The sequence below is a fragment of the Acipenser ruthenus genome, chromosome 9, assembly GCF_902713425.1.
Source record: "Acipenser ruthenus chromosome 9, fAciRut3.2 maternal haplotype, whole genome shotgun sequence".
Classification (NCBI taxonomy): Eukaryota; Metazoa; Chordata; class Actinopteri; order Acipenseriformes; family Acipenseridae; genus Acipenser; species Acipenser ruthenus.
In genome coordinates, this window is record NC_081197.1 from 38,878,786 (window position 1) to 39,022,964 (window position 144,179).

The 144,179-nt window shown below is 37.6% G+C and overlaps 3 protein-coding genes and 1 long non-coding RNA gene across 7 annotated transcripts; 3 read left to right on the forward strand and 1 right to left on the reverse strand.

The window, feature by feature from the left end:
* Nucleotides 1–67,759: 67,759 nt before the first annotated feature.
* LOC131737992 (uncharacterized) lies at nt 67,760–69,366 on the forward strand. Its single transcript, XR_009329556.1, has 4 exons — nt 67,760–67,979; nt 68,293–68,418; nt 68,796–68,963; nt 69,212–69,366. It is a non-coding gene; the product is annotated as an uncharacterized LOC131737992 (long non-coding RNA).
* Nucleotides 69,367–73,073: 3,707 nt separating this feature from the next.
* LOC117405217 (kelch-like protein 9) lies at nt 73,074–78,204 on the forward strand. Its single transcript, XM_034008093.3, has 6 exons — nt 73,074–74,041; nt 74,994–75,102; nt 75,517–75,623; nt 76,202–76,397; nt 77,027–77,167; nt 77,705–78,204. Exons 1-6 carry the CDS (start codon nt 73,118–73,120, stop codon nt 78,022–78,024), a joined length of 1,797 nt encoding a protein of 598 aa, XP_033863984.2. The 5' UTR covers nt 73,074–73,117; the 3' UTR covers nt 78,025–78,204.
* A 399-nt stretch (nt 78,205–78,603) lies between these two features.
* Nucleotides 78,604–92,524, reverse strand: LOC117405216 (WD repeat-containing protein 3-like). Of its 3 annotated transcripts, none has more exons than XM_059029960.1 (27): nt 92,449–92,524; nt 90,230–90,438; nt 89,604–89,813; nt 89,092–89,210; nt 88,814–88,892; nt 88,377–88,472; nt 88,070–88,165; nt 87,810–87,911; nt 87,537–87,634; nt 86,850–86,948; nt 86,452–86,682; nt 86,134–86,227; nt 84,342–84,443; nt 83,627–83,712; nt 83,300–83,441; nt 83,119–83,175; nt 82,902–83,002; nt 82,549–82,660; nt 82,291–82,425; nt 81,912–81,962; nt 81,762–81,827; nt 81,454–81,546; nt 80,962–81,012; nt 80,464–80,507; nt 80,039–80,167; nt 79,312–79,405; nt 78,604–78,784 (listed from the first exon to the last, which is right to left on the reverse strand). In XM_059029960.1, the coding sequence occupies exons 2-27, from the start codon at nt 90,401–90,403 to the stop codon at nt 78,629–78,631; spliced, it is 2,817 nt and encodes a 938-aa protein (XP_058885943.1). In that variant the 5' UTR covers nt 90,404–90,438; nt 92,449–92,524; the 3' UTR covers nt 78,604–78,628. The 3 variants fall into 3 exon arrangements, with proteins under 3 accessions (XP_058885943.1, XP_033863982.2, XP_033863981.2); XM_034008091.3 differs by lacking the exon at nt 92,449–92,524 and adding an exon at nt 91,913–92,347 and having other exon boundaries at nt 90,230–90,441; XM_034008090.3 differs by lacking the exon at nt 92,449–92,524 and adding an exon at nt 91,913–92,346.
* gdap2 (ganglioside induced differentiation associated protein 2) lies at nt 92,514–117,656 on the forward strand. 2 transcript variants are annotated; one of them, XM_059029961.1, is made up of 15 exons: nt 92,514–92,653; nt 99,181–99,419; nt 101,099–101,238; nt 101,812–101,965; nt 102,435–102,523; nt 103,194–103,270; nt 103,993–104,152; nt 107,575–107,725; nt 108,261–108,337; nt 110,198–110,274; nt 110,772–110,911; nt 112,192–112,246; nt 112,399–112,542; nt 112,830–112,970; nt 113,737–117,656. In XM_059029961.1, the coding sequence occupies exons 2-14, from the start codon at nt 99,241–99,243 to the stop codon at nt 112,953–112,955; spliced, it is 1,569 nt and encodes a 522-aa protein (XP_058885944.1). In that variant the 5' UTR covers nt 92,514–92,653; nt 99,181–99,240; the 3' UTR covers nt 112,956–112,970; nt 113,737–117,656. The 2 variants fall into 2 exon arrangements, with proteins under 2 accessions (XP_058885944.1, XP_033865619.1); XM_034009728.3 differs by lacking the exon at nt 112,830–112,970.
* The last annotated feature ends 26,523 nt before the right edge of the window (nt 117,657–144,179 follow it).

Below are 144,179 nucleotides of genomic sequence, written 5' to 3' on the forward strand. Positions count from 1 at the left end.
TATTGAGAATATAGTACAGTAATGGGGGGGGGGAGGGGGTTGTTACATGCATGGGTCATCACTCAATAATCATGAGGCAGACATAGAGCATTGGGTGTTGACACACCGCACAGGCGCACAGATTTAATTAACACAAGTGCAGACACTAGTGGACCAGCAATATTAGCCCTAGTGTCACATTTAATAAAGAAAACAAAACAAAACAAAGCTAAAAATAAAAGTTTTGCCACAGAAAGGAACGTCCAGGTCCAGGAACTTACTACTCTATGAAAACCCTCTCTACACTGTTTGGGATCAACATCCCCTAAAAATTGACCTATTCCTGGGCTCCCGGAGTCCCGGCATTCTAATGGCGACTCCTGCCTCTTGCATCAGCCTTTTCAAATGAGCACCATATTGCAGTTGAAGGGTTCCGTAGTAGCTCATATTGTGGAATGGATGCTCTCCTCCTCGATATCAACAAGCGCAAGCCTTCGCTCAGCACCCGTCTGTGTAGCAATGGCAGTGCAGTAGCCTCGAGCTGTGGCGCAGACGTTTTCTGAGCTCTGCGCAGCCTCTCCAGGCACTCACCCCAGCAAATCCAGACCTCCCGTTCAGTTCAGCGCAGGGTGAGCCTAACTGCGCAATTGGCTGCCCAGCAATGTGTCTCCTATTCTGTCTCCCAGCTGCACATGTTTGCACAGGAACCAGCGACAGGGCTCTCTCTGTCACAAGTACTTAGACATGGTAAGTGGTATTCATGCAAAAACGAATAGTGGGTGGTTTACATTATTTTGTTGCCAGAATGGTGGCACCCAATCGACAGCAGGCTTGTCTTTCATGGGACTACATTATTTACAAGGCGAGCAACAAAAGTCTCTGTCTTGTGGCTGTCAACAAATGTTGCTCGCGTGACAAGGCCTTTAGGGTATTGTGTTTGATTCCTTGGATGTGCCAGGCCTGGAAAAATGTCATCCATTAAGTATAAAAACATTTTGTGCACTCATGCTTGTTCTCCCTCTTGCCTTCTTCCTAGGCATAATTACTTTCCCAAGTCATGAAGTTATATTTTTAGACAAGTACAAGCATGAATCACTTATCAAGGTGTATAACCAGGGATTCAGGTAAGTGGTCCGCAGGTCTGCATGAAGCACAGAATTTTAAAAAGGTGACTTCATGACATAGACCTTGAACTCAAATATGGACTAAGAATTGTTAAAAAAACATGAACAATCCTGATGCCTCAGTAATTTAAGTGTGATTTTTCCATCAAGAATTGACCTTTTTAATGTTCTCCCAAAGCAAGTATCCCATGACAAGCAGACACAGGTATTCTGTACATTTCATGATCCCCTAGCAAACACAGCTCAGCGAATGGCTATCACATCTGCACAAAGCAGATGGAGTCTAGAGATGTCCAAGAGCACAAGTTTGAAACTTTAAATACATCACCATCAGGAAGAGGTAAGAGTATTAGATTATGATGATAATATTATCAAGATTATTAGGAGATTGAAGCCCATTGCAGCCATTGACCCACTATTCACCTTGTTGTAAAAACAATGAGTAGAAACGTCCCAATCATGCCAGGAAGAAAAATGTATATATGTATGTTACGGTTCATGTGTAAAATCGGTAAATCTATAGATTAACTGGTAAATGTGTAGATTTACCGGCTGTATGGAGTCCCTGTGGAGTACGAAGGGATCATCACATTGGCTGTGGGTTAGAGAGGCAAAACCGTTTCTAGTGAGCTCAGAGCAGACACTTGCAGGGCTGTCCTCTGTCCTCTCGAGGCTGGTAGCTCGCTGACATCTGTTCTGGAGTTCCTGGGAGTAAAAGAGGAAGTTGGCTCAGTCGTGGGATAGGGGGACACACACTGAACCTTCAGTTCTCCTGAATTTGGACATTCCAAATTGGGCACTGTGGAAAGGTGGTGGACAATCCACTGGCACACAAGAAACGTAAGGCGAAAAGAAAAGTAAAATCTGGAATGCCACTGTATTCCGAATAGGTGCCAGAGGGCAGGATCAATGGGCATGATTTTAAATGTGTTTGATAAAATCAGCTTTTGCTAGCCATGTGTTTTCCACAGCAATTTTGATTAAAGATATGGCGTGGTCGATTTTTGCATACTGCAGGGAGAAATCTTTGTGAGGGATTAAACTAAATGGAAATGAAAGAAATTACATGCGGAATAGGACAAGTTCCTTCATTGAAGTTATTACAAACCTGGGGACCTCCCGAGTATATAGTATTGTGGCCCTGATCGTCTTTTGAGCTGGAGGGGAAAAGAAAAGATGAAGAGGACTGTGAGGGAGGGACATGAGGGGACGGGCTGGCAGGTCGGTAAGGGAGGAGGAAATGGTGGGGTGAGTGGTGGAACCGCATCCTGAGCATGCTAGAAGCCGGGAGAATATTTCTTGGTCCAGTGCACCCAGTAGGTCCTCTGGTTCCATTGTTGGAGACAGACAGCGGCTTTGGCAGAGAAGGCTTTGTGGTAGTTAAAGAAATGGGTACCTCTGAATCTAACTAAAGTCTGAAATGATCGGCATACAATCATCCAACCCTGTTGAAGCCCGCAGCTGGAAAGGCAGAAGGAAGAAAATAATTTGACAGACAAAGGACCACGATGGGTGCTTGCTGGACGCCTGCAGTGAGGAGAGGAGGGGGGGGGGGGGGCGGGGTGTAACCTGAAAGGTTACAGTTGCTTGTTGGACAACAGTGGCGGGTGTCGAAACCCCTGGATGGATCGCTGGAGCAGCCGCTCCTAACTGTAAAAACAGTCTCTGGATACAAATGCTCAAAACTCATCAGCCAAAGAGAAGGGACCACTATGGGGGCCTGCTGGTGCCTGCAGTGAGGGGAGGTAACCTGAAAGGTTATAGTTGGAGCCAGAATGCTCAGGAACTACTGAATGAGCCTTTGAATGACAGGTGCTGTGGTCCTGCCTTCAGAGTTCTCCAGATGTAGATGCACTTTGTGGAGATGCAGTGGGTGCGGGGCAAGGTGTTTCAAGTCTGCTTATAATAAGCAATGATCTGTGCTGATGTCATAGCGCCTGCGAAAGGAAGGATGCTGCAGAGTGTAGAGAAATAAAGTAAACAAATTCTCCTTACGTGTTATAGATTTGAATGGGATGTTGTTGCTACGCAGATAATGCTGGAGCCTGGGGATTGTCCAGTATCTGTTGTCAGGAGTTGCAGAGGAACGAGTGGCCAAGTGGGAGCTGCGGTGGACAGGAGAAGCAGAGAAGTTTGGAGTGGTAAATAATGCCGACCGAAGTTGTCGTGGAGTTGGCCCGGGACGGGCTGGTTGAACTGGTTGAGTGGATCTCATCTCCAGGGAAACTGCAATCAGATCATCATCCGACGAAATTGAATAATCCAGAATGTTGTCCATGATGTGTGCATGTACGATGAAATCAAAACACAACTGAGAGGGAAGTAAAGAGGGTATTTATAGTGCCAACAATCTTAATTAGCTAATGTGTAAATTGAACGATTCAGTTTGGTGACGCAGAGATTAGTTAAGAACTTCATTATATATACAGTCACCTCCAAAATTATTGGCACCCTTGATAAAGATGAGCAAAAATGACTGTAGAAAATAAATAATACCAGTACTGAGCTAGATTGTAATTTTCCAACATGTGGAATATATTTGACTTTATTAATGATTCAGTGGAATCAACCAAAATTACACATTTCTCAAATTATAAATATTTTACAGTAGGTATGAGGTTCTTTTTTTGTTTGGCAACCCTTCCGAATAGCCTATTGGCATGGAGGTGGCGTCTAATTGTAGATTTGGAGACTTGGTGACGTCAAGAAGCAACTGTGGCCCTTGGATTTCCCTTTGCCTCCCGAATCATCTGCCTCACTGTGCGTGGGGGCATTATACACTTGTGTCCTCTACCAGGCAAGTTTACCACTGTTCCAGTGGTTTTGAACTTCTTAATTATTGCCCTAATAGTGGTAAGTGGTATATTTATTTATTTATTTTAGCTATTGTTTTGTACCCATTGCCTGATTTATGAAGGTCAAAAACCATTTGTCTCTTTTCATTTGTGAGTTCTTTGCCTTTCCACATGGTGATGGATGTCAAATGGATTTCATATGCGTGTTACCTCATTTTTATACCCCAGTGGAACAGGAAGCCATGGAAGGACACAATACAGTTCCTTAAGACTGAGATGAACTTAAAGAAGTAGAATGTTAATGCAGATTTAATTTTGTTTGATTTTATTTATAAGAATCATTAGGGGTGCCAATCATTTTGACACCTATCTTTTTGAGAAAAAATGTTATTACCTGTTAATAAAAACCTTTTTCTCTGAGCAATTGTATTAGAATAAAAGAATATGGTTTTCCCATATATTTGAGCATAAAATAAAATAGCTCATTACCTGTGTTGTTTATTTTATACAGCCTTTTTTGCTCATCTTTATCAAGGGTGCCAATAATTTTGAAGGTGACTGTGTGTATGTATATATATATATATATATATATATATATATATATATATATATATATATATATATATATATATATAAATATATATATATATACATATGTTGCGGTTCATGTGTAAAATCAATTAATCTATATATTAACCGGTAAATGTGTAGATTTACCAGCTCAGCAGTCAATGTATAAAATAACTAAAATAATAGTCAGGACAGCATTATTTTTTGTTTTTAATGTACCACAGAACCTACATATTTATCATGGATTAATTGACAGTAAAGATGTGTATGTGAAGAGGTTAACATATTTGTGGGTTTTAGTCTAAGTCTTTAGAATGCCACAAACAGTAATTTTGCAGTTGTGTATTTAATTTTTCATTAATTTTATTTAGTCCCTTAATTTGTTCTATTCCTATTGTGCAAAATTAAACATTGGTATAGGTTAAAAGTATTTTAATGTCATACAATTCCAGTTGTATCTTCCCTTCTGTACCATTCTTTAAATTCTCCAACCCTGCTGGGAGGCAAAGGTACAACAAGTAGGCTACAGATAGCTCATGTAAAAAACGTCTTATTTCAGGATATACAAGGAATACAAGTAGGTTAATGTTAATGCTATTCAAATGTGGGGAAACATGCAAAAAAACATGCTGTTAATAAATGCATAAATTATTTCGTAAGAAAAAACTTACATTTCTAGCTTCACCTATTATATTGCAAACACATATCAATACAATTAATATATTGTCCTGCATAATAACTGAGCATGAGAAAAATATACAATTATTGTATCTTCTGTTGCTAATGTGCTGTCCACTAAACTTACACAGCACACACCCCACCCCATCTACCTTTTAGAACCTACTGTATGTTAATGGATGTTTAATGTATTTTCAAATGTTAAAGGTTGCGTTGATTTTGGCCCTTCTTGACTTTTGAAATGTGGTACCGTGTTAGGGAAAAAGTAATAATACTAATAAAATAATTCATAGCTTGCTATAATAATGCTGGGCTGCTATTAAAATGTAATCCTTGGGTCTGAGAGCCCCAGTTGGGATTGCAGGCTGGCAGGAGTCAATCTCTCCAACTTGATAGAGGAAGTTACCTAATGTGCATCCAAGCTGCCAAAAAAAAGATTGGTAGACTGTCAATTAACTTTACTGTTAGGGAAATATTGGCGGTAGCCAGGTGAATAAATGTATTAATGGGAATTATTTAATACCTTATAGGGGATTTTTTTTACCTTAATGTCCAGTTGAATATTGGATTGTAGCCCAGCCAATGGCATTTCATCCTAGATATTCTTTTTTTAGATGGCAAGATAATGTTGCTTTCATGCAATATTAGAATTGCTTACAATCACAGAATGATCGGACTATGTTCTAAGCTCATAAACCTCTATGAGCCTAGTCAACGTTCTTAAGATAGGATTCTGTGAGCGAGCTTTAAGTTCAAACTGTAGTAATTCTGCAAAATAATAGAAGAGGAATGCTCCTGTCACTTTGCATGCTGATATGACATCTGGGTTCTGGCAGTTTACACAAAAATTACCTAATTGCATATGACGCACTATTGCTGGCAGAAGAGGAACACTCATTTCACATTATAATACAGCAATGCTAAGGCATTTGACAGAAATCAAGTTAGAAAAACTCTGAACCTAATCCTAAATCATTTCACGCTTGCCTATCCCGAAGTCAAGATAAATAATATTTACAAATAAGACACTGGTAGATTTTTTTATCAAGAATAGTTGTAATTATTCAACTCCAATGAATTAATATAGTTATAATTCCATTCATTAAACTGGACCTGAGGTTGATTAAGTACCATCTACTGTTTTTCTACAGTTCTAACACAAAACACAGAAGTTACAAAATGTGTTTTTGTAGACATGCATTGCATTAATTAGGGTTTTGAAGGCTTGCAGGAGGCAAAAGGGGGTCTGGAAACCTTTTGAGATGTTAATATGCTAAAGACCCAGTATCCCAGTTTTACCTTCAAATTGTTGTACATGCATTCTTTTTTAATTATACTCTCAATTGACAATAATAAAGAGGTGCATCCACTGACTTTTATTAGGGTGCACCATGCTGCTACCTGACCAGAAAGAATAACTCTGGGACTGCAGCCAAAGATGTAAACAACGCTATAAAGCTTCGGGATAGATCGGAGTTGTCAAAAGCAGTTCATAATTCCGAAAAAAGTACAGAAAGTTATTTTAAATGATTTCAAAAGATAGGAAACATAACAACTTAAAGAGATCATACTGGCTCTTTAATTGTGCAATATAGTGCATTTCACAGATTTGGAAGAATGTAATTATGCTTCTGAACACACATATACATACACAGAATGCTCAGGTCCCATTGCAATTTTTTTAATTGTCAAGCCTTAAGTAACAATACTTAAATCTGACCCACAGTCTTTAAGAAAAAGTACCATGCATCACATCACTTTAACAACAAAATTGAAACAGCAAAAAAAAAAAAAAAAAACATTACAAATGATGCAGGTGAAAACAGACTGCAAATTAAAAATTATTAGGGTAATTCAAATTTGCATAGTGAAAAAGCAAGCCCACATTACTGCCGCATTAGCAAAAAACAAACCAAAAAAATGCAGTTTTATTAAAATACTATATCAAATGGATTTTGTACTTTCCTCAAATTCAGTAGTCCTCTGCAAGTGAAGATCGCCCTGTAACTAGGGTGACCAGATTTTTAAAGCTCCAAACCGGGACACATTGTTAAATAATTGATAAGACTAATTAAACCATTTAAATATAGGCTATTTTAATGTTTATCTAAATAGCCATCCTCTCACTCTCTCATCTTTTTTAAGCAGCTAGCTAATTTCTGTACACTCCTGGGTGTATAATTTGTGGCTAAATTAGTTTAAGTAGCCATATTGTGTTATTCGTATTGGATATATTGAGAATAATAATAATAATAATAATAATAATAATAATAATAATAAATCATTAAAAATACATTTACGTTTTGGCATTTTGTTTCCTTTTTTTTCTTTTTTTTACTCACTGCGTCAGGCTCTATTTATTGACGTTGTTGGTGTGGTTTAACCTGGTGGATTTGGATGCTTGCAACCTCTAGCATCCGACACCCTGGGATCCTTCAAGAAGCTGCTGATGAGATTCTGGGATCAATAAGCTACTAACAACCAAACGAGCAAGATGGGCTGAATGGCCTCCTCTCGTTTGTAAACTTTCTTATGTTCTTATGTTCTTATGTTCTAGCTGCTCTGTCTGGTCTAAATCCCGCCAGAACTGAAATTACCTTATTACACACAATTGTAGATTCATAAACTAAATGACAACACATGGTTCATTGAGGAATAAGCACGTACGTCTGTGTTAAACATTTTATAAAAATAATGTTCTTGAATACCCCGGTACCTTGTTTTTTTTATTATATTTTGTTTTCCCTGCAGGTGCCATAAACTAAAAACTGTTGTTTACGTTATTTTGACAAAAGCAAAGGTATTTAGAGTGTGTTGCGCTACGTGAAATGTCTGAAAACCGGTATTTTTAAAAAAATTTGAGCAAAATATCAGGACACCGGGACCTTTCATGGAAAACCGGGACTGTACCAGCTAGACCTGGACTGTCCAAGCTAAACCGGGACGTCTGGTCACCCAAATTGTAACGCACACGTGTAGCTCATTCTGTTAAAGCTATGTAACAGTACAGCATTGATTTATATGGGCTACATTTCTTGCAGTGATCCCTGCTGGTGCGGCCTTCAGTGTTTTCCCTTTCATGTGTCAGTGTCAGAGGGCAACTGTTGACCAGCTGTGGAAAGCTGGTAAAGAAATTGCCATTTCATTGCTATGTTATTGCATTCACACATGTCATGTACACGTGTACATTTAATTTAGAAGAAAAAGCCCTTTATATCTTTAAGTGGGTCCATTGATCTAGGAACAGCTTAAATGGAGCAGTCCATTAATGGCAAACCTAGAACGCAATGAAAATGCTCCCCTAAGCTAAATTTATTTCACCTGCCTGCACGTTCAATTTCACCTAATCCTTTATCGTAAGCCAATTTTGCAAATTGCTTGCTGTGTTCTTTCATTGACCCTTGTTTTTGACAAAATTCATCTGAATGGTGGATTATGAATTCCCCTTCTACATAAATAAAGAAAGGCTGATTTTCTGAGAGCAATAAAGCTTTAACAGTAATTACCAAGAACACATTATTTTCAGGTAGGAGATAGTTTACTGATTTTAGTAGTTTAAATCCCATCAAAGATATTGTAGTTTGTAAATTATGACGCACTTGTGTATATTAAGCCAACATAATATAATAAAGGTAGTGTTGTTTAGGGTACCAGTCAATGGTGCCTCTTGAAAAAAACTAAAAATGCCTATATAAGAAGTCTAGTTTAAATCTGCATTTGCCTACCAGGTTTCTCTGCCAGCAGGGGCACTCAATCATCCAAAGAACCTTGTAATAGGAGGTTAAATTCAATTATATCTGCAGCGCTCTGCCTGCACTATGAATCCAATGCTGTCACCTGCTGAAAAGTCAGGGTCTGGGCCTCTCTCTCCCAAAGTCTCTTAAACTAATACCAGATGCAGACCCTTGCTGTTAAGAAGACTAGTTGATTTTTTGCCGGTCACAATATGGCTATTGTTTTTAACTTAAATAAATACACTGATTTAAGAAGTAAAGGTTATTCAATTAGAGCACCACAGAAAATGTGACTAGTAATGCATGGAACACTTTTCTCTCTTTCTTCTTACTGTTTGAAAAAAAAAAAAAAATCCCTGCTGGAAACCCTGCCGCATCGGGACTGGCTATAACCATGATGGATCGCTGGTGTGTGTAAGCCGTTATTATTTCTTATGTGAGCAGGGGGAAATGGTGGCTGTACTGGGCTATACACCTGCTGAGCCAAGAGAGGCAAGAACAGCTGTATGCATTGATTTAGAAGCTTGTTCTGTGGGCTCCAGGAACCAATCAAGCAACAGCTAATAAAAAGAGGGGTTTTATGATTTTTCCTCTCTTTACAAACAAATGGCTACATCATACGTTTTTCTTCCACTGCAATTGCTCAAAATTAAAATCCCGGACTAAAGTGTCAGTTTTGGACCATGTCAAAGTTATAATGGTTGGCATGGAGAACATAATGCAGCAACATAAGTTTTTGACAATACACGCTGAAGTTTGTTCCAACGCAGAACCTGAAAAGGAATCTCACCAGCAAATGACATACATTGTTGTACACTGTATGTTGTATTACATCTGAGGGCACAATTCAGTGGTTATTCGTGATATTTTAGTTTATTAGGTCAGGGCTATCCAATGGATGGCTCTTGAATCATAAGTGGCTCACTGAGCTACCCAATATGTCAATTATGATTTTGACATGAGGTATCTCATTCAAGGCTCTTAATAATGCATGTATAGTAAAGCCAAAATGCAGCAAAAATGACCTGCTGTTTGACATGTTTAATGAAAACAAACATACTGAGTTAGTGCGGCCTGGTTAAATAGTATCTCTAAATCTCTTATTGTTAAAATGTCTTTGCTTCTATTAAATCAGCTGTTTATATATATAAGGTTGGACAGCTCTGGTTCAGGCCATTTTGCTTGGTGATGACTTTGTGGACTGATGTCAAGGACTGTTTATCTTACCTTGATAACCTGACATTGCAAAAAATATGATCATAGAAATTAGCAGGCAAGCAGGTGGATTCAGGGTCCCAATAGTTCCGACAGTTCTGGTTGTTGAAACGTTCAAGGTCACAGAGTCGTGTTCTATCATATTTCCAACATTTCATGCAGACCCTGGTCCAGAGTGTCTCGCTGCTTTAACAATCATCTTAGTTTGATACTGGTCTAATTCGTATTGTCATTAATCTGTCTACAAAACTGCATGTGGTAGATGCGGTTTGCTTTTAGATTGATGACATTATAATTGTGTTGCTTGTTTCTGAAGGTCACAGAGTTATCTGTTAATTGATTTTCCTCAGGATCTGCTAGCAGGATTTAGAATGCCACACTTGATGTCCAAGTGCACAACTGTTTCAGTTTGAAGATGTTAAGCAGTAAGATAACAGAGCTTGCTTTGTGGGAGCTCTAGCTGAGGGAGACTTGCTCACAAAGGCAAAGAATACTCTTTACATAGCTACACTGAATGCCAGGGAATTGGATGTGGGTCATGTTACAGGAAATGGCCACATATTTCCCTCATATATCTTTACTTTGGTTGCTCTCTGAAGCTGCTACAAACCTGCCAACTCAAATGAGCATGTCTGATATATTCAGAAACCTTCCACCACTGATTACATTTTAGCATGTTTAGCATGTATATAATGCGTACGCACTGTTATTTGGACACATTACTACATTTGGTTCATAAGCTCTTTCTTATCGAGTTCTTTGATGCCTCCATCTTAATGCTGGCCAAATGAATGCCAGCAGGCAGGACAGGTGGGCCCACAGCCTCCGACCCCTTGCCAAGGCCAGCTGCAAGTTGAAGGCAGGAAATTGGATGGCTGATCGATAATAAGTAAGGTATGATAATTAGAAAAAGGCTTTAAATCACTTCTGTTTGCGTCCTTAGGCAGTTGATTGAGATTAAACCCGGTTTCAGTTGAGCGCTCCAGACTCAGTCTTTCTAGATTGCTCTCATGTTTGACTTTTGTGCAACGTCCGGTGGCACGTTGGATTGTAGTTTGCAGATGGAAAAGTAGAAGAGACTGAGTTTTAAATACAGCACAGTGCTGGACCCATGGTGTGGATACAAATGGCATAAGAGGTATTTAAATTAAAACCTTAGATGACACGCAGTTTGGCATTACCATTAGAACAAACATAACAATGAGAACACCTGAAGGGTAGCTGCTGCTCAAGAAGTCATTCTCAGAGTGGAAAATCTAGTCTAAACGTTTGTCATTTCATTTATTTATTGTCTTTTAGCATTTCTTAAATTGGAAAGGCTGCAGGCCCTTCAGGATTAATGTACTAAATATGTTTCTAGAGGAATACTCCCTGAGGAACATAATTGATAGGTACTCTATTGTGAATTGTAAGCTAATTATGTTAAGACTTTGTGATCAATGCTTGAGGGAATACAAATGAGCCTGTGATTTATTTTTTAAAGTACAGAAAATACAGACTCTTTTATTAGTCAGTGACTAAATAACATTTTTACACAGTCGCATTAGGTAATAAGATGTGACCCGATTATCCAGTTTTTATTTATTTTTTGTGACTAAAAAAACAATGTCATGTTCAACGAGCCAGGGTGCATGATAGTTATATATATTAGGTATTTATTTTTAATATGTTGCGTTATGTAATTAGAGCTAAGCTGGGACCAGAATTAAATTTCCCTTTCCCTTTCCCTGTCCCTTTTTGATCCACATTTAAAGGCCAGTGTCCAGATTTAAGGCACTGTACCTACCTGGTTCCTAAATAGTTACATTTTTATGTTTGCAAATTGTCTTGAAATTGTTTCAAAATGGGCTTCTTTGAAACCACACACTGCTCTGTGGCCACAAAGTTTGTTAAATTTAACATAACAATAATAAGGCTAGATGTTCCACAATAAGCAGTACTTTCCATTTTGCCTTAAGACTTGAATGTCATAAATCATGATTTGAAATTGAAAACTGGGCTGTACTGGTACGTCCCATCAGACTCTACCACAATTCTGATCAATGTGCTGTGTGGTTAGTTAATTGCCATGAACTCAAGAGTTTTTAATGAGCAACTCTTTCAATCATAATCCCTACCCTTGGGTAAACTGTGTGTTCTGAACTAGTTTCCTATAGGGGTTTATGAATGGGCAATTTGGTCATATTTGGTCTCCTAGTTTATTCACCATACACCCTCTGTAGAACCGGTTGATTCCTTGTTAAAGAGCTCCAGTGTCTGCTGGATATGTAATTGTTGTAATTAATTATCCACAATTATAACTAGCCTGCCTTCTAAGTGACAGATCATTAATATACTGTATAAAGATTTATTGGAGGCCCAGGACTGCCAATTGAGGTTTCATTCAGAGTTCAAAAGCTGGCAACACTCCGCATGTGGCCCACTGCATAATCCCTTTCCAAACCCATAGTGGGCGAGTTCAGTAAGAGGGCTGTAAGTAGAACCGTATATATTAAATAAATAAAATGCAGCGTGTGTGTATTATTTCCCTGTTTTCGGGCGACATGCAGTCTGTTCGGATTGTCTGTTTTAAATGAAGAGCTAAATAAATGTTACCACAGCTTTTTCTTTCTCAGCTAATTGTAGGTTCTAATTGGATATCTGTTTTCCTTAAACAGTGAGTAACTTTAAATGACATCTATTATTCTTTCTTTTTTCTATTGCCTCGTACCTTGGTGTCTGCAATCAATCTGGGTGGTTCTGAATGCAATTACTCCAGTATTGTTTTTATTTATTTATTTATTTATTTATTTATTTATTTATTTTTAAATCTATGTTAAGGTCCCTTGACTATGACTTCAGGTGCTGCCATATACAGATGCATGACTAGGTCACCCAAAGTGTCCTTATACTGTATTCATAAGTGATAGTGGCATCTAGTGCAGAGCAGTGCATTGCTAGAAAAACACAAAAACTTGATCTTATGTGGCAGATCACTAGATGGCTGTGGTTCTTACTTTTATAAGGACACTTTGACTGATCTAGAGCAGCTATTGTTACATGTTCATAAATATATATGAAAGGCAACAAGAACTGAAGAGCTGCTCCTGAATTCAAGTGAAAGTACAGGTAGTTAAAAGAAAACACGCCGTGTCAGAGTAATTAGAATAGAACCACTCAGAATAACTGCAAATGTCATAAAATAGTGAAAATAAGAAACGAAGTTGAAGCTACTTACTCACAACTGTCTCGACTTTACTACTTTGATACCTTTTCAAATGTGTTGGATTTTTTTCGTGCACATTAAAATCAGGTGACACTTGTGAACTTCACCATCCCTCAGGAACATTTCAGCATGGCAAACATTCCCCGGGAACAGGAAATGAAAACTCTGCTGATAGTAGCCAGACCTCTCCAGTAACTACAACCATTTAAGTGCCCTATCCTAAAGGTATGATTTATTAATACTTTTCTTTGCTTAAAGATTAAAAGGCTATAGATTTACTTAGGGAAAAAAAAAATTGCTTGAGTGTTGTTTTTTTCTCATTGTGTTGTGTCTTTTTTAAAAAGAATAAACATTTTCTTCATGTAAATATATCTTTTTTAATTTGTGTTAATTTAAGAGCTCCTATATAAACTAAAATGACATCAGTGACATCATTGCATTGTGGGAACTAAATGTATTATTGGCATAAAGCTACAGGTGCTGAACCTCACAGCTGGGTTCCCAAAGCCTTTGTCACAGGAATCCATCCCATTTTATTTTAAATTTATGTTGTGTTTTTTAAAACGACCTAATATTTCAATGTAAACATTTCACGGGCCCCTGCTCTCAAAACGTTGCTTACAGAAGTAAAGGAATACCAAATTCAAAGAAATAACTACGTAGATATGAAATAAAAGAATATGATTTCAAATACACACGCTTATAACAGTGCAGATGTATTGCTTATAACATAAAGACCTAGTCTCTTTGATGATTCAGATACATGAATCTGCAGGTAAATTAGGGAGTTTAACAATTGCTTCTGACAGCATGGCTTTGTAAATGAATGTGTAAATCCAAAAACAACACCTGATATGCTAAAGTAATCAGAGGCATGCTGGAGTGCAATGCATGAAGGGGTCCTGTGCTACACTGGTTAGAAATGAAACACAAGCCGACTGTTGGAGGCCGATGCAGAGGCCAAAAAAAGAAAAGCAACAGTATTTCATTATTTTATTTAACCCATAAAATCACTGGCAAATGTAATATTTAGCATGGGTAATTGACTGAGACAGCAGATAGGGTGTTCTAGCTATTCAGACTTTCTCTTTCATAATACTCTTTTTTTTGTCTGCTACAGTATAAATCTCAAATTATACTGAGACCAGCCATGACTGAAGGTATCTTTATGGCTACAAAGAGAACAGGGGGTTTAAACACTAATATAGATAGCATCTACAAACCAGTAGTTGTGGTTCGATGAGCAAGACTAGTGTTCACTCTTAAGAACATAAGAACATAAGAAAGTTTACAAACGAGAGGAGGCCATTTAGCCCATCTTGCTCGTTTGGTTGTTAAGTCATCATACCTATATGTGTGTTGGCCAAATGATTTGCAGCAAAACATGTTTGCCATTTTAGCACAATAATTTCCTATTGAATTATTTTGGGGGGGGGGGGGGGGGGATTATGATTGATAACAAAGCCAACATACTGAACATTGACATTAATGATGTAAAAAATAAAAATGCAATTGTGGTCCATTGTATGTAAGTGCAGCTGTAATTCACAATGATACTGGGTTAATATTGAAGTGTTATATATATACCTTAAAGTTAATACCAGGTTGTATTTCACCATGAGCTATGGCAAGCCAAATTATCATTTAGAGGTATCGCAAATTAATTTATAGATATCTCTAAATCATTTTAAGATATCTCAAATACATTTAGATATATCTGAAAATGATTTCCAGAGATATTTAAATGGAGCTTTAAATGAGATATCTCTAAATAACTTCCTGTTTATTTCAAGATATCTTTAAATGGACAGGAGGTTATCTGTATCTGCACTGCACAGGACAAGAGGAATCCTAAATGTATAGTTCCACAATTGCAGGGCAATTACTTCAGTCAAAAGCCATTAAAAAGCAATATTAAGTTTTAACACTATCCTATCTCAGTGTGTTACAATTTTAAATAATTATAAAAAATATATATATATATATATATATACACACACACACTTTAGAGAGATTATTATAAAGAATAATAATCTTAAAACAATCACTACACATCTTAGCCATGTCAAGATCAACATGTTTTGTATCTCAGCTAAAAGTCACCCATATCTCAAAGACTGATACTTACAGTCTAACAACACTATATTGAATTATGTCTGCTTCTGTATAAGAAAAACTAAACTTGTATTCATGCCAGACACTACACAATTCCTCTGTAATGAATCCATACTATTTCCTTTTCACCAAGAATGTCAAATCTATCACTCACAGATCTACAGAAGTGTACACTGTCTGTCACCCACTCGGCTGGAGAGAGACCCTTATCTGTTCTTTACATTAACCCCAACAACCACTTGAAGATAGATATCCTGGAGAGCCTCTTCATTATGTTAACAGGAGGCAAAACGGGTCTTTAAAACGAACGAGCATTTCGATTCATGATTATTAAACACATGAAGTGTGAGCTCTCCTGGAGCAGTACGGGGCCCTGTTCCACAAGCTGTTTGTTACAGTAGTGTGTGGCACAGAAGTGTCAGGCTGAGGTCTGAATAACTGCTGCATAGGATGTCAGGGAAATAAAAATACCTACAGCAGAAAGATGAGGGAGAAAGATGTGCCATGTTAAGGCGTGATGGAGTAAATGGTCTTAATCAGCTATTTAGGCAGTAATATTCATGCATACAACAAAGAAACTAAAAGGTTTCTTGGATATCCATGGTCATTCCTGTCCTATCTGTGATCTGTGTCCATGGACTGTCCATGGCTTATTGGCAGGCTGTGACTGTAAAATTCATACATCCCTTATAAAAGCTTATCACAGTAAATCTGCATGGTAGTTTTGTAGTTTTCTCATGCTTTTCTTATGGTTATTCAATGCATTTATTTTGGGCTTAACAATGCGAACCGATGCTTTACCTATTTTTTTTTTCTTACACTTTGCTGTTGTAAACTTGTATACAGCATAGTCGAGTAAAACAGCATTTTTTCCAGTTTTGCTGTAAGAAACATGGATCGTCAGTGATTATCCAAGGCGTCAGCAGCCCTTCTTTGGCACAGCTTTTTGTTTGTTGTTGCTTTTGTATCCATACCAACAGTGTTGTTGATTGAACTTAGATCTTAGAGATCTTGATACAGTAAATCCTTTATTTGTACAGTGCACTTTTCCACTTTGCATATTTCATAAATTGTACAGTTCAAAGGCATATAAATATGAAAGGTGTATGTTTAAAATGATCTAACATATTACAGAATAAATGAATGTCCTACAATTAAAAAAAAAAAAAAAAAAAAAAAGTTTTGTAGCAGGAACAGTAAAATAAATTGCCAAAAAATGTGTAAAATACACGACAGCAATAAAACAAATTTTGAAAGGAAGCTGTTTTAAATCAAGGTTGGAGCTTTGGGAGCAAAAGGCATTCTTGCTCAATTGCAATTCCTAATAGCTTGCTGTGGAAGTATTGGTTGTACTGCAGAGAGCAGGACCTCCTGTCTGCACAGTCTCTGTGAGATGTGATTTAGGGCTGTGTGTTGCATAGTTTATTTACTACCTTTTGCTTCATGAAATGAAACCCAGAGGCCTTAACGCCAGCATGGGTCACTAAGCAAACATTTGTTATCTGCTCTGCACAGGACACAAGAGGAATCCTAAATGTATAGTTCCACAATTGCAGGGTAATTACCTCAAAAGCCATTAAAAAGCAATATTAAGTTTTAACACTATCCTATCTCAGTGCGTTACAATTTTAAATAATTATATATATATATATATATATATATATATATATATAGATAGATAGATAGATAGATAGATAGATAGATAGATAGATAGATACTGTAGAGAAATTATTATAACGAATAATCTGCTTTGTCTTTATCTCTAATTGACACATTAGTGTCAATAATTTTACTAGTCACTGGTACTTTCTGAGGAAGTACTTTAGAGGGTCTTCATTATTAACAGTTGCATTAATTATTTTGTTTTTTGTAATCTCACACATGCACTCTTGTCATTACTATAAATACCAATGCGATTTAAAAGGGAATTGTTTGACAATATTAAGAATGTACACAGAATCGTCCTTGTGTATATGTGCAGTCAATCATCCATCAAGGTTTGCCAGATGTCTTGCTCATCACTGTATCTGAAACTGGAACGAGATTCAGCTTTTATAAATTACAGAATACATGTCATTTTAGGGATAGACCGGTACCACAAAAGTATGTGCTACATATTGCAAATAACTGCTGTCCCTGATTTTGCTTTACTTCAATCACAAGTTATATTAAAACTGCAAGGTATCAAACAAATTTCTTTGGAAGCTATTTGTGGTAACAATTGTCCTCCACAGTGCATCATTGCATGGAAATGTGGCAAAACAAAAAAAATACAATTTTGACTTTTGCTGTAAAACTCTTTTCATATGTGCTTTGTTAATGAGATTTTCATGAACCTTAAAGATTGGGGAATGCTCAAGGGCAATAAGAGGAGATGGGAGCTCAAGTTCAATGGCTCTGTTTTCCAATTTAAGCAATAAACCTGCCCAGTTTCATAAAATCAGAGTATCCTTGTATCACACGTTGCAACCTTCTCTGAGATATAGATAGATAGACACAAATTTTCTCTCATCCCCTAGAAGGATTTTAAAAGAAACCACTGTTGCATGGGTATAAGAAACAAGAAAACTGGGCAGAGACTAGCAAAAGCCTTATTGTTTGGCAACCTGTACTTCTTCCTTCCTGTAGGGGACTTTTCTAAAGAAGGGTCTTGCAGAAATGCTGTGTGTGATTCATACTCGCACCCTCTGCCATGCAAGCCTCAAACCCTAAATTATTCAAAAGCGAAATACTGCCAGACAAAAATTAAGGAGTGAAAAACGTATCAACTTGATATATCCTCTTAACATTACTGTGTGATTGTGAAAATCCCTTTATAACTCAATTCTCCCGCCCATTCACTGCTTCTCTGTCTCCTTGGCTTGTTTTTGATGGTGTTTCAAATATCAAGTAAAGAAATTAACAAATATAATAGTTATAGCTCCCAAAGCTTATAATAGTTATATTGTCTATGAATTGCCTGAATCTAAAACTGTATTACTTAATATTTAAAACTGTAAAATAGGTAGATTTGTTTTTGTGAGTGTGTGACTTTAACTTACCTCACTTAATTAATTACCCACCAATGCTATCAAACGTTTTAACACTGGCGATGTTTACAATGAATGTTAGAAAGCCAGAACGGTACGTTATCTTCCCACAATGCACTGTATCGAAAAAGTTATCGTATTACAAAGATACGCCAACAGCATACCATCTCCTTTTTTCTATTGAAAACATGCATCCCTGCAGTACAATGTAAGGAACTGCTAGTCTGTCAACATCCCAGTATAGATTTCCCATAGCTGTCAGATTCTAAGCCCACAGTCCAGTCTGTCAGATGGATACTGCCTGTCAGTCCTCTTTACTGAACATCTGTGTAACTAAATCTTGGGTCAAGAATGCATATATATGCACAAAAGACCACCTCGCTGAAACAATCAAGCATACTCTTGTCATTGGCTTGCATATCCTGACAAGAAGAATTTTTAACCAATGTGCCTATTTCCTGACACATTTAAATCATTAACCTTTTCAAAATAAACCATCAATATTTATGAAGAATCACAATAGTACAATGTAGTACATATTTAAGCTTATAATTTTGTTTATGGATTGAATAAATTGCGTCACAGTCACAGATCAAGGAAATAATGAGGGTTATAAAGTTGCCACATATATTTTTTTTATTGAATGTTCCCTTAAGTCAAAAGTGCAGAAGAACTGCAAAATGAATTCTAACTACAAAGGACTTACTATACAGACAAGTATAGTACTAAATTAAGGGTACAATAAAGTGTTTATTTTGTTTTATTTTTATATCAGCTGTTTAAATAGCTCTGCAACCTAAAGTACCAGCCATTTGCAATATCCATCAGACCACTTTATGTAAATGACCTTCATTTGTCGTCAGCCCATAAATATTTGAAAACTTTTCAATGAGAATGCAAAGCTATTGCTATTACTGCATGTTCTCCAGTCCTGGCCATGGCCGAAGCGCTTTAAGAAAAGAAAGAGCTGCAGTTTCAATCACGATCAGCAAGCTGGCTGATCGTGATTCATACATTAAAAGGTCCCCCACTAACCTGTCCTTGACAGCATGTCCTTTGACATCACACAGTCTATGGCAAGCTGGGAGTTTGGGGAACTGATGTTATACATTAGTTCTGCTTGCCGGCACTTCACCTTTGTGCCGGTGTGATTTATCAGTTCGGTAATTAAAAAAAAAAAATCTATTTACTTCTAGACCTCCTGCCTTAAACATGTTGTGCATTCTTTGTTTATTAAAGACCCAGCATTCAGTGTTGTTATTTGCAGTTACAATTCTCTAGCTCGGGTACATAGACTCTTTGTGCTGGCAACTAGTTATGATTTTCAGACATGAATTTGCATTCTCTTCAGATGTCAGGTTACCTTGCCCTAATCACAATTCATTCATTCATTTAACTTAATCTGGAAAAAATAAGGCATTTAAAGTACAAATATGTTTTTAAACAATTGCATGTACCCAAAACAAGAGTGATTTAAAATACAGCCCCACGATTAAGATAAGAAAGGTGTTATTTGCATTTTTTTTATGATAGCAGGAAAGCACAAAGTGTGCTTTTCTTCTGCAGATCACCATTATACAAACAGTAGCCAAGGGTAAATGGAACTACATTAGATTAAATCATTACAAGAAAGAAGTGCTGCTATGCATTAATATACATATGTCTATAAGGTTGTTTGTTTTTTCCTAGTTCAACCCCAAATGAGTTTCTTTTTATCAAACACTGTCATTTCAGAGTGGGAGCCGAGTGATACTTTGATGTACCAAACCCAAAGGAATTTCCTCTGTTAGTTGTATCTTGCTGACGGTGTCTTTGTCAAGCTCATTCTCTTCTGATCTCAATGAGTAACTACATGAGACTCTGTGGAACACACAGGGGAATCCACCTTCAGACTGTTCTATATGAACAGACTCCAGTGCAGGGCTCCTCTGGTAGAAAGATCAAGACAATATTTGAGATATATATATATGTGTGTGTGTGTGTCTGTGTTACAAATACAATGATGTTGAGAAATGTATTTTGTAATTATTTGAAATTTGAAAGCGCAATGCAGGATTCACTTTATATATTAGGTACAATATTTGAGATATATATATATATATATATATATATATGTGTGTGTGTGTGTGTGTGTGTGTGTGTGTGTCTGTGTTACAAATACAATGATGTTGAGAAATGTATTTTGTAATTATTTGAAATTTGAAAGCGCAATGCAGGATTCACTTTATATATTAGGTACAGTAACCCTATAATACAATTGTGTGGCATTCTTAAGTTAATATGTGTGGCACAAAGCCTTGTTTGTAATTGTTTACAGTAATTGTTTAAAACATATTATAACAATAATGTATTTACACAAAATGTATTTTTTTTAACCAATAATGAATCCCTAACTAGCTCAAATTAATGCTGTCAGAGGTAAACACAAATTCCAACATTCAGCAAAGGTTATAGTGTGATGCAAGTGAACTGTCATTTGCACTTGAACCCATTATTTGAAATATTGAATTGGACCAATTATCACTAATAAAATGAAGTGCTCCAGTATTTTTTTAAGCTGACAAACTGTTCATTGACAGGCTTTTGGAATTGTTTCATCACATTTACATGTATGAGTTTGAATAAAATAAAAAAAAAATACAAAAAACTGAATATAAAACTTTTGACAATTGTAAAACAGTAATGTGTTTCCCTTTCCATGTACCTTCTTGACAGACAGACCATTTAATTATTTAAAGAAAGCAAAGAGTGGTGAAGACTGGGGCAGCTTTAATGACACGCTGTGTGCCAAACTCTTTAAAACAAACACCAGGCCTCTTCCACACACAAACACACGAGGGAGAATGTGTGTGAGGTAGCCAGATTCCTGTCATGATAGACCCAGGACTCATGTCACTCCACAGGCCGAGACCTTAGGCTTCTGTCTTTCTCCATCTAACTCATCGCTCATCACCACATCTGGTTTCCTATCGCAAAGCAACCTTTTAACTTTTGCTATCATCATAACACAGAATTGGGCAAGTTGTATGAATATTACATTCCAGTGAACAGATCCCAGTTGTGAGTTGTTCCAGGGAGTTTAGAAGACTGTTTACCATTTCTGTATTAATAACTGACCAAGGCTCATATGATGACTTGGTGTAGACTGTGGTTATGTATTCATTAAATTATTTATTATTCATTATTTTAAAATAAATAGTCTATCTGAGCAAGACACACTTAAATAATAATAATAATAATAATAATAATAATAATAATAATAATAATAAAAAGTGTTGGCATGCTTCCCCTGGTGATTAGCAGTCCCAAAGAAATCAATATGACTGTGCTTTACCATTAAGTCTGAAGGCAAATACGCTGAAGCTGAATACATGAAAAAAGTGTATTCTCATTTTTTTCATCTTTTTTTTATTTGTTTATTTTATAAATAATAAATAATAAACTACATGATTGTGAAATTAAATTTGCAGTAACTGAAAATATATAGTGCAGAAAAATATTATTTGAGTATATTTGGTAACATTTGTTTTCACCAGCTCTTGACTTTTATTAGTTTTTCGTGTCCTTTTTTTCAACACTGAATGCTGGGTCCTCAATTCCTCAATGATTTTGATAAAAAAAAAAACATGCTTGGAATTCATTCAAATTGATACCGTATTTACTTTACATTACTAGTGTTGTGCCTCCAGACTATTAGATTTTAAATTACTTATTGTATTTCACAGTGTAAAATATACCTGTAGGCGTAATTTGTGGAATTGGCATAAATGGTACCAGAATTAAACAATTTGTACTACAATTTTCACAACTTGAATATATTATCTGGCTTACGCAATTTGACCTTTGCCTGAAATAGCCATCCAATTAAAGGGATATGTTTGCCCATGTACTATGACTTTTCAAAATAAACTATTCTTAATGGAAAAGTAAATAGCTGCTAACTAAAGAAAGGTTAACTGCTTCTTGTTCAGGAATGTTGAACAGGCTCAATGTTGAATGAAGCAACATAACCTCTGGCATGACATCTTACACTGTCACACGCCAGTAAGCTAGGAGACATGATTAAGACAAATATCGCCTTCTCGTTATGTGAGACAGAAGTTAATTAGGAGCAAAGATTTATAAGTTTTAAAAAGGCATGATGGTTAGTGCCTGACTAGCTGGAGCTCGTCTGCATGAAATAGTAAATGTCCAAGAACACTACTGATTGGACTACGTGCTTTTCAACATTATTATGACATCTGAAGGATTGTGACATCTGAACGGTGACAGGTACGATTACCCACAGTTAGGAAAATGAGTCAACCAGAATAATGTGCAGGGTGTGTGTCATAAATACATTTTAAATGATTTCAGGCATAATATTAAAATGTTAAGCACAAAATAATACAGAAATAAACCTAGGTGTCTAAAATCTATCATGTTTTTGTTGAGATAAGAGAGCAATAAGACCCATCAGGGTGAGCAAATACCAGACAGGCCCTGCTCTATAGTCCCTCCGAGTCTGGTTTAAATGATGCTCTGCTATTCAGGTAAAGTTACCTATGCAGCATATAAGACTGATAATAAGTTTAACCAAAATAAACCATATGTAGGTATTTCTATTAAGTGGGGGAAAAATATATTTTAAATGGTATGAGTAAGGAATGGGGCTTAGAAATCAGTATATTTTTTGTGGTACAAGTCTTGCTGAAATTTCCACATGTTAAACTGATTGCCCTCAATCCTTCTTCATTTCAGCCCATCACAGTCATACTGTGTGGCCTTAGACATTGAGTAAACAACAACAACTGAGGGAGGCACAATCCCAAGGGGGCAATGACAGTGAGAGTCAAAAATGCCCTGAATTTATTTGAGCCACATCATTGAGTCTTCAGCATCTGTCGTCTTTATTTTGGCATGAAAAGGTTGGTAGAAGACATTTAAAAAAAAATAATCCAAAACCTGGCCCCTGAAAATCATGCTGACCCTTACCATGCCTGAAGGTTATTATTTTAGGCTCCATTTGTATAAAGTTGGAAGTTCAGCTAACAACACTAACAAAAATGTTAAAAAAAATAATTCTATACAGTACATTAGCGTCAATCTGCCTGGAAATTTGTTCTGAGCTGTCTTTTATGGAAGGCTGTTCTTATAGTGGCAGTTGTACCATTAAAATTTAAAAAAATGGGTGAAGACAAGAAAACACGTTGTATTTCTAAGTATTTAAACATCTGAGTTGTGACTTCAGGATCTGTGATTTCTTAATATTATAATACTGGAAACGGAATCCGAAAGATGTTTCCGTTTTATGCATGGCAGTGCACATGCATTTCTTCACACTTCTGTTAAACTGGATTCAAAACCACTTCCTGCTGGAAAGCGTAGGGATATCTATCAGCACAATACTTTGGCATTTTAAGGAAATGTATGTTTTTAAAATTCACCTCGCTTTCAAATGTACAGCTATGGGCAAAAGTTTTGCATCACCCTATAGAATTATGCTTCATAAATCATTTTGCTTCATAAAGTCGAATGAAGCCTGCTGATAATGTTATGTTAACATATTGAATTACATACGGCTTTGTAGTTTACCATATTGTAAAAAGGTGACATTTCCAAATCTAACTTGAAATACTGTACTACCATTATGGCTTCCAGAAGACTTTTGCAATATGATTTTGTAGTTTATTTGATTACTTGATGTTAAATAAAATATCTAAATTTTGTTCATATAGCTGTACAAACTACAGTCTAATGGAAATCCTGCTTTAGCCCCTTAGCAGCCAATCACTGAAGTGCTGGTAAACCTGATGACAGTAATTCCGTCGGCACTCTTAGTATCGCACAGCTGTTTGTTCTGAGATGTGTGGAGCTCTACACACACACACACACACACACACACACACACACACACCATTCCTTCTCTCAGTTTAACTTTCACTTAATGTTTAGATCTTTTATTCAATCTATCAGCACTAGGCGCGGTTACAGGTCTCATGAGCTTATCAATTGTATTCCATCCATCTGCGAATAGCCTGGGAGACTTCTGCACATTGTCTGCAACTGTGTAATTCTTTTTATACAGTAAAGCAACAGGAGTTGTGTGTGTATATATATATATATTTTTTTTATTGATTTATTGCCACTCTTGTCATGTTTTTTTTCTTTTTCTCTCTCTGTCATGGGACTTCTCTGCCCAATAGTGACAACTGCTAGAAGAGGTTAGACTCACTTTTCAGGTTTACCCACAGGTTTTCTACCTATCACAGCAGCTGCAATATAATAAATAATGATGCATAGAAAATATATATATATATATATATATATATATATATATATATATATATATATATATATATATATATATATATATATGTGCGCAAAAGTCTACCGGAAGCCATGATAGTAGTACAGTATTTTATGTTAGATTTTTAATTTTTGTCAGTTTTTCTTTACGTCTGTGGAAAACTACAAAGCAGTATGTAATTAAATATGTTAATGTAACATTATTCATTCGACCTTATGAAGCAAAACTTGTTAATTCTATAGAATGATGCAACACTTTTGGCCAGAGCATATTTAACTGATCTAAATGTGATGGGAAATCAAAAGAGCGGAGTCTACGGCAATTGCAGAGCTACCAGGCTCAGAAAATCCTGAATTTGAGTCCATGAAATCTTGGAAATGGATGTAAAAACACATTTGGTTAGGCACTTCCTTTATTTCCTTTAAAAATGCAGTATGTCATGCACTGAAAATACAAATCTGCGAGTATCTGTAAATTGTTTGGTTGTGTATGAACGCAGCATTTACGTGTAGCTATGTAGGTCAGCATGCAAATGGGTGACAACTAAAATACAAAACATTGTGAGTGAGCTGTTTTCTGTAAAGACAGAAAAACAAATGCATCAGAGAACAGAAGTTTGCCGATTTTGGTTCATACTTCAGACTCTGACATATTTTCTGGTCGGAGTTGAGGATCTCTAACCTTGTACGACAGGTCAGAATTACATCATAGAAGAAGTTGGTAAACATCCACATTTTATAACCCCTCACTTAAAGAATATAGAGATGCACAAATAATAGAAACAGCACTGGTGTGTATTATTCAGAAAAAAATAGAAAAGGACTGGAGAGAATGTAAAGCCCAATGGAGAAAGCTGCATCATAGATTTGTGAAGAGCAAGAAAACCCTGAACTAAAGAGTGGAGTCGGAAGGTCATGGCCACACTTTGCTGGGAATTGCCAGTTGCTATGTGCAGTGTGACTGCAAGTCTTTCTGCAGGTCTCACTGGCATTGCATGTGTATTTTTGTATTGAAGAAATGGTCGCAATCTGTTTATCAGATCGTCAAACCTTTCACCTGTCATTCTAAAAATTTCTTACCCGCATCTCTCTAATTAATGTATAAAATTCTCCCTTTCGGGTTCTCTGTTGTTTCAGAGGCTTTCTTTACAACATGCTGTTTCAGAATCATGGACAAAGGACAAAGGATGCATCTTGTTGCAGTCAAAAGGGCTGCGACACGATGCGTCCTTCGTCACAGCTGTTGTTCATACTTTAAATGCAGACTGCATTTGCAAAATTGGATATATTACATTTAAAGCCCCTTTCACACTGGCACTCCTACCCGGGTCCCGAACCAGGTTCTGGCTACCTGGGTCACAATCCCACATAGTGTGAAATCATTTACCTGGGTCATACCCGGGTTGTCCTGGGTCACAGCGACCCACCTTAGGAAGTGGGTCGACACGCTTTGACTCGGGTTAAGCGAGACAAAATACATGACGGCCATTCATAAGATGATGAAATAACAAACAGCCATGTCTGTGTGAAGGTTTTACTTGCGCAAGGAACATATCTGTTTATTCTGTTTAGCCATATTTTTATTGATTGAGACACACCATGAGCCAGATTGCAGCAGGGATGAAGAAACATTTGCTCTAATCAACATTTGGGCCGACGGTTCATTCCAGTGAAGCTTGGATGGAAGCGTCCGTAACAAGCTGCTTCCGGGGCATTGATACGCACATTGTCTACTTGCGCCTGTCACCCAGGTCAACCCTCCTTTATCAAAAGCAGTTCCTCACCCAGGTAGGTTTCAACTCGGGTAGAGCATGCCAGTGTGAAAGGGGCTAAGTTGACGTGCTGAGTTTGTACCTCTTATACAGGAGGTTTAAAAAATATCAAAAGCGACGTCATTGGTACATCCGTCCTCTCAACCAACAGAGAACCCTAAAGGGTTAATTAATTACAGAGATGCAGGTATGTGACAGAAAGATTTTAGGTATTTTAGAATGACAGGTGAAAGGTTTGACGATCTGTAAGGCTGTACGCCTTTCCAAAAAAGAAGCATGTCGCAAGATTATAGATGACGTAATTCCGACTTGTCGCTCAGGATCGGAGACCCTCGACTCTAGCCAGAAATTATGTGTGAAGTATGTACTGTAAGTTTTATACTCTAAAGTAACATTTCAACTTGCTAGCAGTCAAAAATAATCGTCTTTATATTACTGGTATTGGTGTACTATTTAAAAGCTCTTGTGTATGATGATGTAGCTCAAACTACATTATTTGGTGACATTTCTGTGAATTCTTGTTTTTTTGCCGCACCTCGTCCGTGAAATGTACATAAAATTACTGTGCCAAAATCGTAGCCTTAATTAATGATTAACTAAGGAAGCAGCCAAGAAAATTGACACCTGGGCTGCAAGCACAAGTCTGTTGCCAGAGGGAGCCCTTGCATGCTAATTCAATTCATGCATTGGCCAGTTAATGTAAGTGTGTGGTATCCCTGCTGTCTGTTTATAGGTAGGTTTTAATTGGATTTGTCAGCATGTCTGGAAGAGCCTCATGAATACCAGGTTTATCTACACTTAATGGGTTGATGCTTGGGTGAAGAATTACCTGCAGAACAGTAGAACTAAACAATTATAACAGGGGCCGAATGGAAACATAGTGAAGGGTAACATAGATAAACAAGGTACCTCCATATACCCCCACTCTGAAAGTCTACTTGTGCTAAAGAATGTCCATTTCAAGTTGCTTTACAATTGGATAAGCAGTTCAATAGATAGATAGATAGATAGATAGATAGATAGATAGATAGATAGATAGATAGATAGATAGAATTGTGCATGTAACATACAAGCTGTCGGACAGACAGACAACCTTGATTGTTGCTGGCTAAAAAGGTCCTAAACAAGTTTTGTGACAATTGAACAAGAAAGACAGTTGAAATCAGTCTTGTTCTAACTGGAAAACACAATAGTACTTGGCTTTTAGAGTAGATGTCCCATCTGAGGAGGCCATTTTTTTTAAAAGATTTTTTTTAAAACGTTTGTATTATTGTTAGATATTCCACTCATTAGTTGGGTCATATAAAATAGCAAAGGAGTTTTAGCCCATGCCTTGGTAAACCAGAGCCAAAGTATCTGTTGTTTTCCCAGCTGTTTTGAGGAAAAGGTTCTCCTGTGACTCGTATTTCCCCAGCTGCTGGCTGAACAGACCCCAGGTACTTCTGGCAGATTGAAAATAAGCAATACAGTCAACCTTTCATACTGTGGCTTCTTAAGACCAGTGTTTTCAAAGTTTTTTTTTTTTCTTCTTCCCTATTGCTCAGTACAGAAACCAAAATATTAACAGCAACCTCACCAAGGAAGCATCATTTTTGGTTGCTCATGTAAAAGAACTTAAGAACCTTAAAGTGCCCTTTCTGTAAAATGTGACACATTGTTAATGGATTCTTTCAGTCAGGAAGGTTCACAGTAAAGCGGTCATTATCCCATACTGAATGCCCTTTGGGCTAACAGGGTTTTATCTTGAAACTAACTTACAGCATTGTAGCTTCAAGCTGCCTGAGCCAAAATAATGCTAATCATTAGTTCAGTACATCATTATTACACCCTCAGTGTGGGTGTACCTTTCAAATGACGCCACTAAAGTAATGAAGGTTGTAATTGTGAGATATTGTTGTGCCATATTACAGTGCCCGCTGTACCTCTATTGAAACAAAATACAGTACACTACTCAATGAACGTGCTAAGTTAACATAAGATAAGTAGTAGGCTCCAGTGTTTTTTCGATGTTTATATTGTAAACATCGGTTTTATTTAAAAAAAAAAAAAATTGTTTCTGGAGCTGTTTGTTCATTTTTATGGGGTATAACCTAATGACATGTATTGTCTCCAAATCTATGGATTCTGAAATCATGTGAAAATTGAAATGTAATAAAAAGTTGTTTAATGTTTTCAGTGAAATGTATTTTAGTACACTAACCCTTTTTTCAGCAGTCTGATTCAGAAAACAGTGATGACAGACAAGATAATCCTTGTGTTTTATAACTGTCTTTTAAAATGCATTTAAGAAATCCATCATATTTTTTATGACAAAATATGTTATATACTTGTTACAAACAGTGTTTAAAGTCCTGTTTCTGAAACTTATTATGATGTTTTCCTTTAGATTATATAGTGTTCCCGTGTTGTTTTACAATGTGATAATTCATGAATGCATTTGTGGGCCTTGTTGTGAATCCACTGCACTTTAATTTAGAAGGTCCTTCACAAATTCACTGTCCTCAGTATTTTAAGATTTGTCATGCACTGGATTGCAAAACATCAAAAGAGTACTGTGTAAGTATTTTGATGTTATTTACTTGTAAAAACATATTTTAAAAGAACATTTGTTTACTGCGGTTCACCACCTGGCTTTATATTAGTAAAAGCACAAAAGGTTCTAATTTGAATTATACTTCAATTTACAACGCTTTAAAAATACCTTCACTTTTTTTCTGAAACGAATGCCCATCGTTGAGGGTTAAGGGTTAAATATAAACTCTAGAGTCACAGTTGGCGAAACATGTCTGTCAACAGAGATATTACCATCCTCCCTGTGCCCTGATCCAAGAGCATGTGTCCTTGACCTTGCTATCAGCACATAACACAATCATCTCCAAGTCTGAGCTTGAGTGGCAAAGACACACCTCACCTTGGCAAATGCCCCCCAGAAGTGCTCTAAATTGGATGTACTCTTTTTTTCCATCTTACATACGAACTGTAATCTGCATTGAAATGTACTTCAAAGACTCATAGTGCATGGTACAATACTGCACAGTACATTTCAAACTACTGTACTGAGTCCAGGTGTGAGCATGACAGTCCATTTGTTTGAAAAGCTGCATAAATCCCAGATCTCCAAAGTCAGTAGCACCATGGAAGGTTTCTTTTACCAGGGCTTAAACACCAACCAATGTATTAAGAAAAGTTTCAAATGGATCAAGGTTTATTAATAATATAATAATCTTTATTTATAGAGCGCCTTTCATACCACGAGGTTCAAGGCGCTGCACAAAAAACAAAAAAGAAGGTAACAGAACACAAAGATTAAAATCAAAGTTAATAAAACAGCATAAATTGATTAATAAGTTAAACAGATTAAAAAAAACATATATCGCAAAAAGAGAAAAAAGACACAGTTTAAAACAACTAAAAACAATAATATATAAAATCAAAAAGCTAAATTATAAAACTAGGTCTTAAGCCTAGATTTAAAAGTAGCTACTGTAGGTGAGCCTCTGACATGGTCGGGGAGAGAGTTCCACAGCTGCGGAGCACGAACACAAAAAACAACCTCTCCTTTCCTCCTGAGCCTCACCCTCGGAATACAGAGGAGGCCACTATTAGTCGACCTCAATGCACGCCGAGGCTGATAAAGAGACTCTAAGAGGTAATCTGGTGCCATTCCATTTAGTGCTTTAAATGTAAACAAAATGATTTTAAAATCAATTTGATATTTCACTGGAAGCCAGTGCAGAGAAGCAAGTACAGGAGTTATATGTGCTCTCCTTTTGGTTTTGGTAAGGACCCTTGCAGCTGCATTTTGCACAAGCTGCAGCCTTAATAAAGCTTGGCTAGTAAGTCCAGAAAAAAGAGCATTACAGTAGTCCAGTCTTCATGAAATAAAAGCATGGATTACTTTTTCAACATCAGATAAAGACAGAAATGATCTAATTTTGGCAATGTTTCTTAGATGATAAAAACATACTTTTGTAATCATTTTTCGAAACTTAAAGTAGAATAAAAAATAACACCCAAATTTCTCACTTCAGACTTCAAATTAGGAGTTAAGTCCCCCAAATGTATTTCTGATAAATCAATTTGTTGCTGAGAGCCTACTATCAACACTTCTGTCTTATCAGAGTTTAATTGCAGAAAATTTAAGGACATCCAAGTTTTTATGTCAGTGATACACTCAAGTAAAACTGATGTTGTGCTAATGTCACCAGGTTTCACAGAGATGTATAACTGTGTATCATCAGCATAGCAGTGGAAATTTACAGCATGTTTATGAATAATCTGGCCTAGAGGTAACATGTATAAAGAGAATAATATCGGACCAAGAATCGAACCCTGAGGGACACCACAGGTAATATTTGCTAAACCCGACACAGACTCCCCCAGTGAAACAAAGAACTGTCTGTTTGTAAGGTAGGATCTAAACCAGTTTAGTACTTTACCATCTAGGCCCACCCATCCCTTAAGACGATCAATTAAGATGGAATGATCCACAGTATCAAACGCAGGACTAATGTCCAAAAGAACAAGAATGGATATAGCATTTGAATCTGCACTCATTAATAAGTCATTTATTACTCTTACCAGGGCAGTTTCTGTACTTTGATTTGAACGAAACCCAGACTGAAACTTTTCGAACATATTATTAGTAATCAGAAAGCCATTGAGTTGTTTAAGCACTACCTTTTCAAGAACTTTTGCTAGAAAAGGGAGATTTGAAATGGGTCTGAAGTTACTCAGAAGTGAACTGTCTAAGTTGGGTTTTTTAAGTAGGGGCTTAACCAGGGCAATTTTGAAAGAAGCCGGAACTATTCCATTTTCCGCAGAACTATTCATAATGGCAAGAATATAATTACACAAGTAACTAAGGACATCCTTCAGAAACCTTGTTGGAATGGGATCTAACATACAAGTTGTGGATTTCATGTGCATGACAATCATGTTTAGTTCCTGTACAGTAATACAAGAAACTAATTCCATCACTGTTTTCCCCAGTCTATCTGAAATAATTAAATTAGAACCATAAGATGGAATTTGTTCCCTAATAGTCTTTATTTTATTTCCAAAGTAGTTGAGAAATTCTTCACACTTGTACGAGGACACTTCTATGTTGCAGATGGGTGAGAATGAAGGATTTATCAATTTATCTATTGTTGAGAAAAGCACCCTGGAGTTATTTTTATTTTCCTCAATCAATTTGGAGAAATATGCACATCTTGCAGATCTTATAGCTTCATTGTACCTAAATAGATAATCTTTCATAATATCAAAATAGATATGTAATTTTGTAGCCCTCCATTTTCGTTCCATCTTACGACAGTCTCTTTTTATTTGACGGATAGTATTGTTAATCCAGGGAGCATTATGTTTAAGTGGAACTAATCTAGTCTTGACTGGAGCAACTGTATGAAGAGTAGTAGTGCAAAGGTGGTTAAACCTGTCAACTAGTAATTCAGTAGACAGAGACTGCAAAGGAGGTGATGGAGCTGAACTTATTATTTCAGAAAAGCTTTGTACAGTTGAAGAATTAATGACACAGCTTTTAATAGTGTGGGCCCCACTCTTTCTGGGTACTGATACAATGGCTTCAAATAAAATGCAAGAGTGATCAGAGATATTAGGATCAATTATGGATGAGATATTAACAACTAGACCCCGAGAGATGACAAGATCAAAGGTATGGCCATGATTATGGGTGGGCCCTGAAACATGCTGAATAAAATCAAGAGAGTCCAGGAACCTTAAAATGTCAATAGCCTTTGAATCAGCTTTGTTATCAATGTGAAGGTTAAAATCTCCAAGTAAAAGAATCCTATCATAATTAGTTGACAGTATAGACATATATTCAGCAAATTCAGTCAGAAAAAACTGACTAGGTTTAGGTGGGCGATAAATTATTACAATAAGAATAGGTGGTTGGCTAGCTAATAGCAAAGACAAGGATTCAAATGAAGAAAATTCCTCACCATTTTTTTGTCTGCAATTATAATCATTTTGGTAAATAGTAGCTAGCCCACCCCCTCGGCCTTCTGAACGAGCTTTCTGAGCAAAAGTATCATTTAAGGGAGAGGCTTCAATCAAGGAGATTTTATCATCTAAACTAAGCCAAGTCTCAGTCAGAAACAGAAAGTCAAGTTTATAATGTGAAATTAAATAATTGTTAAGAAAGGATTTGTTTAATAATGAGCGAATATTGAGTAAGGCAAGGCATAATTTTACATCTTCAACTACTGGAGGTGTAGCTGTGATGGTCGGGACTCTAATAAGATTATTTACATTAACCCTTTTAGGTGAACTACCGTGCCTACTGCTATAATGCCTGGATGTTAATTTAATAGTCTTAATATGATTATTACAGGACAGCTCAGAGATTATATTGACATAATGTTTTTTTCTGTACAGATAAGTATTTAGAATCCGGAAGAATACCAGGATTGGGGAAATGTAGTCAGCACTTAGGAAGATAAGAAGTGCTTATTATTGTATGCAGAGTCTTGCAAAAAGGGTACATAATGTATTGTCTGATATTTTTGGCTGCTTAGATGTATTAAATATCTTAAAAGTAAAAGAATGTTCCATAGTATATATCAATATAATGTCGTATCAGGTAAATTCAGGACTTCAGGAGCAGAATATACAAATATAAGTAGTTTCTATAAAAAGTGGCTTACACTGCATGATCATATTACCTGTCGTATTCCACAACGTCTGCTTACCTATAAATTATTATTATTATTATTATTTATTTCTTAGCAGACGCCCTTATCCAGGGCAACTTACAATCGTAAGCAAATATACAACATGTAGATCACAGTCATTTCCTTCATTCACCCTTCAGAAACATTGTTGCTTGAATTCTTGCTTTATATTTAGACAGACATTTTTCTATGGGTCAAGTTGCGATAGTATGTCCAAGTTTTGTGTTGTTTGCTCCCACCTATGGCCCTCCCTTCACTCCTTTTATTTGCAATTTCAGTCCATTTCAGCCTCTTTTCTAACAGCATCTGCAATTTAGCTCTTTTATAATGCTTTCATTTTGTTGCTGTTTGGGCAGGTGGCATTCTTGATTTTAATATTTTGTTTTTAAACGTGTCACATGTGTTGTAACTGATTTAATAATGGTAGAACCACTCCTTTTATAAAAGGGAAACCAAGCCACTATATTAGATACAACAACTTACACTGATTCTTTCTGAACATTATAATGAGACTGTGGCAAAGTGGTTAACAGTGTGCAGGTGCAGGAATGCAGCGGTGATCAATGAACAGATAGACAACAATAATCCAGGTGCAGTTGTAACACCCACAAAAGTGGGGTTTAAATTAAAAGGTTATTTTGAATCTGGGTGAGCTGATGAGTGAAACCACAGTACAGACATGCAACAGTATTGACTTAAGGCAATTTTTATTAGTTGCTTTTCTCCTGCCTTCTTGATGCCCAACAATTAAAGTGCAATATGTATTATTTATAAATAACACAAGTGAAACAATTTCAACAAACCAAGAAAATCATGAGTAATAAACAGTGCACCAAACCACACAAAAATAAACAAATTATATAACAGTGCAATAACAATTCCAAACACAAAGTACTTCACTCAGTAAGGGCACCAGGTTGGCCACAATCAAACTAGGAACCAGCCTAAGTTGTTAAGTCAAAAAAAAAAAGAAATGTACTGTTAAGTTACAAAAAAGATAATAAATATAGCTATATATTTAGAGAGAGAGAGAGAGACAGAGAGCGAGAGAGAGAGAGAGAGAGAGAGAGAAATAACAACTAATCTTTAATAATTCTAAAATTGGTTAAATAAGAAAAAAAAAGAAAATAAATAACAGAAAAATAAATTAATCAGGGGTTCCCCTTGATACAGAGGGACAATCACCACCGGAATCAAGCCAGCCCTAATGGTTGGCCGGTTGACAAGGCCAATTGCCCCTCCCCGTGTGCTGACAACCACTTATCACAATGCACCACTTATCTTATTTTCTTGTTCCGTTGTTCTCCGTGGTCAGCACTCTCACACTCATGCCCCACTACAGGTATAGGCTGCAAGCCCCGACTCCGCTGCCCACACACTCCGTTCTCTAGCCACTCCATTCTCCAACCACTCCATTCTCCAGCTGCTCCGTTCTCCAGCCGCTCCGTTCTCCAGCCTCTGTGTTCTCCAGCCACTCCTTCAACTCAACTAACAACTAATTTCCAGGCTCTTCAATCAAGGTAAACAGCAGGCCTAATATACGTCAGCACCCAGACCGACACAGAGGTAGCCTATCACATGGCCCCTTCTGGTCGCAGCAGACCAACCAGAGCAGAAGAGGGGTGGAGGCAGACCAACAAGGAAAAGGGAAATTAATTTAATTAACCTGCTTGCCACAGCAAAACAAGCTCACAACTAAAATAAATCAACAGTGAATATATATATATCCTGAACTCTGGATGTTACATTATAATATTTTATTTGTATTCCAATTGGTCTGATGCACTGTTTTAATCCACGGGTTGGTCCCGAAATAATAGTCCCGATCTTAAACACCCACAGGTAACACAAAACACAAACACAAGTCCACAGTGAGTGCTATAGTGGTCGTGGTGTAAATACAGTTATTCATGAATAAGGTGCAGATGTTGTCCGAGTTTAGTGCTGGCCTTTAGTGACAGCTCCGGATCATGTTAGCCATCTAATAACAACAAACAAACAGTTTTTAGACATCACAAAACAAACAAAACACTCACGATTACAATATGGGTCTCCTTCCGGTTTACCATTAACCATAACAAGGAACAGATCACTTTGCTACGTCCCCTTTTGTACTGTCAATCATGACCCCCTTGGTTAACGAGTGCAACCGCTTCTCCAATCCGCGGCTGCCATGTCGTTTCCCTTCCGGGTCGATGATTTAGTTTACTGTAGCTCCGCCCTCTTTCTAGATGACCGACTCCCATCTAACCCTGGGAGTTAAGGAATGAATTGTCTGGCCATCCAGTCCAGGGCACTCTGTTCCCTTTACACAGCACCCTCACAGGTCGGGAGGGAGATTTATCACCAAGAATCATTCTGTCTCTGTCACAGAGACCAAAGGTATATCTTTAATCAGACAATCAACTATCTGTAGCACACTATCTATAGAATTTCAAGCCTGGCCTTTAACTTAAAATCATTTTGAACTTAAGGATGAGAACACAACTGTAATACATATTGGGACAGATTGAAAGGATGTCCTCCAATGTGCACATGACTTGTTTCAAACACATGAAGCTGTATTTACAACAGCAGTCACAATTACAAAGATAATGTAGTGATCATAGCACATGTAAACATATACTTAATTGTTTTCAGAACTGTTTACCAAGACTATATATATATTCTAAAAGTATAATAACCATTCAAAAGTATAATGGGCTATGTTGTTCTCTGAATGTAGTAATCTTATTGCAGACGTATATTACGGTTCAAATACATTGTCTTAAATGTCAAGGCTTTTTCTTCTCATTGCTAATTATTTTATTGATGTGCTAATTTAAATATACCTAAACCAGGGTATTAAAATCATTTTAAAGTTGTTTCTTTTTATCTTTAAAGTTGTTTTTTGTAATCTTTGGTCAGTATAGTGTTTTCTCTCTTGCTTTCCATGCTGTTTACCTGATATCTGTTATTAGCTGTTGTGTCTTTGCTCTTTACTTTTGCTCAGATTTTTCACTGCATCTTCTTATGATTCTATATGACATACGCATCAACACTGTTTTAGACTTTTCACATCCTAGCCTTGTATTTAATGTGTTATGCTTCATTTTGCACTGTATTTAATGTATTATACATTGATTTTTTTTACTGTATCTTGTAAATCTTGTAGAAATGACAAAATCTAAACATAAGGTTTATGTCAGTAACCCCATTCTTCTAACTATCTATGGGCTATCTTCAGATTTATAACATAGCAGCCCCCCCCCACTCACTAGCAGTTCACTTTTATAAGTGGCTGCCATTTCGCAGCACAGCAGTGGCAGCAGGTGGGAATCTAGAGCCCCCAGCTGTTGAACATACTGTAAAACTTAATTTTTTATATCGCCTTTTCCACCAGAAAGGTATAACCTTACTGGACCCCGGTGGTGTGGGACCCTCCGCTCCATCCGATACGCCTGCTGGAATTTGGGGAATGATAGCTTCCACCCACGCCACGCTTTCTCCCCCCGTGCTCAAAAATTTTTGAATTGTGTTTATTTGTTGGCACCCCGTCGTGAAAACCTTCCCATCAACTGCATATTAATCTTGTCAGCCTATTTTAAGTTTTTTTCTTACACACAGACACCCTAACCATTGGCACCCCCGCCCCTCGATGCTCTCAGTTTTGTAAAGAGGAGTAGTAATGGCGAAGGGCAATAAAAGGCTGTTGCAATGATAACCTCCCAGCCCTGCTGGGAACTCGGCTTTGATTTCACACATTTTAATTTATGTTTTACTACGGCACAAGAGGGCTTGAAGCAAGGCTGCTGCAGTATCCCCTTTCAGAAATTACAAGCAGTGACTGCTGACCTGTCCAGGATCAGGCACTCCCAATATGACTAGTTGTTTTTTAGTCTTTATAGGATACTTTACTTTTCATGTATATAGTTACATTGTCACTAAGGCAATGTACTGTAGTTACATAGGGACCAAAACTGTGAGCATGAACACGCTGTTATAACGCAAGATTCATGCTCAACCCTATAACTTATTAAAAGTATGTTTTAGTCAAAACAGCATACATATTTTGTGTACTTTTCCTCACATTTAATAAATCATTTATAAAGCAAAATAAGGCAGGTTAATAGATACATTCTGGTCAGCCAGCAGTATAGACATATCTCTGTTTGAAATAGCTTGGCTTCCCAACTCATTGAATGGCATGGAAAAAAAGGCTGGGCGTGAACCGCAAACCTCACAATTCAAACGGCTACATGACAAAAGCAATTAGTGTTTGTTTTTATTAGCACTATATTTTCTTACATTTTTCATGTAACATAAAATGAAACATAAAATGTCAACTTTGTGCTTAAAATAAACATTTACAATATTAAATGTTTAGTATTGCAAATAAGCCCAAACTAGTGTAGTGGATGATTAGCTCAAGTTCAATAGCTCTTGCCTTGTGTGTGCCTGCCTCTGAAAGTATTTTGTGTGGCTTCTTTTGCAGGTTCAATGTTTTGGTATTATTATTATTATTATTATTATTATTATTATTATTATTATTATTATTATTATTATTATTATTAAAGCTCAACAAACAGGAGGGGAAGGAATGTGCCACAAAAATAGAAATTAACAAGAACAAGTTAAAGTGTACATAGTTCTTTTTTGACCTTTAACAATTAAAAGGGAGTGACTTTCTGATATAAACAAGTTGCATTTGAGATACAAATGCACAAGAATATTAAAAGAAAAGACATGCTGTACAACGTTTATTTTTAAGACATTACCGCTGGGAATGCTATCAGATACACAAGAGCACTGGTTTTCAATTATAGCTGCCCTATCAGTGATGCCATTTAAAAATACCCCATGGAGTATGTCCCTACCATCTTCATCCCGAAATGTCAGCCAAGGAGCTTGGCTACAGACCTGCAGACAGGACGAGCATGCTCGGGTTTATGACATGCTGAAATCTGGGGAAATGATCTCAGAATATCAATATGACTGCTGGGCTATTGAAAGCATGGTCATACTGATGTTGTGGGAAAAAAAATGTGATGATGAGGAGGATGATGATGATGATGAGGAGGAGGAGGAGGAACACTGCTGACATACAGGACACCCATCTAAGGAAATTTAACCCTGGAGGCCAGTGAGGTGCATGAAACCCTACCAGGGATTCTGATCTGGTTAGCTCAGAAGCTAAGCAAGTATGCCCTTGATTACTTGGATAGGACTCGCAGTGTTGGTGGGGACAATGGTGCTACATTGTCCCCAGATTATACTTGGCAATTGAACAAAATGTACTGAAGGAAACTAGATTCACAGTAGCAGTAGACTTGGTCCCTTCCTACAGAAATCCTGTAGGTTTTGTGTACGAATCCTGCAGAGCATGTAGGAATGTTGTAGGTTTCCCTTAGGTTTATTAATAGTCCTGCAGGATAGAAAATAATATATATATATATATATATAGATAGACAGAGATATAGATATAGATATAGATATAGAGATGTTTATATATATATATATATATATATATATATATATATATATATATATATATATATATATATACACAGACGTGCTCAAATTTGTTGGTACCCCTCCACAAAAAACGAAGAATGCACAATTTTCTCTGAAATAACTTGAAACTGACAAAAGTAATTGGCATCCACCATTGTTTATTCCATATTTAATAGAAATCAGACTTTGCTTGTGATTTTTTATTCAACATAATATTGTTATTATTATTATTATTTATTTCTTAGCAGACACCCTTATCCAGGGCGACTTACAATTGTTACATTATTTCTTACATACAATTACCCATTTATACAGTTGGGCTTTTACTGGAGCAATCTAGGTAAAGTACCTTGCTCAAGGGTACAGCAGCAGTGTCCCCTACCAGGGATTGAACCCACAACCCCCCGGTCAAGAGCCCAAAGCCCTAACCACTACTCCATACTGCTTACTTGTAAATAAGAAAACAAATGAAAATGGCATGGACAAAAATGATGGGACTGCTAACCTAATATTTTGTTGCACAACCTTTAGAGGCAATCACTGCAATCAAACGTTTTCTGTAGCTCTCAATGAGACTTCTGCACCTGTTAACAGGTAGTTTGGCCCACTCTTCCTGAGCAAACTGCTCCAGCTGTCTCAGGTTTGATGGGTGCCTTCTCCAGACTGCAAGTTTCAGCTCTTTCCATAGATGTTCGATAGGATTCAGATCAGGACTCATAGAAGGCCACTTCAGAATAGTCCAATGTTTTGTTCTTATCCATTCTTGGGTGCTTTTAGCTGTGTGTTTTGGGTCATTATCCTGTTGGAGGACCCATGACCTGCGACTGAGACAGAGCTTTCTGACACTGGACAGTACGTTTCGTTCCAGAATGCCTTGATAGTCTTGAGATTTCATTGTGCCCTGCACAGATTCAAGGCACACTGTGCCAGGCGCAGCAAAGCAGCCCCAAAACATAACTGAGCCTCCTCCATGTTTCACTGTAGGTATGGTGTTCTTTTCTTTGAAAGCTTCATTTTTTCGTCTGTGAACATACAGCTGATGTGACTTGCCAAAAAGCTCCAGTTTTGACTCATCTGTCCAAAGGACATTCTCCCAGAAGGATTGTGGCTTGTCAATATGCATTTTAGCAAATTCCAGTCTGGCTTTTTTATGTTTTTCTTTCAAAAGTGGAGTCCTCCTGGGTCTTCTTCCATGGAGCCCACTTTCGCTCAAAAAGCGACGGATGGTGCGATCAGAAACTGACGTACCTTCACCTTGGAGTTCAGCTTGTATCTCTTTGGCAGTTATCCTTGGTTCTTTTTCTACCATTCGCACTATCCTTCTGTTCAATCTGGGGTCGATTTTCCTCTTGCGGCCGCGCCCAGGGAGGTTGGCTACAGTTCCATGGACCTTAAACTTCTTAATAATATTTGCAACTGTTGTCACAGGAACATCAAGCTGCTTGGAGATGGTCTTGTAGCCTTTACCTTTACCATGCTTGTCTGTTATTTTCTTTCTGATCTCCTCAAACTCTCTCCTTTGCTTTCTCTGGTCCATGTTCAGTGTGGTGCACACAATGATACCAAACAGCACAGTGACTACTTTTCTCCATTTAAATAGGCTGAATGACTGATTACAAGATTGGAGACATGTGTGATACTAATTAAAGAAACTAATTAGTTTGAAATATCACTATAATACAATTAAACAAATGTGTCCAGGCCATTTTAGAATATCTTTGTAGAATAAGCAATAATTCATCTCTTTTCACAGCTTCTTTGCTTTATTCTATGACATACCAAAGGCATGCAAGTATACATGATAAAATAGCTTTTAATTTCATCACTTTTCAGGAGGAATGAAGCATTATTTCAATGAGCTGTAAGGGTACCAACAAATTTGAGCACGTCTGTATACAGGGTGATTAACCACATCAATGCATGGTGTATCGATGTGGTAAACTTACTTTCTAATCACCCTGTATTTATTTTTGATGTGTTGAATTCTACATTGCCATTGAAAAGAAACACCAGAAGGCGGAGTTGAGATGGCACAGAATTTTTTTATTTTTTTTCTGTGAGTAGAAGATGCTATTGTTTCAGCAGAACGGGAATAAAAAATGAATAATAATGGCATCTCGGATTGAATATGGGCAATTAACTTCACATGAATTAACAAGGCTGAATTCAAACTGAATTACTTCAGAACTCGGAGGAAGTGCATAAGATATTCACATGTTATTCATAATGAATTCAGTCAGAATTCACTATAAATGTGCGGCCATTATTTTAAAGTGTTACTGTATCGTCTTCTATAATATGACAATTGCTGTGGTGTCTTTTAAATTTAAAATTGTAAGTTAATTGCTGCTTCTTCTATGAGCCTGCCTTCAACAAAATCAGTCCATATGTCACATATTCAGATTGTTCTGGGAATCAATGGGAACCTTTGTGAAGTTTTTTTTTTTTATCAAAACTGCACCATGTGGAAGAAAAAGGCAGAGAGATTTCACTCGTCATATAAATGCCAGTTCACAATCACTACTGGTTCTTCTCTCCTTTTTCCATTCCCACATTTTTATCTTCTTATCCCTCCTTTCCAGTTTCTCCCTTTTCTGCCTCCACTTCCTCCATCTCCCTCCATTCCTATCCCTCCTTTCCTTTTCTCCCTCCACTCCTCCCTCCTTAATTCCTTTCTCTTCCCCACCTCTCCCGTCCTTCTTTCATTCCCATCTCACCCTCCTCTTCTAATTGACGTCTTCCCTCCTTTCCTCATTCTATTCTTCCTTCCTCCATTCCTACCTCCTTCCTCTTCTCTCCCTCCTCTTTTTTCACTCATCCCTCCTCTTCCTCTCTCCCCCCTCTTCTCCCTCCAGTAATGGAATGCATTTGTAGGAAGACCAGAATGCTGAAATGGTCAGTGGAAATTCAGAGTATGCTTTGTTTTTATAGAGTACTAATGCTATATAAACTCACACTGTTTCCTTATAACTTCCTGATACCAACAGCTAGTTGTGTAAATTAAACACAATTGCTCTTATTGTATTACTTGTATTGTAACACTTAATGTATTTGCTTACGATTGTAAGTCGCCCTGGATAAGGGCGTCTGCTAAGAAATAAATAATAATAATCAGAGATCTGTGAGGGAGAGTATGTCTTGGGTTAGGAGGGCTGAAAGCACGTAATGATTTTTTTAAATTAATCATATGAGTAAGATCGCATAGCCAATGTAAAAGGCACAAGGCCCAGTGATCCCAGCCCATTGGAATGCAAGCTGAAACCGATAAAAGAATAGAGGACTTCAACTGCATTATTCATCCATGGGCCAGGGGTTATACTCCATAATTTAATTAAAAACTAATATGAAGCAGCCTACTTTTTGTTCTAATCCAATAATTAAGGTTACATACAGTGTTCTCTCCAGATATATCACTGTTGATTTGTAATAAATAAGGTTTGCAGATGTGATGATAGCTGGATCTCACACTGTGAAAATGCATTTAAAATGATAGTTTGTGTGTATATATATATATATATATATATATATATATATATATATATATATATAGAGAGAGAGAGAGAGAGAGAGAGAGAGAGAGAGAGAGAATCAAATAGAGGGCGTAACACATTTATAAATGAACGGTTATTTTGGGTAGATAAATGTAATAACCAGCTTATAGGGACTGTTTGTGATATACATTTTTCATTCAACTAAAAATAGGACAATGTTAATTACATTAAAACATTTTCCAAGTAAAAACACAACTGTGTGTGTAATTACAATATAATTACAAAAACAAATGTCATTCAAAATGTCTTTGTGGCAAAGTGGTTTGCAGTGTGCAGGAGAGATGCAGTGATCAATAACAGACAGACAACGATAATCCAGGTGCAATGGTGTTTTATTTATAATCCAAAAGCCACCTGACAACGGTAAATAATAATGAATGGTAGTACACAAGGCTGTGTACTACTCAGTTTAACCCAGGGGTTCAGTCCAGAAACAATAAACACGGTATTTAATACACACACAACATACAAACATGGTCACCAGTCCAAAGTGAGTGCTGTAGTGCTTGTGGTGAAAATATATAATATATCGTGAAACAAGTGCAGTGTTGTCCGGGTTTTGTGCTGGCCTGTAGCGACAGCTCCGGATCGTGTTAGCCATCTTATAACAAACAAGTATAATAAGACATGACAAAACAAACAAAACACTCATGACAGACAATACAGTTCTCCTTCCAGTTCAGTGTTAACCATAACAAAGGAACAGATCACCTCGCTACTTCCCCTTATATACCATCAATCATGACCCCTTGGTTAACGATTGCAACTGCTCCTCCAGTCCGCGGCTGCCACATCGTTTCCCTTTAGTGTACAGTAGTTCTGACCCCTTTTTAGATCGTCTAACCCTGGGAATGAATTGTCTGCCCATCCAGTCCAGGGCACACTGTTCCCTTTACACAGCGCCCTTACAGGTTGGGAGGGAGATTTATGACCAAGAATCATTCACAGTCTTCGATATTTGTTAATGGTTATTATTCTGATATCCAATGAAACATGTACTACATATGATTTAAGAAAGCACAAACTTCGGTGGAAAGATAATCACAACAGACTTTTTTAAACATTATAGAGGTTTCCTTTCTAATTTCAAATATCTACTATTAACTGTCACAGTTAATATAACTTAATATTTGTCTAAACTGTTTATTTAAAACTAAGTAGGAATTTAATTTTATAATTTCAAATTTTCTGCAACAGTGAAATAATTATATTATAATTGTGTAACTGTATTCATAATAGCAATATATCACATAACAGTACTTTCAGATTTTATGTATCCCCACTGGTGAGTCTGAACATGATTACAGCCTATTTAAAATCTGTTTCTATTCATGTTTTTATTTTCTTTGCAAATGAGTTTGTCAAATACACAATACACTTTCTTGTAATTTCCCCTCTAGGGTTTTGATACACACCATAAAAATCTGGGACAGCCCTCAAAAGCACGGTTAGGCGATACGAAAAACAACTTTCATATCCAAAATGAAATGAGCCTGATGCAAGTAAAACCCAATAATAAAAAAGGGGAATTCAAATTATTTAAATTGTTTTATCCATATGAATTCCATCAGTGACACATTTGGGCAACCAAAGCAGTTAACCAACATTAAAATCTCTAAACATGTGGGTGGGATTATATACAGTATACTCCCCTATTGGCATCACAGATTCATTGACTGAGAGAGTGTCACTATTTTTGTTAGCAATTTGTTCATACTCTTTTCTCTGTATTCATTTGTGAAAATGTGCAGTTTTCTATATTAATGTCAAAACACCCAATGATGACGTGAGAATTCTGATGCCTTAATCCTTGTCAAAGACCGTTTGTAGATACTTTTAAGAATGTTTAGGAAGCAAAGCCAGGCTTGACTGTTTGAATAACTCAACTCGGAAAACTAGTATTAGTAAAAATAACAAAAGTTTAGCTTCTCTGCAGAACACAATTAGAAGTCACCTGACTAGAAAGTGGTAGCCAAAGCAAAATGTTTCTTTTCCCCTGTAAACTAAATATAAAGATTTTAATCAATTTGAATGTATTTAAAAGCACAAGATATTTTTTGTCAATATTGTCCATATACACCATATTGTCAATGTGAACAGCAAAGCAAATAAAATCAGATCCACTATTTAGAAAAAAAAAAGGTTGATTTAAAGGTCACTAAGTTTACACACATATTTTATATAGAAAATGTTTTCATTATTTCAATGAAGGTTAGTTATATCATATTTAAATTACATTTAAATTCATGAAATCATCATGGCAATCATCATTAATATCTCAAATATTACAAAGCAATTCTATTCCGGAAGTGTCCCTCCATGCACGGTTGAAAAAAGACATGGATAATGACAATAACTATGGATTGTGTTCTTTTATTAATACACTGTGCATTAACCCTTATAAGGACACGTTGGAAAACTGACTTTCCTGATAACCTGGGGTCCAACCTGACCCCAGCAATAAAACAACATATAACTAAGAACTGGAGTAAATGAATGAATGGAAATGTGTATATGAACACTTGATTTTGCTTTTCCTTTACTTCTAGCCATTGTTTGGTATAATGTGTTGTTTATGCTATGCAAAATGGATAAGAGGCCCAATGCACACAGCTGTCTCCTAGCAAGTGAAGGCACCACTGTATTGTGGACGCTGCAATTTATTCTAGGAACATGTCACAGGCACGTGAGATATCATTGGAAAGTCCCAAGCCTCCTCATTCATTTACTGTGACTGTGTTCCTAGCTCATTCCATTTTTGAGTTACAGGCACTTGAACATACCTACCGATTTGTTGCGTGTTACAGCACTGGAGCACTGAATGAGGGGGTGGTAGAAAGTGTGCATACCGGCACGCGTGACGTAAATGGAAAGCGCAAAGCCTGTGCTTTTAAATGACGTTGCAACCGGAACACTATCTCTTGAAGCGACCGAGTAATAGGCAACAGACAGAACTTAGAAGCTGACTCAAGCCTTAGTTTTGGTTTGCTGTAGTTTCGCTTAGGAACTTCTGATCAGGACATACGATACCTCATTAGAAAGCTCTAATTTTGTACTTTCAAACAAGAGATATTCACACAAGAATGGGCGGGCCTGATACACTACGCCTGAGGTCCATACGGACCCCAAACCTAAAACAATTCGGGAAATTCAACCAGGCTACCTGGACTAGAATTATCCTTTGCATAGTGTAACAGGATGGGTGCCTGACAACTACCTAAAAGGAAACAAAAATCAAGTCACTAGATCCACATAATAACTGATATTAAAGCAACATGGGGTCCGAATGGACCCCAGGTTACCTTATGAGGGTTACGTCAATGTGTACAGTTGGCCCTATCTCTTATGGTATTATGGTACTCTTATGGTAAGAGTGTCTCATGAGAAGGGACAGGTTCAATCATACATACTGTATTAAGTTATGTGTTAAAGTTTGGTGACTAGGGCCCAGAATTCACGAATAGACAAACAATTCTGAAAGCACATTTTCAATTGTTTTCCAGGTCTTTTTAACGTTTCCAGGTTACCATGGATTTAATGTACACTGAATGAGGGGAAAAAAAGGATAAACAGGAGGCCGAAACTAAACTTTTTCTTGACCTCTTTTTCTCAGCAGGTCAGTAAAGGAGAAGTCCCTTGGATGAGCTGCTGTCATAATAAACAGAAAATCCTAAACGGATCCCTGAATCAATAACCTGTTTGAAGAAGGTATTAAATGTCTGTTTATGTGAATAGGGGACTTGGTAATGTTCGCTCCTGCATGTTATTGCTAATTATATGAGAAAATGGGTTTAGGTAAAAAGCTCTTAAAGCTGAAATCTGACCGCTGTAGATTTATAACAAAGATGGAAGATTGATACATAACAGACAACAGCTGAAGGGAGTATTACAGTAATGACGACACCTCACAGCTGAAGTGAAGCTTCACATTTTTAAGCTTTATGGGACCGAATGCAGAACTCTATGGTGTAGAAAATTTCAGAGGCTGCACCTCTTTCTTTAGGCAAGTGAAGTTTTATTTGAAAACCTAGTTAGAAGAGAATCTAAACAAAGAAACCTTTAAGATGAGGCGATTTTTGCCTTTGGCTTTCTTTTAAAATACCTAATGTAAATGTTAATATAATTTGTAATATGAATGTGACCAAGACTGATATTGAACAATTATTTATTTTCGGATTTACTTTTAGTTGTGGTTTGCATAATTGTATCATAATTGTATCATCAAGGGACTGTTAAAAAATGCAGCCCACAGTTTGAGTTTAAGATGTATTTAGTATGTGTGAGAGGTGGGAAGAATGCTATAAGAAATTGAAAGCATACAGAATAAAAAGGGTAAATACCACAAATACAAATAAATTGAAGTAGGTCATTTAGATTTTCTACAAAATACTTTTACTAGAACTTCTCATTTCCTGAACCTCTCAGCAAGATGTTTATTCAGCGAATGCAAGGGTGAAGATTAGTTTGCTACATGATGGAGTCAGGGAAAGTCTCAGAGGACAGGGGTAAAATCCAAATGAAATCACTCCCAGGGGCTCTTTGGGGAGACTGCAAAGACTGTGATGTCATTTATTAAAATTCTGCAGGGGGCTCAATAGATATTACACATGAGTACCGTTACAATCCCCCAAATTACAAGTCATCAGATTTATAGCTCCTGGGAAATAATGGGTCTATTCACAAAGATTTATCTCATCAGCTGTTTTGATTGTTTAAAAAAGTTTGATATTGATTAAACCATTATGGACAGTTGTTAGCTTCCAAATGTTACTTAATCCTCCAAAACAGACTTTAAGAAAATCTTCATTATTAATAATAATAATAATAATAATAATAATAATAATAATAATAATAATAATAATAATAATACATCTTAATTAATTACAGTTTTGGGAATAGGGTTTAGTTTCCTTTATTGTGGTGCCAACAAATGACCTCTTGGGAATATCAGCTTTACAGGACTTTGGTGCTTTTTGAGTTGTGTCTGCATCTACATGTTAAACAGTTTTCTAACTGATTTGCTTGGCAAATAATCCTGTTTAGAGACAGCTGGAACGTTTCAGAGGGCAGTTGTGTCATTAAAACACATGTTTTTAGATATGTACTATTACATTCCCTCAGCTAATGAGAAGTCCACTTGCAAGAAGAGCAAAATGTATTTTTTAAAAAGCAACTTGTGAATGATTATTATTTCATAAACGCTGATCTCCCATCAAAATCAATAGGGTACAGAGAACCTCTGACTGTAAATACTTGAACATATTGCCATCAATAAACTTAAGCATTCTGTAACATTTGGCAATTTAATCTGCAATTATGGTGCTCTTTTATTGACCATTATTGATCTTTTTTGTCTTTTTGTGTTTCTGTCTGCTACCCTAACTGCATTATTAAACTGAACGTTGTCTCAACCATTTAACATTTAGAGCAGTTTCAGAATTCATATCTGCTGTTTGTATCAAATCACTGCAGCTCCACTACAGTTTTCATCCTATGGATTGAATCTGAAAGTCACATCATTTAAACTATACTATACTGCAATGTATGGGATTCTCAATTGCACTTGGGATGTACACAATAGCCTCCGAAGAAGTTACATGTATCTCATGTAAAACCACTAAAATAAAAATAAAAATCATTGGAAATGGAGCGCATAGAATAAACTGATACCTGGACAAGCTACAGGGAGTCTCTATTAGAAATGATGTCATACCCCTCAGCGATGATGTTTACATTCACAGCAGCAGAACGGTTGAATCATAAGGAGCAAGGCATTGGGAAAAATATACTTTTCTGTACATACTGTTGGTATATGTCATAATCATCAACTTTTGCGCCATACTGAAAGCTGGAATTTTGAATTTACAGGGTAGAGAGTGATGTCATTTACTGTCATTTATGTATTTATTTAATTACGCTTGTGTTCATAAAATTAGACTTGCCAGTCCATCAGGACTTGCAAACGGATTCCTACTACCTGGTCATTAAAACAATGCAGCATTACCCTGCATTATTTCTTTTGTTTCTTTAGCACACTTTCTGGAGGCTCAGTATATATTTGTTTTAGATGAAGGATGTCTTGAATATTAGCACTTTTAGTCATTATTGGTAATAACATGGTAACACCGTGGCATGTCTGTGCGTCTCCTCCTGTGTCTGGAAGTTTGATTGAGTAGCACCTGATAAGAGGGCAATTCTTTACAAGCTCAAATAGGACATACAAGTTACATACTCAAGATCTGTTACACCGCAGGAAGCAAACTAAACTAAAATGAAAATTAAACTCAAATGAGATTGCAATAGCTCAGTTGCATTCTTTTAAATATGGACCGGTATGAAAAATATAACCTGCTTTAAAAAAAAAATCATAATAAATATCGATTTAGAAACAGCGGCATTGTGGCAATAACACAGGATATATATATATATATATATATATATATATATATATATATATATATATATATATATATATATATATTATAGTGCCTATAGAAAGTCTACACCCCCTTTCAAAATTTTCACCTTTTATTGCCTTATATCCTGGAATTAAAATGCATTTTTTTAAAAAAATCATTTATCTACACATCCTACCCCACAATTTCCAAGTGAAAAAAAATATTCTAGAAATTTGTAGAAAATTAATTAAAAATAAAAACTGAAATAGCTTGGTTGGATAAGTGTCTACCCCCCTTGTAATAGCAATCCTAAATTAGCTCAGGTGTAACCAATCGCCTTCAAAATCACACGCCAAGTTAAGCGGCCTCCACCTGTGTTAAATTGTAGTGATTCACATGATTTCAGGATAAATTCAGCAAAATAATAATATATATAATATAATATATATACAGTGGTTTGTAGAAGTATTCGCCCCCATTCTTCACAGGAAAATTGCTCCAGTTCTGATAAGTTTGTTGGGAATCGTCGATGGACTGCAATCTTCAAGTCTCAAATTTTCGATTCGATTCAAGGCAGGACTTTGACTGGACCACTCAAGAACATTAATTCTCTTCTTGTTCAACCACTCCAGTGTGGCTTTGTGCTTCTGGTCATTGTCCTGCTGAAATGTGAATTTCCTCCCCAGTTTCAGAGTCTTGGCTGACTCAAACAGGTTTTCCTCAAGGATTCGCCTGTACTTTGCACCATCCATTCTCCCCTCTACCCTGACAAGCTTCCCAGTCCCCGCTGAAGAGAAGCATCCCTGTGACATGATGCTGCCACCACCATGCCTAACAGTTGGGATGGTGTTGACTGGGTGATGTGCAGTGTTGGGCTTGCACCAGATGTAACGCTTGGAATTTAGACCGAAAAGTTAAATTTTTGTCTGGTCTGACCACAAAACCTTTTTCCACATGTCTGCAGTATCATCTACATGCTTTTTTGCAAACTCCATACGTGCTTTAAGATGAGGCTTTTTGAGTAATGGCTTCTTTCTTGCCACCTGTCCATACAGGCCAGCTTTGTGTAGTGACCGGCTTATTGTTGATGTGTGAACACTGACTCCCATTTCAGACACAGAACTTTGCAGATCTCTCAAGGTCATTGTTGGCTTCAGAGTGGCATCCCGAACCAGTTTCCTGCTTGCCCGGCTGCTCAGTTTGGGAGGGCGACCTGATCTGGGTAGTGTCGGGTGGTATAATGTATCTTCCACTTCTTAATGATGGACTTCACTGTGCTGAGAGGGATAATCAGCGCCTCTGAAATGTTCTTGTACCCTTCTCCTACTCTCTACCACTTTATCCCTGACTTGTTTCGAAAGCTCCTTGGTCTTCATGGTTGCTTTGTTGGATCACTATGTGAGTTCCAGCTTAAATGTCTTTATATACCTGAAGGAAAATTATCTACAAGTTAAACCACTTTGAGTACACACAGGATGAAACCGTTTCACTAATTTTGTGACCTTTCAAACAAATCATTTGCACCTGAGCTGATTTAGGGCTGCAGTAGCAAAGGGGTTGAATACTTATGCAACTGAGATTAATCTGTTTTTCTCTGTAAATCTTACTTATTTATATTCTATATGCATTTTTTAACTTCATCAATGTGGAGTAGTTTGTGTGGATTCTACATGTAAAATCTAATTTGAAAGCATCGTGGAGTACGCTCAGGTGCCAACAAAATGTGAATACTTTGCAGGGGGGTGAATACTTCTGCAAACCACTGTATATATAAATAATAAATAAAATAAAATAAAAACTGCAGATAAACCTGGGAGCTGATCAGCGTAAGGGTATTATTATTATTTAATGCCTGAAGTGACTGTATATTTAGATTGCAGCAGGTGTCTCTCTTTCTTGGGAACTACGTTTAGGATGTGCATTCCCTTCTATCTTCTCTACCTTCTCGTTGGCGTGTAGTTGATGCTAAGGACAACCAAAGAGCGTCTGTCAAGCTGTACAGATAAACTGAGAAAGACATGGGACACCCAGAGAACATGTTTATTTATCTAACTTTAAAGTTTTGATTGTCAAATTGAAATAATATGTTGCTTGGCAGTAATTATGCATAGTTGTTAAACTACTGCGAAAGTATTTGCTTTTTAAGTTAATTTATTTACTAAAACAATTGTCTTAAGATAACTCAATGTTCCGGTAGGATCTGAAAAATGGAAATGTTACAGTGTTTTTATTTATTTATTTATTTATTTATTTATTTATGTATTTATGTATTTATGTATTTATGTATTTATGTATTTATTTTTACAGTTGAAATCTATGGATTTGAGAAACATTTTAGGGGTGGGAAATGCCTAAAAAAGTAAAAAGTCCAACTTCATCTGTGGGTGCTGCTGTAACAGGTGGGAAACAAAGATGGGAGTCAGCTCATTGGAGCACAATTTGAGGAGGTGACATTTATTTATTTATTGATTGATTTATTTTTGTGATTAATCAAAACAACGTATATCGAGGTGGTGTTTTATTTGTCACAGCTTGTTAATACAAAAGGTGGGAGGGGCGCTCTTGGGCAATATAAATTCATCTTCAAATAGTGCGCCTTTGATTACCAGGTGAAGTGATTTCAGAAGGACAGCACGGACTATCAAAAATGCAATAATAATAACGTAATACATACAATCAAAATAGTCTGATACAGTATAATAGTATAGTAAAATAAACAACATAGGTGCACACGATCTAGAATTGCAGTACATCTAGACAGTGCTGCTCACTTGTGGATGAAACATTTCAATCCGTTTTAAATTGTTCCAACACCATGTCCTTAATTATTTATTTGAGCAGTCCAGAACCTTTTCCACCCAGGTATTTAATTGCTTAATTAAACCTAAGTTTAATTAATATCCCACTGACTAGTTTAAATACCACTTTTACTACAGTACTTACTGTTAATCTTCAAATTGCTTGTAGCAGTGGAGTAACACTGCCATCTTGTGGTTATCTGTTTTGCAACACATGGTGATTATGCAACATATTACAGCAAATATGAAACAAACAGTACATATTTTCCTTACTGTAAATTAACACAAATAATAGGAACAGATTAGTACAAGTCATAAATAATGTTTGTTTTCTTCATGGCAGGACTGTTGGAAGGTCAATGTTTCTTCTGTTGTTGGTGAGAATTTGGAAGATGAAATATACATTAAGGCGCTCCTGCTGCCTGTGCAACAACCTTTGCGGAAGCTGTTTAGTGTGGTGTCATGGGATGGGATGCTGAAAAAGGTATTATTTCGTGTTTCATTAGGATAATTAAGATGTAGTCCTATTGCATTCTGAGTTTGAGGTTTAATACAAGTCAAAGGGGGCTATTGAATGTTCTAAACATAGACAGATCTCTATATTGCTGACCTAAAATGTATAAACCTGATTTTTCATTTACCTAATGTCATTGTTTTCACTGTTTATTATTGTATGTAGTAATGTTGGGTCGATAAATCACCCAGGGGGACAACTCCCATCTGGATTAAAATATTTCAATTCACCACTGTGTAGATCATTAAGATAAACCCCAATGTGTTATGATTTATGGATGTGAACTCATGTGAAACTGTTTTTTTTAGTAAGCAAAAAATGGACATGTAATCTGGTTGCAATTGACTCCCCAGGTTTGTATATACTGTAGATTGATCACATATACATGATTACTTTCAGTACAATACCATGGTATTTATTTGATCCACCTCTCGGTTTTATGATCACTTTATATCAGATCAATTCTGATGCCACTAGCTGAGACAGGAAATTCAGTGGAATCTCAAGCTGGATATTGTGGCGCTGTTTTTTTGCTTGGTTTACAATTATTTTAATCTAATCTAGTCATGCATAAACTTCTATCTTTTAGTTCAAAGTACATTCACTCAAAAGAGTGCTAAAAAGTTATAATTTTGTTTTTCAAAAAATACTAGTTTTCAGGCTTTCTGGAAACTGCAACTTCTTTTTTCTGATTTTTTCTCACCTCTGCTCTAACAAATTTGTGTATGAATTGCCTTTGTGGTGCTGTATCGTTATTAGAGTTCTAGTTTGTGTTCAAAGTTTTTCTCCATGTCCTTCTGTCATAATCAGAGACCCAACCTTGACACTATACTGCTTTCAATCTAACATCTCCGCTGGATAAATCTAGATTGCTAACTTTAACTTTTTTTTTTTTTAATTTAGTCGTTGTCAATTAGTTTTTATTATTTTCTCCCCAATTTGAAATGCCCAATTATTTTTAGGCTCAGCTCACCGTTACCACCCCTGCGCTGACTCGGGAGGGGCGAAGACGAACACACGCTGTCCTCCGAAGCGTGTGCCGTCAGTCGCCCACTTCTTTACACTCTGCAAACTCACCGTGCAGCCGCCTCAGAGCTACAGCGTCGGGGGACAACGCAGCTCTGGGCAGCTTACAGGCAAGCCCGCAGGCGCCCGGCCAGACTACAGGGGTCGCTGGTGCGCGGTGAGCCGAGGACAACCTGGCCAACCTAACTTGTACTTTATATATATATATATATATATATATATATATATATATATATATATATATACAATTATATGTAATCAACAAACCAAAATAAGGTTGTGGTAATTGGAATATAGGCACATGCGAAACTATTACATGTTAAGTGATGTATCTATTCAGTTATTCATCAAAGATCTAGAAAACAGGTTTACAATGTCTGGTTATTTTAATGTGCAGATTGAAAGAGCTCACCAAACATAAACTGCTATAAATAACAGAAGTCATAATAACGCAAATCAATCAAGCTGTTTTTAATTGTTTTAATGATTTGTAAGAAAAACAGGAATGCAAGAGCTCTTGCTCTTTTGTTTCGTGTTGCTGAGAAGTATCAGTCTCCTCGATTTCAACCAAGAAGAAGCAAGAAATTGACAAACCAGGGGCCCGTTTCTCAAAAGCAACTTTAACCTGACCAGCATCATCAAATCATCCTAAGTGCAACGTTTGCAAACTGCAGTGTTTCCCGAACACTTGAATTCACGAGTGACATGGCCTAATCTTGACATGTTCAAGGAGGTTGTAATGCACTGTGGGAACGTAAAGACAGAACGTTAGGTTACTTACCGTAACCCTGGTTCCCTGAAAGAGAAGATGACCACCAAAACATTACGTATGGGATATGCCTGCCTATTGGTAGGTATTTTCTGAGCTCTCTATACCAGAGCTGCCGATAGGCCCTTCCTGGGACACCTTCTGTCCCGCCGACAAAGGGATTAAATAGTCAAACCACAGAAGCCATGTTCTTATTTCTTCTACTCATAAAATAAAACGCTATTAAATACAGTTTTGTTAAGTACGATTAGCGAGGTTGTCAAAGTTTTGATTTGGTCCCAGCCATAGTCATAAATAAATAGTTTACTGTTATCGGTAGTCATAAATAAATAGTTATTGGTAACTTATAGCCTTGTGAACTGTGGTCCATATTACATTTTTGTAAGTGACCTCCATGTGGAAATAAATCTGTTTAACATGCTTATGCTCTGGCTTGTAGTAAGGTGTTATTCAGAACTGCAGACTAGCTGAATTATCTGCACTGGCTGCAGTTTAAATAAACAATTTCAGTCAAATGTGAGGCAGGGTGGTCTTGTGGTTGGAGAAAAAGACTAAGAGCCAGAAGATTCAATGTTTGAATGACAGCTCAGACACTGACCCACCTTGTGACTTTGGCAATTCAGCTTCTCTTGGGGAAGAGTGAAATCCAACTGTGAAGAAAAATACATGTTTTATCTCAGTTGTGGTAAATAATATTTGGACAATTTTCTTGTAAATACATTTGGGTTCCAAAACCAAATGATTTACCAGAGAAACATCATCTGAGACAAGTCATCAGTGCCTAGCTTCCAGTGTAAACTACACTATTAATAACATTTCCAGATTTACATAGATGACACAGCGATACAAACATTAACTGTGGAGTATTTCTACTTTTCTTTTATCATCTAAGGATGATAATCAGGCGCTTCTTTAGCAGTATTCATAGTTCATGATTGGTTGTTTGGAGGTATGGTTAGAAAAAGTATTGCTTTAATTAAATTACATTTGAAACAATTAAATCAAGAATAAATTTAAAGTTACTGGTAATTGTGGGGGTACTTGATCTTATATATCAATTAAATTAATCAATAGCTTGTAAAAAGTGTATAGTTTAAAGGGAATTGCTCATATTTACAGTACAATATTGTGTGTTAGGTTGCAGAACAGCTGGCCAAGGGAAAGACTGCAGCCCCTTCAGTGAAGGATAAATCTCAAACTAAACCATCTGGGAAAGGGAACAAAGGGAAGAAAGGTCCTGAGCCAGCTGCAGTGAAGAAGGTCACCAAACTCAAACTAAGAGGAGAGGAAGAAGATACCAGTAAATGTATAGGTAAATGTTCTCGTTTTTAATACTGAGGAGGGCTTACATTCTTTGTGCTGATGTTCAGAATAGAATAACCTGCTTATAGACAGGTGGTCTTCATGGTCATTTTCAAAATATAACACATTTAATCTTACAAACTTTCTAAGTGTTATATATGGTTTTACTTGCAAGGTGTGTGGTATACTCAAGTAATAGTATAGTATACTATGTGTTCTTGAGGGGTGGTTGCTGTCTTATAGGGATGTGTCCCAAGGCTTCTTAGCCATGTGTGCTACAGTGTATACAGGGTATGTATTATGCACTAAATATCTTTAAAATGGGAAATCTGTAAACTTTATAGACAGTGTTTGCCATCTTTCTTAACTTAAAATATATGTTATTTTTGCATTAAGATGATGAGCCAGATGACAGTCCCCACCACTACATTCTTGTTGTGGGTTCCCACCACCCTCAACTCCTGGTCGTGTTGGCTGAGCTGGGGGTTTATGTGTCCCATGTCATTAAAGTAACCTCGGAAAGCTATGAGTCTCTATTGATACATGAGGAGAGTATGAGTATTCTTCAAGCAGATTCTAAACTTGTGCCAGAGGGTAAGTGGATTATACTGTCTACTGAATTACTAGTTATGCTCTCAACTAACTCTCAACTAAAAACCAAGGTCCCAGTTAGTGTAGAATAGATTTCCTTTAAAATTCCTTCACAGTTAGGTCCTGCATGTAGAGTAACAGGAGGTTTTTCTTCACAGATTCACAGACTATAAATTCTAACTTGTAAATTTACTACATCAAGATTCCAGTGATGCAGGTCTTTCTTATGTCTATCTTCTTTATAGTATATTTGAAAAAGGTGGTGTTTAAAATATATATATATGTCCATGTACAGTTCTTGAGGTCCAGAAGCTGATGAAGGAAAAAGAAGCTAAATCCCTAAAGATGTTTTGGAAGTATCTGGTGCCCATGTTAAAAAATAACAAGTTTTACTCTCAGCTTTCTGAAACCGCCCGTCTCCATTATGTGGTGAAGGAGTCTGTCTTACCCCAGGAGTGGAACAACAATGCAATGATGGTTAGTAAATCCTTCGTCAGTGTAAAGTACAAATAAAAAAAGTTTAGTTGATGATCAACTGAACATATAGTATCCATGACCATACGTCTGTCACATTCTTACATATACATATTACAAATGTATGACTTGAAGTCTTAAAGTACATAGTGAACAAAATAATTCCAGTAAATCTTTCCTAATATATATTGATATCATTCGTTGATATCAGCTATTCCTAATGGGTTAAAAAGTAATAATAATAATGTAATGGTAATTTATTTGAAGCTGTTGTAGAAAAATATTTATTGCATGCTTATTGCAGATATTTAAATGCTGTACTTCCAGTGAACTTTCTAGAGTATTGTGGAGGAATTAAGTCGACGTTGAAAACATGTCAGTCGTAGGAAAAGCGGTGATTGGTACTCCAATGTGATGTCACGTTTTTAGGAGTTTTGTTCTTTTAAAGAAAATAAATGGCAGACATTTAGAATGTTTCGGTTTTTAAATAAACGATACGTTCAGAATTGTTTTTCCTACAACTGCTCAAACTCCCAGAAACAGCTCACGCATGGCAGATGAGTTCCTTCAACGGGAAGTGGAGCATGGATAAGAGTGCAAGATAAGTTCCTATATTTGCCTCTATCATATAGGAAAGTGTGAGATCTATAAAGTGATGGTAATACATATTATATAAGATTTACTGGAATTATTTTGTTAGCTAGATGTACTTTAAGGTGTATTCCCAGTAGGGATACTGCTCTCAAGCTTTGAGCTCTGTTCCTTATCTTTTCCTCCTTTTGCATTTTTGGATGGAATTTCACATATTGTAGTTACTGATTTTTTTATTATTATTATTGGTTATTATTTGTTTATTTAGCAGACGCCTTTATCCAAGGCGACTTACAGAGACTAGGGTGTGTGAACTATGCACCAGCTGCAGAGTCACTTACAACTACGTCTCACCCGAAAGACGGAGCACAAGGAGGTTAAGTGACTTGCTCAGGGTCACACAATGAGTCAGTTGCTGAGGTTGGATTTGAACCGGGGACCTCCTGGTTACAAGCCCTTTTCTTTATCCACAGGACCGCACAGCCTCCATTTTGAGTAAATAGTGTAGAACACTAGCTCTTTCCAACTGTCAATGTGCATCAACAGTTCATAAATCTGAGCTGTATTTACACACATTTCTTTTTTAGGTTCCAACTAAAACATATATCATTTGTGAACATTAGCAGCAATACTGCTTTTTAGGAATGAAGGATGTACTTGGTGTTTGCAAGGCTTTTAGATCTGTTGCCATTATAAAAAAAAATAAGATTTATGTTGCAAGGCTTGTTTCTGGGAGGATGTGCTTTGTGCAAAGTGAATCCTTCCAAGTAGGCCAACAGTAGGCCAAAGGCAAAAAATAAATAAAAAAAAAACGATTTTAAATGTGAAACATTTCCTGTTATACTAATATTTAACTAGGATTTAAAACATGGTAGTGTTTTGAGTATATAGTATTATTTTCAATGGGACTCTGTTACCATTATGTGATGATAAAATCTAACTTATTTTGTTGGTTGGTAGAAAATTAGACATGGAGTCAATACCATCTTTTATTTGTCCAAAATAGGGCCACACCTGGGTTCTGCAAATATAAATGAGTTATTATGTAAAATGTTCAGCCCAAAGGCAGCACTCCAAAAGCTATACCTCCCTAACACCCATATAAACACACAACACACATTAGTAATAGTAGTCAACTATGTAGGTACATTTTTACCACAAACTTATAGGTAAATGAGATCTATAGATAGTGTTGGGGGATTTGTCTATGTCGTGCCGATTGTTTGCAAACAAGATTTATTTTTTTAATTTATGATTTTTTTTTTAATCCAGCTTTGTTTTGGAACCACGATGTTTGAAGATGTTGCATGTCTGATTTATGATTCCCTTGACTGGAGAAGGCAACATCAAAACTATCTCAAAAATATTAAACTAATCAATGTTCCAGCAGTATCTAAAGAAGGTCAGCAAAGACAGCTCCCCAGTGCTGAGGTATCTCTCTCTCTCTCTCTCTCTCTCTCTCTCTCTCTCTCTCTCTCTCTCTCTCTCTCTCTCTCTCTCTCTCGGCTTGTAGGGTCTTCAAACCACGAGTATCAATAGTTTTAAAGAGCAAATAGCAAATGCCATATTCATTGATTTCTTTAAAGTTCCCTTACTTTTGTATGATGTTTGCCATCATTCTGGTCTCTAAGTCAGGCTTTACATGTCTTTGATATTGCCCTGGATAAATTGTTAGTGAAGCCAGCAGTTAAAAAGGTATATGTCACATGATTTGAATGAAATTAGGTCTATTCGGTGCCCGGCAGTTAAAGTTCTCCAGGCAAGATAAAATATATAGTTTAAAATGACAATAACTAAATATTAGAGCAACAGAACCACTCATAATAAAGTAAAAAGTATCTTTAAATGGATGATAGCAATACTTCAAGTGTTCTTGTTTGTCCTTAGGTTCAGTCTGTCATCTCAGCAGCACCCACACCAACTGGAAAAAAGAAAGCAATTGCTGAAGATATTCAGCCACCAGTACAAGGTAACTCCTGACTTTATGACATTACCTCAATCTGTAATCTGATTGGCTAGCCACAGCTATCAAAATATGAAATAATACCTGATTTATTACCAGTTAGATAATTGACTGCTGTGGTGCCCTACTGTATCATTGCTAACATATTTCAGTGCTGCTAACAAATAGTCCACATGTCTTTTTAAATCCGACCACATTTTATTATATGTATTTTAGCTTTATTTAAAGCCAATACTACTTAATTCTTGCTTGTTTCCCGTTCTATGATAGAGACTTGTATCCTAACTACTGAAGTCGATATGAGGTATTACAACAACCTCTTGAGCCTAGTGTACTGAAAGGGCAGAACACAATAGTTGTGCATTATACACAGGGTGTGCATTATTAACAGTGTTATAGTCTATAAAGTGGTTAATTAAGGACATTCTTCTTGTACTCTTGTTTAGGTTGTTGCGACAGAAGAAGATAAACCTCCACTGAGTGAAGGAATCTCAAAACCACGTGCTGATGGATTGGACCAGAGCATTGTGAATTATATGATGTCAAATGTGCTGAGTCTCGCAATCTAAGAGGAGGAAAGGAAGGTAAATAAAGTCTCAATAATTAGGGCTGTATTTTTCACAGTAAAAAAAATGGCATAGGTGTTTAGCTGAAAAACAGTAAATGTTGTGTTTTTTATATCCACCAGAATTTCAGAAATGGGAATTTTCCAAGACACGACATATTACACGGCAAAGGGGTATATTTTCCGGAAATTAAAAAATGCAGGCTTACCCATAATCAACACACAAAGACCATTCAAGAGTGGATATGTGTAGTTAAGATTATTTTCCACAAGTCCTTTATATTTAGCAAAACATTCTTGGGATGTTCGGCACTATGCCTGTAAGACACCTCGTCTCATTCAAGGCATCATTCCTGTTTTAAATGCACAGCCAACATGACCTGTGCAATGCAATTGGGAAAGTGAGGAAAAGAATACAACCAAGCATGTTGGTTGTGCCAACATTTGACCACTTGTTTGTTTTTTTTTATTTCACCAAAACTACGAGAAGACTTTGATATTCAAAAACAGAGTCATAAAAAAGATCAAAAATACCCGCAGCTCCTGAGCTGTCACGATGAATTATCTTTGAGATGACATCAACCTGCTCAGGTAAGTTATCTGAATTTCAATTATTACAATTTGTAAATTTTTTTTGTGTTTACAATAATCCAATGTTACCCGAGTATAGTCTTTTTTTATGAATTTATGTTTGCGTTTTTATATTTGGAAAATGTGTCAATAGAACGAGCTATAGCCTAATCTTTTAAATCATTCAAAGACTTGAGTGCTCCAAGCAAGCATTTTTAAACCATTAAGAAAAAGAAAAAAATGCATTTATATGGCTGTCAGTTTGGGTTTAAAAAGCTTTTAATTTTGTCAATATAGTTCCAGGATTGTTTTGATCCAGTAAAAGCTGAACCACAGATGCTTAGACTACTGCCAGTGGCAAAATTCCTCACTGTACCACAGCTGAAAACAGCTGAAAACTGAAAACAAGAAACGATTGGCCAGAATTCAAGAGCTCATTCATTTCTGTACAGATGGTATGAGAGGGCACACAAATATTTGGGGTTGGGGAAGGCTGGTTTAACCCATGAATTATTACATAAAGCTGTACACGATAGCTGGGTGAGATTTACTAAAAACATTAACAGTTTTGTAACATTACTACAGTGCTGTTGCTTTATAATGCGGTGTGGTCATGGCCCCTTAATGTCATTCCACCATTTACTTTCATTTCCATTATAAGGCGGAACACAAATAGTACAGTCTTGTAATTATGGCTCCTGACTATAGCACTATTAAGAAAGAGCTCCATAGTTGGCGTTTGCTTGTTTAAAAACAAGTTCTAATTTTGCAGTCAAATTAATTGAAACCGAATTATATTGGTATCCAAAAAAACATACAGATTTAATAATTGATATAGATCACTGTTATGACATGTAAACCTTCCACAATTCTTTTTTCTAAAATGACACCCAGGGCCCCATTTAGCAGCAGGTGCAAGGGCAGAGGCAAGTTTTCTGAAAGGAATACAACAGTCTCAACAGTATCAAACTAACATGGACCTGCTCTGAACAGTACTTCACCTGCTTCAAGTTGCAAATGATTGTCTTTTTGCTAGTTGTATATCATGAAAATGCTTTTGTCCTTGCACATGTTGCTAAATACAATACAGCCATCAGTTTTTCAGCTCTTGTCTTAAGTGGTGACTGTATCAACTAAGTGAAGGAATATTACTGAGCAACAAATCAAACCATGGCAGATCTGAAAAAAATGTATACTAAAGAGACTGGTATGTACTATGTAGATATTTGATGTCATAAGTTTTATAAAGGACAAATTCAATATTTAAACTGGGCCTGTATTTAGACACAGTGCTGTTTAGAACATATTTAGCAGTTTCACAGTTATAGTTAAGGATTATAAAGTAGATTTAATAATCTACAGTATATGTTAGAACAGACATTTAACTATTTAGTGACTCATGTCCATATCATTTCTCTGTGAAAAGATTACAATAACTTTACAAATGTTTGTTTGTTTATTATCAGAGTCTATTAGCTGGTCAGAGTTGGAAAGAGTCTTTAACCAGTTTGGGTTTGAGAGCATGAAGCTTACTGAGGTGGGTGAGGATGGTGAACTCATGAAGGCAGGATCTAAGTTTGATGACTCAAGGTGCATGCCATGGGATGATCCTGTCAGATTCGCCAAGAAGATGAAAACTAACCTTACTCTGAAAAATATAAATATAAAGAAAAACAAAGGTTTATTTTAACATGTCAATGTTGAGCCAGGCCTCTGGCACTTTGTCAACAATCTGTACATTTTTTTTTTTTTTAAATGAATTATTCAGGGTCCTGTAAAAGACACAAATTCTCAAGCCATTGAAATACTTGAAAGCATTCCAAACAGATATATTTTTAAATATATAAGAAACAGAGAACGTTTTTTTATTTGTTTTTATTTTATTTTTTTATGGCTGTCAGTTTGGGTTTAAACGTTTTCCATTACACCCTTCAGCACAAATTCAACTAATATGACGTTCCTTTCAGAGTGGAATAGAAACAGAACTAAGTTACATTTTGCTGGTTTTTTTACGGTTACAATTTTTTTTTTGTTTTATTTTGTTTTTTTGTTTTGTTCTTTTCAGAAAAGCCTTTTTCAAAGTAGGGCCAGTGTTTATAACAAATGGCTTAGTATGTATTTCTTTGAATTGGAAGGTTATGATGGGATTAATCCTTACAACAGACTATGCATGTATTTTTTTTTATTATTATTTTACAGATTATGATAGAAACTCCACAGGTTTGCGACATAGTTCACAGAGAGAGGGTCAAAAGCAGCATTTGTCGTCACATAGCTCTGATATGATCTGGACAATGTTTAGATTTTTTCATGCATCTATTTTCAGTATGTCAAAAGTGAAAAGATTTTGGTTGTTTGTGTCCCACGTTACAAAACCATAATACAATTGACCAGAAACTGGAAAAGTATGTTGAAAGAACATTGAAATACAGTTTCCTAACAAATAAATACAACAAAACAAGGCTCATGTTAAGGCAAGGGGCTAGAACTAGGCAATATCAGACATGGTCAAAATGTCAAAGAAAAACCAAAAAACGGCAGGTCTTTAGAAGGAACCTCGGACACTGCCTGTGAATCTCTAAAACACAGATTTTAGTATTTGCATATACATTTGTTTTTCGAGATTTACGATTATACTGTAAATCACTTTCAGGAATCAGCCCCCAAATGTAGTCTCCCATCATGTTCTCGTTATACTGTCCTTGGTAGCAGCGTTCAAAGTCCAGTATATCCTGGTGGAAGCGCTCGCCTTGCTCCTCCGAGTACGCTCCAATGTTCTCCTTGAATTTATCAAGATGAGCATCAAGGATATGGACTTTGAGGGACATCCTACAGCCCATTGTGCCGTAGTTCTTCACCAGAGTCTCAACCAGCTCCACATAGTTTTCGGCCTTGTGATTGCCCAGGAAGCCCCGAACCACTGCGACAAAGCTCTTTCAAGCCGCTTTCTCCTTACTAGTGAGCTTCTTGGGGAATTCATTGCACTCCAGGATCTTCTTTACCTGTGGTCCGACGAAGACACCGGCTTTGACCTTTGCCTCAGACAGCTTAGGGAAGAAGTCTTGAAGGTACTTGAAGGCTGCCGACTCCTTATCTAGAGCTCTGACAAATTGTTTCATAAGGCCCAATTTGATGTGCAGTGGTGGCATCAGCACCTTTTAGGGGTCCACCAGTGGCTCCCACTTGACGTTGTTCCTCCCCACAGAGAACTCTGTCCGCTTGGAAGGGTCCACCATGCAGAAGTAGCAGTTGCTTGAGTGGTCAGTGGGTTCCCGCCAAATTCTTGGGATAGCGAACTTCATGGCTCTCTTTTCCCCTCTGTACCATCCTACAAAAATACATTTATTTCACCCATGACTAATGTGCAAGAGATTCTCGCAACATTTTTCATATACGATATATTTTTTCAATAACATTGAAAATTGTAAAACATTTTAAAATTAAAAACTTTTACAATTTTAAAAATTAACAAATTTTATAACATAAAATTCCAAGCAACAATTGTCCATCTTACCTTCCAGAGTTTTTTTGCAGTGCTCGCAGGTGAAATGAGGTGCCCAGGGTTTGTCTTGATCCCCGACAGGATGCCGAAATATGCCTTGTAGGCCTCACACATCTTAGCAGATGCTTCCACTGAGTACTTTTTCGCTCTTGTCTTGATAAATTGGCCGCAGACATAGCAAAATGCGTCTACCGGATGCTTGCAGCCTCTTGATGCCATCTCAGAAAAATGCAGATATGTATCCACTTAGGCAGCTGGAACTAAACTGAACTGGTGGGCTTAAGGCCCCTGTATTTATACTACTATTTATATTACTGGAAAGTTCTAGAAGTTACTCCAAGTTTACTCAGCACTGAATCTATCTGGAATGTTCTGGAAAATAGGTAAATTTCAAAATATCACTGTCCTGGTCACAAAAGCAAAGTTTGTGGGGAATAATAGGCATTTTCTATACTTTTGAGGCATAAGCAATTAGGAAATAACACTTACTACCCAGGAACCAAAAAAATAAATTTGTTACACGGTGTATTCGGTTCAGGTAAAAATCCACAGTGATATCGGTATTTTGTAGGTATAACACACCATTTTTGTTTAAACTTGTTTGTCATGCCGTGTGAACAATTTTATTAAATATGAAGTTTTTATTCCCTGTAGAAACTATTTAGAACGTGTTGAAGACTCAATTTCTGAATGGGTAAAAGAGAAGGAGATCAAATGGCAAGCAGACCAAAAAAAGATGGAAAATGAGAAAAAATCAAAGACATCCCAAGATGCTTTATTAAAATCTAAACCAACCTTGCCAAAAAACAAGAAAACTCTACCTCCAAAAAAGGCTGCCAGTAAGACAAATTCATGTGTTTGTTTGCTTTTTCCCCACGTTGTATTGAATGCATATTGAGTGGTATGGTAGAGTGGTTTGCAGTGCTCAGGTGTACAGGTGATGCAGGTGCTCCAGACAAACACAAACACAAAGTTCAAGGTTCAAGTTCTTTAATTTCCTTGATCAAAGGTTTGAATAATAAAGCTGGCTCTACCCAGCAATGGGTATTTCCAGCACCAAAACAAGGGGTTGCAGTCCAGAAATAATAAGATGAACACAAAACACGTAGCACAGACACATAAACACGTCTCCAGACTGTGTGTGCTCTTGGTGCAGGTGCGGTGCTCTGAGTAGTGGTGGTTTTTTGCGTTCAGGTCCGGGCTTAGCGCTGGCTTCTGGCTACAGCTCCCAGCTTCATATCAGCCATTTTTTTTATCAATGGGAAAACACTTCACTCATGTTTCCTGTCCTTGTTTCCTCCCATTAACCACAACAAAGGAACCGATTACTGCGTCACGACCCCCTAAAGTACCCTAAGCTCCGCCCCCTTCCGATAGCTAGTTCAATCACCTCTCCTCCAATTCATGACTGAAACCTTGCTTACCGTACTAGGGCGAGGACTCCTGGTACCGTGACAACGCCCCCTTCCTGAATGGCCGGCTTCCGACTGCCCCTGGAAAGAACTGCCCAACCATTCAGTACGAAGCTCGAAGTTCCAGTGCCCTCACAGATCAAGAGGGAGACTGTTGACTCGGATTCATTCACTCTCCGTCACAAGCGGACATTACTGTCTGATAGTTGACTACATCTAGAACATGATCATGAAGTTAAACTGATAACTTCTTAGACTAGACCAGCCAGCAAAGCAGATAGTGTTCAGGAACCCCAACCAGTACAGGGCCCTATTATGCGTGAGGGATCCCTGAAGGCAATTCCTTTTTTGTGCTGTAAGTGAAAACCTGTGAGTCCTTTCATTATTTTATAAGCAGTGTTACCTGTTACTTATATTTACTATAACAGGCATGGAAAGAAGAGCAGGACCGACTGAAAAAGGAAGAATCTGCAAAGCTATTAAAGAAAGAAATGGTGAAATCTGACAAGAAGGGGAAAGGAGGAAGCAAGGATAGGTCAGAATCTACTGACAGCAAAATAACCCTATCTTCTCAAAAGAAATCCCCAAGGGTTAAAAGCAAAGAAGAACCACTTAAAACCCCAGAGCCGAATATTACTCCGGTTCCTGATAATATCGATTCTGTGCCACCTGAAAAACTACCGCCTGTAAGTTATCACAGGTATAAAAAGAAATATATATCCAAATGCATAGGGCTGGATTGTGGCCTGGAGAGGTAAGGCTGCCCACAGGCATCATACAATATATGACTTTTCTTTTTTAAAGACTGCGTGCAAATGTGAGTAGTAGGGATGTGGCGATACTTATTATTTTCAGAGTAATTCCCTTTAAGAGTGATTTATCAACAGAGATTAAATTAAACCAAACAAACCTATTAACTAATATGCTAATTTCAGCACATGAAAGCTGCCTATCCCTCACGTTTACAAGTACCAATCATCGAGTGATTTAAAAGCTGATTAGATGCATTTCCCTTTTAATCAGGGTGCAGACTTTTTACTTTCTTACCAGTGCTGTAAACTGACAATGAAAATATGTCTGGCAGATGCAACTGAAACGAGCAAATGCAAGTGATTCGTCACATCCACGTGGCCTTTTTTTTTTTTTAGACCCAACTCAGGAGCTACCGCTGTGCAAACTGGGAAATGTATTTTCTTTGTCAAGTTGAATCATTGCCCAGGACTACATTCCCATAATTTACTGCAGAGATGATGCATTTATAAGAAAACAAGCAAAGTGAAATAAAAATGATTTCATATCAAAATGATAAAAGAAATGTAACCCAAATAATCTTTTAGTTAGTTTGATCACACCAGGTTCTATAGTCAATTGTGAAGAATTAGGTTGTTGTTTAATGATGCAGGCTATGAAGCCCTTCCAACCCAAGACAAATAATATATTTTTAAAAACCTGTCAAGGGTTAACTATTCAAATAACTAAGGTGTTTTTATAATTGTGTATTTTTATTTCAGTTTAAAGGCTACAATATGGGGTAACACTCTGATTCAAGTTTCTGGGATGGTCCAATCCCTGTTTCCATCTGATGGCGGACAGATTCAAGTGGAAAGTATAAATTAGGTCCAAGGCAAAGAAAAAAAACAAAAGCTTGTTGGTTTATGAGATTTATGAAGTCAAATAAATGTTTTTCATTTATCATTTTTATTTAAAAAAGGTCTGTAGAAAAGTGGACTACTCATGTTACAGTGCCAATTCCTGTTAATGCTTCCTGTGTTATAAGTTTGTCATTGATTGAGGTGAGCGTGATGAAAGACAGACACTGCTTTTTCATCCACATCATTGATCCAAGCAAGGACTTGGAGGATAAGGACAAAGATGAAGAAGGTTGATACATTTCAGCGTGCGTGTGTGCATGTGTGTGTGCGTGTGCGTGTGCGTGTGTGTGCGTGGGTGAGTGCATGTGCATGTGAGAGAGATAGTCAGTTTTGTTTTTGCTGCAACAGATACTCTTTTTGATGGATACTTAAAACTAGTAAATATTTCTGCTTTCTCCTATATTGCGCCATTAAACCTGATAGTTATTTAAAATGATGTGAATCTACTGCAAGTATGAGATTCTGAAATACATTAGCTTAGAAAAAATACTTTTTTTATTACACTTGTATTTATTTTTGAAGTTCACATAAAAAAAATACCATGCAAATGGTTGACCATTTTACATCTGTCTCTACAATTGACATTGGTTTGGATCACTTTGAAAATGTAACTTAATAAAAAATATATACAATAGTACCTATTGTCAGTATGAATATAAGAAGTTATTTTTTGTTGTGTTCCTTGCAGAAATGAAGAAACAGATTAAACATATCAGCATGTTTGGTTCCTTTTTTAGCTGTTTTGGCCAGTGGAATAAATCTGTCTTTCAGCAACTATGGACCTTCTGGAGAAGGTGACTCATAGTAGAAAGGCTTATATAAACTGCTATTTTGACAGAAAGCATTCAGTAAATACAAATTAGCAGAGCCACTAAGAGGAAGCTTGCACCTAGTTTCCAAGCACATCCTATTGTTGTTTATTTAGGATTAACTGACTGTTTTGAACTAAAGGTTTACACTACATTTATCATTATTATTTGTTTATTTAGCAGATGCCTTTATCCAAGGCGACTTACAGAGACTAGGGTGTGTGAACTAGGCATCAGCTGCAGAGTCACTTACAACTACGTCTCACCCGAAAGACGGAGCACAAGGAGGTTAAGTGACTTGCTCAGGGTCACACAATGAGTCAGTTGCTGAGGTTGGATTTGAACCGGGGACCTCCTGGTTACAAGCCCTTTTCTTTAACCACTGGATCACACAGCCTCCCATTTAAACATGTTTAAACACGTGCTTTATTGTTAGTCTTTTTTTTTAAATGAGTGATTCTCCAAGTTAAAAGGCCAAACTAAGTTGAACCAATGATCAGATTTGATATTTTCTAAGAACTGACTCTAGGTTATCTTTCTTCATTTTGGTATAGGTAACGAAGACCCCGACCTGGTTTCCATGTTGAACATTCCCTCTGCCTGCACCACTTCTCCTGTACCCCCTACTACTAATCCCCCTGCTGCTACCCCAGTGAAGAGAGCCAAATCCCACAAGGCTAAGTCCCCCAGGGCCAAATCCCCAAGGGCCAAGTCCCCCAGGCAGAAATCTCCACAGGGTAGGGGAACCACTTCACCACCCCCTACAACAGCCCAGACTCCCAAGGAATGAAAAACCAAAGGTTAGCTTAATCTTAATTTCAGCCATGTTGTCCAGTAAATTAAATACTTGCAATATATATAATTTTTGAGCAGGGATAAGATAGCTTACACAAGCTTACACACGTCCTGGGTTAGGAATTTGGGGGATTGCACACAAAATACTATAAAAAGGTAATACTTGGACAATACTATAATAAATAATACATTTATGCAGCAAATAAACATTGGATATTCTAAATCAGAACGGTGAATCACATGTCAAATTTTAGAATTGCCGTCAGCTACGTATGATAACAAAAAAATGAATATATATTTTTTGTATTTACTTTTTAGGTGGAGATTGAGCCGTCTCTCTCAGAAGTCAATGCAGAACCTGTCCCAGAACTTCCTGATTTCCAGTCCCTGAATGTGTCCTGTCCCAATGGCCTATTAGTGAACTTTTCAGTGAGCAATTACTAGGTCAGTCCAATGCATCCCTTTGGCACAAGTAGCATTGAGCTTTACAGCCTATATTACAGTCAAAAGATCTATTTACAGCATCTCTGGCTTTCACTATCATACATTCATGTACTTACTGAAAACTTGGCATTTTAGAGAATAATATTTAATTTAAATGCATCATAGAAGAAATATGAATGCCTTGGAAAAAAACAAGCAATGTTATGCAATGGCATTTTTTCTACAGCAATACAAATTGGATTAATACAAATAGTTAAAGAATGGGGTAAAATACTGTATGTTTCAAGCTGTTATAGAACATGTTTTGCATTAGTATCCCTGTCCCAATGTCATCACTGTACAGTACTGTGTACATTTGTTTTGATCACTCTGACTAGGTCTGAAGAGTGAGGTACAGCAATGCTCTCACAAAATCCTAGTAAGGCAGAGGTATCCAGTGCAGCACATTAGTCCTTGTGAGTCTGAGAAGAAGAGTCTTTCTCTGATGGCTGAGGTGTCCAGAGTCATTACAAGCCAAGGAACTTTTGAAGGATGGATCCACCCAGGTAAAACACCCCCAACGTTTGAGGATAGTCTTGGCATAAGATTGCTAAATGTATGTATGGTACAAACAAAAGGCTGTTGAAAGGCTGCTGTTGGCCCTTTATTGCTTTACAAAATAGAGCTAACCAATATCCTCCTGATAAAATGAAGAAACAGAACAGACTGTTACATTGGTTCTTTACTCTGTCGTCCATGGAAAATAGAAAAGACAGTTGAAAGTTTGATTTTAAATTGTTCTTTTTTTCTGCAGGTTCTTTTTGCTGATGCTACCGTGAGTAAAAGCCCAGATTCGGGGACCATTCTCAAGCCTCCCACGGCTCCTCAACCACCATGCCCAGAACCCAAGCCACAAGACAGTGCTCTTAACACTAAAGAGCATAAACCTGAGACAAATGAGCCCACAGACAAAAAAGGTAAAGGTGCCAAAGTTGATTTAATGAAATTTATATACTGTATTTCAGTCAGTGGTTTTCAATAGAATACATTTTACATTTAGCGCATTGGTCTTTAATCTTGCTCCCAGTTCTTGATGCTCATGATTACAGGCATGAATGGCTAGCCCTGTTCAAGTGGTATCACTAAATAGCAATTTTCTCCTTTTCAGCCACTTCTGTTTGTAGGGTAAGCAAGTAAACGGGTTTATGGTCACCTAGCAAGCCTGTCATAATTTCCAAATAAAAAAGGTGTGTTCCTAAGCACTTGTCCTCATCCTGTTTGATATTAAAGATCTTTACACTCAGCTAAAACACAAGAAAAAGATAATGTGAAAATGATTCTAGTCTGTCATTTCGTATAATCAAGCTGACCTGGCAGAAGCTCTATGCCTTTATTTTTCTATTTGAGAACCAAAAAAAAAAAATAATAAGTGATATAAAACTGGAAGCTTGTCCACAGAAACAGTGTTGTTGCGGTTAAGACAGAGTTGGTTGATGCCAATGTCTCAGATGTCAGGGATTTAGTGGGGGGCCTTCCTGAATCCCCAGCTGGAACCTGGGTTACCACCACACCATCTGGCCTGAGGGTGGCAACCAAAGAAGAGGAAAAGATTCAAATCAAACATGCTCTTGCTTACAAGGCCACAGACCCAGTCAATGAAGTGGTAAGTAGCAATCTGTGCAGCCAGATTTCATATTAGTGATTCAGCTACATCTTAAATAGTCCAGCATGTTTTTTGAGGCATTGTTCTGTAAGATTATGTCTGTCATGAGCTTACCTGGTAAAGGTGCAGTGTGAGTCAAGCAATAGAGGAGCGCAGGTTTTTATCACATCTGTTCCAAGTTAACTGGGCTTCCGTGCCACAGTGGGTCTTACAGGACAGGTTCCCAGGGAGCTTGAGTGCACTTGTGCAGGGCTGGCCATTGTACTCCAGGGGGTGATAGCTGCCACACTCTGGGGTTTAAAAATGTAATTGACTTGGTGGTGGAATTGGAGGATGTCCTCTGACCTTCAGTTCTGAGCTGTTGTTGGAAGTTGCTGTGGTGAGCTAACATAATTAGACACTCTAAATTGAGGGAAGAAACGTGTGTAAAGCTAAGCGCAAAGCCACATATTCAGGAACAGTGACTTGCTGTATCAAACCCCAAGTCTCCCCTAACGTGCCATGCAGTGGCCTGAAACCTAGTCTCCTGAAGCTTAACATAATTTGACACCCTACAATTAAAAATCCCAGGGACATTTCATAAATGTGTTTTTTTTTTATTATTATTATAGTGTATGTAGTGTTTCTTGTTATTCAATTAACTCTGCTTGAAAGTGCTGAGTAACTGTGTGTAGAACAAAAAAAAAACTAATTACATGTTGATGTCTACAGTGAAATTTGAGATTTGCCACCCTCATAATAAACAGTAAGGATGGCACCTGCACTAATCTTTTTGGAGATGGAGCAACAATCATTGCTAACCCCCAAGGAACCTATCAGGTTAGGGTCTACGAATGAGCATGTGTATCATCCATTGTCTGCTATTAGTAAACTACAATGTGGTACATTAATTATTGGAACACAATGTAAGAGATTATGAAAGAAAGACTATATATTTTTAGTTTTATATTTCCTGTTCCATTAATCATTCACTGCATAAATACACAATCCAGAAAACATACACATTCATTAAATGATGAGAAAAAAGCAAAGTCAAAAATATAAAGTGTATTAAACCCCATTTTTTATTTTTACTGTAGGCAATTTAGTCTCTGTTGAATGATGATTGTATGATTATAGTTTGGCCATTGAATAACATTTTCCATTTTGGCTTGTAAAATAACTTTGCTGTATGTTTTATGTTTTAAATTTAAACTGTTTGAAATTACATGGATATTAAATACATGCCTTTGGCTCTAGGTCTGTCCACCAAGCTCTGGGTGTCTTTGCATTGATAGCGATGGCAGTGCTGTGTACAACTGTAAACCAAATGATAGAAGCATGACCCTTAGTGGTACAAACTTGGAACTACAACCTTGCATTTACACTATGTGTCACACCACAGAGGTTATTTGTGAGGTTATGGATCCAGAAGGCATCCTTTTCCAGGTAAAGAAGGGCTATTTTTGGGTTAGGGTAATTGTGTATCATACAGAGAGTAACTAAACTAAATCTAGGTAAGTATATGCTGGTGAAAGTCTTGAGTGTATCATAAAGAAAACAATTCTACTGGTCACTTCCTGTCACTGTCTTGGAATAGAGGCAATGTATGTCTAGAGGAGAAGGGCAAGACGAAGAAGACACTGCATATTCAATCCCAGGGTCACTTTGTTTGGGATGTCGGAGGATGCGGTGCTAAAGCGTCTCACTCCCAGGTCATCCTTGACCTAATAGCTGAATTGAGGGATGAGCTAGACCCTAGTGTCAGTCTAGAGACTGCTATCCCTGCACATGTGAAAGTGCTGTGTTCTCTGCACTGCTTAGCCTCTGGTTCCTTTCAGACCACAGTTGGAATGTCTGGAGGGATAGCCCAATTCACCTTTTTCAGAGTGCTAGGCAAATTTCTGGATGTCATGCTAAAAAGGGCAGGCAAATACATGTAATTTCCTAAGGATAGTCACATAGCACACGGGGTTAGGCTTTTCCAAACAACTCTGTTTCATGCTGAGTCACCTCAGCCGTAAGGACTCTCTGCTCCTTATCAGAAAACTTTTCTTTTTTTTCCGTGCACCAAGAGGACTTTGATGCCCTTCCTCTGACATATTTGCTTTGCTTTGTATTTTTGTGCTCCACAAATGTCATACAGTGACTACTGCTCTCTTTACTCCTAACTCTGCAAGTGTGGCTGCTAAAATGCGCTCATTGCGGATCATTATTTGTGCATGTTGAAGTAATCTGCATTGCTCTTAAGCTTAGGGTGCAGTGCAAAATAATTACCTGGCTGCAATGCAATTTGAATTTTGCATCCACAATTATTTGCACTGCGTCTATACTTACATAACCTTCTTAGAATGTCAATAAGAATTATGCTGACTGTGCCATCAGTAATTTGAGATTTTTCATCGTGTCCTTGAAGAAATTTAGAGCTTGAAATTATAAAGGCAGCAGAAACTTAAAGTCCTCCCATTACAATTTAGACATGAGAAGCTTGAAGAAATGCATTAATGATTATATATATATATATATATATATATATATATATATATATATATATATATATATATATATATATATATATATAATCATTAATTAATCATGTTACATAATGTATTTATTAAAAAGTGCTAGAGCTGAGCTGCACCTTGTTTTCTTTTTCTTTCTTTCTTTCTTTTTTTTTTTTCGTGGTGGGGTGTCTACTTCACAGTCTTGAGCCCCAGTAAATCCGGAGGGTTAGGACCATAGAGAATCGCATTTAGGGCAATTCATTTCATTTTTCAACACGACTTTTTTGAAAGAAAAACAAAATATGACTTGAGTGTCATCAGCGTAAATCGCACTCACTAACAAAACGTTGGAGAATAAAAAATGAGGGAAGGGGGGGTGTTAACTGGGTGTAGCCATGCCATGCTACATCAACGCTAGAGCATAGAGAGCCAGAAAAGTTTCTGAGACGACGCTAGTCCACGTATGGCTCAGTAAGCAAAACTGACCTACCCATGATGCATTTCGGCTCAAGCCTTTAAAAGCTTCCTCACTCTGTTGAAACCCCGCCCTCATGTTTGACAACAAACTGGTAACATGGCTTCTCACATGGGAATGAGGGAAGTTTGTCCCAACTACAGCCAAGAATTCCCTGCAGTTTTACAGAGAGGGTTACAGGAACTGTGGGAATCAGAGTGCCTCTGTGACATCCAACTTACTGCAGAAAACTATACGTTTTCGGCGCACAAGTCTGTCTTGGCCGCTGCAAGTTGGTATTTCAGGATAATGTTTACAACAGACATGAAGGAGAGGTACCAAAGCTCGGTGGAGTTAAAGGGGATTTCTGCCGTAGGTCTAAAAAGTGCCTTGGATTTCATTTACACCTCTCAAATGTGTGCAGATTTTGAAAGCCTCGAAGACGTGCTGCTCACGTCAACTCATCTACAGATTCCGTACCTGACCGAATGCTGTGTAGACTTTCTGAAGAAATCGCTGAATGTGAATAATTTCCGTGACATCCTGTCCCTGGCTGAGAAATACGATTTGGTTTCTATGAAAACTGAATGTTTCTCGTTTATTTCTACGAACCTGGACGTTGTCCTGCAGATAAGTGAGCAGTGTTTATTACAGTTGGATGCTGATTCTATCTTTGCTGTTTTGGAAAGAGACGACGTTAGTCCAAGTGTCAATGAAAGAGAAATTCTAGAGTTAGCAGTTAAGTGGTTAAAATACGATTTGGACAGGAGGCTACCTCACCTGGAATGCCTTATTAAACACATCCGATTGGGTTTGATCTTTCCTCCAAAATTTGAATTTGAGAATGAAAACCTGAAAGACAGTGTCAGTCTTCTGAAGTCTGTGCCACAAGCCGAAGAATACCTTCAAATGTTGTCCGAGGCTGGTCTTCAGTTTAAAGCCGACAATCCTTTTACAAAGTGGTTTAAGATACGGTCGACACAGAAAGGAGTGCTGACAACCTGTGGAAAAACCACTGGAGGCCAGGCTTGCAGAGAAATAACGGTACTCACTGTGCTATACTACTAGTAATGACGATTCATACCATTTCCAAATGGCAATTCTAAATAACAATGGTCTTCATTTTAAATCCGATAAATGCAATGTCATACAGTAGATAATATGAGAACACTGAAAATTGTAAGTAGAGCTTGTAGTCGTATTATTACCATTCTTCAATATTTGGGTAGGATTGTTTTATTAACTGCTGGCATTTGCTAGTATATTTGGTTCAAGGGGCCATTACACCCGAATATTAATAACAAAAGTGAGGAATGCATTGAATATTGGTAGAACCTAGTTGCCTTATTAAATGTCTAATTTAGAATTTGATTTCTTTTTTTCTTTCTTTACCATAATCAAAATTATCTCAAACTAGTGGTTTACAGCCTTTTCCACGATGAAGACCAGTTTGTTACTAAGTTATCCCATGGATTACCTCCAGCATGGGTATTGCACACATGCAATATTTAATAATAATTACAATAGATATAGATAGATAGATAAAAATGATCTAGCAGGTGATGCATAGTTTTTTTTTTTTTCTTTTTCTTGCATATATTGAGGAGTAGTAATATGAATAGGCAAGAAGATGAAGATAATACATTAATTTGACAGACACCCCCAGCACTTAACTTAACGAACCTTATGAAAATACATCGGCAGCAAAATTTGATTCATTTTTTTGTTTTAGTGCAACAAAATATGTTCTAACGTTATGTCAAGACGAATGTCAACAAGACAGTAATCAACCAAATAGCAGTATGTTAATACGCGTTATTAATACACAACATTTTCACGTTTAATCATTATAGTGGGACCAGAAAAAAACAAACAAAACAAAACAAAAAAAAACAATGGACTCGGGCCTGGGCTTGGTGCAGCTGCGTACTATGCACCTTCCCTGACGCCACCACTGTCTAAATGTTTTCATGTTCCTTTCTTTTTTGTCTTCGAGATTTTGACAAGCGGTATGGACTGTAAACCTTCCTGGAAAACCGTCGCAAATGCTGAGGAGACCTACAATCACTGCACTGTGGTGTTAAACGACTACCTGTATGTCATAGGTACGAAAGCTTTCTCAATTCATTGATCTAAAGATTCGTTTTCTGTTTTGATAGATTTAATAATGTTTTATATTGGTTTTATATACACTGCTGTTGGCTTAAACATGTTTAAAAAAAAAAAAAAAAGTTGTCCCTTTTAAAACATTATTATATCCGTCAAAACAGACTTCAAATAAATTATTTCCTGATTTAAAGTTCTGTTGGGGCATCACCGCAAAATCCCAGTATTGTCACAAATTTTTAAAAATATGAATCTCCATTTCCCCTGTTCCAAAGAAAAGAAAAAAAGGTTTGATTGGTTTTATAGGGTCAATAAAATAGAGTAAGCAGGAAATTGACTCTTGCCTGCTTTGATAATGTACATTAGAAGCCTGTTATTCTTTAACATTTTTTATTTTGTTTTTATTTTCTGAGGGGGGCAGAATTCGTGGTTCAGCAGCAACCATAAAGAGGAGGCTATAGCTTCAGTGCTGCGATATGACCCTCGCTTTGACAGGTGGACACGTCTAGCAGATATGAATGTGAGCAGATAAAGGGCTTTAATATTATTATTATTATTATTATTATTATTATTATTATTATTATTATTATTATTATTATTTGTTTATTTAGCAGATGCCTTCTTACAGAGACTAGGGTTAGTGACTAGGAGGTTAAGTGACTTGCACAGGGTCACACAGTGAGTGAGCCGGGATTTAAACTGGGGACCTCCTGGTTACAAGCCCTTTTCTTTAACCACAAATAACAAAATAAAGGTACACACAAACTTAAAGAATCAAACAAAATGACAATGTTGTTGCCTCATGAAATAGAAGTGTGACCATTTGTTAAGGCAACTGTGCTACAGTGCTGTGTCGCACACCAATACCAGACAATACTTTTTTTTTAACGGCGTATTAGTGTTCTTGAATTATTTTTCTTGGTCACATGTAAGAAATTGTGGCTAGTGTTATCCTGCTCACATTGCTTTGCTACTCCCATTTTGGGTACTACATAACAGTACTGAAGATAATAACTTTTTATAATGGCCATAATTGGCGTCTTAATTTCAGATTCTTACTTTTAAACAAATGTATTTTTGTCTTTTTTGCATTTTCAGGTTTGCCGACGTCGTTTCCAATGCAGTGCCATGGGGAGTCAAATTTACGCCGTGGGGGGTAGAGGAGAGAGGGGCATCCTCTTCTCAGCAGAGTGTTACAACCCTACTGAAGACAAGTGGCGATATATTAAAGCTTTACCGTCTCCACTGTCCAGCCATGCTGGGACGGTCCATCAGAATGAGCTGTATGTTTGTGGTAAGAACAATTAAACAAATCACAGTAATATCTTACCTTTTAAGACATTATTCACGATGCAGTTTCTCAATTTTTTTCTAAGTAAATGTTACACAAATCATGGTTAGTGGGTATTTGATTTTTCTGTGCGACAAATAACAACTCCCATTACAGAAAAGCCATTCCCAGCTTACTTTTAAATTTAAGACATTGCACCCTTACATGTAACACATTAATCTAATGGGAGTATATGTATGTTACTGTTTTTCGGTGTTTTGTGGCTGACAGTAAGGGGAGTTTGCAGATTCAGCTACTTCCATCTAGTAATAGTTATGGTACTCCTATTCCATGGTGCTATGGAGAGGCCATCAGGAAGAGCTAGGAAAACAGGACAAAACACTGCCACTGCAGATGTATCTGAAAATAAGCCAATTATCTTTGCTGTCATATTAAACAAATGCATGTTTACGCTGATGTTTGTGTTTTCCACATAGAAAAATATATAATTCTAACTTTTTTTTTAATGAAATATCCCCCTTGTATATTTCTAGAATAACTTGTCAGTCCTTTGCTGCACATTATATGAAGTTCTGTCGCTGACATTTTGATATGGTGATTGTCTTGTTTTGTTCACTCATTTGTCATTACAGGAGGCTCTTCAGGGGAGGTATTTTCAGGGTCTGTGTTCAGGTACACCCCGGAGCTGGACGAGTGGATGACCCTGCCCCCACTCCGGCACCCCCGCGGCTTCCACAACATGACCTCAGTTGGGGACAAGATCTACGTTATGGGTGAGTGAAGGAAACATGGGGGCACTCAGGCATGGGCAATAGTCACTCGGCACTTATGCAAGTTGTAAAAACACAATGGGTTCCATTAAAATGAGCTAATCAGTGGCATATCTAAATACAGCCACTGAGATTCCAGAACTAAGGTAAAGAAAATAAATCTAACGGTGCATGTGTTTCTGTCTGTAGAAATATGTTAAATACCAGAGAGGGTGCTATTTAAGGATATATAGGATGGTGGTATTTAGATCTGCCAACATTTAGCTCAATTGAACAGACTCCCGTTTGCAAATGTAAACTAAAAATAAATACAAAATTAAACTATGACTTAGCTCTGCAAGCCCTTCTCATTTGCTGCCAAGTCAATTGTCTCATTACATGGGAGGTTACTATTTATCATTAGGCAGTGTCATTGGGAGCAACCCTCTTTAGCTGTGTCACTGTAGTTCATTCTCCTCCTCCATTTAACATGTAAAGATTTTATACAAAATATGAATCAAAAATTTTGATTCAGTGTCCCTTTTAATTCCCTTCCCCCAGGTGGTGTACTGCTCACCAGTGCTGATGGTCAGCGGCGATCCTATTCAGATGTCAAAGTGACAGAGTGCTACTGCCCTCTCTCTGACCAGTGGACAGAACTGTCTCCTCTGCCTGTAGGACACAGCCAGCACGGAGCTGCAGCCCTGGGCAACAAGATCTATATCATGGGGGGGTTTTCTTGGGAAGAGGAAAGGTTCCTGAACACTGTTCATGTGTACAGCTGTGAAACAGACACTTGGAGTACCGGTCCTGAACTGCCAAGACCACTTGTGGGACTTTCAAGTGGAACACTTACCCTCCCCCACTACCACAGTAAATAATGATGGTATGGCATACTTTAAGATACCTTTTTTCTTAATGCCTGCACAATTTCATGTAAAAAGAGGGGAAAAGTAGCTACTAGCTGTGGAGAAACAGCAAAGATTATTCAGGCTGCATTGTGCAATTGATCACATAAGTATCCAGAACAAAGATGCAGGTTCTTTGTGTAATAATGTTCATTTTTTTCACTGCTTACCCTTTTCCTTTTATTGAGTTCAAGCACAAGTAATTTCCTCACAACTATTTTTCTTAAACATGGCATTGATGCTTGGAGATCTTACTTTTGACAAGGTTTGACTCAAGTGTATGTTTTCAAACTAAAACTGTACAAAAACGTTTGCAGTTACAGTATATGAAAATTCCACATTGCAAATAGCTGTGTTAATGCAAATGTTTGTACACCAATATTATATAAACAGGTTTATTTACTGCAAATTGTTGTTTTCAGACAGGTGTGCTTATGATGTCACAGTATATTTTTGTTTTTAAATTTACCAACATTAATACATTTCTTTATGAACACTGAATTTCTGAAAAAACAACTAAATAAACTTAAAAAAAGAACATGTAGTTGTCATTTAAAAAAAAAAAAAAAAAACAACTTTAGGCAATTGCAAGAATGGCTCTCTCCCTTTTCTTTCTTTTCCTTTTCTTGTTCTCAAACCGGTCTGTGGCATCAGCAAAGAAGGTCACGTCTTCTTTACTTTCAATCTCACGCTGTAAAAACTGCAGGCCTGCCATATTGAATCCAAGAACATCCTGGAAGAATAAACATAGAGAAGTCAAACAGCAGCTGGAAATAACACTGCTCAACCCTAAAATACTTCAAACTACTCGTACTGCATTTACGGGTATTAACATTTGCCCTGGAATATCCTCATGAGAGATTGGGGTGTATTCAATTAATCTAAACAGTATTGAATCTTAACGCCGAAAACACTAAACCATTAAAAAAAAAAAAAAAAAAACAACACCACACAGGAACAACATACAAAACTTCAGAGGACATGTTATTTATTTGAATAGTGGTGGTATTAAGATCAGCCACTGGTTAGATCAATTGAATAGACTCTACAATCTCAATCTGGTACACTTATTTTTGCCATTCAGTTTGAATAGGACTATAGATTAGAAATAAAGCGAGTAGAGTTTGAGGAAAAACAACTAAGAATTACAAGACATGAATGCAAGATTTTAGGGCAAGAAAAAAAAAAAGAAAGTTAATGTAGTAAATCTTAATGCAACACATATTCGTAACATGTTTGAATTTTAAAACAGGTACTCACCCTAATTTTCTTTACTCTAGAAATTGTATTTGTCCTGAGACTGTCCATCACTGTCAGTAGCATTTGATTGCTGGTGATCTGTCCAAAGTGGATCCTGAGAAAACATGAAAGTCAATATTAGGTACAGTGTTACTCTGGATATAAATGTCAGAACAGGTTTGATGGTGTATTTTAATAGAAGACATGGAAGGATAACCCAGATTGTTCAGTAGGCACTGTCACTGTTTTTCTAAATCAGATATACAGGTGATTTATAAATCACTCTTCCCTGTGTTCAGTTTTCTAACTTAATTGTAAGATGCCATCCATAAATTTCATGCATACCTGTGAAACTACTGCATTCCGATGTTTTAAATGTTATCCTATGTGAGACCTACTTAGGAAATGGTCTGTGTGGCCAGGCTGGAGCTCCATCACCCTCCATTAGACAAATCATTAGTCCTAGTATTTTGCTGCCTCCAACCTCATTGCAATTCTGTTGTGGAAATACTATACACCAGAGGAAATGGCATTCACCACAATGGACAACTGACTTTATACATCACCTGGTAAATATGTACAAGAACCAGGTTTATCTTGGTAGATAAGATCTTGCTCACACAGCTTCAGAAATTCAATGACAGGTTATAGAATACATGGCCAGATACTTCCCGGGTCCTAGTTCCCCGCCCCCTCACTAGAACGCTTGTCTTTTACCTTGAAGATAGTTGGAAACATTAAGTTGTACCTGAGTAGGAAAAAGAGGCACCGACAGATCAGCTCAACTTCCAGCCCATTCTGGATGTATTCGTTGAAGAGAGTGAGGAGGTCAGGAACGTAAGAGAAAGGCAAGACTAGAAGAGACTCTTCTAATTCACTGGGAACATAAACAAACACAAAAAGACAGTCACTATACTGTAAGTGCACTGCAGCTGTGTGAAATTATCACAAACTAAACAAACATACTGTCAAGAGGCATGCCAATAAACAGGGCTGAGTGCTTGGTGGGTGTTATACAAGCCGTTTCAGTTTGCAATTGTTATTGCACGAAACATAGGCAGACTGCATTAAAAAGGCTGTGTTATTTAACTTGGGTTAAGGGCTGAAGGTGCTACAATAAAAACTCTATGGTCTTAATTACTCTGTTGTAAGATCTGCATGCGCACAGCCTACCTGGATTTTACTTTTCTGATAACAGCCAGTACATATCGAGAGGGCTGAAAATAAAAATGCAAAAAGAAATGGCAAAATTAGAAATTCCCACTTTAGAAACAGACTTTTGCCTACATCCACTGTGTAGATGTTACACATCCATGTTTACATACAGGCACTTCCATATATCCCCAGATTCTGATACATGAATAAATCACAACTGAATACTGTATGTGGTTCTCTAGATATGTTTAAAAACAAATATGAGATATGTACTGTATGTACATATAGATAAACATCAAGACAGATAGATAAACGCCTCCTTATGTACCCAGATTCTAATAGTCTCAAAATCTAAACCTAAAAGTTTCGTCACAGATGGTTAAAGGTTCTCAAGATAGTGGTGCCCAAGTATTGAAATGCATAACTTTCAAATGCAAAATGCACCAATAAACATTAATAGAATTCCCACTTAGGAATTATATACAATGATGCTACTGTAATACAGCATTTACTTACAGAGATGTTTCCAAAGGCAATCAGGATTGTACTCATTGTAGGAGGAGGTAACTGTTAAAAAGAACATATCAAGATGTAACTTTATTTACCCACCCACGTAGTGGTATTAGAATATTGCTTGAACTTTACAGTCTAAAACTGAGCTTCAATTGAGATTTAACTTGACATTTCTGCTGAAGAAACAAAAGCGTTGAGAGGACAGGGACAAGTCCAGGCTCCGAAACCTAGTCATGTACCAGATGTGATTTTAAAAATGAAAATACATGTTGTAACTTGCTTCTTTCAAAACTCAAGACCTACGTATTATATGAAAGTGCATGCAAGTTTTTTTTTTCTTTTCACTTGAAGATTTCTTCATTAAAAAAAAAAAGATTGTACAGAATTTATCTTTTTAATAACTAAGTATGAGTCACATTGCCGTAAGCACTTTGACAAAGGTTCGATAAAGGCTTGAAACATACCTAAAAGTAACGTAGATATCCTTTATTTTACCTGTTTCCCTGCTATTTCACAAGCAGTTTTGTGTTCTTCCAACTTCTTGCTTTCCTCCCTGTATAATTCCAAGGCCTCCATAATTCGTTCAGCCTGCACAAACAATGATGCATGTCACGAACTCTAAAGACTTACACAAATGGATGTATTAAGACATAAATCAAAAGTGCATTAATTAAATGTGACTTAAATTAAGAATTAAACATGTTGCCACGTGCCATTGCCAGTCTCAATAGGCCATATATGTAGTGTGGCTAACAATCTATCTGACAGAGTAGACGTTGTTCTAACCCTTTAAGTTTACTTACAGCTTTAATGGTTTCAATTGTCTTCTTCCCAGCCAGGCTGGCCTCCCCTGTGGTCTCCCCAGGAACCTAAAGCAACAAACATCTATCAGCAGTGTGTAGAATTTCTGCAGATGCGTATGCTTACATAAAATCAGAAACAAAAACTCTTACCACTGGTTCATCCCCTTTGCCCACACTTTCTTCAAATTCTGCCTCTCTTTGCTATTTACATTAAAAAAGAAAAGAAATCTAATTGTTAACAAAGAACATATTACACGTCAGTATTGCCCTGACTTACTGCACATTCAGATCATGTCTTAACAAATGCTTATAGTTTCATCTAAACCAAGCAGTATAGCCTTGAAGCAGGTACTATTTGCAGGTCAGTAGCGACATAGTTTGTTTTATTCGTCCTGTTAACAGTGAAGGGGGTGGGAGAGGTTAAAAGGTTGGAATACTATTCTCTGTGTCACAAGACGTAATGTCAATAGCAAAAATATAATGAATTTACAACAGTAAAATGTGACGTTATACTTAAATGCCATTTTACCATTTCCTTTTCCTCTTCTAGAATGATTGGCTCTCTTGTTCTCTCCCACAGCCGGAGCGATTTATCATGTGATGATGACACAATGTGATCTCCACTGGGACTCACAGCCAGGCACCACACTTCTCGATGGTGACCCTAAACACAAGACCACAGCAGGATATATTTAACCTATAATCCCAATAATGTTAAATACCCCTTTTACAACTGTGCAACTCCCTTTTTACTCCAGTATGTGGTTTACTCTTTCCTTGTTCTCACCTCTAGAGTCTGGATGTGCTCAAACTTGTCAGCATCCCACTGTTTTATTTTCTTGTCTTTTCCAGCAGTGAAAAAGAGATGAGTTTTCTGCACAAACTGCAGGAACATGACACTGAAAGAGAGCACGGATGCCAAGTCAATTTATAAAATAATGTCACATTTTATATAGGCATCAACTTTTATTTTACAAAGCAGCACAGTTACAAATATGAATATGCTATGAACATTTAGATACAAGCACATCAAGAAAAGGATTATCCATTTAGTCTACCATTAACTTGTAGAATTTGCAAGAATAAACCCATTTTAGGCTGAAAAATATTAGAATTTTGACTTTAACCACATGGCCTTACCTGTCATCATGAGCAAAAAGTGACCTGTGACAGTCTCCAAAATCCAGACCCCAAATCTTCACATTTCTATCTGCTGAACCGGTGGCTATCAATGCACTATCCTAGAGAGACAGGAACACAAACACATTTAATACAGGTAAGTAATTCCACAAGCAGGCACCAGACAACAAAAAAAACACTGCCCTTCTATTTATTACAATCAAATCTTAACACTCACGTGGGATATATCCAAGCACAGCACTGGCAGTTTGTGTCCGTAGAGAGAAAGGAAAAACTGAAAGAGAAACACACATTTTTTTTCATTATTTTTTTGTTTTTTAAATGCGCTTGATTTGATAAAAAATACAGAAAGATACAAACATATCTTTTACATATTATTTATTTAAGGAAGCCCCTACCTTAAGTGTGTCGGTATAGAACAGCTTGACAGTGCAGTCCAGCAGGGACACAGCCAGCAGTCTCTGATTAGGACTGTAGCGAACACACAGGACATCCTCGTCCAGCTGCAGGGTGCGCTTATGATTCACGGTCAGTCTTTTGCTAAGAAAAAGCACAGGTGAGTCAGCAGTCATGTGGAGAACATCCAGATACTATAATCGAAGAATGACATCTTTGGTCCATGCAAGAAAATAAATCTATCAAAAACCCTACCGTTGATATTGTTTACATAAATTAAAACATAACCTGAAAATCACTTTCCCCAGTAAATATTCTTGCTTTCTCACCTGTTTTGGACAGAGTTCTCATCCTTAACAAGTTCAAAATCCCAGAATTTGACCATCTTGTCTGCGCCTCCGGACACAATCCCTCTCTAAAAAAAAATAAAATAAAATAAAATAAAAGTTCACCTATTCTATTGCATTACTGTGTATCAACTTACTTACAATATGTTTAGAACTATATTTCTAAGTATTTGTGTCTTTTATGCTTCTTGTTTGTCAAAATTAAGAAACAAGCTTAACCCAATACAAAGAACATTGTGCCCGATTTTCAATGTGTTATAATGATAAGGCATCACTTATTTAATATGTTATGATCACACTTTCTGCAATTACCGGTTTCATATTTTCCTTTTACTTGCGTCCTATGCCCCATTAAACTATATCAAAGCATACATGAAGGTGTATTTTCTTAATTAATTTCCTATTAAGAGTAAGTGGAAAATATTGGACAATGTTGCTCGTGGTTAACGCACTATATAAAAATGAACATTTAGGTACACTCTTGGTCCGATGTTTTATTTATGTCACAGGCTACTCAACAGACTACATTCTTATGAACTCCACGTCCAAGTGACTTTCTGCTAATCTAATGCAAGCACGCAGAGGAAAGTCTAACCCTGACAACACACTTCATAGACGCAGTACATCTGGAATGGAGATGGTATTTTCTACAAAACTGCGAAAAGACAATGTGAGGGAAACAAAAAGCAAAACATACCTGGTCTGGAGAAAGAGAAATTGACCACAGTGCTCCTTCATGGGCGTCTACAGTCTCCAACAGAATTCCAGAGGACAACTCAAAAATCTGCAGCTTTCCATTCTGTAGGGTGAAAAAGAGCAGCGAGGCAAAGGGGACATCAAATCACAGGTACGTTCTTGGACTGACATCAGCTCTGTACAATGAAGAAAATGCCAACAACAAAAATTGGCAAGAATATTCTATGCTTTTAAAAAACTATACTTTAAAAATGTCTGCATTCATCAATACATACAAACACTGAAGAAATTCATCAAAAGGCATTGACATTTATGCAAGGTATAAACCACGACAGGCCATGATATATACTACGCCTGGGGTGGTGATAATGCCTGAGGGGTCAGCCCTAGAAGTGGTATATATATCATCAGAACCGAATGGCTCGAAGTGGTTTATACCGCTTATAACACAGCTAGCTACCTGTCATTTGTGGGGAAAAAAAATAATTAAAACACATTTTATATTAAGACAAAACCAGAAACTCTTATTATGCATATATCCGCAACGTAATATAGTCCCAAATGTAATTTAATTTAATTTCATGTATTGTTCACTTATTAAAAATAAATTGCACATGTCCGTTTATTATGAATTTCTGCATCGAAAGTGACATCTAGAAACTAGAGGATTAATCACAAGCTGATGGCCGGAGTTTCAAATGACACTGAGAAAGGCAGGAGCAGCTGTGCTGAAGCTGGATTTTGAGGTGAGTTTGTGTCCTCGTTATATGCGAGGCACACATATTCAAGTCTGTTTTCATCCTTTTGGATCTCGACAGATGTTTTTGTTAGTTGTTGGACACCCTCACATCCAAGTCGTGCAAGATTAAGTTGCTGATCGAACCAGACTTTATGCACCAATTCAAGCGCGGTGTCAGGGGACAGTGCCTTAGTTTCCCGCAGACACTTCAAATCCAGGCCGGTAATTCAGGGGGGTGGTGTCTGGCCTCGTCTTTCTAACGTTTTTCATGACTGACAGGAATATGTTATTGCTGGTTTTAAACTCGCTGTCAGCAGAGATGTTAAAACTTCTACTGTTAAAATATCTATTTAGTCCAGCTCAGCGTTATAAAACTGGAGTCTGAATACTGGTCCCCAGTTGAACTTGCAGTGGCATAAAATTCCCTTAATGTTCTTGAGATTTTTTGGACTTATTTCCATAAAATGAATGTCCATATTTTTAGTACATTAACCAGCCCATGCGTGTTTTTTTTCAATCTTTGTTTTCTTCAATTTCATTTAGCTGTTCCTCATCTACTGTTATGTGTCTACTCTTGCTGGTGCACTTATTTTATTTGTTTATTTATTTTTTTCAGATGGTCTGCTGTCTTCACTGAGAAAGTTGGTGTTGTACCAGTTATGTGAAGTTTCATCCCCAAATATATTAAAGGGAAACAGGTGAAATGACACTCATTTATGGCTGTGGTTTTGTAACCAATAACAAATAAAATAGCAGTATGTCATGGAATTTAGAATGTAGTGGTGCGCAGTGATTTATTCAGTGTAGTATGCAAGCCATAGTATACGCTATCTATCTATCTATCTATCTATATATCTATATATCTATATATATATCTATATATCTATATATATATATATATATACACACACACACACACACACACACACACACACACACACACGGTCATGTGATGCTGTTGAACCAATCAGAGGTTGTTATTTTTCCAAGCTGTGTTATAAAATGTACTATCTTAGAACCCATTTAATTGAAATAGTCTGGAAAACGCCATTACCTTAGTTCCTATTATGATCTGTCTGTCTCCGGGAACAAAAAGTGAGCAGAGCGCATATTCACAAGCCATCGTTCGGATAACTTGCAAGGTTGATCTAAAAAAAAAAATAATAATAAAATAATAAACACATATTAAATAAATAAATTATCCAGTGTACATGTGAAGTTTACTTTGCCCTGTGTTATTATTGTACATATTTAACCACAGAATAGCCAACAGACACCCTCTTCAACAACCTCCCCTGTGTTCAGATCCTGCTGCTGACAGGAACATCTTCCAATCCTAGCAGATTAAAAACAAAGTGCCATGCAGACAAACCTGTTCCAGACTTTGACGGTCTCCGCTGAGGCAGAAAGCACAGCAATGTTATCTGAGCTAAAGGCCAAGGTGCGGACATCAGTGCGGTGTCCACCGATGGTTAGGCGAGCAGTCTTGGTGCATTCAGAAGTCTTGCCAGCTGTTTTCAGGACGAATACTTCTACTGTGTTATTCTGAAGCAGTAACGCCACCTTAAGATCTCCGTTCGGGGACAGGAAACTGTCAAACGACCTAGAATAGCAGGCACAGCCATTACAATAATGAAACATACTGTTAACAATGCCTGCATTTGCAATTTTGCATGCAACAAACAAATCCTGGTGGTTTGTTTGTAAAACATTAAGGAGAAGAAACTTAGAAAGAAGTCTGGAATTCCCCACTTCTGATTTTAGACTGACCTGATCTTGGAAGAAGCTTTGATGCTGGAAATTCTCTGGATCTCGTCCTGAAGAGACCTGTCCACCACAGCTTCCACTTCATCTTCTCCAGCCTGCAGTCTAAAATTATATATATATATATATATATATATATATATATATATATATATATATATATATATATATATATATGCGCTTTTCAGTCTTAGGTCAGTCGTGATGTACTTATGTGTGTGTGCTTGTACCCACTCTATAGAAGTGAGGACCTTATGGTCTCAGAAGTACATATATAGTACATGAAGGTGACAACATTTTGGGGAGAGAAACTTCGGGAAAGGAAAAGTCATCTGTGGGAAAGTGATACTTGTGATACTCTCAATAAAGTGATTTCCATGCCATCATGCTTATCCAGATGATTAATAGCAATTTACCTGAAAACTGGATTAATCAGCAAGTAGCCAACTCCTCTTAACTGTAAGCTTTCAATAAGATAATAACTGCATTGAAATAATACACTTGTGTTTAACGGCAATCACAATTGTGGATTATTGAACACTGTCCAATCAAACTGTTTATGACACTAAGTTAGCTGCATTATAACCACAATTTAGTTACTGTGTGTGAAGTAGTGAAATATGAATGCAATTTACTTCTTATTCTTCTTTAACCACACGTGGTGCATACTTTTAGGTTTTATCAACATCTTACTTTGCCTTTTTCTTTGCTTTCTTCAGTTTCCTCTCCATTATTCTGTTAATCTCATTATCTGACAGTACACGGAATACCTCCAATAAACTGTCAGTTCCCTGTTGACAGAAATCACAAGTGAGCAATTACAACAGATACACAACAGAATCACACTTATGAGAAGGCTCTGCGCTTGGAAACACCTCAGTGGTTAGCAGCTATGCATAAAAGTTTTGCAAGAGTTTTTTCTATAGGGATGATGCAAAAACAAACAAAAAAAAAAACAATACTCACATGACAAGCTAAAATTTTAGAATTCAGATCTGTTGCCATGGAAACAACTCTGTTTCTTCCTTCGCGTAGGATGGACCCAGCTTTCTGACAACTCAAGATGCGCTGAAAGGAAAGCATTTTACCAATGAACATTTGAACAAGCTGCAAAATTTTTCTTTGGTCAATATGAACATTATTTATTTTATTTTTTTTGCTTCTTGTTAATCTTAAAATTAAACAAAGAAGGGCCTGTGTGATCACAGCTAAAACAACAATGTTACCTCCTCGGGGTTCTCATCCACTTCCCCCTCTGGTTCCTCCGAGTGTCCCAGCAGTCCTTTTGTTTTCTTTTCTTCTGGTTCCCCAATCTCTTTACCCTGTATCAGAAAGCACACCATTGGCAAATCAGTAAAAAGTTTATATACAGGGTGACTGGTAAGCTTACTTTCTAATCACCCTGTATATTAAAAATCAGGGATGGAAATAAGACTCCTATTGCATAGCAGTTTGATCCATTCCTGTTTTTAGATAGACAGATAGGAGATAGATATATATATACTACATTCATTAGAACATAAATGTCTTTACCTCCTGTAGATAGTTGATGTCCCAGGCTCTGAGCTCACTGTCTGCTGAGCCAGAGATGATTCTCTTCTCATCACTCAACAGGACCAATCCCCACACCTGCAGGAAACACGTTCAGCTTGTCACTTTAACATACAATATGCAAAATATTGGTGTAGATTCCTGCTGCAAAAGAACTGTTCAGTGCAAAACATAGTAGGAGGAGGCAAGTGTTTTTTGAGTGTTTTGTTTTTTTACTTCAAAATGTGTTCATTTTAAATGGGCTTTTCAAAATGTAGTGTTGAAAGAAACAAGAGGTTTTGCAATTGTAAGAACGTAAAGCTAATATACAGTTTGCAGTAATTTAGTATGTTTGGTGGTTACGTGCATTTATCTTGTTCTGCTGGTCAATTTAAAAATACAGTCCGATAAAATAAAAGTACAGCTTGTCCGGACTTTACCTCGCTGCAATGTCCAACCATAGTCTTAAAACAGTGCTGCGTCTCCAGATCCCACCATTTAACAAAAGTGTCTTTGGAGCTAACAAAAATAAAAAGGGACAAAAATAATCAGAAGTTGTCAGATATCAGTCCAATAAAGGTCCAAATGGATAAACTTGAGCTTGATCTGCAGGCAAGGTCACCCAAACCATACTCTTTTTAGCCTTTGGAACCAGGAAGACCTGATTCCATGTGCTGAAGCTATTATAAAGACATTGATCACAGTAAAAGTTCTTTACCTTGTTACTAGGAGGTTCTTGGTCTTCAGGAACAAAGTCTGTGTGATGGCATCTTTGTGCCCCTTGAGTCGGTACAAGCCACACTCGTTGACCACATCCCACACAATCACATCTGTATCCTAGAACAAAAAACTAAGTTCACCTTGCCATTTCTCCAACATAGAAATCAAAGGAAAAAACCCTGTTCCAATAATTAAAATGCAGAAGTCATAATTATGAACAAAAAAAAAAGCCAGCTCTACCAGGTATCTGTGTGATTAAACAACTAAACACCATGTTTGTTAACCAAGAACTTTTTATATCCATCAATGGGATTGGGTCATCAGTTACCTGGTTGCCCAGACCATGTTTGGTTGGTATATGGCACCCCCGTCAAGCCATGTTTGAATCTAATTTTTATTGTAAAGACCATGTTCATTGTTAAGCCATGACATCACAAACACTGCTGCGCTGCCTTTTAACTGAACATTTGCTCACAACAGACGTTAAATCCATAAAACAAGTAACCTTACCTTTGATCCCGACACCAGTCGTGCCCCGAGATGATCGTATTTGATGACAGTGACTTCTGCCTTATGTCCATTGAAGGTGACGTTGCTCTCACCATTGAGGAGGCTGAAAATGCGGATCGATCCATCCTCATAACCCACAGCTATGTGAATACCATCCGGGGAAGGGCACAAATAAGTCACCTCCTGCTTATTACCTTGGAGAATTAGAACCTGAAAGAACAGGCAAACACAGCCATCAGACCCAAGTGTTCCACCTGCCTTCTGACTTTTTTTAAAGCTGCCCTAGTATACTATCTTGTTTTTACGAGTTACATTTTGTGATTCATCCATTTGGTAATTTCAGACAAAGAAATATATTCTGAAGGAAATCTTAAATGAAACTAAGTCAGGCAGAGAAATGCTTCAGCTAATGCTTTCAGCAGCATGTTCATCACAACAGTGAAGGCATTAGATGAAACGCCCTTTGACGTGGCTTTCTTTGACATCATTCCTATCCAACATATCCATTATAAAAGAGAGATTACTTCACAGAACTATTTTAGTAACAGACTATATTATAATATTTGCACATGCACATTCCTAGATTGACATGACAGGTCGGTTTGTTTCTTTATAGCCCAACTTACCTTCTCTCCTTTACGTATATCCCATACAAAGACATGTTCGCAGGCTGCAACTGCCACATACCGCCCCCTCTCTCCTCCTCTTAGGGTTACATAGGCAATGTTGGCTTTCTGGCTGCCGATCACACCAAAAACTGCGCTGGCGGCGTACCGCAAATACTGCTTTGTCAGTCCCATGGCGGATTAATGTAACATGAAGCTTGGGTACAAAGCTGCTTTGAAAATATGAATAAATAAATAAATAAATAAATAAAACAGAAATGGTGCAGATTATTCAATACTGCAAAACCATAACTGCGTCACATTATTTATCTTGCCGATGCTATTAATTCAGACAACAAGCATGCCGTCAATGGGGCCCATTGGGTGAGGGACAGGCAACCTCACAATCATTCTAAATGCTGCCATTCAGATAAAATACACTTTTCCTTGTTTCTATACAAGGAGAAAAGCAAGGTCAAAAGTTGGAAAAAAAAATGGGTTTGTTTGTACATTTTAGCTCTAACTTATACAAAAAAAGATTTAATCAAATTTGTTTTTAATCCAGGCAGTAGTGGCCAAAACACCCCAGTTTTGATTTTGCTTCAACTGTCACTTTCATAGTTGAGGAAATGAGGGTGACAACATCTAGGCTGGTTTTACAGACCCAGATTAGCTCTTGAATTTGAATTTCACAGACCAGACAAGCACTTTAGGTAATAAAGTGCTTGTCTGGTCTGTGAAACTAGTTCATCATTAAAAGTTTTAATGTTAGTTACAGAGCCACTCTCTAGTTCAAGAGGGAGGGGCTAAAACAGTGGAGGCAGGCATCTTGCAAACTTTTGGACAGGGTGTGTAAAAAGTATAGTTCTTTCCATCACAAAATGGTGTCCAGCTTTAGACTTACTGATGTCTAAAATGTTTTTAAATATATATGTTTAATAGAAAACAAATTATATCTGTTAGTCACATTTGATGTAATAAAAACTGCATTATCAGTAATTTAACTTACGTTAAATACAGTTGCAAGAAAAAAATGCAACCATATTGTACCAAAAATGTAGTCAATTTCAAACATTTCAGATTGAAACTGAAGTAAAATATACTGTACGTTATATATTTAATTCAATGCACTGTGTCATTCACATTACCGGAGGGATCGAAATCATCACAGCTGATAGGGATAGGACTGTTTTTAATTGCAACGTGTATTATTAAGAGAACGATGTGATGCTACACAATTCATTAACGCTACGTTTTGTTAGCAACAGTGTAATAAGATGTGTTACATTGCGTAAGACGACATGTTAAATTCGGCAGTCTTTTTGCACTAGAAGAGTTCTGGTGTTATGTTATTCCATTTCTTCACGTTTTTCATGCATGGAGTCTGAAGCGACCTTGTTTCACAGCAGCTTTACACCATTACGGTGAATAGGGGAGTGTAATAAAATATGCTGTGAACTTCATAATGATGTTTTATCGTACGAATCCTAAACGATCTAGTGTTTCAATCACCACACGCTTCCACAGACGGACCCACGTGTACAGCAAGTATGTCCACTGCCGTGTTGAACTGAATCTGATTATGTACTATACCGTAATTATAGATTTTTGTTTATAAGACACATTATACTTAAATCTGAAAAATGTTCATAAACACCCATACAAAGTGCAATCACTTCACAATGTAAAGTTATAAACACTTACCTAAAGCCACAACTAGACACAGTTCCGTCTACGCGTTCACGAGACGTGGACGCGCTCAGACATCACCAGAGGAACAATGTCTATCGTAATCCTATCCAAATCATTTAACAACTAATAAAATAAAATAAAAACTGGCTAAATGAAAAACTCCATCCAATAAAATTATTTTATAAAATTCTGTGCGTTTTTAGAAATGATTGTCTGTTTCACTTTTTTTCATCCCAATTACCCAAATTATATTTGGTCATCTACTACTTGGGTCTGCGACCTCGGGTTGAGGATTTTTAGGGGTTGACGAAAAATTACAATTAAAAATAAAACATCAAGCGCTAAAGAAAAACATAATTATAAAAAAATGAATGATGAACAGCTCGATAATGTCAGCGGACTGATTCCTGCTGTGTTGAGATGACTGAAAGTAATACTAAACCATGTGTCATGTCTATGGTACTTAACGTTTCTGATGTTATTGCACGATACTTCGTTGTCTTAAATCCAGTGTGTAGAATGCTGATGAACCCTAAATTACAACGTACCCCAGGAAGCGATGAAGATATTGCTTGTTGGATATCAGCTGACCAGGAACACATCGGGGTAATTGCAGCCAGTGATTGAAAATTCAGTTTTTCCACTTAATGTACAATTTAAGAGACGTGTGAGTCTTTGGCTGTGGGATCATGCAGACCTGAAATGCGTTGAGAGGAATCCACAGCAACAAAAGAAGCACGCTTTAGTAACAAGGTAAGTATGTTAATGTGTTTATTTTCCGACGTGTGTTGTGTAAAGCTAAGCTTTCAAAACAGACACCTGTTGTTACATCCAAGTTTTAATTATTTTGTAAAACGAAAATGTCATGCCAAGTACAGTGTACAGCTAGGTTAATTTCCAAAACCGTACAGACCGCATACCGTCGGTATTTAAAAGTGCTCCCCATTAATCCACCAACTCATGACATTTCGCAATTTAACTGAAAAATACTGTATGTGACTGCAGGCTAAACGTCATGATTAAGCAAAATGTACGCGGCTGAAGTTGGCTTCATATTCGCCTGTTTCTTATTCAGACATTTATCTGCTCCAATTTAACTGAATGATTGGTTCTATATTAAGGCGTTAAATAACGCTGCACTGCTAATTTCTCTGTGGATATTTCTAGAGGGCAGATCCTAAACAATATTCATTTCTTGCTCAGCCCAACACTGATTTCAGGGTCAAAACAGCTGGTGAACATGGCACATATGTCAAAAAAGCATTTACGGTGTGTTCCTCTTCTAAATGTACTCTATGTACACATAGTTTTCTTGTCTCTCATCTCTGAAAGGAATAGTTCCATTTAAATTTAAATATAAGGAAAAAAAAAGACGACGGCATAGATAGGTAGATACCTTAGAACACATACGAGGAAAAAAGAGGTATAATACTGAAAAAAAGCACATTTCTTTTGTTATAGTGAAAGCTATGATATATTTAACACTGGTCTCAGGATAATAAAACAACAGGTTCCAACATAATTTAAAATCGGCATATGTGCCATGTTCACCAGCTGTTTCGACCATGAAATAGGTGTTGGGCTGAGCAAAAAAAGAAATAAATATTGTTTAGGGTCTGCCCCTCTAAATATCCACAGAGAAATTAGCAGCCCAACGTGCTTTAACCCATTAAATACACTGTTACTTATTCAACGATAAGAACATAAGTAAGTTTACAAACGAGAGGAGGCCATTCATCGTTTGATTGTTAGTAGCTTATTGATCCCAGAATCTCATCAAGCAACTTCTTGAAGGATCCCAGGGTGTCAGCTTCAACAACATTACTGGGGAGTTGGTTCCAGACCCTCACAATTCTCTGTGTAAAAAAGTGCCTCTTATTTTCTGTTCTGAATGCCCCTTTATCTAATCTCCATTTGTGACCCCTGGTCCTTGTTTCTTTTTTTCAGGTCGCAAAAGTCCCCTGTGTCGACATTGTCAATTTTGAATGCTTGAATCAGATCACCGCGTAGTCTTCTTTGTTCAAGACTAAATAGTCAGTTATTTTAGCCTGTCTGCATACGACATGCCTTTTAAACCGAGGATAATTCTGGTCGCTCTTCTTTGCACTCTTTCTAGAGCAGCAATATCCTTTTTGTAACGAGGTGACCAGAACTGAACACAATATCCTAGATGAGGTCTTACTAATGCATTGTAAAGTTTTAACATTAGTTCCCTTGATTTAAATTCAACACTTTTCACAATATATCTGAGCATCTTGTTGGCCTTTTTTATAGCTTCCCCACATTGTCTAGATGAAGACATTTCTGAGTCAACAAACTCCTAGGTCTTTTTCATAGATTCCTTCTTCAATTTCAGTGTCTCCCATATGATATTTATAATAAACATTTTTATTGTCTGCGTGCAGTACCTTACACTTGTCTCTATTAAATGTCATTTGTCATGTGTCTGCCCAGTTCTGAATGCTGTCTAGATCATTTTGAGTGACCTTTGCTGCTGCAACAATGTTTGCCATTCCTATTTTTGTGTCGTCTGCAAGTTTAACAGAATCTAAACCATTAGTGTAGATTAGGAATAGCAGAGGACCTACTGATCCCTGTGGTACACCACTGGTTACCTCGCTCCATTTTGAGGTTTCTCCTCTAATCAGTACTTTCTGTTTTCTACATGTTAACCACTCCCTAATCCACGTGCATGCATTTCCTTGAATCCCTACTGCATTCAGTTTGAGAATTAATCTTTTATGCAGGACTTTGTCAACAGCTTTCTGGAAATCTAAATAAACCATGTAGTATGATCTCCCTTTCCTAAAACCATGCTGACTGTCTCCCAGGATACTGTTATCATATAGGTAATTTTCCATTTTGGATCTTATTATAGATTCCATAAGTTTACATATAATAGAAGTCAGGCTTATTGGTCTGTAGTTACCTGGTTTGATTTTGTCTACCTTTTTGTGGATCAGTATTACGTTTGCAATTCTCCAGTCTGTCGGTACAACCCCTGGTACAACCCCTGTGTCAAGAGACTGTTGCATGATCTTGGTTAGTGGTTTGTAAATAACTTCTTTCATTTCTTTGAGTACTATTGGGAGGATCTCATCCAGCCCTGGGGATTTGTTTATTTTAAGAGCTCCTAGTCCCTTTAACACTTCTGCCTCAGTTATGCTAAAGTTATTTAAAACTGGATAGGAACAGGTTGACATGTGGGGCATGTTGTCCATATCCTCCTTTGTAAAAACTTGTGATAAGTAATCATTTAATATTTGCTATTTATTTTTTCTTCATCTATGATTTTGCCATTTGTATCTCTGACATTTAACCTCCTCTTTGAATGTTCTCTTGGTGCTATAATACATACATTGGCATGTGTGCCATGTGTGCCAGCTGTTTTGACCCTGAAATCAGTGTTGGGCTGAGCAAAAAAATACTAATACTTGTATTAGTTTCAGACTAATACAAGTCCTTCTTCAGCTGGATGGAAAAATCATTACGAAACGTTTAGTTACATATGCCAAGTGACTGTGATTATTATTATTATTATTATTATTATTGTTAGTAATACATCTCATTTGCTACAATTTGTATGCAATGTTAGTGTTTAATGTAAAATGTTTAGGCCAGCTAGGACTAGTTTTTAAATAATTGTATTTGTTCAGACCGCTTCCACAACAGACAACAACCGACATACGCTAACGACGTAGGTGTAAATAAGACTTCACCTTCCTGGCAGCATGGATTATGTCTGATTTGCAAAAGCTGATGAATCTGTTCATAACTTAACCATTCCTCTTTAAAAATATTGGTCTCGCCTGTTTTCCATTAAGGTCCAAATGCAGATTTCTTAAACATTTCAGAAATTTAAAGAATTTATTTCTTCTTTTTCTTTATTGTTATTTTCACCCAATTTGGAATTGCCAATTATTCTTTTTTTAAGCTCAGCTCACTGCTACCACCCCTGCGCTGACTCGGGAGGGCGAAGACAAACACACGCTGTCCTCCGAAGTGTGTGCCGTCAGCCGACCGCTTTTTTTTTTACACTGCAAACTCACCATGCAGCCACCGAAGAGCTACAGCGTCTGAGGACAACGCATCTCTCGGGCAGCTTACAGGCAAGCCCGCAGGCGCCCGGCCAGACTACAGGGGTTGCTGGTGCGCGGTGAGCCGAGGACACCCTGGCCGACCTAACCCTCCCTCCCCCCGGGCGACGCTCGGCCAATTGTGCGCCACCCCCTGGGAGCACCCGTCCACGGTCGGCTGTGGAATAGCCTGGACTCGAACTAGCAACGTCAAGGCTATAGAGAGCATCCTGCACTCCACATGGAGCGCCTTTACCGGATGCGCCACTCGGGAGCCCTGAGGAGCTATATTTTTTATTTATTATTTTTTAAACTGGTTCATATGTGGAAAATAAGGCGCATGTTCAGTTTCATTTGCCTGGAACGCAGCTGTTATTGCTGATCAACAAGGGTACCAGTTGTGCTTTCATAATGCAAGGCCCATAACTCCAAGCTCAGACATTATCTAACCTAATTCCAGTCAGATTAGCTAAATAAAGTCTTGTGGTGTTTAGATTGTCTGGTTAAGATACTGCATCACCATTAGTATCAGCTGATTTAGATGGGTAGTGGAAGGCAGGCATTATATATTTAGAGAACACATCCCGTTGTGATGAAACTTGTAATGGAAATCAATTAACAAGTTCTTCAGAATCTAGAGCCAATGATTCTGATTTGTGCCTTCTAATATAGGCTATATTTCGGAATTATCTACCAGGAGTCGGCAACCTTTGGCACTTCCAATTCATTCCATTGCAGGACTTTGTTCCAACCAGACCCTTTTGGAGGTCAATTAAATAATTAAGGCTCCAGCTGCGGATTAAGTTAGTTCCAATTGCAACAAACAAACTTCAAGTGGAGGGTGTGTCACAAACAAATTGATTCCAGTTTGTTATTGTTCAAAGGATTTATGTGATTAAGTATTTGCATTTTTTATGCAAAGAGTAAATAAATAAAAGTAACAATACAAAAAAACATATGTAAAACATGAAGATAATACATTTTAATTAGCCTAATCGTTTTGCGTGGTATATACAAAACTTATTTATCCACATAATAAGTAAAGCCCATAAATCGGAGTAAGAATTTATCAACTCTGTAAATGTAATGAGATATGAAATCGAGTCACCCAAGTATATAAAGGTATAATATTTGTTGTATTCATACCCAAGAAGTCATGGCTGGAGGTCGTGCACAGAATTACTCGACAATGTCTCATGATATACAGCCTAATTATATCGTTTATGCCCAATTTGTTTGCCTCAATAGAAGGAGCTATTGATAGTGATAGCATTGGGGTTGATGCACAAGAATCGGTCCCAGGAATGCCAGTTCAGTCAGCATATTGGCTAAATGCAAATAGTAGTGTTAAATAAACAGGTAATTCTTTACAGGTGCAGAGAGAGAAGAGGAAATACTCTGACAATTCCAATTCAATCATTCCAAATATTTTTCAACTCCTCTCATATCTACATGTATTATAATTGTACATTTATTCTATACTAAACAGTACAGAATAGTGGAAGATTAAGCGTGCTGGCAGGTTATCAAAATAATAATTAAGAGCACAACCCAAATATTATACAAATGACCTTGCATTTGCTGATGCTTAGTGCACCCTCTAAACAGCATGTGATGATAATTTCAACTGTTTAGAAAGCGCAATAATCATCACTAAATGATTACATATTGGCATAGTTTTTGTAAAATATTTAGGTTGAGTTCTCTATAGATTTGTCTACACTTTACTGTAGATGATTCAGGAGCAGGGAGGAGGCGAGGCTGTGGAGTGCAATTCCCTCGTGTCCCTGGTCCCTGGTGGAAACCTTCCCTCTGTCTGCTGCTCATCCACTGAGACAGTGTTATCATCTGTACAAGAAGGGAAACGGCCTCACACATCTTCAGAACCAAGAACTATACTTTTCAGTAAGAGGCTTTGCAGGCATAATACCAATGAAGCCTTTATTGAAAGTCAAACCATTTATACAGGTCCATAATAAACAAAACAGTGCAGTACGGTCACAATCAAACAGTGACCAGATTACATATGTATCACATGTTGGTAGTGACGCTTCTCTTGAGCAGGCAATCCAATTTTCAGGTTCAGAAGAGGGACCATTAGGCTTGGGAGCTGAGGAGGACAGGGTAGACGAGGTGGAGTGGGAGAGGGAGAGGGAGAGGGCAGATGTAGTCCAGAGGTGAGGTGGGTGGAGGACGATCCAAGACGCATGGGGCGTGCTGTACGTCAGCAAGCTCTTCCTGCGTTCGAGAGAGAAATGCTGGAATTATCTGAGAGCACATTTAAAAAAATAAATTACTACAAAATGAGGAAGCAAGAGCAACATTTACACAACGAGAAGATGCAACTGATAAAACTAACCATAGTCGCCTAACATCTTTACACCTATCAAATTAACGGAATAATGCCTTATTAAAAATTGAAAACTCTGCTAAATGTTCAGAAAACATGTCCTTGAGGTATCTCATTTTAAATAGTTAGTACGGTAACTCGTCTACTTCGTCTAAAGCGCTTGGTGGTTTAATTTAATACCGTACATCGGGCACATCTAGGGGGCAGCAATCATCATCTGGAGTTCGTTGCAATTAGGAACATTTTTAATCCACACCTGGGGGCTGTCTGGAAGTTCTTGGTTCGTTGCAATTGGTGATAAATAGCACACTGGTTTAGTCTAGTCCTGAGGTACTAACTACTGGCTCATCCACATCTTTTTGTTCGTTACAATTGACCCATTAAGATGTTAGTTTCGATGCCTTGTTCTGAGGAAGTCTGTTACTTTTTTCAATTCCTAGGTAATTTCACATCAGCATAGTCTGGGGGTCAAAGCATGTTACAGGCTCAAAGCATGTCAGTCTAAAGGGTAAGCATCTGGTTGGTTAATGATAGACACAGTAGGAAGGAGTTAAAGGGACTATAGGTGTCTTGACAAAGGAAGTGCACCCATATCTAAAAGCTTGTCCTGCAAACAGATATCTTAACCACGTGTAATACCAAAATGAACATGGCCATCTACTTCTGCATAATTTCAAGTTCCTCTAATGAAGGCTGTAGCTTTTTTAACCATTTGCCTGAATGTGCATGGTCAATATTGTAACAATAATCTATTGAAAATACACACAGAGTCACACATTTTTATATAATGTCTTATTTCCAGTTACATATTTTGTGGTTGTTGTTAATATTGTGTTCTTTTGTTTGTCCACAAGACTCCTAAAGCTGCAGACCCATAAGGATCAGAGGAAGATTCCCTGTGTGCTTGAATCCCCATGGATCCTCTGGGAGCTCGCTCGCAGTTCATCGATGTTCAGACATTACCCAGCTGGGACCAGCCTCAGCAGGGGGATGAGCCGGACTCCAGCAAAACCAACCAGCAGCTCTATAAAGACAGGGACACCGGCTCTCCATTCCCATACAGGGAACACATCAATAAAAAAGTGGTTCTGTTGTAAGTTTATAGAGGGAGGAGAAACCATTTCAATTCTATTGAGGAAATGCTTTTCCCCTGGTGTATTCATGTTTTTAAGCTAGAAGTCTGTTTAGGTCCCATTTCGGGGATAGAAATAAGACTGCCGTTGCATAGTAGTTTTCTGGTTTTACTATGAGTTTAAGAAGACACTCCTGAGCTTGTTACCTATACACGGAGGCTAATCAAGCTTGTAGTAAAACCTGAAATGGGTGAAACTGAAATACTTTTTTCCATCCCTGCATCTAATTTCAGCATACTTGTTTTTGGCCAGATTCACTTCACTTGTGTTTCAGTGCAAAATTTGCATAATTGTTTGGATTTTAAAACATGAGCCTTTAATGTTAGTCTTACCAGCATATTAGAATTATTAATGTTGCAGACATAAAGATTCTTTTTACTAAAAGTAAATATGTACATGTTTGCTGCTGTAGTATTTTAGATTGTTTTTACGAAGCAATTTACCAGCAAGTCCACTTGCTGTCCATTGGTTCAAACTTAAATCCGCAGTCTTTCCCACAGCTTTTCCCCCCACACGTTCTTTGTCACATAATGGCACCTGACAACTTGTTCAGTAGTTGCCTTTAAAAATGTTTTTTAAAGGGGCTCCCGAGTGGCGCATCCAGTAAAACCACTCGCATAGAGTGCAGGATGCGCTCTATAGTCTGGACGTCGCAAGTTCGAGTCCAGGCTATTCCTTTGCCGACCGAGGACGGGAGCTCCCAGGGGGCGGCGCTCAATTGGCCGAGCGTCGCCCGGGGGGAGGGAGGGTTAGGTCGGCCAGGGTGTTCTCAGCTCACCGCGCACCAGCGACCCCTGTAGTCTGGCCGGGCGCCTGCGGGCTTGCCTGTAAGCTGCCCGAGAGCTGCGTTGTCCTCCGACGCTGTAGCTCTTGGGTGGCTGCACGGCGAGTCCGCAGTGTGTAAAGAAACGGTCGGCTGACGGCACAAGCTTCGGAGGACAGCGTGTGTTCGTCTTCGCCCTCCCGAGTCAGCGCAGGGGTGGTAGCGGTGAGCTGAGCATAATAAAATAATTGGCCATTCCAAATTGGGAGAAAATAATAAAAATTGGCAACGACTAAATTTAAAAAAAATATATATATTAAAAATGTTTTTTAAAACTAAGGCCATATAACCAGCTGTACTTCTGTCCTACTAAAGGAATGCAATCCTCTGAGTTGACCAGGCAACTAATCAGATATTTATTATTATCTGGGAGAATTAAACAGTCTGCAATATTCAAGTCTTGCTTATGTAATGCTTGTTTTGTAACTACACACAAGTAAAAGTGGATGAACTTGCCAAGGACTTTCTTTAGCATAACGTATTAATGGAATAATAATGGTAAGGGTATATGGAGTCCATCTGGCTCATTGCACACAGTTTTAGAAGAATTATCCTATTATGAAAAAAACTGGTTAGGGGCTGCAAGTCACACTTACATGTAATTGCACATGCAGAATTGTTTTGTATTTGCATTCGTGGCAGAGAATGTTCCTGACATGTGGCACTGACACACTTGCTAGTTGTGTAATCTACCATTGGTTTATAGCCAGTGAAAAAATACTTGTACTGAAATCCGAGTATCTGGATCTCAGGATGTTATATTCTTCACTACATTTTTATTTATTTAATCATTTATCCGCTCTTTATTTATTTCAGCAATGGGAATGTAGCCCTCCTGAATTGCACGGCCATAGTCAACACAAGCAATGAAACTCTGATTGATAAGAACCCCATTTCTGACAGTATTCACTCGCTCGCTGGGCCTGAGCTTAAAGAAGAGCTTCTCAAACTGAAAGGTAAGCTAAAAAGCTTGTTAATGGAGAGGAGATGGGTTTAGACATGTTTATAATATCAAATACTGTTACAAAAACCTTTAAATGAAAGTCTCAATAAGAAGACCCCTTTTGTTTAATAAAATCTAAAATGATGGTGTTTGGCACAAAATGTGTACGAATCCTAATCAGAACTTTTGAAGATGTTTAATATTGAAAGATGTTTAATATTGGCTTGCATTGAAAAATAAAACCATGTAGAATCACTGTGTTTTCCTTAGTGGATATAACATAGAAGTATATGAAACATTTTCCAAACTTCTTTTTAATCCCCTAAATACAGAGTGATTTGAAACATGAAGACTTTGAAAAAGATATATGTTGTTCAATGAGGAGTACCATCATTTGACGAAAGAACTACTGTGGACTGCAGATCATTTATATATCGGATATTACATCCAGCGTTTCTTAGGATCTTAATGTACATTTTTTCCAGATGTGACACTTTAGAAAAGCTAAAGCTCAATTTATCAGAAAAAAACAAATCCAGAAACAAATAGTTTCCTCTTCTCTCTCTTTTTTTTTTTTTTGCTGTAGGCTGTCGAACAGGGGAAGCTAAGATGACCAAAGGGTTTAACCTGGCTGCCCGATTCATAGTTCACACAGTAGGGCCCAAATACAAAGCCAGATACAGGACTGCTGCCGAGAGCTCACTCTACAGCTGCTACCGGAATGTCATGCAGCTAGCCAAGTAAGAAAGAAGTTTTGACATCATCCAGCCATTTACTATGCTTTATTCGGTTCATCAGCACAGTAACAAGTGCATGGAGTGAAACGTGATTTTAGATTGACTGGATTCATTAGATCAATAAAGAAATTAACTTGGTGGTAGAGAGGTCAAGGATTGGATAGACATGGAGACTCAACTGCTGTTATATATAATGAATCAGCCAGGCTCTTTAGTCTTTCCCTCAAAGTGACCTGAATGTCCCCTCCTACTATTTGTGTTGGGTTCTGCATTGTGTAGTACCCCAGGTGGCTACTTTAAACATAAGTCTTACGGGCCAGTTGATACAGAATGATGCCTTGATTTGAGATGAGCCCCGCAGCACACATTGAAACTTCAGATAGTCAAGCCCTGGGCTGTATCTCGGGTGAATCCAAAAAAAGCAAATTGTAATGTGGTTGTTACCTTCTACCTGTTCTCATCATTTTCCTAGGGAGCAGGCTCTGGTTTCTGTGGGGTTTTGTGGTATTAACTTGCCCAAGAGAGGGTACCCAATAGAGGATGCCACCCACATAGCACTCAGTAAGTGTGTATTATTGACACGTTATATTTGTGTAAACCACAACAGAATCTGCATAAACATATTACATATGTTACTATCAGCTTTGTGTCTCTTGTTTTTGGATGTAGTGACTTTTTATAATATGCTGTTTGATGGCTACATCTAATCAAGTTGAGTGTACTTTCTCTTACGCTCTTTGTATGACAGACTACTCGCTTCACTCGTGGGTCTGACACAGCAAAGAGTGCATGAGTAATACTCTCTGAACTTGATTTAAAGGTATCCACCTAACAGTTCTAAACATACTGTACATTTAAGTCACAATTCACACTGTTGAGTTTTTACCATTTTATTCTCCTTATTTTAGTACACCTAATAATCACTTAACAAGGTTTGGTACTTTCAGTCTTAAAGACTTCATTTGAAGTCTTACAAAGTGATTGTTCTATACTAAACACTCTTCTAATAATACCATCGTTGTCGTCATCATCATGATGAACGCATCAACCTCCTAACAATTAGGTCTGGGGGAAGTGGGAATTGATAACAAGGTAAATAATAATGGCAAGACAGAAACACCTATTAAAACATTGTTGATATTAGCCTTTACTGGCTTAACTTGGGAATTAACTGTTGGCTTGTATATAAAGTTTATGGACTGTATGAAGTCTAATGTGTCAATTTCCACAGGAACAGTCCGTAGGTTTCTGGAGAACCATGGAGAAACAATTGAGACTGTAGTGTTTGCTGTGACAGATCTAGAGGAGGTAAGGGCAGACTTTATAGACCAATCGGAATACAGTGTGTTTTGTGGCTCACGTGTTAGACCTACAACCAATCATATTAGTGCTACTTGTCACTAGGTATCCTCAATTGAGCCGTAGGCTGTTTTTCTATCCCTGAAAACATCACTATGACCACCCTCCCTGCTACACCAGTGTGTTGGCAGGGTCGATTGTCTTTGACTTTAAAGGTCCTTTGTAAGGAAGAGAAGTCCAAAAAGGAAATCCACTGCATGTATCAGAAAGCGAGACAAAGAATTTGAATATAAAACTAATAGGATGAGTTACGCTGTTTTTGGTGTTGGCATAAAGGAGATTTGCAAACTATGTAAAAACCTTCCAGGACCACTACGATGAAAGAGCATCAGTCCATGCATTCATGGCTTTTGATGCGGTTCATGTTTTTGAATGTTTTTAAAGACTGCTTAACAAAAATCATGCCCTTGGGAATAGAACTCTGAGGTATTTCTGATTAACTGCTTATGCGTTTGGTAATGCAGGAGTTTTCAGAAGAGTGTTGTTTTTAAAGACAATTGCTTTCTTTATGGTGGGATCTAAGTTTTTAAATCGGAACTGTTTCCAGCCATTTGTTAATGGAAAACAAATTGGCAGCTGTGCCCTTTTACTTGTGGTAAAACATTTAATCAGAATGGTACCCTTTGTATGCTTTTTGTGATCTCCTTTCCATCTTTCTGTGCGTTGTTCAGCCTGTATATAAGAAGCTGTTGCCACTGTACTTCCCGAGATCTGTAGAAGAAGAGCACAGGAGTCTCCCTCTCATCCCTGCAGATATTGGCAATTCTGAAGGAGAACCAGTTGTACCAGAGAGGCAAATCCGCATTTCAGAAAAACCAGGCTTTCATGAAGGTGAGCGCTATTACCATGGGCCATTGGTTGCTTCATTTCTTTGGGAAAGGTGGCAAATTCTATTTCTGTCTGGGATTTTTATATGGGATTTATTTTTGTGTGAAGCTGTATTTTTATGCATATTTTTGCATGCATGTCTTCAGTATCTAAACATTTATTTTTGTTAAGATTACATTTACTATTCTTTTGTTCATAAATCTCCACCAGGTACTAAATCCAGTTCAGGGAGTAAAATTTTCCATGTACCAGTTCTGGTTTCTGTATTTAGTCTTCATATCAAATCAAGGATAACATTAAATACATGTCACTCTTTGCTTCATTGCATAAAACTAACCACATGGAACTAATTTATGTCAACCAAAAATATAAAATAGGGGATCATGTGTTGCCATCAACTATTCTTTGCATTTTGTAAACATTAGGTTATGGCATGCATGCATGCTTCTACAAAGATGTTACCGATATCCTGAATCTGTAGTATAAGGGCAGCAGTGTGGAGTAGTGGTTAGGGCTCTGGACTCTTGACCGGAGGGTTGTGGGTTCACTCCCCGGTGGGGACACTGCTGCTGTACCCTTGGGCAAGGTACTTTACCTAGATTGCTCCAGTAAAAAAAAAACCCAACTGTATAAATGGGTAATTGTATGTAAAAATAATGTGATATCTTGTAACAATTGTAAGTCGCCCTGGATAAGGGCGTCAGCTGAGAAATAAATAATAATAATAATAATAATAATAATTCCCACTGACTATTCCCACTCAAGAAACATGTGAAAAGAAATGAAAGCGTGCAGAATCACTTTTGAGTGGGTTTAGCAGTCAGCCTCATGAAACTAGAAATTGTGCCCTTAAACTCAGGTTATTTCATTTCCCAGTTCAGGAGACAGGGATTTGATTATGATATCAGATGTGCCTTCAGTGCAAGTTTGGCTTGATTTAAGTACAGTGTGTTTTCTTCTGAACTGTTTGCTCCTAAGATTTTGTTCCAAAATGCTCCCGCTAAACAATGTATCTTGCTTTTCTTTGCAAATATGTATTCTCATCCCAACTTCTCCAAGTGAAAGCACTGAAAATGTTCCAATATGTAAGTAAACAGTGGGGTGGGTACAGTGGTGTAGTGGTAAATAAAGAAGTGGGTAAACTCTGCTGTTTGGTGCTCCAGGCCAGGCAGTGGCATGTTAGGAACGTTTTTTTAATTGGGTTTTTAGGAATTATTTTTTTTTTTAACATCATCCGACTACACTTGTCATCCTTTCAGCGCCTTCCTATTTATTACCAAACCAAAGAAGTAACATCGCACGGAGTCGCACACAGTATTATCTACGGTAAAATGAAGAGGAACGTAGTAAGCACACGCCTTTGCAGTTTATCAAAAAGTTCACGTACTACTATTATATACTCTAAGTTGTCTAAGAGACTATAGGCATTTGTATTATTTTTTATTTTAAACGGTGTTGTAAAGATGATGCCATCTCTACCAGTTTTAAGACAGCAAGGTCAGTTGTGTTGTAGGAATTTGTGTTTTACGTACTAAAAAATTATTTATTCTATTTATTCCCATTTATTTATTTTATATTAAAGACCCCTAGATCCTGCTTAACTTTGCATGGTATCCACCTACCTTTTCTTTCCTTTGTTTATTGCTGTTAACATGCAGTCAGAATTAATAATAGTAGTAATAATAAAAGATTTGCAAACGCCGTCTTCATCATAATCAGTGGACTGGCACTGCATGTCTTAAAACGCACTCGATTGGCTATTGCTAGTCAGCTCTTTGCTTCTCTTAACCAATAGGATTTCCCTGCCGTCCATACTGATATATGCAAAGCAGGTGATTGACACCTATGCGGTGGTGCTGCATTAATATCCAGAAAAATATATATTCTCGGAGTCCAAAGCTAGATGAGTGCTGTGCGTGTGATTTTATGACGTGAGCGCACAGCAACGTAACAGACACGTCGCTGCTCACAGCAAAAGTATAGATCCTAGGTCTGCCCCTTGTGTGAGAAGTGGGTAAACGCTATATCGCCCAAATTAGAAGTAGCTAAACGCTGTTTACCTGCGTATACCCTCGACTACACCACTGGTTGGGTAGATACCTATTTATTTTTACACAGTACTATAGGTCATTACTATGACAACCAACCAAGACATATCCAAAAATAATCACAATTGTATTGAAGTCATTTGTTGAAGCAGGACACCGATTTCACTTTAATCCAGTTCATGCAACATACAGTAAAACCTGGCTAATCCAACCCCTCTGCATACCGGCGTTCTGTATAATTCAGCATGATTGAGTCCTGACCAAATTCCCATTGGAATGAATGGTGTGTGATATCCTGTACAATCTCGAATCTGGTCTATTCTGGAATACGCCATGATTAGTTAGCCTTGTCTTTCTCAAACAAATGTAAATCTGACTGTGCAGTCCAGCATGTCATTTCTTTTCTAAGTTTAAAACTAGTAGTTTAAAAAAACAAACAAAAAAAAAACACACAAGCAAGACATTGTGTATGCGTCCACAAGCCAAGCTATCTCTAAATAGAAAAAACTGAAAAAACAAGCACAAAAAGATCCAAATTGCAAGGCAAACAGTTTCGGACAGTCTGAAAAGAAACAATGCCTACTTAAAGCAGCAGGGAAAAGCCTGAATGCAACAGAAAGCGCCTCAATCCCACTTGCAGGTACAGGATGAACACCTGAACGTCTTTAGATGGGAATGGTTTGAACAGGCTCGTGCAAATAAAGATTTTGTTGACACATTGTTGTTTAAAGTTTGCGGAGGCATCGGCCAGTGCAGTTGCACAGGGGCCTACGCACTTAGGGGGCCCCAGCAGGGGCAAACTCAAAAGTTGAAATCATTATATAACCAATGTATTCATTTTCAGGGCCATCCACCTCGGTGATTTATTCATTTAATCTGTTTTATTCATTCATTCATTCATTCATTCATTCATTCATTAATTCTACGGGGCCTGGTGTGTTCTCCTTTCTGACAGGGTCTCAGGACTTGATGCGAAATTAAAATATGTCACACAGGTGCAACACGGTCAACTGTACACCATAGGAGAGACACAAAAGTGGAGTACAAAAGTGTAAATTGAAGCAGGCCCACGAACAACCTGCACCTGAGCTCATCTTTCTGTTCCTCCGCCACTGACTGCGTGTCAGTAAAAGTTGTTGGATTTTTTTTCTTTAATGTTCATATACTTTTGTCGTGTGTTTGTTTGTGGTTTTTTTTTTGTTTGTTTTTTGTTTTTTAAGGTACATTATTAGAAATTAAGCAGTATTTTTTTGTCCAGCAGTTCCCAAACTGTAGGTTGGGGCCGCAGCATTGTCTCTGCAAAATGTCTTTTGCAAAACAAAAGTACAACTTCTGTCAGTTAATTGTGTGTGGGTGTTTTTTTGTTTTTTTTGAAAGATTCAGAACAGGAGGATGATTTGCAAAAGGACTTGTCCTTCGTGGGCTCCCACGCTTTTGCCAGGATGGAAGGAGATGTTGATAAGCAACGGAAGTTAATTCTGCAGGGGCAGATGTCCGAGGCAGCACAGCATAAACAACACCAGAGAAAGTGAGTCTCTCTTTAAACATGCCCGTCACCTTTAAGTGATTGTGGCCATATTGCGCGCTTTCATTTGGTCAAAACAAGGTTAAATACATCTCCGAGTCAGATATCGGTGCACTTTCTTAGTCATTTCACCTAGAGAGTAAGGGAAAGTCCCCTATTGACTGACATGCTTTCAACCAGTAATCTGTTTTGGCCCAGAAGACACCTGTGAGGTTAAATAACCTAGGAAGTGCAAGTGTAACAGAATTTCTGCATAAGACATGAGAATTTTCTTTAACCTAAGTATCTGATATCATGTTTTAAGATAATACATTTTGCTGTAACATGTGTTTTATATCAAAACTGCATATTTGAGCCATTTATAGCTAATGGAAATGCAAAATTATTTATGAAATTCTTATTGTTCGCTACAGTCACTTTAAGGGAGTTCCATTTCTTGACAGTAGATGGTGGAACACTGATGTGGTGTGATTTCTGAGGGTACCAGTTAAAATAATCTATTTATGTATTTTCTGTTTTGTTTTTTTTCCTCCCACAGCTATAACCGTTGGCTTTGTAGAGCAAGAGCAGAAGACTTGTCAGACATTGCGGCTTTAAAGGCATTATATCAAACAGGTGAGGTGTTTTTTTTTTTTGTTTTGTTTCAGGACAGTGGGGGCATTGTGTTGGGGGCAAGCTTTTTAAAACTTGGCTTGAATTATTTCATTGTAAGTGCCACTTTTGCTACAGTAGCAGTGTTAAACCATTACACCCCTCTTGTGTAAACAATAGAGGTATGATTGCTTTCAGAGTGGTTAGTTTCTACAAGTAAGCTTAAATGTAGAGCATATTTGCCTCCTGGGCTGCATTTTTTTAAAGGTTTTCAGTTGCAGGGAGTTTCCACTAGAGGGCATGACTGCTCCGCTAAATTTTTGTGGCTGAAGTCCTTCAGTTCCCTAACCAGCACTGACTTTGATGGTGTGAAAAGATATGGTGTCACTGATACAGAGGAACAGCTGTCCCAAAGGATTGTCACTTTGACATACATTTTCTCATTTCAAAATCCCAACTGACAGATGGTCAAGGTAAAGTCGTTTATCACTCAGGCAACACTGTAAATGGCATCTTATCATCCAACAGCAGTGAGCGCTATCGCAGTTTTTGTAGCTTGCCTTATTTATTTTTAAACAACTCCAAAAGCACAAATTGGGCCAACATGAGACAATGGGGGCTGGATTCAGGTTTCCTGGACCAGTAATATGTTTTACGACAGCTTATTTTTCTGTCCGATTCATAAAGTCACTGTAAAGTACCCTTATTGTTGGTATAATGGCGTTTGGTTAAGACAATAGCAATGACCCTGAATCTTTTATCTTGCTTTAAATTGATAACATTTTCTTTTAAGCAGTCTAAACGTACCTGTTATTTTGTCTGATGACTTGTTAAATAATGTATGTTCCAGGTGATGGACGTTTAAAGCTGCAGTGTCCCAAAATCATGTACAGTTTTACTATAACATATGATTGAACATTCTTCTATAGTTTTGCCTTTGCTTCATCAGAAACCAGACATTACTGGCGTACCAGTTTGTTTACATTATCTAATGCAGAGGCACACAAGCTTTCTCATTCTTTTTTCTAAGCTTTCTGGCTGCTCTGTCACTCTGAACAACATTTACGGCTCCCAAGTGGTGCATCCAGTAAAGACGCTCTATAGCCTGGATGTCGCTGGTTTGAGTCCAGGCTATTCCACAGCCGACCGTGGACGGGAGCTCCCAGGGGGGCGGTGCGTCCTGGCCGAGCGTCGCCAACAATTTTGCTGTTACTGGAATTTCTGCTTCCTAAGTCTCTTTCCTTGTATTTAATTTCTAAACACAGCACCTTATTCTCCAGGTATTAACTGCTGATCTGGGCTTGTACACACCCCATTGTAAGTCATCAAGTGGTGCCAAATGTAGCATGTGATTGGCTGGACTGAAAGATATTTAGTTTCTAGATCAAGCTAAGGTACTAATGTAAATACTGGCACTATAGGTTTATGAATAGCACTTTAAATAAGGGCAGATACAGTATGGTGTCAGTAAAAGAATGGCACAAAGCTTTGAGTTAGCCCATTGTATTTCCTGATGCTTTTTCAGTTTCTAAAGCTAAAGGAACATGAAGTCACTTTTTTTTTTTTTTTTTCAGGAACTGTGGCTTGAAAACTGGTTCCAGGAGACCTAGTTTGAGGCAACTTTGCTGTATCAAATCCCAAGTCCCCTGCAGTGGCCTGAAACCTAGTCTCCTGAAACCAAGTTCCAAGCCATAAGGTGGCTTTGTGTTCCTTGTGGGGGAGTTTCTGCAGAGAAGGAAACATGATTGGACAGTCTGAAAATTGGGAATAAAAACTGAGCTAAATCAGACACTAAAAATGTAACAAACAAAATAAGAAAATTAAAGTGCTGTTTTTTTTTTGTGCTGGGAAAGGTTATTTATGTATGTTATCTTTTTTTCCTAGGTGTGGATATCTGTGGTCGAACGGTTATGGTTTTAGTAGGAAGAAACATTCCTGTAGCACAAATAGACATTGAAAAGGTAATAGTTTTATAAATACTAATCACATTCTTGATAATAGCAATAAAAGTTTTCTCCTTTTTTTTAATTAGATTTTGATTTAGATTTATGGTGGAATTGTTACTTCTGCAATACAGTAGTACTGATTTTACTGTTAACATGGAGGAAGGGGGAGAGGGGCTTGGTATATGATGAGTGTTTCTTCTCCATATAATTTTCCAAACATTATTAATGATCTGAATATTTGTCTTTGTGGAGTTTATATATGTTAACATTTCACATAATTTAAGGTTTGGCTTAAATGATTTGTGAGTGAAAAACAAAGTGTGCAGCTTAGATAAAATGAATAAACCAGTTAATTCACATACAATAGAGCAGTGAAAAGGTACAGAGTATCTTTGGAAAAAACCAACAGGAAAGAATGGCTATTTATATTTGTGAACAAGAAATCTTTCACGTCTGAAAATCAAAGGTGTGTTCCCCATGTTAAACAATGTTTGTTTTTTTTTTTCTGCCAGGCCCTGCTGTATTTTATCCATGTCATGGATCACATAGTAGTGAAGGAGTATGTCCTGGTGTATTTCCATACGCTGACTGGTGAACACAATCACCTGGACTCTGATTTCCTAAAGAAGCTTTATGACATTGTAGACAGCAAGTAAGTGAATAGGAGTTTGTGTTGAACTCTCAGCCCTGCTCTACTGCATTGCCATTGTGTTTCATAATGTCAATAAAGGGGGTCAAAAATGAATACAAAATGAAAGTCTTCTGCACTTCAAAAAAAAGTCTTCTGCACTTGTAATGTATTCCACACCTCCTCAAATGTGGATGTCCAAAATGCGTTTCGCATGCCTGTCCCATGAGTCTGGTCCAGAGGTTGTACTTGGCATACCTGAAGCACTAGAAGTATACTGTACCCACTGTGTGGTTCAAAATGTATGTATGTAATGTATTTATTACGATGAAGTTCAAGTGGGGAAAATCTGATTTTCTGTCACTGTTGTATGCATACAAAATCCAAAGTATGTTGCTAAACTCCCTAGTGTACACCAGGTAGCACTCGGATGTTGCAGAAACTATTTAATCAGTGAGTTTCTCACAACCCACTGGTCTGATGATGCTGTCTGGTTGGAACCAGTGGGATAGAATTGTCTATTGGATTTTTTTCTTTCTTTGTCAATTCACTTTGTAAATGTACAGTAATCTGTCGCATATCCCATTTTTTAAATGCCATTATACACAGCTGTAACACAATTGTTTTGAGATTCAGCTTTTATTAGGGAGCTCCCCTAAATCCCTTGTTTAGAAAGTTACAGGGTATTATTATTACTTATTTCTTAGCAGACGCCCTTATCCAGGGCGACTTACAATTGTTACAAGATATCACATTATTTTTACATACAATTACCCATTTATACAGTTGGGTTTTTACTGGAGCAATCTAGTTAAAGTACCTTGCTCAAGGGTACAGCATCAGTGTCCCCCACGTAGGATTGAACCCACGACCCTCCGGTCAAGAGTCCAGAGCCCTAACCATTACTTCACACTGCTGCCCTATTAATGCTTGTGACAGAGTAGCTGTCTGCCATGTGAGTGCTTGCATTCGCTGCTGAGTGACAGGCAGGAGAGCTCTACGGAGGTTGAAGTTGATACGCCCCGCAGGCAAACAGGATTTATTTGTATATCAACACACTGAACAGCTCACGTGACACTACCAGCAATGGTTGCGCACGGATCACATACAAAACGTGACCACTATGTTGGTCTTTTTCAGTTGGGAGACCACCTGATGGGGTGTATAGACTTTTAGATAATTTTGCTAATTTAGAGTATTAATCAAACTGTGATCTGGAAAACCATGTCCTTTCAAACTCAAGTGCCCTAAACCATTGCTTCAATTGCACACTTTTTTTATTTGTTTGTTTGTTTTTCTCACAGGTATAAAAAGAACCTGCAAGCTTTTTACTTTGTGCACCCCACATTCCGTTCCAAGGTAAAGAAAATGTTCATGTCTTCCTGTAATGTTTAAATGAAACATGAAAGCAGTGACGTAACCAGTGGTCGCTGTCGGAACAAAAACAGTTTCAGTAGTCAGAGTATCTGCAGCCACAGGCTTGTTTAGTAATGCACCTTTCTTTGGAACAGGTGTCAACATGGTTTTTCACCACATTTAATGTCTCTGGGTTAAAGGACAAAGTTCAACACGTGGAGAACCTCCAGCAGCTCTTTACATGTATATTACCAGAGCAAATCGACATCCCCCCTTTTGTGCTGGAGTACGACGCGCGGGTAGGTTTCTGTGTGTTAATAACTAAAGTATTTTTTACTTTTGTAAAAAAAACTTTTAAAAAAAATGCACTTTCCAGATCGCGTTAGAGGAGACAGTCACTTTTTTTTCTGTCAGAAATAGTTTGCATCTAGATTCTAGCATCATGACTTTTTACTGTACACAGTGGATATTGTACAAAACAAAATGTGGTGGGTATAATTCTACAAAAAACGTTTCCTCAATATGAACAGCAGTTATTTCAAATCTGTTTCGATAATCACATTTTGAAGTGTTGTTTTTTTTGGAGGAGGTTAAATCAACTGGGATTATTGAAATGGATGAGCCACTGGAAAACATGCATTCCGAGCTATTTCTAGAGGCCGGCTGGAGGAGGTGTAAGGAGATAATTGCACAGCCCCAGCCTCGACTTTAAGTACTGATTTTAATGGTATTGGTTTTTTTTTTTTAGTAATGTTTCTGTGTAAACATGTTTTGGCAACCAGTTGGAACAAGCAGCTGTAACATACTTCAAAGGTTTAACTTGGAACAGTACCTTGGAAGGAACCTGCAACCACTTGTTGATGGCATTTCAAAAACTCCATAATGTGCAATGTGTGTCCTATCTGGAGGCCCACAAACAGCAGATGTTCTAGAATATTAGACTATACCCACAAGTGGTTAGGGTTAGAGCACTTGCATTCAGGAAACTGGTTATGCTACATGCCCAAACATCCAGAAGCTGCTAGCCGCACCTGGCATTTGGTAAACGTGACAATATTGTATCGCATTTGTCATACTTAACTACAAATTAAATTAATATCAGGATGTTAGAATTGCAACTTAATAACTGTATGGTTTCTTAACGCAGTATAAGAACTAAAAAAAAAAAATAATAATAACTTTGTTAACCATTTTTATGTTTTAGGCATGAGTTTTATAATGGTATACTGTGGGTCCTGGAATCCATTTAATATGCTTGTATAGACCATGTGATTCAGGTCAACAACCCAGGTGATGGTAGTGTTTTTAAGCCATAAAAAACCTGAATCTGTTTGATGCTGATAGTTTTAGCCTCGTGTGAACTGGAAGCTGCTTCAGATTTGCCAGTGATGGAGATGATCCGAGGAAATAAAAAATAATAATTTCATTAAATATCATTGTTTCATTGTATATGGTTACTTCTGCCAATTAAAGCTGTTTGCTCTCTGTTTTAGGTAAATGGGCCTTACCATCCTTACTACTCGTCATTGCCTGACCTTTGAAGAAAACCAAGACTCTTTGATTTCACAGACACAAACATGCTGTCAGCTGGACATCCAAACTATGCATGCTCTCTACCTATGAACAGAGAGCTCTTTTTCCCTCTTTGTACAAAGTAATTTCAAGCTTTGTTCAACCTTGAGCCATACATTTCTCAAACAATAAATATGTAGATCAGTTCAGGGATAAGCCACTGATGTGTCTAATTCTGAGATTTTTTTAAAATCTGTATTCTGTAAAATAGTGAATTGCAAGTTATGTGTACAGGGAGTTAAAACTTAAAAGATTCAACCTGTCAAAGGCCTGTCTTCAGCCTTTAAAGGAGTGTGTTAGTAATCAGTACATTTCCCTTGTGTCAGTGGCACGGGTTATTTGAGTTCCTCTTCGAAGTGAAAAATGTCACAGTTCCCAATTAGATATCTGCAGAGACTGCACAAAATAAAATGAGCTGATGGGGGCCAGTGACTTTTTTACTTTTAAATTCTGACACTATAGCCTTTGAACCCAGCATTAAGATCACTATTTGGCAGTGTTGTCCTAGGGATATTGTGGAGTTTCATTTGTGTCCAAGAGATTTATTTTAGGTGTGTAGCACTTGGAAACTTCTCCAGTCAACAAATCATTCATTGTGCCTAAACCACCCCAGCTATGTTTCTTAGCATCAGATTGGGTGGGGGTGGATATGTGTAGGTTAAGAGTGGTTACTTTTCTGGAACTCTTCCCTGTGATATGACTCTATTCCACAAGAAAATGAATTATGTGGAGCTCTTTTATTTTTGATTGCTGTACATGTTTACAGATGGTTCCAAAGCAATATTCAGTCTTTCCTTTTAAATCAGTCTTTCCTTATTTAAATTTGCAAAAATGAAAACTTACATCTGTGGAGTCATCCTCTTCTTTTAAGTTGATTAACTGCCACTATTCTCAAAATAGCTGGACACATACATATCTCCTGCATGACTGTTCTGAATGGTAAGCTGCTTGTATTGTAAGTGACTCTGCAGCAGCAGTTGTTGATGATGCATAGTTCACCCCCCCCCCCCCCCATAGTCGCCAAGTTGCTTTGGATAAAAGTGTCTGATAAATGACGAATTATTATTATTATTATTGTAGGTATCAATCTAGTGTTAGTGTTTGTAAATACAATCTGTGTGTTCTTTCGTTCAGATGACAAAACCTCTACATCGGTCAGCTATAGGAGTAGGCTACTGAAAATAAACTTGGTATGGTTCCTGGAGTGCAGGGCGAGTCATGGAAAGCTTTCTGGTTCCAATCCCAGTCATGACGTGTTGGTGATCTTGGCCGGGGTCTTAGTGCGGGCTGCATTGGCCTTTGCATGTCAGTGGGTTAAAGAATAAATTCTGCCTGGTCCAGGCAGTTACTGGCCAGTGACTTGCTAGACTGGACCTCGCCTCCAAGCTTCAGTAGCTTGGCAACATCCAGTGCTTTGGTTTAACGGGTGAAGAAACTATTGGTTGTCTGTTGATCTTCAGACCTCCTAAACAAGTAAGTGGGTTGGTGACATTCATATTATGGAGAAAACGCAGGCTAAAAAATAAGCTGTAGAAATAAGAGGAACACATTTTGATATGGTATTTCTTCATTTAGTTATCTGTGTTGGCTAAGGGGTGATGGTTGGAAGAAACTGGAGAGTTACTACCATAATTGCTGTGCACAAATGTCGTTTGCCTTTATTTTTATGTGTTTTATTTTAATACTACTGTTTAACTCTTCCTGTGTGAAATGCTGTAGTTTACCCAGCTGTCTAAAAGATGTGTGAAACTTTAGTGTAATAAGCAGGCTAGTGTGGGGCCTTGAACAGTGATTACACTAAGAGAAACTCATTGCATTTACAGACGTTTAGCTACAAAAGGACTATGGCAAGATTTCAGGCAAAATACCTATCTAGAAGTGGGGAAGTTTGGTGAAAGGTAATTCATTAAAATATTTTCCAAGTGCCCAAACAGTATGTACATTGCAAGATTATGTAGTGTGGTGTGTGTTTTTTTGTTTTTTTCCCTGGCATAAGGATATGAAAAATGACAGTATTATTTAAAGTGAAAATAGGTTAAGACTCAATGTATTGGATGTTTATTTTCTTTAAAGACATCTTGGAAAGAGAAGAGCCATTTCTCCCCCAGCTGCTGGTTTTCTCTGTCTGTCTGTCTGCCTGCATGCTGGCCTCGATCATTGGTTGTCTACAAAATGACTGCAACATAATGAAAATGTAAATAAAAATGGGGAAAATTCATGCACAGAATTCTCTGATGTGTCTCGCATGTGAAACCCACCATTTATATGAACTACCATCCTGCTTTCCAACAGTATTACATTTTGTAATGAATGATGGAACGCTCCCATGGTCACTTTGTTGTTTTTTTTTTTTTTTTTGGTTTGTTTTGATTACAGTTTTTGTTCCTTTATAAATACATACATGAAACATTTTCTTACAGTGTCACTTACAGTAATCAAATGGCTCGGACCATACAAACCAAAATTAACAAGTTGTGACTTCTTGTTTATGGTTAACATGGCTATTAGGAAACGCAAAAGATTCAGAGTGTCTTGTGTATAAAAGAATGTGTTAAACTCCAATATTCAAGTCCTTACAAGTATTTATTGCCTTTTGATGTTATATAGAACTCCCTCAATAGCTTGATGAAAACCGGTTAAACTGGAAGATCTGGCTGAATACACAGTCCTGCCTCGTTTTGTGCGAGTGTGAACAGTATTGTGCTATCCAATACTTAAAGTAATAGATCTAGTTAATTGCAATTCAAGGGATGGCAAAAGAGTATATGAATACAAATCTCCTCCTGTCTTAGTTTTAGCTGTGTTCTATTTCAACACATATTTAGAGGTATATTAGGGGGATGCCAGGAAGCAACAAGAGTTACAAGCCATCAATCTGAAGCTTAAACAGTTGCAAGACACACATAACCTTTGCCCTCTGTGAAAACTAATATTGGTCTTGTTTTATTTGTGTTTAAATACATATTACAAATCAAATAGAATTATACTAGAAGTATTTTACACAATGAATATTGTACATTAATCACATGTTTTAGGTTTTTTTTTTTTTTGTATTGCAAATATTTTTGCTAAGTGAACAAAATAATTTCTTTTGGTAGCATATGATTTTTGAATGTCAGTGGGAGCAGCTGTGCTTCTCTATTTATCTACCTGTCAAGGATGGAACACTGGGTTGCAAATATGTGTAACAGAGTAAAATGAAAATATGAAGCAAACGTCATTTCTTAAAGCGTGATTTATAGCATAATTTTATAAAACCAGTATAGTGGAAAATAGGGCCCAATTTACCCTATAATTATATCTGGTCATGGTGACGTATCATTTACGCTTTCCTGCATATTTCTTTAAAAGCATAGGCCTGTTTTTCAAACTTGTGTTCAGTCAACAGTACATGTACCACAACAGTCAATGGTTTTATTTGTATTTTATGCAATGCAGTCTGGTGATGCACATACAGAAAAATCCAATTAACAAGCCTGAAAATCAGCCCAATATTGACTAATATTGGTGGTTAAGTGCATGAAGTTTGCTTAATTGTTTCTGCTGTTTTGCATGGATGGGCTCTGTGAATATCCCGAGAATGTGGCATGTTTTCAGCTGCTGCTTACATGATTCATTGTTGGATAATTGTAATCTCAAAAGCTGACTCATGCCATTCATCTCCCAAGGTTCTAATAAATGACATGTGGAGTGGCAGTCCATTCCTGCATAAGCAAGTTAGTAAATTCAAGCAAGCTTGCTAGAAATGAGGGGACCATGATGGACAATGGATCTGCAGTTAGTCCTGTGAATGACCTTTTCTACATGCATAATGTTTTCATATTTGCTATCTACTGTGTATGTGTGTGTGTGTGTGTATATATATATATATATAAACCTTTGCCAAAACATTTTGTTTATGCAGCAATCAGCCTGAGACGTTTGATTTAGGGCCAATATGTATTCTTGCATCCTTGTATGCATTTGTTTTCCTCAGTCTAACAATGTGCATTCTGTATGATTCTTTTGTTTCTGCTTAGACCATTATTTGCTATGCCCACAAGCTAGGAGGCTGTGTGGTCCAGTGGTTAAAGAAAAGGGCTTGTAACCAGGAGGTCCCAGGTTCAAATCCCACTTCAGCCACTGACTCATTGTGTGACCCTGAGCAGGTCACTTAACCTCCTTGTGCTCCGTCTTTCGGGTGAGACGTAGTTGTAAGTGACTCTGCAGCTGATGCTGTAAGTTGCCTTGGATAAAGGCGTCTGCTAAATAAACAAATAATAATAATAAAGCTAACAGAAACTACCTCCAAGCTGATTGTGGAGATATGAGGCGGGGAAGCATATCGGTGTTATGCAGGATTCAATGCTTCAACTATTGACTCATGCGGCAATGCTAATATGCTGCCCTAACTCACTTTCCCACAATCAACCTTGGAGTGTCATTTGAGAAGCCATTTTTTGTATGGAATAGCCAGCAATAATAGGAAATAAAGATATCAGTAGAAACAAGCAAAACCATACAGAACACATATTAGGGTAAGCAATAAATGTGAACAAAATTGAGATAATATGAAGTATCCCTTTAGAAGTTTATTATTTTTTTTAAAAAATTTTGTCCACATTTTGAGTAAAATGCTTTGAGAATCTGGCCCACTGTTTTTACTATGAGGATTCTGATATCCGTTGTAGGAAAAAAAAGACCAATGTAGGTACTATTAGTAAAGCTTTTCAGAAATCTCTATCCAAGCAAGATGGATGTTATGAACTGATGATTCAAAAGGAGTTCACCATTTGTTCTGCGGAGTACAAAAGTGAGTTCTGCATGCAGTCAGGCTTTACATTTTGTAAAACCTTCAATGAAGGGTTATAAATAATGAATTCAAATATTACCAGTATCGAACAAGTAGGTACTGTATATGGACTGGTCTAGAGAATATATTGTACTTGCATAGGTAAATCAAGGACATTTTGTGATTTTTTTTTTTTTTTTTTTTTTTTCCCCACTATGGTGGATTGAGAAGAGAAGATATACTTGATCATTCTACCCATAATATATCTCGTAAGCAAAAAATCACAAAAATGAGACATTGCCATACTATTTAACTGTTGATCTTCTGGCTAAGGCAGCTTTTTGTTGCAATTATGAGAGCACCAGGTTTATAATTAATTTTGCTTGAGAACTAATTAATCGGTTTATCAATCTGTAAAATAGTCTGGCCAGGGCTTGGGGCATTTAAAGGCAATGCATGTGACAGAAATGTTCCAAAACAGAAAGGAAATGGCGATTTTTTGTTCATTCAGACCAGCTGGTGGCTTGATGGGGTTTTAGTCCGTTTGAGGCGTTGCTTTTTTTAAGTGGTGATTCAATCTACAGAGAGGTCCATGTTATCTTTTAAAAATGGATGTCTAGTACTGGTAAAAGCATACTATAGATCAAGTTCCACAGAAAGCCAACTACTATAGAGGGTTGATGAGGCTCATCGTTCATTCGTGTGGCGCTAAGTTGCCATGGAAGTTTGAACACAGTTGCAGTTTTTTGCTGTATTAAAAGGGGGGCCAACTGAGGCCCAGAACCAGAAGTGGCTAAACCCAAAGGACGAAACCTCACCAACATACACATTGTGGCTCTGTGGATGGACATATAAACAGAGGTGAGATTTCATTCCTAGATCTGAAAAGTCTCAATAATATTATTTAAGCCTCCTATTCTGTGTATAAAATACATAAAGTATGGATGCAAACCGAGTAACTTGCAAGAATAAAACTACTAAACAAAACTACTGTAATTAAAAAGAAATGTGTGGATTATTTCCATGCTAAGGCAAACATTGCATTGCCAAACAAATATTTGACAGTGATCTACAAATGCCAAGGTGATTTATGATTGTCAGGAAAACCAATTACCTGCCAAATGATGGAAGTTTTTATGAAAAATTGATTTCAGCTCCTTGTGCATTTCTAGGTCTGAAGTCTGTACTGAGGCCTTTGAGGATTACAATGATACTGTCAATATAACTAGCTCTTCTTTTGAAGAGAAGTCTACTGCTACAAAAAGAAACAGACCTTTTCAAGGGGAGTATTGGACCCCAGGGACAGGATGTGTTTTAAAATAAATAAATACTTCCTGTCAGAATGTTCCTCCTTGAAGCACAGATTAATAAGCTAGTCTAGTTGATTACCTCCCTGTCGGCGTGTGCTACCTTAATTAATCAAGTAACATCATATTACAAGAACAAACTTAATAAAATACATGAAGACCCAAAGGCATTTGAGACATTCAAAGCTTAATCGCATGGAGGAAAAACATTACGATTTTAAAACACTGATAATTTTTGAGATCTGCATTTAGTCTGTCTGTGCCATAAGTATTCAAATTACAGTCAAAAGAATAATTATGAACATACAGTAGATCCCCCCCCCCCCACAGAGTTGATTCATAGGAGACCATTTGACATCCAAATATGGCAGGCCTGTGCATATTATCAAACTAACTATTTAACTTTGATAAATTATCAGAATACAAGCTGGGAGTCATGGCCTGTATTTGAGTAATTACACTTAATTTTCAAATTAGTAAAACTGTCCAAACTTTAGCACTATTGTGAATAGGGTTAGGAGAACAAGGCACAGCTTTGGGAGTGTATTGAATTAAAGTAGTATAGAATGATTGCATGTTTTTCCCAGGATCTTGTCCTCATTAGAGGTGAAGGGGCTTAGAATTCAAATAAATAGTGACTGATTTGAAACGTGTCCTTGGTTTATGTATTCTATAAAATTAAGTGCTGTGTTTCATCTGATTTTATATACAATAACTATTACAAATTGATACGTATATAATTGCCTTCTACAGTAAATTTAACATGAAATCAAATCAAGTAATTAACACTATTTAAAGAGTACCCTTTTACACTCTCACGTAATTGGTCCATAGCATGTTAAATGCCCATGAATGTATTATCATTTTTGTAGGGTTTACATAACAATGCTGTAATTAAAGGAAAAAAAAGAAACATTTCTGTTGAGTGATGCGTGACTGTAAACAAAACAGTTTCATTAACTTTATTATTTTCAAGGTCAGAATTAACATTTACATTAAATTCTCAACATGAACCAGCGTTATTTGTCTGGTATACCACAGCAAACTTTTACAAGAGCAGCAATTAAAAGTAATACATTCCAACCAGCTTGATGTTCTGGAATAAATCTGGAATAAGTTTAAGATAAGACATCCTCATCTGAGATTTATTTTTGTTTGTTTTGTTTTTTGTGGTATTTTGTATATTACATTCAGTTTTTTCAATTAAACAAATCTTATGAAGTAAACCCAAGATCATTTCTGTCAAAACATATCGGTCATTTTTCACGTGTGGAGGCTATCTAAATTATCACGGCTGATCGTAACACAGCTGGCCTAAAATGTATTTCCACAATATCCATTATAAATAACACACCCTGTTCAAAAATAGCTAAAATTGAATGTGATTCCTGTCTTGTCAATTACTGTTGCACAAACACATTTTTTAAAATTTATTATTTCCACTATCTATTCTCTGTCTATTCAGGAATAGTTACAGTGGTATTTGGTAAACAAAGGCTCCAAGTGGAGTTGATGACAATCAAAGTCCCACCCCCAGTCCTCCTAATTTCCTAGTAAATAAATAGCATTTCGTACCACTGCTCTTGCAAGACTTCTACAGTAGTTGAATAAAGTGCTTTACATTTGTTCGAAACCTATTTAGAGTTACCAAGATGTTTAGTGAGCAAGTAGTTGAACTTTTGCCAGGACTGAATGATTAGGATATTTCCATGGCATTACAATTCTTGATGTTACAGTACAGCACTTTTTGGTTACTAGTAACTTTTAAAGTGAACTGCACACATAAATATTCATAACTAGGAGATAACATGACTGTACACATGTACATTTGTAAATATTATGTGTGGTTGTGTGTTTTTTTTTTTTTTTTTTTTTTAATTCAATTTTTATGTTTTTGAATTTAAGTTTGGCAGCGATGAGGCTAAAGTCCTATCCCTGCAAACCTACATGTGCAGAATGTGGCCAGGTGCTAATTGATTGTCAATTAACCCTGGCCACATGGTATTATTATTATTATTATTATTATTATTATTATTATTATTTATTTCTTAGCAGACGCCCTTATCCAGGGCGACTTACAATTGTTACAAGATATCACATTATATATTATTTCACATTATACAGATATCACATTATTTTTACATACAATTACCCATTTATACAGCTGGGTTTTTACTGGAGCAATCTAGGTAAAGTACCTTGCTCAAGGGTACAACAGCAGTGTCCCCCACTGGGGATTGAACCCACAACCCTCCGGTCAAGAGTCCAGAGCCCTAACCACTACTCCACACTGCTGCCCACACTGAGGAGCAAGTTATTTACTAATGTGCTGTATCTTGGGTACATCTTTGCTTTGTGTTTTGTTTGTTTTGTTTTTTGTTTAATTATAATAAATGTGCAGAAAAAAGGCACTTTATAGCTGCAATCTCCTGTCTTCTGCATTTGGTATTCCGGCCATTAGCTGCCTTCAAATAAAACATTCTGGAAAACCAACAATATATATATATATAATATATATATATATATAATATATATATATTTTTTTTTAAGTTGGTAATTATTAAAAATGCCCAAACTAATTTAGAAAAGCCTTTGAGTTTATGGCTTTATACAATTTTATTATTTAAAATACATGTTTTAAAATCACATCCCATCACACACATGTGAAGGTCATTAGTGGATCTTTAACGAAGTTAAGAATCGCTACAGTATGAGGAATATCGCTGAGCTTCCCTGGCCTCCTTTATTAACATCTGATTTTAACCTCATAAGGCACTTCAGGTCATTTATTTTGCACAGTACAGTCGCATCAGGTACTCTGTACTCCCTGTTTATGATGTTGTGTAATGGAGAAAGGATAGTACCTTTTTGTATTGCATGCTGATTTTGATATGTAATGAAGTATTAAACTGACTAATTGTTGTATTGAGCTCATCATTCTAGGTTAATCTACACAATAACACACACCAGAGGCAGCTGTCTCCTCCCTGCAGGTCTTTTTAAATTCCTGGACTTGAGAACTCATGCAATTTCCTTTCAGCTCTGATGATTCCACCTGTTTCATTGTAAGTATTTCCTAAGCAAGCCTATGAGCAAAAGACTGCGGACACAGCACGTCTCAAATCCATGACAGCTCAGCTGTATCACCAGGAATCAACACTCTGCTGTGTTGCTCAGTGTCTGCCCAACATCATGATGATGATGATGTGTTTTTTTTCTCTCCGAGGCTGAACTGCTCATTTATACATATTCAGCTGATCTTAATAAACTGTTTCGGCAAAATAATAATAATAATAATGAAAAACATTCTGTTGTACTTAGCAAACAATGATCTTAAAAATCTTTAAATTAGACTTCCTGTGGGCTGTTGGCGGTAGTTTTATAACACCTTGTCGCTCTGGTAAAATGGTTTAAGTATTCGTCTCGCATGTGAATTCAACCATCACTATTCAATAGGTTATTACTGTACTGTATGTATTAATTTTGTATTTGCAACATGGTGTCCTCAGCTGACTTGCTCTGACATGCAGATGCTCTGAGCTGGATTTGGACTAATTTTGATACCACAGTGTTTTTGTTTTACACCAGATGTGTTTAGGCACGGATAAACCCAGATGCTGATTCTTCAGCTGTATTGGAAACATCTTTGAAATTTATAGAGCAAATGAGTTTGTAGCACGAGGTGCTCCATGTGATTCAATTTTGTATTATCAGGTGTCTAAGCCAAGTGCATACTTGTCAGTTTTTAAATTGATGTTACAGTAACACTGAAATCAAATTTCAATTACAGAATAATGAAATGTATTATAAATGTAAAAGTACTGTGCATTGTATTGAAAATAGTTGTAAGTGAACTTTTAAAAAGTATACATTCCAAATGAACTAATGTGTTAATTTATAATAAGCAAAAGTCAAAGGTATTAAAATACATAACACGAACAACCAATACGAAGCAATTAATCCTACTCCATGTGATAAGAGCAACAGTGAAGGTTGCAGTGACCCAGTGGAAAAGGGGGTTGTCTGTTTACTGTCTCTGTTAATGCCCAAATAATGTTATGTGAGAATTATACTGAGCTGATTTCCAATGACACTGATGGCCCTGTTCCCAGACAACTTTGTACTGAACTAAATTGTACGTTGATGTGTTGTTTAATTTCCATGTGTTAGTGTTAGTGCTGGAAAATCTTGGAAATTATCCTAAGCTTGTGGGTTTTGCCAAGATTTGGCATAGTGTGGGGTTATAACATACCTACAGTCGAATATTCAATGACTCGCATGGCTTCATAAATTTTCTAAAAGTAAGCCCATTTTAATTCTAAAACAAACGAGAATCAACGTAATATTACGTACAAGTCCCTTTATTAATTGACTGGGTTGTTTATTTAAGTGTAGTGTCTCATTACCTGTGAGAACTGACTGCAGTGACAAGGCATGGGCACTTAAGAGAAAGACAAGGTAATGGCGTCAGCGGAGGATATTAATTCTATTATAAATGGAACAAACAGTTTTGTGACTGAAGACATATAAATAAGAAATAAGAAATAAATGTCTCAGTAGCTTTTAGAGGGTATCTAGCTGTGGAATATTGACACATCTAACATGATTGGCTGAGATCGCCCACGAAGGTTCTAATTCTGGTTTGTTAACTTCATTGAATTTATTTCTCTGAAATACTGATGATTTGAAGTATCTAGACTTCTGTGTTTTTGATAGAACAGATTTTCACATGGATGCTATACTGCATGTGGTCCATTTTAGATGAAAGTAAAGATAGCCATCATCTCCACTGCAATTGGCATTAGTAAGCTCTTTGAATGGATGTAGAAAAGGTACCCTCCACAATTTAACAATTAATAGCATTATTAGTTATTGCAACAGTAATTGTATTAAACCCAATTGCTCCAGCCTTGGAGAACTTTGACAAGAAGCTAGGAGCCAAGGTGTTGAAATGGAGTAATATGATGTAGTGGGAATGGACAAATATTGACATACATGTTTTTGTGGGATGAAGCACTGGTAAACATTGTTTCAGGAATTAAAGGTTAAAGTAAAGTCTGCCAGTGATGATGTTTTCACACTTGATATGTTTCTGTTGGTTTTTTAACTCACAAGACCCACTTGTTCTCTCTTGCTTTCCATGCTGTTTAAGCCCGATATCTGTTATTATCTGTTGTGTCTCTGCTATCTCTGATCTTTCACTGTATCTTCTTATTATTATTTATTTATTTATTTCTTAGCAGACGCCCTTATCCAGGGCGACTTACAATCGCAAGCAAATACAAATACATTCAAGTGTTACAATATAAGTCATACAATAAGAACAAGAAATACAATAATTCTCAAGTGTGACAAACCACAATTCAATAATACAGCAGATAATAGTGAAAGTTACATCAGGATATGATTAAGTAGTGATAGTTACATCAGGATATGATTAAGTACAAAATACTACAGATTAAACACTTGGGCGATTACAATATTCTGAGGTACAGGATTAAATGCAGTAAAATAGGGGGCAGATAAGAGCAAAATAAAGCATATTTAAATGAAGGGTGATAGTGTCCCAGGATACAACAGAGGAGTTCTACAGGTGCTGTTTGAAGAGGTGAGTCTTAAGGAGGCGCCGGAATGTGGTCAGGGACTGGGCAGTCCTGACATCTGTAGGAAGGTCGTTCCACCACTGCGGAGCAAGGGTGGAGAAGGAGCGGGCTCGGGAGGCAGGGGAGCGTAGCGGAGGTAGAGCCAGTCTTCTAGTGCAGGCGGAGCGGAGAGGTCGAGTGGGGGTGTAGGGAGAGATGAGGGTCTGGAGGTAGCTGGGTGCAGTCTGATCAAGGCATCTGTAGGCTAGTACAAGAGTCTTGAACTGGATGCGAGCGGTGATCGGGAGCCAGTGGAGCGAGCGGAGTAGTGGAGTAGCGTGGGCGAAGCGAGGTAGAGAGAACACCAGGCGAGCAGCAGAGTTCTGGATGAGCTGGAGCGGACGGGTGGCGGACGCAGGGAGGCCAGCCAGGAGGGAGTTGCAGTAGTCTAGGCGGGAGAGTACCAGGGCCTGGACCAGGAGCTGGGTAGCATAGTTGGTGAGGAAGGGTCGGATTCTTCGGATGTTGCTCAGGAAGAATCTGCAAGTGCGTGCCAGAGTGGAGATGTGCTGGGAATAAGAGAGGCAGGGGTCCAGGGTGACTCCAAGGTTTTTAGCTGAGGAAGAGGGAGAGAGTGTGGTAGATTCCAGAGGAACAGAGATAGAGAGATCAGAGGAGGGGGAGGAGGAGGGAAAGAAAAGGAGGTCAGATTTAGAGAGGTTGAGTTTGAGGTGATGCGAGTGCATCCAGGAGGAAATAGCAGACAGACAGGTAGAGATACGGGAGGAGATGGTGGAGTCAGAGGTGGGGAAGGAGAGGAAAATCTGAGCATCATCAGCATAGAAATGGTATGAGAAACCATAGGATGCGATGAGGGGGCCCAGGGAGCGGGTGTAGAGAGAGAACAGGAGAGGACCCAAGACTGACCCTTGGGGGACTCCAGTCAAGAGAGGGTGAGGTGTGGAGGTTGCTCCACGCCAGGTTACCTGGTAAGTGCGGTTGGAGAGGTAGGAGGAGAACCAGGCCAGAGCAGTGCCAGAGATCCCCAGGTCAGCAAGAGATGATAGTAGAATAGAGTGATCAACAGTGTCAAAGGCAGCAGAGAGGTCGAGGAGAATTAGGACAGAGGAGAGAGAGGCAGCTCGGGCACACTTAAGTGAGTTGGTGACAGAGAGAAGGGCGGTTTCAGTGGAGTGAGCAGAGCGGAAGCCAGATTGGAGAGGGTCAAGCAGAGAGTGGTTGGACAGGAAAGCAGAGAGCTGGCGGTGTACAGTCCGCTCGAGGGTTTTGGAGAGGAAGGGTAGGAGGGAGACAGGACGGTAGCTCTGGAGGGAGGTGGGGTCGAGGGTAGGTTTTTTGAGGAGGGGAGTGATAGAGGCTTTTTTGAAGGCAGAGGGGAAGATGCCAGAAAGTAGAGAGGTGTTGAGGAGGGAGGAGATGAAGGGGAGTAGAGCAGGAGCAGCAGCTTGAAAGAGGTGAGTGGGGAGGGGGTCCAAGGCACACGTGGTGGGTTTGTGACCCTGGAGCAGGGAGGAGAGGTCAGAGTCTGAGAGGGGCAAGAAGGTGGAGAGGGAGGGCGAGTTAGTAGGGGATGTAGTGGGTGTAGGGGTTGGAGCAGGAGGGGGTGCGGGGGAGGGAGAGGTGTTAAAGAGTTTGCGGATATCTGAGATTTTAGAAGAGAAGAAGGAGGCAAAGTCGTCAGGGGAGATAGAGGAGGGAGGAGGAGGGGGGGGAGGGTTTAGGAGGGAGGAGAAGGTAGAGAATAGTTTACGTGGGTTGTTAGTGGAGGCTTGGATTACAGATTGGAAATAAGCACATTTAGCAGAGGAGAGAGTAGAGGAGAAGGAGGAGAGAAGAGTGCGGTAAAGGTCTAGGGCAGCAGGGAGTTTGGTTCTCTTCCATTTCTTTTCAGCAGATCGCAGTGTGATTCTTGCCGAGCGGAGCACAGAGGAGAGCCAGGGATGGGGAGGGGAGGGGCGAGCGGGTCGGGAGGTGAGGGGACAGAGGGAGTCGAGGGAGGAGGTGAGTGAGGAGAAGAGGGTGGAGGTAGCAGAGTCTACGGAGAGTTGTGAAAAGGAGTCGATAGGAGGGAGGTGAGAGAGAGCAGTGGAGGCAAGGACAGAGGGGGAGAGAGAGCGGAGGTTACGGCGAGAGGTGACAGTGGGGGTAGGAGGAGCAGGGAGAGGGGGGAGAGACAGAGAAAAAGAGATGAAATAGTGATCAGAGAGGTCCAGGGGGGTGACAGAGAGGTTGGAGGGGCAGCAGGCCCTGGAGAAGGTGAGGTCCAGTTGGCGGCCAGCTTTGTGGGTAGGAGGGGACGGAGAGAGACAGAAGTCGAAGGAGTGAAGGAGAGGGAGGAATCCAGCAGAGTGGCTGGGGTTGGAGAGATGGATGTTGAAGTCACCCAACAGGACAGTCGGGGTAGACAGAGAGGGGAGGGAGGAGAGTAGATAGTCGAGTTCATCCAGAAAGTGAGTGAGAGGCCCAGGGGGGCGGTACAAAACAATGAGCAGGAGTTGACAGGGAGAGGTTAGTTGGACTGCATGAAATTCAAAGGTAGTGACAGAGAGGGAGGTGAGATCAGAGGGGACAGAAAAGAGTAAGGAGGGAGAGAGGAGAAGACCCGTCCCACCTCCCCGTCCGGTGAGACGCGGGGTATGGGACAGGACGTAGAGAGAGGACAGGGCAGCAGGAGTAACAGTGTTATCAGGGGACAGCCAGGTTTCAGTGAGAGCAAGGAAATCGAGCGAGAGGTGGGAGGCAAAGGCAGAGATGAAATCAGCTTTGTTAGCAGAAGAGTGACAGTTCCAGAGTGCACCAGAGAGTGTGCGGGAGGGGGGGAGAGGCAGAGAAATGAGGTTAGAGGGGTTGGAGGAGCAACAGCGGAGGGAGGGCAGAGGACGAGGACGGGAGGACAGAACAGGGATGTGAGAGACAGTCATAGCAGGACAAGCAAGACAAAAGGCACAGTAGGAGCAGTGGGGTGGAGGATACAGACCTGACTAGTAGATGGCTTCTTCCAGAGCGCTGGTAGGTTCGGATCTAGTCGAACAGCGTCTCAGCGCAGGCCTCCCCTCGCTGGACTCCCACAGCTAGACTCCCGGCTCTTTTGTTGATTCTATATGACATACGCAGCCACAATATTTTAGAATTCACATCCCAGCCTTGTATTTAATGTATTATGCTTTGTTTTTCACTGTATTTAATGTATTATGCATTGTTTTTTTTTTACTGTATCTTGTAAAGTGGTTTGTGATGGTGGTCCATTATGAAAGGTGCTATATAAAATAGACTGATTGATTGATAGTACAGAGATCTTGCAGCAGGTTATACAGTATCTATGGGCTGTCTCAAGTGTTGGGAAATTGTTTGATTATTTTCAACAGTTATTATATATTGACTTTATTAATAATGTATAATGAATCCTCGAAGGGGTTATTATAGCAAATTAAATAATGCCATACATGTGCACTTCCATTCACTATGTACATCTTGTGTGTGCAGTTCGAAGGAATGACATGCTTGAGCAAACAAATCATTTCACACATGGCAAGTGAGATCTATATTGCAAATTGAAGTTTTTGACGGGCAAGATTTGAGGAATAATTTAATACGCCAAGACAGGATCTGCGCGTGACCACCTTCATACTCACAACATGGTGTGGAAATTGTTACCAGCCCTGACATGGTTCTCAGTTATACACATAACCCTGCATGGTATTATGCTTGGCCAGTAATCCATCTTACATTGTTCACAGTGGAGTAATGCCTCTGTGATTCACCATTTACATCTGAATCCAATGAAGCCTCACATAAAGTTCAGAAACAACCAACACAGAACATAACTTTTTCTTTTACCATAATCCCCTCTTTATTCTGGACCGCAAATGCTAACAGATTTGTTTGCACTACATTGCCTTTCCTAAGGAAGTAGATCCTGTAGATTAATGATTGATTTCAGACTGCTGTGGGCCATTTTTTGTGGGTTTTTGTTGGAAAGGTGTCCTTTAGCAAATATCTTCCCCCCCCGTCCCCTCCCCCAAAGCTCCATGTGTTGTGTTGAATGTAGATTTAGTGGGGATAAAAACAAACTCACCCTGCCTGCTCTAATTCTGATGTTATTGTTCTGTCTGGAATTTTGAATTCACTTGATTTGATACACATTTACTAACACTGATTTTGTAGTTTAGCAGAGGTATTCTGGTTCATAATAGGTTACAGCTTACAGAAGGTGAAACTGGAACCAGGTGTCAGTGTTTCATTTTCAATGCTTTCACGTAAAATGTGACACGGCTGTAAATTCAATTAGAGCCATCAGTATAATTTAAAAGCTGATGACTGTGACGTATATCAGTATGTACAGAATAGCATAGAAAAGGATTGACCAAGTTTAATAACAATTTGACAAGCAATTATCCACTTAGCATAGGCCCTTCATAACCCATGGAGTTAACAGTGATATCAAATGAAAGACCATTATGTGCCCTGTATTCACTGTATATATTATAGTATGCTTTTATATTTTACAATATAGTATTTATTTTTTTATATAGACTACAGAATCAAATATGTATTTTATGGGAATATCTGTAACAAACATTGAAAAAAAAAAAAGATTTTTTTCAGGTTTAAAAAAATAAGACTAACTATTGTATCTAATATTATAACACAAGTACCATGACAACCCCCCCCCCCCCCCCAGCTTTAAATTCAGACTTCAGTAACATTATGCAAATGTGACATACAGATGTCTTCATATACTCCAAGGTTCATCATAATTGGAAAATTGGATAAGCAGTTCTCTGTCTCTCTAGATACATTAAAAAATGTAAGGGTGACATACAGACAGATAGCCTCAGAAGTCTAAAGTATGTGCATAAGCTAGCCTCCACTAGATCCACGAGCGGGTATGTGCTTTCCAAGCAGGGGTTAATAAAAGACTGAAGAGTAGGCCACCTGTGTAAAAACAGAAAATTACCCTGTCAAATTCTTAATGAACGCTAGTGGATGTAAAGCCACTAACTTCCCTTTTACTGTTTTTTTTTTTTCTGCCACGTGTCTAGGTAAGCTAAAATACATCTGCTCAAAGATTAACCTCTGATTCCTGCCACGTGCATTCACAATGTGGCCTCAGTAATTAGGAAACTGCATTTCTTTCTTATTCAGATGATAAACCCTGAGTCAGTGTGGAGTAAATCACTCTCTGTCTGCATGTTTTGCAAGAGAGTATAAATAATGATTCATTCAATTAAGATAACTCCATGTAAGAGGATGCTGGTAGGTGTGGATCAGCGTTTGAATATGCAGCAGCAACAAACAAAATTACAGACTAAGGACTGTCTGGGCCTACCTGTGTGTGTGTGTGTGTGTGTGTGTGTGTCTAATATATATATATATATATATATATATATATATATATATATATATATATATATATATATATATATATATCCTTCATTGGCTGAATACAAAAAAACAGACTGTTTTTTTGTATTCAGCCGATGAAGGACTTGTAGTCCGAAACGTCCTGATAATTGATTTGTAATCAATTATTCTACCGTTTTTAAGTACCTGAAATATCCTTTTCTTTTATATATATATATATATATATATATATATATATATATATATATATATAATATAAATGGCTCTAGTGAATGAGGACCCTGCCATAACAACTGTGGAGCCCGAGGCAGTCGGCACTAGATTTTACCCAATTTAGTCCATATTGAGGTACTAACTGTTCTTCTGCCCGTGTCAGACACATCAATCCATCTATCTACGAACAGCCTTCAAAACCTCCGACACAAAATGTTGTGCTTTTTGTGTTGAGACATCTCAAAGTACTGCACATTCATATAGAACACAAAACTGCTGTTATAAAAACACCGGCCCAGACCGTTGCAATGCCCAAAGGATATAAATAAATAAAAGCTGGCCTACACTCTAACATTATAATACAAAGGCCTAAGAGTTGCAAAAGCTAAACTATACAAATACATCTTCAAGGTAATTGTGAGTACCCAATATGGTTTGGTGTTTCAGAGTTTTGGCACATAGTTTTAAAAAGTACGTACTCCTTGGGTAGAGAGTCATTCGCCACCAGAAAAAACAAGATCCAGAGACCACAGTATGTGACTAGAGATGTATGGAATGAGCAGATCTGTAATTTATAGGCATGTAATATAGGCAGGAGCAAGACCATGTAATGAAATGTTAAAATAAAACAACAACTTGAAGCCAAAGAAAAAAAAAGGTGTAATCTGTAGCCTGGAAACGAAAAGGCCGGGAGAACAGGAGAACATTCATTTTTCATCACACCTAATGAACAACTGCTGAATAATGGTATGACTGATGATTGCAAATAAAAAAAAAAATGAATCAAATTAACTGGACAACTTATTGTTTATTCCTACAGAAACAACAAAATGACAGCTCCCTACCTGGGGATGAAATCGAGGCGGTATGTCACACTTGATAGATTTCTACACTTATCTGGACAAATCTATTACAAATTAAAAATAAGTGCTAAAGAGACCTTGAATTCAATTATATATTGTTTGACTAATTTTGTATAACTATGCTTTAATTGGTGTTTAAAGAAAACAAAAACATAATGTAACAAGCCTCATATTCGACATTAAACACAAAAAGTGTGGATTCTTTTTTTTTTCTCATTTTGTTTGATTGAAATGACCTATCTAGTTACCATTATGGCCACTAGGGGCTGTAGAGCAAAATAATCCAAATATGTGGGGCCCTCTCCCTGTTTAATCTTTCTTTGACTCTGTGTAGAACTCTACTCACTGTCTTAACAAACGTTAAAAGTACATTTTGCAGCTCTGAATAAGACCAGATACAACTCTGGCCCACTCTTGGCTCCATATGTTTAGGGATACTATTCATTTCGCCAGGATGATTGGGGCGGGACCAGCGAGGACAGAGACGTGGAGTTCCGTCTCTGCTGTCCTTGCTGACATACGGCATGACCAGTTTATATAATTTCCTCTTTTATTATGTATGTATTCTGTATTTTTACAATTGATTCATGCAGAAATTTCAGAGTTGTTTCCAATGTACAGCAGTATCCAGGTCCTTTAAAAAACAAAACACGCGTTTATATTAGATTATTACAGTATTAATAAAGGCCTTATTCACAAAACCTTCATCAAGTTCCAGTGGTTTTTATTTATTTTTTCAAGCACAGAAAGTAATAGTACTGGGGTGTGGCAGTGCGAATCATAATTGCCCCATTATCCACAGCCTGGTTGGAGCTGGGAACAGATTCAAATCATTCATTTGAATGCTCTTTTGAAATGTCTGACTAATTTCACAGAGATGCCAATCACCATGTTTCAGCAAGGACTGCCCTCATTGTGCCCTACATCTATGACCAAACGTTTTCACATCACCCAATAGGATCAACACATTTTGCTTCATAAAGTCGAATGAAACCTGCTGAATAATACCTAACATTACCTTAGCATATTGAATTACATTAGTTTTCCATATATTTAACAAAAAACTAACATGAAATCTAACATTAAATACTGTACTTGTATTGTTTCCAGTAGATGTTTACGATATCATTAGCTGTAACTGTACTTCGTCTCCTTGGCTATGGTGATTTGTTTATTTAGCAGATTTGTTTTCTTGATTCACATTATAATTTAGACAACAGAAAATCAATAAAGCCACATATGTTGTTTTTTTTATATTATTTACTTACATATACAGATATATTTAAAATCATAAATGAATACAGCAAGGATTTAAAATTAGTTTAAAACTTAGCTGAATATTTTAGTTATACAGAGACAAAATATCCATTAAAGATCACGGCCTATCCTGGTTCAAATCTTATCTTTCTGATAGGTTTCAGTTTGCCTCTATTGGGGAGGTAAAATCGGCCTTATTGGAAGTTGTCTGTGGTGTTCCACAGGGCTCCATTCTAGGTCCCTTGTTGTTTTCATTATATATGCTATCGTTATCCACAGACACGGAGTGAACTTCTATTGCTATGCTGTTGATATCCAGCTATGTTTGTCCCTAAAGCCAGGAATTTCTTCTGCCTGGGTGTTATTATCTACTAAAAACACACTTTTTATAAAATGGCTTTCTCAGTTTAGTGGGTTTTAATGTAACTTTAAAATTGCTGCTTTTGCATTGTGTATACAATTATTTAAATATGTTCTTTAAATGGTCTGATTATGGCGTTTGTATGTGTGATATACTACAAATGAATTGTGGTTTGTTCTTTTTTCTGCTATGTTCTGTACAGTGCTTTGCGATGCTTTTGTATAAAAAGCGCTATATAACTAGTCGGCCAGGATGTCCTCGACTCACCACGCTCCAGCGACCCCTGTAGTCTGGCCGGGCGCCTGCGGGCTTGCCTGTTGCTGCCCAGAGCTTCGTTGTCCTCCAACTCTGTAGCTGGTGACTGCATGGTGAACCTGCAGTATGGAGCACCATTTGTGCCAAAACTATCCGGCCGTTAGTTTGTCAGTTTGTTTGTCAATTCGTGAATTTGTCAATTTGTTTGTCAATTCGTGAATTGGTCGATTTGTCCAGCAATTCGTCCATAAATTTGTCAATTAACACAGTAATTCATAAACGTATTTGTTAATTCATCTAATAATTCATTAATTAATGTGTCAATTCATTAATACGAAAGGCTGTACGGACCTGCAAATTTCCAATCAACCAGACAAACTTCCCAACAACCAGACCAACTTCCAACTGTCAATCTCGCACTGTGCCAAAAACACTGCAACCTTTCTAGCCAATGGGAGCACACACTAATATTTTAATTAACGAAAATCCAGTCTCACTCAAAACTGCTTCAGCCAATAATATTTAGAAGGTTTAACAAGATACTCGACTCTGCTGATTTTCAATGGAGACTTCCGTCTCACTGCGAGCAAAGCATTGTGGTATATAGAGAGTTAGAAAAAAAAAAAGAGAAGACGAACAGTGTTTGTTCGTCTTCGCCGCTCCAGTCAGCGCGGTGTTGTTAGGGGTGAGCTGACACTAAAAATAATTGGATGTGCAAAATTGAGAGAAACTAGTAAGACAAGTGGCGATTTACTAAATTTTAAATATATATATATATATATATATATATATATATATATATATATATATATATATATATATATATATATATATATATTATTTCTATTGGTAAATATCGGGACTTTATAGGGACTGTTGGCATGGTGTGTTTTCTCTACAGACTAGTCATTTTGCAGTGAAACTGCAAAATCAGTTTCAAAAGGGGGAATTGAGGGTGTATTAGACTGAGTCACAATCACATTTGTCTTCATGGAAAGTGAAAACAGCGTAGGTTTCAGTACATGTACATGTTCAGCACAAAGGGGGAAGGTTACACAACAATTCACACAGACAGAATACAGACCTACCTGTATAGATTAAAATAAATTGAGATGCATAACATATGTCCGGTACAGGTTTACAGTACTGGGTGTTCAAAGATGTAACTGTTTAACAATATGAATGTTTAAAAAAGGATTGCTTAACAACAATCTAGAAAGTGAGATTAAGATGGTAATGCATCCCACTAAAATGGACTGATACAGGTAAATCATCTATTGTATTGAGTTCTTATTTTAGGGATATCCCTGATAGTAAAATCAGTGAAGTCTGACTTTCTAAATGCACCTGTCGAGAGGTCTAGGAAAGATAACTTGAATATACCCACATATAAAAAAAGCGTTACTTGCTAATGCTAAATGAAATCCATCTATTTGTTATTTTAGTTATCTTTCTGTATAGTTGCCTAGTGCTGAAAGACTTCAATTCTCAAGGAAACCCTGTTGGACACACAGTCTCCATTAGGCTACCTTTATAATTTCTGCAGAAACGAATACAGCACTGTTCATTTCTGCAGGCCTGAATACTTTACCCTAGTTTTGTAAGCAAATATTGTGAACTCACCGAAAGCAGACAAGGCACTTTAATGAGTTAATCCTAAAAGTTATTGTTCAAGAATTGCAATTAAGAACTCATTACACAATACCGCCAAACAGTTTGGCCAACTGGCACTGAGTATCTTTGCAAGCACCCTACTCTAAATCACTTTTATATCAGAACACAAGTTTCCCCTACTACTTTGAGTATGGTTCTTTACAAGGTATATCATCAAAGCTCTGACATTTTGTTGCATTTCCATAGAACTGTGATTATATTATGGTTGTATCCTAGGCCCTCTACACTGGAGTGAGATACAAGAAACCCAGACGAATAACAGACTCATTCAGGCAGTTTATCTGATATAATAGAGCTAAAGTTTTACTCAAATGCTTATATAACTAATTTGAACAGGATCGGGTCCCAACTTGTTCGGATTAGAGGGAATCTACTAGCAGTATCTGGTGGAAATAAGAAAGAAAGAAAGAAAGAAAGAAAGAAAGAAAGAAAGAAAGAATGAAAGAATTCAGACATCATCAGATCTGTACAGAAATGGAATAGACCATCAAACAGATAAAAATAGGTCCCTAGTTTCCCCTAGAGTTTGCCTTTGTTTCTAAAAATCAGCAGAGCGTATTAAACAGAGTAAAGAATCACATCAGTCTCAATGCTGCTGAGAGCTCTGCTTCTCAGAACATTTGAATTTCAGACAGCACTACATGCCGCCAAAACATCTGCAACTTTTTTGTCTTCACCTGTTTCTCGGGACTTTGAATTCCTATAAATAGCAATTTTTCAAGATAATTATAACCACTTTTGTTTCTAGCGCTTGTTTGTTTGCACAGCTTGAATTAGCCCAAACACTCCCATTTCTTGGTCAGAACAGACAATTTGTTTAAGCTGTTGAACTTCTCATAACAACTCAGTTGTACTTTCCTCCCACTATAGAACAAGGCTATTTTATAGAATACATAACCTTTAGTCTCTAGGGGTGTTCTTCTAAGACAAGGAACTCAGTTTGTTCCTAATTCACTCACTGGACAAATGCTTATCCACACTGGTTCACCACTTCTACTGCTATCTTGAGCATGGCAAAAAATGAGGATTGGCCTATTCTGTGACCTTGATCTGGGCATCAAAGGTCATAAGTTTCCCACAATCTATAGTTTACCTGTGTGAGAGTGACCTCCATGACCTACTTTTAGTTTTGTGAGATACAGAGTGTGAAGAACAGATGGAAATAATTTCTTTTGTATTCTGCATATAGTGCCAAACCGTACGACATCTAACATCTGCACTTGGCAATAATATATATATATATATATAAAATACACACTGTATATATACAGTGCCATGAAAAAGTATTTGCTACCCTGTCTGCTTTTCTGCATTTTTGCACATTTTTCACATTGTATTTGGTCAGATTTTTTTGTGGGTTGTAGTAGTATAGAGGGAGTCTGAGAGAAAAAATGACACCAAAGTTTGGTGCTTCTTTCATTTGTTTGGTGTTCAAGGTAATCAAACATGCAATCTTCAGGTGTGAAAAAGTTATTGCCCCCCCTAGTTAACTCAACCCAATTAAAGGGATAATTAGGGTCAGCTGTTTAAGTACTTTGGTTAACAACCAGGCCTGATTTGGCAGCCCTGCCCAATATAAATCTGACTAACTTTGGCCCTTACCATCAGAGTGAAGTTGTCAGCACACAGGTTCTAGAGGCACATCATGCCACGAACAAAAGAAATTCCTGAAGACCTCCGGAAAAAAGTTGTTGATGCCTATCAGTCTGGAAAGGGTTACAAAGCCATTTCTAAGGCTCTGGGGCTCCACCGAACCACAGTCAGAGCCATATTGTCCAAATGGAGAAAGTTTGGGACAGTAGTGAATCTTCCCAGGAGTGTCCGTCCTGTCAAATCTCTTCAAGAGCAAGGTGTAAAATCGTCCAAGATGTCACAAATAACCCTAGAACAACATCCAGGGATCACTGACCCCTCTAAGGTCAGTGTTCATGACTTCACCATCAGAAAGACACTGGGCAAAAATGGGATTCATTGCAGAGTAGTAAGGCGGAAACCATTGCTCACTAAGAAGAACATGAATGCTCGTCTCAAGTTTGCCAAAAAGCACCTGGATGATCCTCAAGAGTTCTGGAACAATGTTCTATGGACAGATGAGTCAAAAGTGGAACTTTTTGGCCAACATGGGCCCTGTTATGTCTGGCGAAAACCAAACACTGCATTCCACAATAAGAACCTCATACCAACGGTCAAGCATGGTGGTGGTAGTGTCATGGTTTGGGGATGCTTTGCTGCATCAGGACCTGGATGCCTTGCCATCATTGAAGAAACCATGAATTCTGCTCCGTATCAGGGAATTCTACAGGAGAATGTCAGGCCATCTGTCCATGAGCTGTGTGCCCCTGTGTGAAAAAGTAATCACCCCCTTAGACTCAATAACTGGTTATGCCACCTTTAGCAGCAATAACTGCAACCAAACGCTTCCTGTAGTTATTAATTAGTCTCTCACAGCGCCGTGGAGGAATTTTGGCCCACTCCTCCATGCAGAACTGCTTTAAGTCAGTGACATTTGTGGGTTTTCAAGCATGAACTGCTCGTTTCAGGTCCTGCCACAACATCTCAATGGGGTTTAGGTCTGGACTTTGACTAGGCCATTCCAAAACTTTAAATTTCTTGTTCTTCAACCATTCTGATGTAGATTTGCTTGTGTATTTCGGATCATTGTCTTGATGCATGACCCAGTCATGAACACTGACCTTAGCCGAGGCGAGAGAGGCCTGCAGATCCCTGGATGTTTTTCTAGGGTTCTTTGTGACTTCTTCGATGATTTTACACCTTGCTCTTGGTGAGATTTTCAGACTCCCTCTATATATTACTACAACCCACAAAAAATCTGACCAAATACAAAGTGAAAAATGGGCAAAAAAACTAAAAAAACACATATATATATATATATATATATATATATATATATATATATATATATTCAAATTTGACACATGGAGCTTCAGCCTACTGTTTAAGCTCGTTACCTGGTATATTGATCTTTTATATTTTTTCCCCACAAACTATGCTCCAAAAATACAGTACCTTGCATGCATTGATCCTTTGCTTCAATATGTATTCAACCCCATATGTAATGAGACTGCCAAGGATGGCAAAACAGATAGAAAGAAATATTGTCTTTCTCAAAACGTTTCATATGGATATGTATAAGTATAATGTGCCATAATATACATATAAAAGTAGTTGATCAGTAAAAACATGGATAAATCAGCATGCTACTCTACCTGTAAACAGTTTGGAACAAGCTGAGCATGTCATAAAATGTCATTTTTTGTCTGGTATTGCAAACAGAACTGGACTGTTTTTTAAAATATAACATTATCATTGTGTGTGATACCTGCCTTTGCTTTTGGTTGGATCTATCATATGCGTAAAAACTATTCTAAGGGTTGGTAAGGTTTGCATCTGTCAAATGCAATCCTCTCTGCACATAGACTTTTCATATTCATGAAGATCCCTAACACTGTTATCTAAAACACTCCCCCCAACCCACTTCTGTTTCCTTGATCAACACCTCAATATTTAACAGCTTAGTTCCTAAAAAGTTTACTTCCTCTGTACTGCAGGATCAACTGAAAGAAGATTACACAGAAACCAAGTGCCCTACAACAGGTTTTTATTATTTCATTTGTTTATACAAAAAATTATGTAAATTTAATATGCAAATAAGAAGAAAGAGAACATTTATAATGGTCACAACAAATTAGTGTGTGTTCTACAGTATTCCCATTTTCTAATCTAAATTGCGTCAATTAGACCTGTTAAATCAATTTGATTTTGTTCAATATAAAGAGAAGGCTATATAAAGCTATATGCAAAGCAGAATTACACCTTCTGTATTATAACCCAGTCCAGATAACACTTAGCAAATATGGTATATAGACATATAGACACACACTGTCAGTGATAATGATTTTTTATGGATAACTACACTGTAAAAAGTTAGTCTTTAAAAAATAGATGGGAAATCGTGACAGAGATCGAATGATTCTTGGTGTTAGATCTCCCTTTCGACCTGTGAGGGCACGGTGCAAGAGGAACAGAGTACCCTTAACTAAATGGCACGACAATTTATTCCTTAGGGTAAGTGGAGGTCGGTCATTTAGGCAGGGGGCAAAGCTACAATATCCAAACTCAGTGACCCAGGCGGTAAACGGTGTGGCATCCGAGGATTGGAGGAGCGGATGCGCTCGTAAACCTAGGGGTCATGAGCGAGGATATAAATAGGGGGTCATAGCAGACGTGATCTGTTCTTTTTGTGAATCGTTAGGAAAGAACCTAAAAGGAGGCCCTGCATGTAATAACTGTAGTGTTCTGTTAGTCTGCCTTGTAAACGTTGTTTGTTTGTTTCGTTTCTTAAAAGATCACTAACACGATCCGGAGCTGCAGCCGCAGGCCAGCATTAAACCCGGACACCAGCACTTCACTTTCCACTGAGAACTGTCTTTTCACCACAAACACTTAAATCACGCAACATAGAACTGTGTCTGTGTCTTTGTGTTTTGTGTGGGTGATAAAACTGGACTTTTTGGTTGTGGGATTTTACAAAACTGAAGTGATACACGCCGCAGTAATCACTTCTAGCATTATTATTTACAGGTGTTTTGCCTTAAGGCTCTGGACATTGTAGTTATTTATCAATAAACACCCTTGCACCTGTTAGTAATTGTCTGTGTGATTTGTACCTGCACTGCACTCACCTGTATCCACTCACCACTTTACCACAGAGATGAACCATCAAGCCTGCCTTGAAAGACCAGCAATTTAGGCAGGCCAGTTCCTGAGCTCCTTATTTCTTCAACTTTACCAGAAGTGACTGGACATGAGTCAGCTGTATGTGTTGGAATCCCAAGTTTAAATGTAAACTGGATCAGTGCTGCTTTCACTGTAACATTTGCAAGTTCTCACAACAGTTTTCTGGAGCTATTTTTAAAAGGTATTTGAATAAACTCAGCTCTCGAGTTAGGATTTAAATACATGAAGCTAGCCTACCCATTTGTAAAGGATTTTTTGTGCTGCATTCCCCTTTTTATTGTTACGCCCTGTATCTGTCATTCAGTCTCACCAGTATTCCAGAAATCTTTCATTGTCACCCTGTAGTTTAGAAACAGGTCATGTGTGGGGGTTTTATTTACACCATGGCCTGCTTTCAGCTGTACATCACTATATTGTTTTTGAATGTTGTTATATATAAGGCACTGGCATCAGATCAGGACTTCTAGGCTCGCTGGGAATGGCCCTGGATAGCTCTTGTACTGAACAAATATAAAAAGAGCTTGTCAGTTGCACAGTGAAAACATTCTCTGAATAGAAAAAAGGACATCAGCTGTTAAGGTAATTGCAGTGCCTTTAAGAGAGCTTACTTGTTAATGTGTGCAACATGTATCTCAATATATAAACACGTTTAGCCCTGGAAGCATCTGTGCCTAATCTGCCCCAACCTACAGTTTAATTGGTATGGAGACTGATAATAACCAGTGGCAGATGGCATGGGTCCAGGGGCACCACAAGTCTGCACAGGTTTTAAAACATGCCATATCACCCACCTGAATTTTACATTACATTTTTTTTTTTTAAGATATCACATCTTTATATGGCTGATCCTTTTCATTTTAACTTGTCATGTACAACTTTTTGTACATATGAAATGTTTTTTTGTCATAATGGTAGACTGTATGTAGGATCTAGTTTATAAACCCTTCATTGAGATTACATTTTGTCTATATCTCCAAATTATCTGACAAACAGGCTAAAAGTAGTAATGTACATACTGATCACACATTACAAATTCATTAGTCTAACTCTGCTCTATTTTTAATGCAATGCTTTTATTGTGTAGGATTTATATTCAGTGTGAAAAGGTTAGCAGCGTGACATGTCAAAAACAAATTGATCAACTTCCCTATTCCACGTAACTATCCTATAAACTAGGAGGCCAACAGACAATTTATTATTTTATTTTATTGCAATGTAAAGTGTGAAACGCTATTTAAGTATTTAGTATGTAGAGATAATAAAGTTTACCTCACACCTGGTCTTACTGCTCATCAGTTTGTCACTCTGCAAGTGAAACTCATTTCATCAGCTTCTGTCACATTGGAAGTGAATACCTGTCATCTCCCTTACTCAAGGATCTGAATATGGTGCATTTGTTTTCTAGGGAAACTAGAATTGTTCTTCTCTTCACAGTAAAAACATGACTACATATATAATGCATTGTAGGTTTGTGGAAAAACTAAATTATTTCACAAAACTACTTCCTATCTTTTCCATCTCACCTTCGCAGTTCGAGAAACTCCCCTGCTGTATTGCTGACATAATCCAGCACCAGTGCTAGGGTGGGGGTTGAAGGGAAAGAGGATGTTCAAGCTAAAACCACAGGGATTTGTCACCTTTCAAGTTCACACATTGCACCTATATCCCCCCACCCCCATTCACATTTAGAGAAGGGCGACACCGATGCAACTGTTAATGCGTCAGAAAATCTATACAAGCTCTTCATCTTTCAACAAAAAAATGGAAGTGAAACAAGAATCCGAATCCACATGCAGTGAAGCCAAAAGGTAATTTAAGACACCCTATTCTGTACTACAATCTGTTTTAATTTACACTCGCCTTCTGTCAAACTGACCAAATATTGAAATACCATATTAAACCTTTTTATTGCTTGAAATGAAATCTGTTTTTACAATGCATGTCGCAGGAATATTTAGTCTTTGTTTTTCTCCATTCATGGGGCAAAAATCTAGGCCCATTATCACCTGCTCTTTCAAGATGCTCATCGTCTGCTTCCCAATATTTTAACTATAATAAACTGTACAAAGCTCCACAGAACCTGAATCACGTTTAACTTTTTTTTTTTTTTTTTTGGAGACAGAAGATAAAATCAAGGAAACCATAGGGCAATCTTACTGAAACGGCCCTCTCAATTTTTTCAAATCAGCATCTTCTGTAGTGTACCAATACATAAAATGTGGTAGATCATTACAGATTACACAGTGCATCATAAGTTAAGGGGTTTATTTATTTATTTTTTTTTACAGTCCTGTAGAATAAACAGCATTATATTTAAAGAAAAAAAAAAACGGTGAAAGTGTAAAACAAAGATCTAAGCAGATTGTCATGTTAAGATTAGATGCAGTTTTTTTTATTCCTCCCTGCTCCCACCAGAGAAAAAAATAAAGCTATTACATTTAGTATACAGTACAGTGGTAGTCAGTAGGCTTGTCTCATTCTTGGTTATAAAAAGCTAAAGTACTTTTAGTAATAGGCTGTTTTGGGGGAAAAAAGCAACTGTTGTGTTTACTTTAAATCACATTACTCTGCCAGGATTCTTGAAACCAGAATGACACGTTGAATGTTAACTGAACAGTAACTTAAACAAGTACTTTCAATAATCCAATACAGGTTTCCCCATGGAGTGCGAATCAAGAATGTGACAAGCACTATATTTCAAGGTACAACTTACAAAATGCAATAGTTTTAGTCCTTTAAAATATCCTAACTTAGGGAGCAAGAACATCACACACACACACACACCACAACATCAAAACATACAAATAGGGCAGAAGATTATAAAGAAATGAAGTACTAAAACCAAAAAGCGCTCCATTCCACAGTTACACTTTATAAAGTCAAAAAGCTTAATTTTGTAACCAATTAGACCTGAACTGCAGGACTGTTTTGTGGTACATTTGTAGTACTTACAAGGAACATGATTACTCTGGGAATAGATGCACCTAGAAATGGAAAAGTATTACCTGCTTTACCCAGGATATGCGTATTTAATGGTTTTGCATTACAAGCAAACTAAAAAGACACTTTCGAGGAGAATGCAAGTCCACAACACAAAATCCAAATGTGCTACTGGAAAGCAGTTGTTTAAATGTTTCCAGGATGGAGCATTTCTATTTTACAAGTCAGCTGTTCATTAAAACTTGATTTAAATTTACCTATATACACACACACACACACACACACGCTGTTAGCACACAGATAAGGTGAAACACGCCTACAGATTTCAGATAACCCTGAATAGCATTTAAATATGTGATCCCTCTGTACAAAAACAATTTTGAAAAAAATAAAAGCACTCTAATTGTTGAGAGCTCATAGTAGCAATGTGAATAAACAGAATTGAGCAACGCTTTTTTTTTTTTTATAAATATCAAAGTGAATATAGTATGTGGTTTACAGAGGATTCACAATTTAACAAAAAATATATTACACACATATCAAAACCTAAACACATTTTCATTGATACCTCAGGTCATTTATTTTTTTTAAATCTATAACTTAAGTAAACATTTAGGCACTTGAATTTTATTTGTATTCGGAATATTGCAACTTTACTGAAAATGTAACAGTACAAAAGACTCAACCTTACATATTACAGGTTCCTAATCTACAGCTAACTGGTTAAAGTCCATTGTGCTCTGACCCAGGTACATGCCAGTTTTCTTCCACAGAAGTCTACAGTGACCCGGTCATTAAGTATATAGCTCTCCAGGAGGGTCAGCAACCCCATGTTTAACCAGATAACACACCATACACTACACTCTTTCTGCATGCTTGATCCACAACTGAAAATGCTAAAAAACGCTCACATTCAGCACACTCACTGACTGCCGCTTCTACGAATCTGACAAACAGAATTTCACACAGGCTAACTGGCTTAATAAAAATCCAGGAAC

Excerpts from the sequence above, each read along its gene's own strand:
- LOC117405216 (XM_059029960.1), bottom strand. The coding sequence starts at position 90,403 with ATGGGACTGACAAAGCAGTATTTGCGGTACGCCGCCAGCGCAGTTTTT. Across the intron at positions 88,893-89,091 it reads AAGAACCTCCTAGTAACAAG|CTCCAAAGACACTTTTGTTA; the intron begins GTAAAGAACTTT and ends TATTTTTGTTAG. Across the intron at positions 81,963-82,290 it reads TAGAAGAGGAAAAGGAAATG|CAAAGAGAGGCAGAATTTGA; the intron begins GTAAAATGGCAT and ends TAATGTAAATAG.
- gdap2 (XM_059029961.1), top strand. The coding sequence starts at position 99,241 with ATGGATCCTCTGGGAGCTCGCTCGCAGTTCATCGATGTTCAGACATTA. Across the intron at positions 108,338-110,197 it reads AAAGGCATTATATCAAACAG|GTGTGGATATCTGTGGTCGA; the intron begins GTGAGGTGTTTT and ends TTTTTTTCCTAG. Across the intron at positions 110,912-112,191 it reads TATGACATTGTAGACAGCAA|GTATAAAAAGAACCTGCAAG; the intron begins GTAAGTGAATAG and ends TTTTTCTCACAG.
- LOC117405217 (XM_034008093.3), top strand. The coding sequence starts at position 73,118 with ATGGCTTCTCACATGGGAATGAGGGAAGTTTGTCCCAACTACAGCCAA. Across the intron at positions 75,624-76,201 it reads CACGTCTAGCAGATATGAAT|GTTTGCCGACGTCGTTTCCA; the intron begins GTGAGCAGATAA and ends TTGCATTTTCAG. Across the intron at positions 77,168-77,704 it reads GGACAAGATCTACGTTATGG|GTGGTGTACTGCTCACCAGT; the intron begins GTGAGTGAAGGA and ends CCCTTCCCCCAG.